General features: G+C 40.1%; 6 protein-coding genes across 13 annotated transcripts in view; 2 read left to right on the forward strand and 4 right to left on the reverse strand.

Annotated features, from left to right (window-relative positions):
- The first annotated feature begins 23,321 nt into the window (after positions 1 to 23,321).
- Positions 23,322 to 29,801, forward strand: LOC103695660 (probable galacturonosyltransferase 15). Its single transcript, XM_008777036.4, is given in 8 exon segments — positions 23,322 to 23,479; positions 23,567 to 23,931; positions 24,041 to 24,096; positions 24,584 to 24,720; positions 24,722 to 24,763; positions 28,033 to 28,593; positions 28,679 to 28,999; positions 29,099 to 29,801. Coding segments are annotated over 5 exon segments (1,287 nt in total). The 5' UTR covers positions 23,322 to 23,479; positions 23,567 to 23,931; positions 24,041 to 24,096; positions 24,584 to 24,636; the 3' UTR covers positions 29,378 to 29,801.
- A 10,118-nt stretch (positions 29,802 to 39,919) lies between these two features.
- Positions 39,920 to 40,670, reverse strand: LOC103695661. Its single transcript, XM_008777038.3, has one exon. It carries the CDS (start codon positions 40,558 to 40,560, stop codon positions 40,177 to 40,179), a length of 384 nt encoding a protein of 127 aa, XP_008775260.2. The 5' UTR covers positions 40,561 to 40,670; the 3' UTR covers positions 39,920 to 40,176.
- Positions 40,671 to 45,954: 5,284 nt separating this feature from the next.
- Positions 45,955 to 46,305, reverse strand: LOC103695665. The gene has a single exon (XM_008777044.2). It carries the CDS (start codon positions 46,303 to 46,305, stop codon positions 45,955 to 45,957), a length of 351 nt encoding a protein of 116 aa, XP_008775266.1.
- Positions 46,306 to 64,088: 17,783 nt separating this feature from the next.
- On the reverse strand, positions 64,089 to 72,859 carry LOC103717211 (subtilisin-like protease SBT5.6). Its single transcript, XM_039125406.1, has 10 exons — positions 72,515 to 72,859; positions 72,308 to 72,402; positions 72,053 to 72,150; positions 71,771 to 71,941; positions 71,472 to 71,583; positions 68,496 to 69,060; positions 68,305 to 68,405; positions 67,779 to 68,136; positions 66,906 to 67,119; positions 64,089 to 65,467 (listed from the first exon to the last, which is right to left on the reverse strand). The coding sequence occupies exons 1-10, from the start codon at positions 72,596 to 72,598 to the stop codon at positions 64,938 to 64,940; spliced, it is 2,328 nt and encodes a 775-aa protein (XP_038981334.1). The 5' UTR covers positions 72,599 to 72,859; the 3' UTR covers positions 64,089 to 64,937.
- Positions 72,860 to 77,771: 4,912 nt separating this feature from the next.
- On the reverse strand, positions 77,772 to 119,436 carry LOC103717209 (alpha,alpha-trehalose-phosphate synthase [UDP-forming] 1-like). Of its 3 annotated transcripts, none has more exons than XM_008805513.3 (18): positions 119,237 to 119,436; positions 117,954 to 118,469; positions 117,570 to 117,667; positions 117,032 to 117,420; positions 113,745 to 113,859; positions 113,459 to 113,560; positions 105,398 to 105,548; positions 102,313 to 102,401; positions 100,197 to 100,245; positions 96,538 to 96,638; positions 95,276 to 95,463; positions 93,419 to 93,536; positions 89,005 to 89,184; positions 88,810 to 88,932; positions 88,639 to 88,726; positions 88,411 to 88,541; positions 83,909 to 84,007; positions 77,772 to 78,631 (listed from the first exon to the last, which is right to left on the reverse strand). In XM_008805513.3, exons 2-18 carry the CDS (start codon positions 118,372 to 118,374, stop codon positions 78,149 to 78,151), a joined length of 2,925 nt encoding a protein of 974 aa, XP_008803735.2. In that variant the 5' UTR covers positions 118,375 to 118,469; positions 119,237 to 119,436; the 3' UTR covers positions 77,772 to 78,148. The 3 variants fall into 3 exon arrangements, with proteins under 3 accessions (XP_008803735.2, XP_026664285.2, XP_008803734.2); XM_026808484.2 differs by lacking the exon at positions 119,237 to 119,436 and adding an exon at positions 119,069 to 119,166; XM_008805512.4 differs by lacking the exon at positions 119,237 to 119,436 and having other exon boundaries at positions 117,954 to 118,732.
- A 20,182-nt stretch (positions 119,437 to 139,618) lies between these two features.
- The window catches only part of LOC103717208, a 13,167-nt gene continuing 8,606 nt past the window's right edge, over positions 139,619 to 144,179 (forward strand). For 5 of the 6 annotated variants that reach the window (XR_005511409.1, XR_005511408.1, XM_039125407.1 and 2 more), the window contains exons 1-2: positions 139,619 to 140,314; positions 140,385 to 140,583. Coding sequence is in view for 4 of the 6 variants with exons in the window: in XM_039125407.1 (XP_038981335.1) it covers positions 139,853 to 140,314; positions 140,385 to 140,546 (624 nt within the window). In the remaining 2 variants the exon portion in view is untranslated. The remainder of the gene's footprint in view (positions 140,315 to 140,384; positions 140,584 to 144,179) is intronic. The other variant, XM_008805508.4, reaches the window with a different exon arrangement.

Genomic DNA, 144,179 nt, shown 5'->3' on the forward strand with positions numbered 1-144,179 from the left:
CGGACTAAACTAAAAATTGTCTTCCTTTGCTTGATACCATCCATTACAACTATGTCCATAATTACTTGTGGTAAGCTAATAGCTACACATAGGTCGGTAAAACCTTGGGATCCCAGGTTGACCAAAATGTTCCATTAAAATTCTTATCCATTTTCTGTTGTTACGATTTGCTTTAGAAGATGTACGTTCTGTTGTTTCGAAAGAGGGAGGGTTAGGTCGTGTGGATGGAAAGGATCCAGGCTCACTCTAGGTACTCCTGGTTGGTTCTAAAATGTCATTGGATGATTATTAACTCTATGGATTGAAGGTTAAAATATTACCCTGACCTGGTTAGTGGTAACTATTTGCTCTTTGACCATGTCCCACAAGAACTATAGGGAAGTTCCTAGAGTCTTCAGAGTTTAATAGTTGCAGCACCAAATTTAGTCAGACGGCCACTACCTCTTGCCACTTGGTCTAACAGGTCGAGGGTTCAATTCTAGTTGGAGTTTACTCTTTTTTTTTTGCTACTACAACGGATAACTCATACACGTCTAGAGTGAATACATCCAAAAAAATCAAAAAGTAATAAGTCTCGAACGCTCTAGGCAGCTCCTTCTCGCCAATCTAGAAAATTTCTTCAGAGTGATTTGCCACATATGAGGCCACCTAATCCGCAGCTCCATCAGCTTTTCTGTAGATATGTTTGGCCTGGAAGGCAACATCCCTACCTACCATACCCCAAATATTCCGAAGTAGTGGATGACAGCCACCAATGCCACTAATGCACCCCTGGATCCAGTCACCAATGCCACCAATGCACTTCTAGTTCTAGCCATCACCGTAGCCGAGTCACCTTCGAGCAGCACTAAGTTACTCTCAAGAGGCGGGGTGAGAATAAATGTAGCAAGGTTGGATTAGCCCCTCGGAATGTAAAGAGATGCTCTCTAAGTGGTGTGGAGAAAATAAGGGTAGGGAGATGGAGATTAGCCCCTCCTAGTGCTTGTTTAAAAGTTGCAATATTCTCTGGGACTAAGTGGTTTCTATCCCAAATAAAAGGTTCAATCTGTCTGCTCCCCATTTATTTTTTTCTAAAAGGCCCTTTAAAAAGAAGTCTGGGATAAATGCGTTCCCGTTCCAGATAAAAAAGGTTCTATCTGTTTTCCTTCCCATCTATTTTCTAAACAGACTTTTTAAGAAAGTCCTGAAGAAATGGGCTTTTTATTTAACCTTCAATAATTGAATATTTTTTGTATGTTAGGCTCCAATGACAAGAAAAAAATGAATTCCAGAAAAATTTTGGAAACCCAGAAAAGCTTTGGAGGTAACATCTGACCAATTTGGTTACTTGTTGCTCGCACCCTTAAAGTGAATAATGGATTCAGTATTGAATATGTACGGAGAGTTGGTCAGCAATCGGCCAGTAGTTTGCGCTCAAAAGATGAAGTTTTATATAATTGTAACATACGTAATATGATTGTTGTGATCATCTGATGATGAATATATGTAGCTGTGTCTCTTGTAATTAATGATTAAATGGCTACAATTGGACAATTACATAATGTTTATTATGCTTATCGATCCAATCAACTTGGAAATTCTTAGAAACTAAAATTCATGGGTCAAGATTTTGAGGTTAATGGAAGTGAATTCGAGCCGAAGAAACTATGTTTAAGTCCCCAAATGGACAAAACCGAAGGGTGAAACATTGCACTGGTAGAAACCAGAAGAATCTCAAATTGTTAGGAATTTACAAGAGTACTACAAAACTACAAAAGCTCAAATGAGAATGCTTGATCTTGTGCAGCAAAGCTGACATTTCATTCAGGAGTGATGGCTGGAAGACTGGAAAATCCTACACAGTGATTAAACCTTTTATATCTATAATATAATTAAAGGTTTTGCAAGTAATTTATGGGATTGAGAGTACTAGCCCAATTATCGGACTAACCTCATCCCTGGCCGAAATAGTACTTCTTCCATAAGTAGTTTCAAATTTGTAATACACTAATAAGAAATCAAAATCCATGTCATCATATAGATGTTCAAGATATACCGTCTCGGTACCGACCTTATATATGTCGGTGCCATTTTGTTACTATATCGGGACGTCCGGTATAGAAATTAGGTTCGATGTACTGAATATTATTACTCCTCCATTTCAATACCGCATATTGGTACCGAACTGATGTGGTACAATACATTTTATTACCATCTAATTTGGCTAACAGTTGCATTCTTAAGATTCAATGCTAAAGAAACCATGACTCTTAGCTTGCAAATTACCGCTGAGAGGTCCAGCCAACTATAAAGGATCAAACCGGGAGAAATAGCATTCACCCTATGCTCAGCGACAACTGCTTGCAACCCATTCAGCTGCTTTCTTACCTTTCCTAATATATGTGGGTGGCTTTGAAAGTACTGCAGTTGACGTCTTAACCTCCAGAATCAGCGTGTAGCCAAAACTTTCTTGGTTCCTAGCTTTGTTGGAGCAACCGAGAGTCCTGGCCAGATGGAAACACAGGCAATTAATGGATGTTAGAGGATTAGGGTTCCACAGGCTTTATCCCTCCCAATATTTTGCCTGCTTTTTATTCTGTTCATGGTGCATGCTTTCCCCAACACAAACACGAAGACTCGTCAAGCAAGTTCACCAAAAGCGAGATGTCAAGCTGCTGCCGACCGTGGGAGACGTTCTTGCTTGGGAAATGACCAGCTGGATGCGGAGAAATAGATCTTCTCTCAGGGTGTCAGCTCCGTCTTATCCAAATGAATAGGAACGGCGTTAGGTAAGAAAGGAACAAGGAGTGGAGGAGTAGGTTAGAGAAGAATAAGAGAGTCTTCACCATTCCACTCAGAACTATGATGCATCGTTGTAAGACACGAACGAGGAAGCCACTTGCACTTTCCCCGATGACATGCTCATATCACAGGCTCGTCATCTCTTTTAGTTGGCCTACACTACAACACCTTCTCTTCCTATTTGAGTTTTTAGATTTCCCAAGCTACCAATGATTTCACAATGGGGGCAATATGGATGCAGCCTGCCGGCTTGATCCTCGTGAAGGGATCTATTGGGTATATTTTGAGTTTACAAATTCTAAAAAATCAAATTCACATCCAGTTTCTAGAATATCGATTTAGGATATCAATTATATATTGATCTAAGAGGGTTATTATAGAAATATCAATTTGAATCTAAATCAACTTATCTAATTATATATACCACTTATAATTTTCTTAGAAAAGGTTGTAATTGAGTATCCTAGAGATCAGATGTATTGAGGACTAGAGTTTATGAATGTAATCTTGTATTCTATAATTTCTATTTGTTTTATAGTAAAGCTTTTCTATTATCTCTGCTTGTAGAGTGTAAATCAATAGATCGAACCATGTAAGGTATTATGTGCTCTTAATCTTCTCTTGCTCTTTTCTCTTTTTTTTTCTTTTTATTTTGTTATTCTCCCTGCCTGTCGCAACAGGTGGTATTAGTGCCTTAATCTTTTCTATTGGGAATTTCACAATGACGACGGGAAAATTCAAAATCGATATGTTCAATGGCACGAATAATTTTGGCATCTGGCAGATTAAGATGCGAGCCTTTTTGGTGCAACAAAAGCTATGAAAGGCATTGGTGGCAAAGAGAAATTAACAGGTAGCATGTTTGAATGGATACAAAAGATGCTGTCGGCGAAGGCACACAATACAATTCAATTATGTTTGAGTAAAAAGGTACTTAAGAAGTCATTGAAGAGAAGACAATGACTAGACTATGGTTAAAATTGAAGAGTTAGATATATAACCAAGTCACTCACAAACAAATTATACTTCAAGTATCGGGCTCTATCACCTGCACATGAGAGAAGATATGCCTGTAAAAGATCATATAGATTGAATTCAATAAAGCTATTTTAGATTTAAGAAATAATAGTGTTTCAATTGAGTGATGACGATGAATGCTCTTGTTTTATTATGCCTCACCACCAACCCTCTTATGAGAACTTCATTGATACCATGCTGTATGATAGAGCATCTCTTTTAGTTAGTTATGTAAAAGATGCCTTGCAAATCTAAAGACTCAAAGAAAAAAAAGGTGTCCGAGCATTATAAGAAGAATCAAGCAGAAGGTTTGATTGTTAGAGGTAGGAGTAAAGAAAGTAGTTATGGCATTAAGAATAAGTCTAGATCAAAAATCGAGACATAGAAAACATTCGTTGTTTTCAAGAAAAGGTATATTAGAAGACTTTATGCAGGAAAAAAAAGGAAAGGGTGAAAAGAGTGGGAGTCTCTCTTTGAAGCTAATACTAGTGTATAGGAATATTTCGATGTGCTAAGTAGTGAGGTTCTATCAGTCAGTGTTAGTAAGCTTTAGAAGAGTGTAGATTCTTGATTTCAGTTGTTCCTTTCATGTGTCTTCTAATAGAGATTGATTTTCTACCTATCAACTAGGGAAGAAAAGGGTTTGGGTAGAAGCATAATAAATCTGTTGCGGTTGTTAGTGTTGGAACAAGTCGAATTGAAGATGTATGATAGTAGTGTAAGGACCCTTAGAGGCTTGGCACATTTCGAATTGAAAGGAACATAATTCCTTCAGTACTTTGGATCTCAAAGATATAAGTATACTGGTGAGAATAGTTTGCTGAAAGTCTTTAAAGGGAGCCCTTGTAGTGATGAAGAAAAAGTTAGTTAATGGCTTGTATAACTTACGAGGTAAAGCAATAACGGGTAATTGTAGTGGTTCTTCATCATTAGAGTTGTCAGTTATGGATGCACTACAAAAAAAAAAGTCTTTTCCGATGTTTTTTAAAGCCTGTATCGACGCTTATAAGCGTTGGTTAATTTTTACGATGATGCTTCAAAAGCGTCACAAAAGCATCAAGCAGGTGGGATGGAAAATTTTTTTGCTGACGCTTTTTAAAAGCATCAGCATAAATGGAAGCTATGCCAAAGCGTCGGCCCATTTTGGGAGTCCGCCGACGCTAATAAGCATTGACAGAAGCCGAAGACAGGCCATCTCTTAATAAGCATCGGGCTTGTCTAGGCTTCCACCGATGCTAAATAAGCGTCGGTAGAAGTAGAAGATAGGCCGACGCTTATAAGCGTCGGGCCTATTTAGGCTTTCCGCTGACACTAATAAAGCACTGGCCTTTGTCATTTTGCTTCTATGCCGTGTCGTGCGATTGTTGCTATTGCGGCGCTTTTAAGCGTCAGCAATAGTGATCATTTTTTAAAAAAAATCAATAATTTTTTTTAAAAAAAATTATGTATACATTATTTACCAAAAACAAAATACATAACAAAAATTACATAGACAACAAAAGTCACATCACAAATAGAACTTTTCATTCGAAATATTCATATTCTTATATATGATGCATTTATAATGTGCTTCGAAAACATTAAAAACATACATATCGATTCTAAATAAATAGTCTATGAAGTATTTGGGGTCCGATGGCGATTTTATCATCATCATCATCTCTACGAGTAGATGAAAGTACAGAAACCAACAAAAAAAATAGAAACTTTAGAAGTTAAAGAATACGAAAGTCAATTACGCTTAATACAAAATAAGTTATAGATTATGGTAAAATATCAAAATAAATGTAGTTATTTAACCTCAACGAGGAAGCCATCTTCGATGAACGCAAACATATCTTTTTTCCAATCTAGGTATCGAGAGAAAATTATCTTAAAATTTTAGCCGATTTTTTCTTAAGTCCGTGCAACATCCACTTTAATTCGACAAAGTCATTCCTCGCCTTCTTTTAGTCCTTTTTTCCATCGTAGAAAGATCCGACATATTCGGCATGACTCTTGGTTAAATAATTTTACCGGCCGATATAAAAATGCAAGTGCAATTTGGATAACTAGTGATCTTCTCAGTATCTAAGATCCCAACTCTTTTACTAGGTTTATTTTGAGCTTCAATAAGAAGATGATGGGCAAAGTAACCACCTCCGAAAATGCATCCAATTAAATAATTGAAGAAGTATAGTAAAAGACTTGCTGGATCACCTATTCACATATTTCAAATGGAATAAATGTAGAAAAAAAATCTTCCTAAAATTTTAGAGCCCGGATATAGTTCTTAATCACAATCTTTATGCCGAGCTATGTCATCAGAATGTATAGGTTTCTCAACATGCATGGACTGATCAGTAATTATATGCTCATCACCTTTTACAACTGTTTCTTGTCCTCCACTGAAATTTGTTAAATTTCTAATACTGTGTTCAAGAGCACCTCTGAGTAAGCCCCTTATATCATCTTTTCATATAGAATTTCATTCCGTGTTACTAGATTCAAAACTAGAGATGTGTTCTAGATAGGAGTTGGTTACATGAAGACGACAATTTGGACTCTCCATGAAGTATTCATTCTGTATAACCCTTTAGAAAACTATTTCACAGCAAATGCTCTTCAACAGTTTTTAGAGCGAGAGAGGAACTATTTATACATTTTTGACATGGACATAAAATCTTTTCATTCATATTAGATTTCTCAAAAGCAAATTTAATAAAATTCTGAACTCTATCCAAATATTCAGCACTGGATCTCGACTTAATTTTTCCAACTTTTGTCCATTCTATTACTATACCGATGATTGCAGTTTATCTAAAAAGATAAACAAAATTAGTGTGTGAAGAAGGATTATCCAATCACACACTAGCAACTTACCCAATAGCATTGATTAATATAAAAAACACACAACAATTAGCAAATGAATGAGTGTTAACAATGAGAAAGTTTGTTAGTGTCTCAAGGCCTAGCAAAGTGTCTGAAGGCCTCCTAATCTTCTCAAAAAAATTTTTTTTTTCAAAATTTAGGTACAATATAACTGTACTAATTTTAAAAGATATAATGTTCATCATTTCATTTTCATGTCAATAAAATGAATCAGTTAAAAAAATATTATAAAATAAAATGATCTTTTATATAATGCAACACAATGCTAATTACAATCACTTAGATTAGTGGAATTTTGCATCTTCTTTTGTCTCCATCTCTATCATGGAATAACAAGTTGAATTTTGTCTATGCATTATGTTTTGCTCTGATCGCCTTCTATGCTAGCGTAGTTGATACATGTTCCATGACTCTCTTTTGTTAATGTCAATCCACAAGTTATTTCAAATGGAAGCTATCTATTTCAACCTTAATGTTTTGGTTTGACTAGGCAAGTTATTAATTGCTTAAAACATCAATTGAGCAGGATATTTGCCGTCTAAGTTGATCCTAGAACATTGTCCATGGATAAGTCCATGTATAATATCTACCGTAACAAATAAGAACTCTAAAATGTTTCTATTTAGAATGTGAATCAATCAATGAGAAATGGAGAAGGAGACAATAAAACTTTATAGACTTATATGTAGATGAGATGATCTTCCATCTAGACAGGTCACCATCACATGTTGCTTGTTGGGCCCTAGGTATTGAATTTGTTACAACCGATTCAATCCTCCATCTTTAGAATTCATCCTTGCAATCTTTAGAATTTCTTTACATAAACTCCACTCGAATTCCACATGAAAGAGAGGGATCAAGATTAAGCTATACAAACATAAAAAGATTAAATTGAAATAGAAACATAAAAAACCATCAAACCATACAAAGCTTTCAATAAAAATATTGTATCCATCAAACCATCTCTGTGGAAACTAGAAATAGCGTGCGTAGATCACAAATTAAAGAAGAAAAAACACCCACACGCACACACACACACGAAGAAAAGGAGGAGAACAAGTGAGAAGGAGGGAGGAGGAGAAAAATATCTCGGGCGGAGAGGGTTGGAGTCAATTGGTCGGCACCGTAGAAGAGGTGGGGTCAGTCGGTCGGCACTGAAGAGGAGGAAAGCTAGGGCTAGAGCTGGTCAGCACCGGAGAGGAGGAAAAGGGGGCTAGCTAGGGTAGAATGAGGGCTCGAGGGTCATGCGCTGGGTTTGATTTGGAGAGTTGGCCTCCGACAATGCTTATAAACGTCATCTTAGGCTGGAGCATACCGACGATGCTTAAAAGCATTGTCCCAGGCCTGGCTCACACTTCTAACGACGCTTGAAAGCATCATCTTAGCTGGAGCTCCAACGATGCTTTCAAAGCCGTCTGCTCTTTTAGATTACCAACATTCATATAGAAGTGTCGATAAATTTTGGCATGGGAGTCAAATTTACCGATGCATCTCCCTAGTATCGACAATAATGAGCCGCCTGCCCAATTTTGCTGTAGTAATTCTACTCAGTTTATGGCATATGTGTTTTACAACATTTGGAGCGAGAGAGGGGATGGATGATTCTATCCAAGAGAGGTCTGCTTGGATGGTATGAAGATAGAAAACTAAACTTGTATGAACATTGTGTATTCGGCAAAGCAGTGCATGGCAAAGATTAGCACATTGTAATTCACAGTACCAACAACACATTAGATTACATCCATTTAACCTCTAGGGGTCCCTCTCCTAGTTGTATCAATGAGTGGACATTAATATTTATGACGTTCATTGGATGATTATTATAGAAAGGTCTGACTGTATTTTCTGGAAACACAAGATGGACAGTATTTATTGTCAAATTCAAACAGAGAAAAGTCTTGGTTGAGAAAACAAAGATTAAAATATTGAGAAATCGATAATGGTTTGGAACACTGTTCAGGTGAGTTCGACGAAGTTTCTGCAAAATAAAGGTATAGTAAGACGTTGAGATGAGAGATTGGTGAAATGATTGTACCACAACTATACGAGAAACACCGCAAAAGGATGGAGTTGTAGAACAAATAATAGGACATTTATGGAGAGATCTCGCTATACGCTCTCAAATGCTGGACTTGGCAAAACTTTCTAGGCTGAAGCAATTAAATCAACATGTTACCTAGTAAATCGGTCTCCATCAATTGCAATTGAGTGCGAAAATTCTGTATGAGCATGGTCCGCTTGTTGCCTAGATAGACAACCCAAGAGGGGGGGGGGGGTGAATTGGGTTTTAAATAATTATTGCAATTAAAAGACTTTGTGAGTAAATAATTAAAACTTTGCGAGTGGATTAATTAGTTGCTATATGCAGTGGATGAAGGAAAAGAAAGAGACAATGAAACAATCACAAACACAAGCAATTTTATAGTGGTTCGGAGCTAACCCTTGCTCCTACGTCCACTCCCCAAGCCTCACTTGGGAGTTCACTATAATCCCTCGGATTATAGCCGGTTATTTTACAAGTTCACGACCCAACTTGTTGTTTTACGAGATCACAACGAACTCGGTCGGTTTTCACAGGCTCACCGACTAGAACCACCCGATTGTTTTCCCGGGATCACAATCAAACCCTTACACCGTTGGTTTTAACCTTGGCTCACCAACAAACCTTAACACCCTTGATTCAATCCCCTGATTGAATCAAGTAAGAAACAAATAGGTTGAAATAAATAAAAAGGAAGCTTCTCAATAAGCGTATTTAAACAATATAAGCAGGAAAGAGTAAGAAGCCCTCAAACTGATTTTGGAGATGGAGGAAGGGGCTTTTCAAACTCTTTGACTCCTCTTGAATTTGATGTAGACTTGCGTCAGGAGGAGAGCCTTGAATGTGAGGAAGAGAGTTGGAGAGTTGACTTTCATGCACTTCTTCCTTCTTTTTCGTGTAATCACTCTGAGAGGCTTTTGGTTGGTGGAATCCCCTTTGCTTTGAATGGAGTCTTCTTCTACTCTATTACTGTTCACTCAGGCTATTTAAGCCATTCCCCAAGAAAATAGCCGTTAGACACAGATTATAAAGGCCGTTCTGCACATTCTACACTCTTGACAATGTTTCCGTTGGATCGGATTTGACTCGCGATCTGGAGTCGACTCGCCTGTTGCAGGAGTTGACTCATGCTTTTCTGGGAGACGGCTCGCAACTGTTCTGGATTTGAATTAAAGTGCTGTCTTGACTTGGAGTCGACTCGACTGACCTGGAGTCGACTCCCCAATGTCTGGGAGTTGACCGGCACTTTTGGAGACGACTCGTTCTCAAGGAATCCAGAGATCTTTCTTTCAAGTTTGCTCACTCGAGTCGATCGGATATTCTAGGAGTCGACTCGGCACTCAGAGCCCGAAATTCCGATCTTCTGTTTTGACCTTGCTGTCTCGAAGTCGACTCGAACTGTCTCGGAGTCGACTCGGCTCTCAGAGACGAAAAGTACAGTCTTCATGCTTTGGAGTTGCGCTGCCTTGGAGTCGACTCGGACTTTGCAGGAGTCGGATCGGCTCTCAGGACATCGAAGGTTAGCTCTCTGACTTTTGCTTGCATTTCTTGGAGTCGACTCTTGCTTCCTTAGGAGTCGACCTGGCAAACCATCGAGTCGACTCGAGTTTCGGAAGTCGACTCGGCTCTCAGAGTCCAAAATGCTTCTCTGTCTTTCTGTCTGTTACTCCATGGAGGTTCGACTAGTACAATCTGGAGTCGACTCGAATTCTTCAAGAGTCGACTCGTTGACAGGTTCTGAGATGATCTTTCTGTCCGGCTGTCTGTTCTCAGTCGGAGTCGACTCGTAATGTGCAGAAGTCGACTTGAGCTTGTGCCAGTGCTTCTGATACGCTTGGAGTCGACTCGTAATCTTCCGGAGTCGACTCGAGATTCAGACTTTGGTTCAAATTGAATTCCTTACTTATCCAAAGTGTATTGAACCAAAGCTAGAGACACTTGAACATAGATTTACAAATATTTGACTGAAACACTAGATTGAATTCATTAGTATAACATAAGATATACTCAAATGCTTTGAGCTCATCAAAATCAAATAGGGTTATAATCAATCACTCCACAGTCCGGTCACTCTATTAATTATTTTGATTTGAGAATATCTGATTACCCTGCATATGTTCATGTGAATGATGGTAAATTTGAACCGAGGATAAAAAGATGCATATTCTTGGGTTATACAGATGGAAGGAAGGGATATAGATTGTGGTGTACCAACAATTCTAGATCACCCAAAATTATTATTAGCAGAAATATTACTTTTAATGAATCTACTATATTAAATTAGAAGAAGGAATCTAGTGCAGCTATAGACCGCGGTGTCAGTTAATAGGTGGAGCTTGATGTTGAAGCTCCAGGAAGAGTGTCACAAAATTCTTTAGTTCAGCCTAACGAGATAGATATGCAGGATCCTATACAAGATGATGTGTCATAATAACAACAATAGTACAATATTTCTACTGATAGGGAGAGAAGACAGATTAGACCATCTTCACGATATACAAACACTATTGCTTATGCTCTAGCAATAAATGAGAGTGTTGAGGGTGACGAAACATCCCCATACCAAGATGTAATTGACAGCAAGAAGTCTGCAGAATGGGTCGTAGCCATGAATGAAGATATCGGGCCGCTTCCAGTTGATGAGTGCAAGCATTGTTTGGACTTGATTGGTGTTTGTAGGGTTGATGCCATTAGAGGCAAGGGTGGAAGAGGCGATGAGAAAGGTTTCGATATATTTGACTTAGTAAACTTCAAGCTTAGGCAGACATGTACGTCTTGAGTTTACAAATTCTAGAAGGTCATGTCTACATTAGTTCTAAAAGGTTGACTTAGGACATTAGTTCAAGTCCATATCAACTTAGAACACCAGCTATATATTGGTAATACCAATTCGAGTCTAAATCAGTTTACTCTATTATGTATATTTCTTGTAACCTCATGGAAAGAGTGCAATTGAGTGTCCTAGAGATCGGGTGTATTCGGGGTTAGAGTTTATGAGGTAATCCTGTACTTTGTAATCTCCATTTTTTTATAGTAAAGCTTTTGTATTATCTCTACCTTTGGACATAGGTCAATAGATCGAACCATGTAAATACTATGTGCTCTTATTCTTCTCTTATTTTTACTCTCTTTTTTTTTGTTTCGCTATTCTCCTTGCCTGTCGCAGCAGGAACCACGATTTTATTCTTTCCATCTGCTGTAGAAGATATATATTCCATTTGAGAACAGCGGAAAGATCCTTGTTGGTGTTATATAGTTTAGTTAATATTATGTTAACTGTTTGCTGCCAGTGGGAGCAACCTCGAGGCATGTCTTCTTAATAATTAGAGTCGTTTCCAAGCCAATTAGTTATGCAAGATACGTGAACTAAAAGGATGAGAGAGTACCAAATTGAGTTCTCGGAAAATAAATTAGCAAAACAAGGCATAATTTAGAAGCTCGTTGTTGTTATTTTCTTTATTTTCTCAACTTTTTGCAAAGAAAGTTTGTTTTTAAGATTATTTTTTTTTAAATTCTCATATCTTACACCATATTGCTAATGTAAGAGCTTTTTAGTATGTACTGCAAGGGTAGGTAGTCCATAACGAGGAATTTTGTTTAGAATCCGCATGATAAGTAACAAAATCTCACTCCTCGTATGCTCTTATGCTCTGTACATCTTCATGAAGTAATGCTTGAAGGGGACGTGGATCATTATTTTCTTCCTATTTTAGTTAAAGAACTGCTGATACACAAGCATGAGACTTAATTTAATATATCGATAGCGAGAAACAAGAGCTATTTGACACGAGGCAGTCCCTTGATATACTAGGGAGCTTTTAATGATAAATCTAGGGAAATAAAAATAAACTAAAATATAATTTGCAGACAAGGAAGGATTGGTGCAACTCATAAATTTGTTATGAAATATAGTTAGTTGATTGTAAAGTTGCCAAGTCAATAATTATAGACCCGATAAACTTTTTATGTAGAGCAATCTCAAATATTTTTTTTTCTTTGGGTGGCAATTTATACCACCCCTTGGGCATCGGTGATGGAGGCAACTAATGGCATATTCGCTCGGATCTAACTCAAGATATTTACTAGAATATTTTTAGTTTATGGTATTTTTTATTTTTTAAGAATCATATTTTTATTTATTGTTTTTAATTTTTACTGATTATTTAGTGCATTATGTTCTATATTTTGGAACCTTAGTTTTTAATATTATGTAAGAACAACCAACTAGTCTGAGCTACTGAGGAACAACGGAAGATACAACCTCATAGAGTTCAACTCTCGTTCTTAACTCATGAATAATATGAGTCTGAAGCTTCCTTCGTAACTTCTGGAATTTCTTCGTATTAGCTCCGTTCTATGCCTCATTTCATAGGAAATCTCAAACTAACTCTATTTCATCATATTCCATCTATATCCCAATTTCATTCATTTAATATCCCTCCAGTGTCATTGATATAAGAGATGTCATTTATAGTCTATCTATTTCTATGATATTGATGTTATATATTTTATTAATTGATTTAATTTATATTTAAATAATAATATTTTTTAGTTTTATCCACCTCGTCGTCTATCTCTATGTAGGGTGGGATGTAGTTGGTGAAAAAATAGAAACCACACTCGAAATCCACCACAACCATTCTTCAAAACTGAAACCGGATGGTTTTTGAAATAAAAAACCATAACCGTCATTAAAAAAAAAAGCAAGACCAAAACCGAAACCAAAAAACTGAAAACTATTTAACTTTTTTTATTCATTTCAAAATTTTTATAAATAAATAACCAAATTGAAGATATCACTCACAATTTTCATAATAATTCATACCAACTCATCTAATAAATATTCCAAAAGGAATAATACAACCATCCAGCAAATTCAATAATTCAAAAATACTAATATAACCATCCAATAAACATAATAATGCAAGCCTACTGCTTTTCATTCTAGGTTTGGGAAATATGTGGTCTAAATTGAGTCATTGAGTGTGATTGGAGATGGTCTATATTATCTCATAAAGTTCTCAATTTGAATTTACACTAAATACAAAAAATATTAACTGTCGGGTATATTCGGTTTCGGGTTTGGTGTTGGATTCGGTTTCAGATTGGGGAATGCACCAAAATCAAAATTAAAAACAAAACCGAATAATTTTTAATTTTTTAAACTATCACAAAAATTATTCTTATTTAATTTTGATTGAAATTGCTCTATCCAGTTTGTGGATGGATAAAATATTTGGATATCCATTTCAATGGATATCTCTGGATACATCTCAATAGGTACAGGTCCCGGAATAGGTGCTGGTAATACTATATCCGCATCATGTCCATCTGGTAGCCATCCCTATCTGTTCCTTCAGTGGAATTTCACGTGATACAAAATAACAGGAAGGATGCCGTATGATCGAAGGACAGTGTTCCCCGTCCCATTCCCTACCTAGGATAGCATAAAACGAGTAAACGGTTCCACCCCACCGCTTAATTGCTAAAGGACAGCAGGAGCAGGGTCAGTGGCAAATCCATGGATGCCACGTCTTCGAATTTGATTGGGACCCACGGCGCTCACCAAACTTGGGGAAAGGCTCAGAGCGATCATCGACGGTTTTAGCCAGAATGCTCCGCGTTCCAATTTCCGAATGGCATGCGTTAGCCTATCAGGCGGCGACGGCGCAGGGCGGTCGCCTAAGGTTCCAATCTAAAGAAAGCCCACTGCAGAAAAGATCTCAAAGACAAAACGAAAAAAAAAAAAAGCTCCTCTGTGAGTTCACTTTAAGCCGGCTCACTGCAGAAAAGACTTCAAACACAAAACGGTCTTATACCTTCAAATACATTGGACCGCTCCTGAGTCGATGGAAGGTCATTTTCTGAAAGCACAAGCGTGCACGTATTAAGAATACAGCACGGACCACCATTAGTAGCAACCTGATGTGATAACCGAAAAGAATTCAATTTTTAGTGCTACATCATGGCCCCTTGAGTCAGTGTTAGACACAAGAATAGGGAATAAGACCGCCTCCATTCCGATGTGTCCAATACAGTACCTCAATTGAGATCATGGCAGCCTCGATCAGTGCCTTCACAATCGCTTGGCTCCATCAGTAGCAAATATTGTCTTAAAAGGAGACTCAATAACTGCCATATCTTGGATTAATGGAGACTCCAACTCTTTATACCATTCTTGAGGAAGATTCAGAATCTCTATGCTGAAGCAAGCTGGTATCTTTGGGGTTGCCTTCCCTCATGTGTAACGGTGTTCTCACCGCCGGGTAATGCTTGATCTTGTCTGATTATTAAATATAACCTGTAAAAACAAAGTTATGCGATGACAACCCATATTACAGCTTTAATATCAATTCACGGAATATTCCATGATGACAAACAAAAACATGTCACATGCTTCATATTCAGGGCCACCTAATCCGTGACGCTTCTTTTTCAAAAAGGATGTAGATGAAGTTGTTCATCATGAATTGGGTTGTCGCAACCTATTCTAGGGAAAAAGAATTTGATTATTGAGGTAAAACTTATGTAACATGGAGGAAACTCCTTAGAATGGGAGCATAGGAGCTGACAAAATATTGCTAAATGGTTCGATGATTTTGTGCAACTTTCTACATAATCATTTCGTGGTTTAATATAAACATATCAAGATGGAGGTGGTATTATGATCGGGACATCAGAGTCCTTCATTCAGACGATGGAGCTATCAGAGTCACTAGCTCACATCACACCAGAAATTTACATCAGTTTGAGTTGGACCTCCGAGATTGGGTCTACTCGAGTCCGCGTCATTTCTACTTTATTGCATTATTAGTTGCTTTGTTATTGGTTGAGTCAATTTGGTTAGTTGTTTTATTATTGGCCGAGTCAATTTTATTAGTTGCTTTTGTTATGGTCGAGTTAATTTGGTTAGTTGTTGCGTCAAGTAATTAGATCAATGTTGGTAAATGATTAATTGATGTAAGAGTCCAAATTTGGTATGTAATCAATGAATTGACTTAGTCAATTGATTGAATTGATGTAAGGACCCAAATTTAATATGTCATCAATTGATGGACTTGATGTAAGGCATATATAAATGCCACGCCCCTTATGAATTAGGGCATTGATCAAAGAAATAAAAAAAATCCCATGGCTTGGCCGACTTTTTTTCTTCCTCACGCTGGGCATGAGCCCTTCTTTCCTTCTTTCTTCCTGTCTCCAAAGCCTCTTCTTCCTACATCTTTACAACCTCTTCTTCCTGCATCTTACAACCTTTTCTTTCTCTTCTTTTTCTCTTCCCCCTACAGTTGCCCTGCATCATATCACCTCTCTTCAAATTCTTTTTTCAATTACAACAATAAGAGACTAAGGAAACCATAGCAAAATGTTCTTGTAACAATTGTCATGTAATTCTTATTAAAGAAAAAAGCATGCAGCATTTACAACTAGAAAATAGTATTTCGGACAATAAAATTGGTCCGTCTCATGAGGAGCAACTTTGGTAGGATTAGCACTATAAGAATTCCTAGATAGTTCAATTATTTTTTATCACATACATTAGTTATTTACCATTGGAACAACTTATTATTTTTCCTTTCTTTTTTTCCTCTTTTTTCAAGAACTAGGAGGGATAAAAAACCCGGTTGAGATCAGGTAAGTGCAGAACCTAGATTACTAGTACCAATATCTAGTAATTTCATCAATTGAGTCAATTAGCAATCCTCATTGCCTTCAATTCTATAGTACAAGGGATAATATATTATACTTAGTACCAAATAACAAATCCTATTAGCATTTAAAGATGATTTTGTGCACATACAAACTTATCTATAAAAAGGCAAATGCTTTGTAGCATCTATTAGTACGTGTACACAGAAAGTTTCACAAGCCCGCGATTACTAGCTTGGCAACTTCATAAATAACCATTTTCTTGCATTGCATCTAATGTTGAGTGACACCAATTCCCTCATAACTTGTGTGGGGAGAAGGTTTAATGTGCACTAAATATGTGCCTATAGCATTCCTCTATAAATAGTAAAATTCTAAAACTTCATTATGCCAGGGAAAACCCAATTTGTGATTTGGTATGAACTTTGAAGCTTTGAACTTTGTGCCTTGAATTCTTACGAAAGGAAACAAAAATAATATCATTCCTAATTGAAGATTCTTGAGGCTCATTATCCAGTAATCTTCCTTTTCAGAATTTAATTTTCTTCATAACTTCTAAGGTGCCCATAAATTGAAAGTTTCTGCAGTTATCCAAGTCCGAAGAAATGATGTTCGGAAGACTACTCGAACAATTACCGGCTATGACTCATTAATGTTGGGGTCGTAAACAATGCACTTCAAACCATAAATAAAAATTAAAAGAAAATTGCAGGTACCCTTCAAAATTGGGTCATAGAACCTAAATATTTAAAAAATTTTAATTACTCATTAAAAATTTATTTGCGTTGCGATATGGCCCAACTGTCTGTCTGGATCTTGACATCATTAAGGAAGTAAGAAAAAAACAAAAATATCCTTGATTCAGAGAGGCCATATTGTGGCTTTCGCACGATCTCAAATCGCTTTATCTTTGTAATTCATCGATTTGCACAATTCTTAAAGCATTACATTCTCTATTATTAATCTACCTGCACAAATTTCAAAGTGCTCCATCTTTTGTCATTCATCTGCTTGCATAGATCTCAAAGCATTTTGTCCTCTATCATTCATCCATCCTGCACAAATCTTAAAGCACCTTGTATCGTCCAAACAAATTCATAATGCTACATCCTCTATCATCCCTCCGCTTGCATAGATTTTAAATCACTCTATCTTATGTCACTCATTCGCCTGCATAATCTTAAAGCATTTCATCCTCTATCATGACCCACCTATACAAATCTCAAAACACTCTATCCTTTATCATGCATTCACTTGCATAAATCTCAAAGCACTTCATCATCCACCATCTATCTGCCTGCACAGATCTCAAAGTGTTCCATCTACTATCATTAATTCACCAACAAAGATCTCAAAGTGCTCTATCTTGTTCATTCATCCTCTATCATCCATCCACCTACATAGATCTTACAGCGCTTTATCCTCGATTATCCATCCACCTGAATCGATCTTAAGCACTCCAGCCTCTATCATCCGTTAATCTGTATAGATCTCAAAGCACTCCATCACTTGTCATCTATATGCTGCACATATCTCAAAGCACTCTATTCTTCATCATTCATCCGTCTGTACATATCTCAAAGCACATCATTCATCTATCATTCATCATTTGTTCATTCCACTTACTTGCCTTACCACTTGACTATGCCGCCAAATCTGATCCAAAAAAATGGATAATATTTTTATCCATCCATATCTTATTACTATTTTTTTATCTTAATCCCATTGTACTTATCCATTTTCAAAAATTCATCCCTATAAAATTATTGGATCCATTTTAAATTATTCTCTTCGATTGATTGTATCGCTACGTCATATGTCATTCATCCGCTTGCACAGATCTTAAAATACTCCATCCTTTTCATCCATCCGCTTGCATGGATCTCAAAGTGCTTTGTCTACTTGCATAGATTTAAAAGCGCTCCATTCTCTATTATCCATTGGTGCGGACACCAGTACCAGGTCAGCCGATCGCTAAGGATCCAGCCAGCTCAGCGGGTCCCAGCCGATTCAGCCAGCCTGATTTATTTTAGATTGATTTATTTTAGTTAGATTATTTATGTTGATTGGATTATTTGCATATGTCATTTTAGGGCCTTTTCGGGATTGTTTTATTTGTAGGGATCTATTTGTTATTTTGTGACCCCATTTATATGGGTTCACCCTCATGTTTAGGTTTTTGATGAATGATGAAAGAAAATTAGCCTCCCTATCTTCTTCTTCCTCCTTCTTTCCCCTCCTCCTCTTCTCCCCCCTCCTCTTCTTCCCCCTTCCCTCTCCTTCCTGCAATTGTCCTGCATCAGCTTTGGTATCAGAGCAGGCTGGCTTTGCCCCTGCTGCTAAAGCCTCGATCCGTTCTCATCAGAGGCAAAAAGGGGAAAACCCCTTTCGTCGGGCCCGTCCCACCGGCCGCCAAGCTCGCGGCCACCACGTCCCCCCCCCCCCGCCGCCGCCGGCTACACCGCACGGCACCGTCGCCTCCACCTCGCAGCGCCGTCCCGCCGCTGGTCCACCAACAGAAGACGCCGCGACCCCACGAGAGCCATCGGCCGCGCCTCTGTGGCCACCGCCCGTGGCCGGACCCGAAGGGGCAACGCCGCCGTTCCTTCCCATCGCCGCAGCTCGTCGCCTGAGGTCCTCCGTCGCTGCGCCCACCACCGCCATCAGCCACCTGCGTCGGATCCGCAGAGGGGCCGCTGCCGGAAGCCGCTGCCGGAGCCGTGACCGCCTCGCCGTCGGCTCGCCACCGGACGCCGCCGTCTGCCGGAGTCTCCCGTCGCCAGTACAGTCGCCGCGACCCTCCGCCCCTGCCCGCAGCCACCGCCGCGGAGATCGGCCTGCCCTCCCGAACCCATCGGATGTTGAAGAAAAGATTAACGGGTAAGTCACAAAACCCGTTAACCCGAATCCGGTAGCCCGGATGCCAAAAAAAAAGGCGCACGTGATTTCACGTGACAAACCCGTAACGGGTATAGGGTCGGGTCAAACCCGATAACCCGGATCCTAACGGATCCGAGTTAAAAAAAAGAAAAAAAAAGAAAAAAAAAAAGAAAAGAAAAAAAGGTACGCACGTGACCGCACGTGCCAAAAAAAAAAAAAAAAACTTACCTCTGTTCATCTTCTCCCTCTGTCGCTCGCCGTCGCCGCCGCCCGTGAAGCGCCGCTCCACCCTAGCCGCTGCAGCCGTCGCCCCTCCGGCCTCGCCGCCCCTGCCACCGTTGAGATCCGTCGCCACTTCACCTCCCGTGCAGCACCGCCCTCGCCGCCTTGCTGTTTCGCCTTCGCTCGTGCACAACCGCCGCCCCACCTCAACGCACCGCCGTCTCCGCAACGCCACTACCACCGCCTCCGCTTCGCCGCCACGTCGTACCGCCGACGCCCACGACCTTCCTCCGGCCGCATCTCACTCGAGGCACGCCCGCCGTCCTCGCCCCGCCTAAGTACCGCCGCTCGCCTCCTTCCGTCGCCGCCTGCCGGCCGCCGCATACCCCACCCTTCATCTCTCTCACTGCCGGCCGTCTCTCCCAAGACCCCTCTCCCACTTCACACCATCACCTTCTCTTCCCCGCCCCTTCCATTTTCTGCCACGGGCCCAATCTTGTCTTAGGCCTGATCCCTCAACGGCCAAGCCCAATCAGCCGGCCCGTCGTCCACCAAGTTATTGAAGCTGCACTCAAGCCTGCTAAGTTTACTGGATCCAATCCTCACTTCGACAACTGGAGAGCCCATCAGCCGCAACCGCGCATCGATCGTCACCCCAGCCCAAGTCAGGCTTCTTCCTTTACTGCAAATTTTATTTGTTTGTCTAAATTTAGAATTAATTAACTCTTATGTGCTCTATTGATATTGCTTCCTAAAAATTCAACACATCCACTCCAAACAACACCAAAACCCTAGTAGTGGCCTGTCTTTGTTATTAATTGTAGGGCTACCTAATCTTTGGAAGTTCTTTGAGGATCTGTGCAACCCTGCAACACACTGAAAACTAGTACTATTTGACTGCAACTACTTATCTGAATTTGTTACGTAATTCAAAGCCAATTTCAATTGCTTGAGTTAGCTTCCGATATATTGAGCATCTACTTTGCAATTTTGAATTCATTTCATGCATTAGGTCTACTTAGGAACCTTTATAGTTGGTCGGATCATACATTTTGTCATTCATTTTATGCATCTACATAGTGGTCTTGTCGCATCTCATCCTGAGTCCCAATTAGGCATGGATTCCAAAATCGAAGCTCTATTAAAAGCTATCCAAGACACTAACGTTCAAATCCAAAACAACAATGCCCAAATTCATGACCTAACCACAATGTCCACCCAGGTTAATACCCGACTTGATTCAATCGAGGTTTTACTTCAGAGGGTTATTGAATTTAAGAAAACTAGTACCTCCCATTTACCAGGTCTTGAAGGGGATGACACCCTAGAACAACTCCTAGAACAACAAGGACTCTGTTCGGCAGGACAATTTTGATAATAGGTCTGTTCCGGGTCACCATTATGCCTACCCTCGCCCTAGAGACCAGGTCCCTTTCCCAATATTGATAGAGGTTACCGACATAACGTAGAACCCAAAGATCTTCGTGACCCTGATGAAGACGTAATGAGAGGCATTAGGGTGGAAGCCCCCACTTTGATGGTCGTCTTGACCCGAAAGTCTTCTCCGATTGGTTACACGAAATGGACCACTTCTTGAGTGGTACAATCTGTCTGAGAACAAAAAAGTTCGATTCGCTAGAATGAAACTCCTTGGTCGAGCTAAGCTGTTTTGGCAAAACACTGAACAACTATTAGCTAGGAGACATCAACATGAAATAACTGATTGGGTAGAGATGAAGAGAGACTTAAAGAAAAATACCTGCCTCTGAACTACCAAGACGATCTCCTTAACCGATGGAATACTAAGTCCACATTTGTAAAGCGCCCTGACACATGGAGCACTCCCACGGGTCTTAATTCCTTAGGGTCCAAACCTTCTGTCGGTCCACTACTCATAGGCCCCCTCCTACTGCCCGTGTCCCAGGCCGACACACTAATAGCAAGGGAATCCTTGGTGAGCCTTCCAAACCCCATTCCAAAATTCAGTGTTACAAATGTCAAGATTTTGGTCACGTTACCTCCCAATGTGCTAACAAATTTTTCGTTATTGCTCAGCAAGAGCAGGGAGGTGACATAGATGACTTAGAGGAGCAAATCTATGAACCAAACCTCGATGACATTCAGGACATTGAGGAAGAGTGTGATGACAAACCTGAAACCCTAGGATGCACCCACACTACACCTAGCTCGCTTGCACAGTCAGATAGCGAGTCTGACCAGTCTACCATGAGTGTAGTTGGGTATGCCCTCGCACAACCCATCGAAACTGATGTTAGGATTTCTGAGCTTGCATATGCACTTACACAACACATTCATAAGTTGTATCAGGAAATCTATAAGGGCATTCATGCATGTACTGCTCAATATAAGATGCAAGCTAATTTTCATGCTAAAGAATTTCAAACTTGGGATTACGTAATGATCTGTTTTAAGGAATTGCAGTCTCTTAGTATTGGACCATTCAGGGTGTTGCACAAGGATGGCACTGACGCCTATGCCATTGACTTTCTATTTGATTTTGGTCATAGCCTTACTCTTAATATTAAAGATTTGGTTGCAATCCCTGATGACTCTTTTGCTGCACACTCTCCTGCGCCCGATGTTTATCCTATTTATTGATTCCATGCCGATCTTCGTTTCCTTTTATCCTCCATCGAGCACAAAAAGAGTATATTGATTCTATTTTAGCCGAGCAAATAGTTTTGACAGTGATGGAGGCATCCAGCGTTCTCTGGTTCGTTGGCGTGGACGACCAAAGTCCGGTTATACTTGGATCCAGCACGAGGAGAGACCACTGATTGACCCCCGACTTGGTTGGAGTACTACCGGGCTTTACCGAGCCACTTGCGTCGAGGTCGACTTCTTTCCACCCGAGGAGAGTTGGTGCGGACACCAGTGCCAGGTCAGCCGATCGCTAAGGATCCAGCCAGCTCAGCGGGTCCCAGCCGATTCAGCCAGCCTGATTTTATTTTTAAATTGATTTATTTTAGTTAGATTTATTTTTATGTTGATTGGATTTATTTGCATATTGGTCATTTTAGGGCATTTTCGGGGATTGTTTTATTTGTAGGGGATCTATTTGTTATTTTGTGACCCCATTTATATGGGTTCACCCTCATGTTTAGGTTTTTGATGAATGATGAAAGAAAATTAGCCTCCTATCTTCTTCTTCCTCCTTCTTTCTCCTCCTCCTCTTCTCCCCCTCTCCTCTTCTTCCCCCTTCCCTCTCCTTCCTGCAGTTGTCCTGCATCATCCATCCGCCTACACAGATCTTTAAAGTACTCCATTCTCCATCATCAATTAGCCTGTGCCATCTCAAAGCGCTCCATTCTCTATCGTCAATTAACTTGTACCATTTTAAAGTGTTTCATCATCTATTATCCATCCTCTTGCACAGATCTCAAATATTTCATTCTCTATCATTCATCTGTCCGCATAGATCTTAAAGTACTTTCTATCTATCTATCTATCTTCAATGTAGGCCAAGGAAAAGGCAATTTTAAAATTTTACAAAAATTTAGTTATCAATAAATATATGTGTAATTTTCTAAAAGTAAAATTTTAAATCTAGATAATGGAATATTACCCGCACCAATTCGACCACAAAAAGGAGGAGGGCTTCGCCAACCCTCCCTCCCCCTGTGAGCCAACCATGTCCGAGTTAAATTATGGGCCCCTGCCACCTCCCGTGATCGAAACGACGTGCAGCTGCGTGACCACTGGCGACTAATCTTAGCTCGGATAAGTGCGAGCGATGGCCGATGGGCACCGGAGGGTGTCACTTTCGCAATTTTGTCGGTGGTCAAGCCCATAATTTCCTCAAATCCACATGGGCAATCTGGGAATCCACCGCCTATGAGTCCGGGCCCTCCTACTCCCTCTGTGCCTCGGCGGCTTTGAACGCGGCATTCCTTTCGTTTCCATTCTCTCCCCCTCTCTCTCTTCCCTTCCCTACTCTCACCTCTTTGTCCCAGTGAGCAGTGAGAGCTCTGTCTTACTCTCATTCCAAATTCTAAGGTAAATTCTTGAATGGACTCTCTTCCTCCCCCCTTTCTCCACCTTCTTTCAAGATCTAATCTAATACTTTTGGCCGTTGTTTTATAGCTTTGGAATGAGAACGCTGGGGAGGATGAAGAAGCGCAAATCTTGATCTCCAACAAGTTCAGATCTGCTCTCCTTTTCTTGAAATTATTAGTGTATATCTATATTCGCAGACTGGTTATTTTGGAAACAAAGGATCGAATCGGGAGGAGGAATGCAGTTTTATTTCTGGCCGGAGGAGCGGAGAGTGACGATATCGAGCGTGGGATCTTGGGAGGTTATGAAGCTTAAGGGATCCATTAATCGACGGTTCTCTTGCCGCTCCATTCTGCCCACTGTTCTCATAGCCGGGATTTTTCTCCCTTTTCTCTTCATTCGAGCCGCTTTTCTTGCCCTCGATGCCGGTGCCTCCATTTGCCCCTCCATCAGTATGTGGTCCATCTCATGCTTATTCCTTATTATTCTGTCGCATAAATTATTAATTTTCATTAAACTCTTTCATTGAAGAACTGACTTTATTTATTACATTGAAATTAGGTTGCTTAGGGTGGAGGCTTGGGCCAAGGTTTCTGAGAGGAAGCGATGCGTCGAGGGTGAGCCGAGCGCCCTGCTTTTTGTTTCTTTTGTCCTTTTTTTTTTTTCTTTTTTTAACTACAGCTTTATAGTTTAACTGCGTTGTGATTTCTTGACTTAAATACCATCATGAAGTATGGCATCATGCCCTCTGGTTTGAGGGTATTTGGAGTTTTTACTTTGTATTTTCTTTTTCTGGACCAATATGTTTCGGGAATATTTGTTTATTGAATTGTATTACGGGACGGTCATCATTATGCGGTTTGAATTATAAAAAGGAAATCTGCTCCCACCACGCGGTTTCTGGGGACTCCCGTCGAGGAGTATCGTGGTAAAAATATATTATAGTTTCATACTTACAATATAAAAATAGCAGCGAGTTATATTGTTATTTTCCTTTAAATTTTTCTTATTCCTAAGATCTGGATGACCACGTTTCTATTTAATGGAAAAGTAATTGTTACATGTTGCGAATTATTTTTCTGCACTAATAAAAGCAATTAGCAGGAATTTATGATGGAGTTGAGAAGAGGCTATGTAGAAGGGCAGAAGGAGGATACATGGATCCAAAGGTGGTGGAAGCTGCACCGGATTCATTGGACGATTTGATAGCAGAAATGAGCTCCTCCTCTTCCTATCAACAACACCCCTGACATCAAAACGTTTGCGTTAAAGACCAGAGCCATGGTGCGTTATTTCCTTCAGATTCTCTTATTTGGCTATTTGATTGCACATAATATCCAAGTCTTCAATTACAAGCACCTTTTGGCTCCACTCAGCCAATTTTTTGAGGAAAATGTACGCACTCATGCTAATAGTTCCGACTATGACTACCTGATACACCCAGTTTTTGATGACATCTCCACTGGCGTTGGCGGGTGCTCCGCCGAGTGGGGTCCTTGCATTTTAAGTTTGTGTGAAGTTGGGGTGCATTTTTTTTTCCTGCTAGGCTTCAGCATCAACTACTACGAAAAAAATTGTCCTGAGAAATGATTAATCTAGAGTGCTTCGTGGCTTTTTCCATGATAGCTGTTAGTCTCTGGTGAGGGACCAGCATTCTCCACCGCACCATGTCGTTGGTGTTGGCGCTACTTGAAGACTGGTTGAGCTGCTAATGTCATCCTGCACTACTTACTAGTCCCATGGTGACGTTATGATCCCCTTCATATGGCGTCACTTTTCTTTTCTTTTCTTTTCCTTGTTCTTTCCCCTTCCGGAGGTACTATGATTCATGGCTAGAAAAACTAATGTAGTTTGATAGATCGATAAAAAAACAAAAGAAATCTTATTGTAATTGAATTTATCTATGGTTCATTATTAATATCCATGATATATATGCTATTACTTGGCTTTCTGATCAAATGCTAGTTTATTTTACTGGTAAAGTTTTTGTGGTGGTCATACAAAAAAATCTAGGTTCAAAATTTGTCTTCAGGGTATTGGAGGCATTTAGGAAAGCCTTATCTGGTATCGTTAATGGTGAGAGGCTTCTGTTATATGTGTTCTCTCAACCATCTGACAGGAGGACATGAGTAAGTCTCAAAACTGGGGAGATATATTGAATGATGGTTGAATGCTGTGTTGCCAAGCCACGCCATTTCTAGTGGGTATAGAGAACTTCTCTTTTTTTTTGCGAGAGAGAAAAGTATGGAGAACTTTTCATATGGAGGTATAGTCCATCAACCAAGGATCTCTTTTTACAATAAAATAAAATAACTCGTACAAAGTCAGTTATAAATAGAAGATGCAATTGCATAATAAATGCCCTTGGTTTGCCGTACCAGACCTATGTACCATTATAAGACCGGAAATAGGATCATGTCTTGTGATCCAGCACAAGCTGTAGCTGCAGTGGCTGGCAGATGGAGAGCATTCGGAGTTGGTTTTCTCAGATTCATTCGAGGCAAAAGCTATCGGGTCCTCATGCCTGGCAGCATGGGCCATATGAACTTATAAATTCTGAGTTAAAAGTATATGGTCGAGTAGACTGGAGTCTGCGCCCCAGTTTTGCCTGTTGAAGTTTGAAGTTTCAGCTCAGCCTGCCAAAGTGATTAAACTAGTCATCTGAGATGAAACACTGATCAGTCGCAAGCAGTTAGGCATGTGATATTATTGTGGCATAAGTGGACTAGCTGATGTGCTCCATCAGGTGGAGCAGAAGCCGATGAATTGAACTTGGGGGACCATCAAAATTGTTTGCCATCAATTAACCCATCCGGTCTCCTTGCTTGTGATGTCACATGGATGGAGATTGGTTTTAACCTGCCTTGGTAGCATATGCTTTAATGTGTAAAGGCCATGTCAAGGGTTCGAAACCAGTATTACCCCTTCAGCCATCATGTCACATGGATGAAGACGGATGCTATCTGTGATAACTACTGATGCACCAGTGGCATGTATTTGGTGGAAACTTTATAGACTACCTGGAATTGGCTTAAAACTTTTTGTGCATGTGTTTGAAGATAGCAGTCTTTGTGTTAAAAATACTCAACATTGCTCTAGGATGCAAACCCTAATGGTGACATCTTCATTGTGTTTCTTAAAAAGAAAAAATTGTTTGCAGTAATTGACTTGTAAGATAGTGGTCGATATAGACGCCTAGTTAGAAATTTCAAGTAGCACAGTAAGGGTAAGATGTTGCTTGCTTAATTGGGCTAGTCCAATGGGCTCTTTGGCCGGGTAGAATCGAGTGGGTTTCTGCTGGAAGCTCAGCATGTTGGAGTTGGACTGGGTCAAAATTTTAACATCATTTTTGTTGATCTACATTACCAGCCATCCGAGCTCTTGCAATGATATCTGTTTTATGCCAGTCCAAAACTTTTTGAGAACATTATGTCAGTATTAATTAAGTGTTTTAATATTTTATTTCAGTTATGAATTATGATTTTGTCCAACCTGTTTGACGCCGTTTCGAGACTTTATAGACACCGTCTTTTCATTTATGAATTAGTATGACCTGTTTATGTCATGAACCAGATGAAATCCAGCTTTTAATATCGCCTTCTTTCCTTGTGCACATGGACCAGGCTTTGCATATTAAGTTATGGTTGTGTTCAGTCCGGTCTTCAGCCTAGTGCAAATGATCTCAGCCGAGCACATTCGAGAACCCCACTGCATCAATGATTTGCTGTAAATATGAGACATGAGAACCCTGATTATAATTACCCTCTTGTATGTGCCAATATGAAGCAAAGGGGTTCCAATTGAAAGGTCATTGGAGGATGATGTGTCTTCATTCCTATGTGTGCTAGGCAACTGAGAACCAATCATCCATTATACAAATTGCAGACGGTTTAAGCACAGGAGAATTTCTCACTGAATTATTGGCAAATTCATGAGTTATTCTTGCATAATCAAAGTGACTGAGTAATGTGCAATTATCACAAAATTTGCGATTATTCATGAATTATACACGATTAATTCAAGATATGCATTATAAATCAATTTTGCTATATGTTGTTGGTGATGGTGGTGACTTTTGCTGTTGTTTATGGTTCTTGACTGTTCCATGCTTGTTTTAACATAAATGAATATAAAATACTTCAACTATTTTGCAATTTTCAATTTATTTAAGTTTAATAATCTGAATTTGTGTTAAACTTTTGGCGAATTCTTGTATACTTTTCCCCTCCTTCCAAGAGCCAGTTATTGTAGGAAATGATTGTCTTGAAAGAAGAATGTTCTTTTATTTTTCCTGTTATTAGTCTTAATAATGAACCTGTGTTTTAGTTTTTCTGTACGTAACCAGCATCTTGAGGTCTTTATATCAACTTGAGAGCCATAAACTAGTCTGAATTGTTAAAGTAGGAGAAAAGCTAATCTTGTTTCTTAAAGTTGTTGAACTATGAATGGATTTTGGGTTCGTCAATAATGCGTTCTGAGCTTGATTTCATTAGTTATTTTCATTCTTACTATTTAGCAGTATGTACATCTAATGAGCTATGGACTCCATACAGCTTATGAAGATGGATCACAAGGTCCATTTGGCAAGGCTTCGGGCATTATTCTATCGACACTTGGCTTCCATTGGGATTCCAAAGAGCTTGCACTGCCTCAGCCTGAGACTGACAGAGGACTACCTAGTGAATGCCCTTGCCCGCTCTTCGCTTCCACCCCCTGAATATGCCTCTCGCCTAACCAGTGACTCCTACATTCACTTTGCTCTTATAACCGATAATGTCGTTGCAGCTGCTGTAGTTGTGTCCTCCACCATCACAAGTTCTGCTGATCCTGAGAAGATAGTGTTTCACATTATTACTGATAAGAAGACCTACGCTGCAATGCATGCTTGGTTTGCCCTCAACCACATTCCTCCCGCAGTCGTGGAGGTCAAAGGCCTTCATCAGTTTGACTGGCCTGCCCGTGTGAATGATATGGTCATGGAGACAGTTGAAGAGATCCATAAGAGTTCACAGGCCTATCATTACTACGGTAGAGCAGATGAATATAGAAGACTTGAGGCTTTAAAACCAAACACATTTTCAGTCTTGAATTACCTGAGAATTCATCTCCCAGAGGTAAAACTGTCACATACAGAGTACATACTTATGATGTTTAACAATTGTGACATTAGTACTGATTGTTGGTGATTGTGATAACCAGCTGTTTCCGAAGCTGGAAAGGGTGATCTTCCTTGATGATGATGTTGTCGTGCAGCAAGACTTGGCCCCTTTGTGGGATGTAAATCTTAACGGGAATGTCCTTGGTGCAGTTATTGCACAGGAGAATGATGAAGGGGAAGACAGCCATTGCATCGGGAAGAAACTAAGTGACTATCTAAATTTCTCGAATCCTATGATATCTTCACTATCTTTGGTGTCAAATAGAGATCAATGTGCTTGGTTGAGTGGCATGAACGTCTATGATCTTCAAGCATGGCGAAGGACCAATATAACACAGGCCTATCAGCGCTGGCTTAAACATGCAAGTTCATGCATTCATCAACATGTCTTTATCGCCTTAAGAAGATGCTATATCTAAGAATTGTTACTCAAGCTGCTTCTTTTTTTTGTTGTCGTGCAGAATCGTGAGTTTGGATTTGTATTGTACGATGTGGGATCACTGCCTCCAGCCTTAATAGCTTTTGATGACCAAGTACACACCATTGAACCTTATTGGCATCTGTCGGGATTGGGTTGGCGAATGCCTGATTCTGATCTTCTACAATCTGCTGCTGTTGTTCATTTCAGTGGACCACGGAAACCATGGCTTGAGATTGGATTCCCAGCACTACGAGAAATGTGGAGAGCCCAGTTAAACCACTCTAATGAGTTCATAAGGAACTGTAGAGTTGTGGAGTGAAGGTATATAACAGGCTAGTGAAGGAAAGGATATATTTCTGATCTCAACCACTCCTTGGTTAGCTTAATTGATTACATAGAACATAGATATTTCAGTTTCATTTTGGCAGGCAGAGTTAGCAGACTTGAGCAGGGGGAAGAAGGTATTGCTTTCAGTCTCTACTCAGGATAGCTCTGTATGCTGATTACTCGTAACAATGAAATCCATCCGAGTTGTATATATTGAAGGAGAGGCCCAACGGCCTCTCCATGGATATATATTATATATACGAGAATACATGGTGCGCCTTCATAAGTTCTTCAGCTATTTTAAGGTGGACACGTTCAACCCGACAGCAATATTTTTCGAAGCGTTGTTCATGTACTCAAATGATGATTCATATTGAGATTCTATTATTGTTGAATATATTTTCATATGCAGGTAATTTTCTTTTTTCTGCCCTCAAAATTTGTGTTCGGCCGGCCCATGCAGGGGGCATGTTCTGCAAACCACTAATTCCCCTTCTGGTTGCAAGAGTTTGGGAAAAAAAGGGAAAAGAAAAATAAACGAAGAACATAAAGTGGTGGGATGTTCAATTATTGCATCTAGAGCTCAGATGGCTCCGGACTTCTGGTACACATTATCCACTTCCTATATATAAACTGGATCTTGCAATCGACTAATATGGTTATCTATGTTATGATGGTTTATTATGCATCTGTTTTCTCCCCCTCAGCACCCTCTTGTTAAATCTTAACCGAACTAAGTGTAGGTAATCTTTTTTTCCTTTTTTTTTAAATTTTGTGTGTGTAAGAGAGAGAGAGAGAGAGAGCCTGAAAGTAGCACTAGTAGCAGAACCAACTGCATGCGGGGAATGCATGCTATCTCTGTTTCATATCATCCAGACGCCGATTGAAATGCTGCTGAACCAACTGCTACGTCTGAAGAAGGGTCAGGCTTTGTGCTGTCGCAGCTCGGTTTGGTCATATTAAGGTGGTGCTGAAGCGTTGCTTGTGAACCACTTAAAAGTTAAAAGAGGTGATTGTTCCGTCAAACCCGGGAGCACGCTTTTCTATCTGAGCTAAGTATTACTTACTAGTTAGGCCTGGCTAAAACAGGCCAAACCTCTGCTTGTTTTCCTATTAAGCAAGCTTGCACGAGCCACTTAATGAGCAGTAAGGAGTTGTCTGCAATGTTCATAAAGAGCTTCATTCATTTGATGCTCTATAGGGCACTATAATCGGCCTGGTGATACAAACTTTGAAATGCCTAACGGCTAAGCCCCTATCAGATGAAATCTGATTTCCGGAACTTGTAATCTTAGGATCAGTGTTAATCAGCATTATCTGTGTAAACACTTAAGGAGCATTTGGTATGAGGTAATCATCCCAAAACCAAGAGTGATGTGGGTGGAGATAACAAGATCACCATATTTGATCGTACTATGGTGATCCTTTGTGGCAATGATTATTCTAAATCATCTCTACTCTTTAAATCATTGGCTGACGTAGTAATGGAAAATCCATCTTTGAGGTAGAGTATCCAAGATTATATTAGGACGGTGATCTTAGACTGAAATTAGGGGATAAAAATACCTCTAAGTCCTGTGAGAAAAATTAGTGTACTAATACTCCATTAATATTTTATATCAATATTCTATGTATAATATTGATATTGGATATATAATACTTATGATATATACTAATGTGTTAATTCTATTTTCCTTATTTAGTTATTTTCCTAATCAAAACAAATATTAGTATTAAAATAATAGTATATAATAAATATAAATGAAAATATTAATTCCATAATAACAATTCTTATAAGGATTAATAATTTACAGTATTAATAAATATATTTTATAAATATATTAATATTTAATATATTAATAAATATATTAATAACTTATTATCATATATTTTTATATGATTAATAAATATATGTTTATGGAATATATCAAGAATAGCTTTTGTATTATATGGTAAATGACCTTGTACTCATGTGAAATACCAAATAAGTTATTCATAGATATTCATATATTTTTAATCATTGGAGTATAGTATATCGAATGCATTATTCCTAAAATATATGGATTAATTAGAGTATCCTAGAATGAGGATCATGAGAACACCTCAGATTGAGAACACACGGGTGCAACCACTGAAATGCAACTAAGTTTGTTTTACATTATAGTGTGTTGGCTTGGACAACCTACTAGTCCACGAGTCCGTGACTCATCATACAAGTTAACCTGATCTTGTGTAACGCGAAATCACAAGCGTTTTATTGCCTTCTTTGCTAAATATCTATATTTCAAGCTCTCCTTTTGTCCTTTTTCTTCCATGACCATAAACACCGCGCTCTTCTGTTGTTTGAGCCTTAAAGTCCTCCTCCACGTCATACATTCATGCTTAAGTTCTTTCCTGCACGGCTTTATCCGTCATAACTTCTTAAGTTCTTTCCTGCACGGCTTTATCCGTCATAACTTCTTAAGTTCTTTCCTGCACGGCTTTATCCGTCAAAACTTCTTAGTGGATTGGTTGCACCTTGCTTTGGACCACAAGGTGTTCGAGGAATGGAAAATTTGGCCGTATTGGGAGACTGTCGGCACCTTAGGTTGCGAAGAATGATGTAAACATCCTAGTGTGCCAAACATTGTTGGAAGAGAATTTAGATATCGCCTGTCATGTAATGCCAAATCGAACCAAGTATTCCAACTTAGAGGATGAGCATGGGGTTGCTTTCAGGGCTATGTGGGGCATTGGTATTGTATATGTAATGGGCAATTCAGTCAGCTTATTTGGGGGTTGGGGGATTGGGGACGTCTGCCCTCATTTGTTGGGAACAAAATGGAGAAAGTTAATACGAACAGGACTCTGTTTGGATGAGATCAATGTCTTAATATCACACCTTCGAGTTATATATGCATCTATTAATTATTCATTACCTGGAAGAATTCAAATGGAAGAGGATAAAGTAGACTGTGAGTTATTGTGGGCTACGGCAGGGGCAAGGCTCAGCCCAGAATAGATCACATAACAATGTCTATGCGGTGGTTTTATAATGCTATCCATGTTGCCCTCTGTAATCATTTGGAATAAAATTTACTAGTCTTAATACACTTAAACAAAGCTATTTATCCGGTAAACTTTTCTTTTTTCTTTTTTATCACCCTTCTAGGGGAGAAATTATTAGGTGGACTTAGTCCACCATGGATCTAGGGTGAAATGAACCCACCAAATAATTTCACCCAAGGATGAAATGAGTCCGCCTAGGGTGATGCCACCTTAGGTCCATGGTGCACCTGATCCACCTAATAATTTCTTCTTTCTAGAGAAGTGTCACGATGTTCTCATGTTGAGATGGTTTGTAGGGTAGGGCCCCGCAAATAATATCATGCTGCTGAGTCAACATCCATGCTTGCAGCTTGCAGCATGCAGATGTAAGAAATTTGTTGCAAATAAAATGAGGGTAGCCTAAGACATTGCTACTTTTTCATCTTGGCGTGTTCCAAAAGAGTTCAAGAAATTAGGATCAAACTTTACAAAGTTTGAGAATACCGTCTATAGGAGTTTTTTTTCTTTTTTTAATCATCCCTAAATTAAATGATCAGATTCATGTATTAATATTTAGCGGGCTTTGAAAATTAAAAAAAAAAAATGATAACACACAGCAGAGATTTGGACTCATGATAATTTGGAATGGTAGTTTGTCAACAGTATGAGAAGCTATACAGCATTTGCATGAACTGCTTGCACCATTTCAACGTGCTGGGTTCTATTTGACCTCCAATAATGCACAGGCCCCGGATATATACAACATGAGAATGTGAAGCAAATGGTGTGCGAAAGTAGCTTTCACCAAGACATGCATATAATCTACTGTTTCTTCTAAAAACAAGGGGAAAAAAAAAGGGTAATTGACTTTCCCATCCCTCTAAAGACTCCACTGTAACAAAAAGTCCTTGTTAATTAAATCTAAAACAACCGGTCCAGAAACTTTCCAAACTGTAATTCCCGGTCCCTGAGCCCCTTTTATTTTGAAATAAGATACCGAAAATGCCCCTTCCCTCATGATCTCCCATCCTTCCGAAGAAGAAGAATTTCAGAGACTTTCCAAACTGTAATCTCCCAGCCGCGGCTGCTGCCGACCACGGCCTGCCCCCTCCCGCGGCCGCCGCCGGCCCGGCTCGCCTCCTCCCGAGCCCCCTCCCGCGGCCGCGCCGCCGGGAATGCCTCCGCCCCTGCCCCCATGGTGGGAAGGTGCCGAAGAAGAGGAAGAAGGGCGCCGTCCCGCGTCCTGCGGCTGTCGCCGGCCACGGCCCGCCCTCCTCCAGCGTCCGCCGTGGCCCAACCCCTTTCCGGCGCCGCCGGCCTCGCGGGAAGAGAAGAAAGAAGAAGAAGGGAAGAAGAGAAGAAAAATAAGAAAAAGAAAAGAAAAAGTTTGAATTGGGGTCGACTCCTGCTCTGCTGGGGTCGACTCGTGTGAATCTTGGGTCGACTCGCTCACTTCTACAACAATTTTCTAAGAACACTTAACTGTGTGCACAGTCCTGTTAACTGTGTTCGCAGACAACTTAACTGTGTGCCGCCAGCTCGCGGAAGGAGAAAAAAGAAGAAAGAAGAAGAAGGGAAGAAGAGAAGAAAAAAAAAGAAAAAAAAAGAAGAAAAAAAGGAAAAAATAAAAATAAAGTTAAATAAGCTTGGAACAATTAAATAAGTTTGGAACACACTTAATCTAACATGACACACGGTTAAATAAGCTTGGAACATATTTAAATCATCCAGGAACACACTTATTCTACCCCAGAACACAGTTATTTCGACTGTGCACACAGTTAAGTGTTATTAGTTAAGTCTTATTGAAGAGCTGGGGTCGACCCCTGAAGAGCTGGAGTCGACCCCTGAAATCAGGCAGAAAAACAGCTCTCTGGAAAGCCTGAGAGAGTCGACTCCAGGTGAGCAGGGGTCGACCCCAGGTCTGTGAACACAGTTAACTTGTCTAGGAACACAGTTAACTTGTCTAGGAACACAATTAAGTTGTCTGTGAACACAGTTAAGTTGTCTAGAAACACAGTTGTTTAGGAACACAGTTAAGTTGTTTGGGAACACAGTTAAGTTGTCTAGGAACACAGTTAATTTGTCTAGGAACACAGTTAACTTGTCTAGAAACACAGTTGTTTAGGAACACAGTTAAGTTGTTTGGGAACACAGTTAAGTTGTCTAGGAACACAGTTAACTTGTCTAGGAACACAGTTAACTTGTCTGTGAACACAGTTAAGTTGTTTAGGAACACAGGTATCTAAGAATACAGTTAAGTTGTTTGGGAACACAGTTAACTTGTCTAGGAACACAGTTAATTTGTCTAGGAACACAGTTGTCTAGGAACACAGTTAAGTTGTTTGGGAACACAGTTAACTTGTCTAGGAACACAGTTAACTTGTCTAGGAACACTGTTGTCTACGAACACAGTTAAGTTGTCTGTGAACACAGTTAAGTTGTTTAGGAACACAGTTATCTAAGAATACAGTTAAGTTGTTTGGGAGCACAGTTAACTTGTCTAGGAACACAGTTAATTTGTCTAGGAACACAGTTAAGTTGTTTGGGAACACAATTAACTTGTCTGGGAACACAGTTAAGTTGTCTAGGAACACACTTAACTTGTCTGGGAACACAGTTAAGTTGTCTAGGAACACAATTAACTTGTCTAGGAACACAGTTTTTTAGGAACACAGTTAAATTGTTTAGGAAGACAGTTAACTTGTCTAGGAACACAGTTAACTTGTCTAGGAACACAGTTAAGTTGTCTGTGAACACAGTTAATTTGTTTAGGAACACAGTTATCTAAGAATACAGTTAAGTTGTTTGGGAACACAGTTAACTTGTCTAGGAACACAGTTAATTTGTCTAGGAACACAGTTAAGTTGTTTGGGAACACAATTAACTTATCTGGGAACACAGTTAAGTTGTCTAGGAACACACTTAACTTGTCTGGGAACACAGTTAAGTTGTCTAGGAACACAATTAACTTGTCTAGGAACACAGTTAAATTGTTTAGGAACACACTTAACTTGTCTGGGAACACAGTTAAGTTGTCTAGGAACACAGTTAACTTGTCTAGGAACACAGTTGTTTAGGAACACAGTTAAATTGTTTGGGAACACAGTTAACTTGTCTAGGAACACATTTGTCTAGGAACACAGTTAAGTTGTCTGTGAACACAATTAAGTTGTTTAGGAACACAGTTATCTAAGAATACAGTTAAGTTGTTTGGGAACACAGTTAAGTTGTCTAGGAACACAGTTGTCTAGGAACACAGTTAAGTTATTTGGGAACACAGTTAACTTGTCTGGGAACACAGTTAAGTTGTCTGGGAACACAGTTAACTTGTCTGGGAACACAGTTAAGTTGTCTACGAACACAGTTAACTTGTCTAGGAACACAGTTGTTTAGGAACACAGTTAAATTGTTTGGGAACACAGTTAACTTATCTAGGAACACAGTTAACTTGTCTAGGAACACAGTTGTCTAGGAACACAGTTAAGTTATCTGTGAACACAATTAAGTTGTTTAGGAACACAGTTATCTAAGCATACAGTTAAGTTGTTTGGGAACACAGTTAACTTGTCTAGGAACACAGTTAATTTGTCTAGGAACACAGTTAAGTTGTTTGGGAAGACAGTTAACTTGTCTGAGAACACAGTTAAGTTGTCTACCCCGGAACACACTTATTCTACCCCAGAACACAGTTATTTCGACTGTGCACACAGTTAAGTGTTATTAGAAAATTATTGTAGACTTATGCTGAGGTCGACCCCTGAAGAGCTGGGGTCGACCCCTGAAGAGCTGGAGTCGACCCCTGAAATCAGGCAGAAAAACAGCTCTCTGGAAAGCCTGAGAGTCGACTCCAGGTGAGCAGGGGTCGACCCCAGGTCTGTGAACACAGTTAAGTTGTCTGTGAACACAGTTAACTTGTCCAGGAACACAGTTAACTTGTCTAGGAACACAGTTAAGTTGTCTGTGAACACAGTTAAGTTGTCTAGGAATACAGTTGTTTAGGAACACAGTTAAGTTGTTTGGGAACACAGTTAACTTGTCTGGGAACACAGTTAAGTTGTCTAGGAACACAGTTAAGTTGTCTGGGAACACAGTTAAGTTGTCTGGGAACACAGTTAAGTTGTCTAGGAACACAGTTGTTTAGGAACACAGTTAAATTGTTTGGGAACACAGTTAACTTGTCTAGGAACACAGTTGTCTTGGAACACAGTTAAGTTGTTTGGGAACACAGTTAACTTGTCTAGGAACACAGTTAATTTGTCTAGGAACACAATTAAGTTGTTTGGGAACACAGTTAACTTGTCTGGGAACTCAGTTAAGTTGTCTACCCCGGAACACACTTATTCTACCCTAGAACACAGTTATTTCGACTGTGCACATAGTTAAGTGTTATTAGAAAATTATTGTAGACTTATGCTGAGGTCGACCCCTGAAGAGCTGGGGTCGACCCCTAAAGAGCTGGAGTCGACCCCTGAAATCAGGCAGAAAAACAGCTCTCTGGAAAGCCTGAGAGAGTCGACTCCAGGTGAGCAGGGGTCGACCCCAGGTCTGTGAACACAGTTAAGTTGTCTGTGAACACAGTTAACTTGTCCAGGAACACAGTTAACTTGTCTAGGAACACAGTTAAGTTGTCTGTGAACACAGTTAAGTTGTCTAGGAACACAGTTGTTTAGGAACACAGTTAAGTTGTTTGGGAACACAGTTAACTTGTCTGGGAACACAGTTAAGTTGTCTAGGAACACAGTTAAGTTGTCTGGGAACACAGTTAAGTTGTCTGGGAACACAGTTAAGTTGTCTAGGAACACAGTTGTTTAGGAACACAGTTAAATTATTTGGGAACACAGTTAACTTGTCTAGGAACACAGTTGTCTTGGAACGCAGTTAAGTTGTTTGGGAACACAGTTAACTTGTCTAGGAACACAGTTGTCTAGGAACACAGTTAAGTTGTCTGTGAACACAGTTAACTTGTCTAGGAACACAGTTAAGTTGTTTGGGAACAAAGTTAACTTGTCTAGGAACACAGTTAACTTGTCTAGGAACACAGTTGTCTAGGAACACAGTTCAGTTGTTTGGGAACACAGTTAACTTGTCTAGGAACACAGTTGTCTAGGTACATAGTTAAGTTATCTAGGAACACAGTTAACTTGTTTGTGAACACAGTTAACTTGTCTAGGAAAGCCTGAGAGTCGACTCCAGGTGAGCAGGGGTCGACTCATGCTGTTAAGGGGTCGACTCCAGGTCTGTGAACACAGTTAAGTTGTCTGTGAACACAGTTAACTTGTCTAGGAACACAGTTAACTTTATTTTTATTTTTATTTTATTTTCTTTTCTTCTTTTTCTTTCATTCTCTTTTTTTTCTTTTCTTTTTCTTTTTTTTTCTTCTCTTCTTCCCTTCTCCTTCTTTCTTCTTCCTTCTCCTCTCGCGAGGCCGGCAGCTACGGAAGGGGGTCGGACGGTGGCGGCCGCAGGATGGGGCCACCGGGGGGGGGGGGGGCAGCGGCTCCTCTTCTTTGGCACCTCCCCACCGTGGGGGCGGAGGTATTTCCGGCGGCGCGGAAGGGGGCAGCGGGTGCGGGAGGGGGCGGGCGGCGGGCGCGGCGGCAGGCGCGGGAGGGGGTGGGCCGTGGCCGGCGGCAGGCGTGGGAGGGGGTGGGCCGTGGCCGGCGGCTGCCTTTTTCTTCTCCTTCTTCGGTGGGAATGGGAGAGGCGGGGGCATTTTTGTCCCATAAAGCAATGTTAAAATATATATGGACCGGTTGTTAAACAACCGGTCAACAGGGATTTAATGTTAAAGTTCGGTCAATAAATGGACGAGCAAGTTCCCCAAAAAAAAAGGGTAATTGACTTTCCCATCCCTCTAAAGACTCCACTGTAACAAAAAAACCATGAGCCACCGCAGCGACAAAAGTTGCAGAGAAGCCTCATATTCAGGTTTTAGTCCAAATCAAATATTCAGAATCAGATCAAATATACTTCTGAATCCCTGTCACATTAGATTTGCTCTTGCATGTCGTATTTAAATTCAGCAACTTGACATCAGACAATGGTATCCCAACAGTTGGCCGCATATCTGTGCTCCTTTAAAACTTGGGTTCAGTATAAATATGTAACCCAAATCAAACCTTTAGTTTTAATTCTTGCCCACAAGACCATAAGATTCATGTAATTACCCAATAATAGAGGGAAAGAAATGTGGAATTGGCCTGCCATGATAAGTAAACAATTCTTTTTCTTGCATCTACCTAGAAAACACTTGGTTTATTAATTCTCCAGCAAGATAATAACTTGTATCTGTTAGAACTTGATTAATAATGATTGGATGCCTAGATGTTTACCACATAAAATCCTGTGGGTCATATGATTTGTTCCGCGTGCGTAGCCCCCAGAAATGGCTTCCTATGTGCTGCTCTATTACAGTGGGCTGAGGTGGCGGCCGAGACATTTAAGAAAGCAAACTTGACCATAATCTCCATGACATGTCCCTCTTTGCAATATAATACACCCAATGTATAGATAAATAGATTGAGATAAGAGAGAGAGAGAGAGAGAGAGAGAGAGAGAGGAGAGGGATATGAAATTAACAACTAAAGAAATAAAAGCTCTCTCTAAAAGAATATTATCTTCATCTGACTTTGCGCTTAGCGATTCCTACTACTGGACCAAAGTAATTCCCCTCTAGAAATGCTTCCAAAATCAATTACTTCTGCTGATCACTAGAGAAAAAAAGATAAAAACTTCCTCATGAATCTCGCACAGAAGCTTGTTGAATCATTCATGGTACCTACCCATGTCATGATCCAAAAGTAAACTGATTGGTATTATTGGTTCTCTCCTTTTTCTTCGACCCCTATATTATTATTTTTAATACTATTTCATTATGTTGTCATAATACGAGATGTTAGGCCACAAACACGAACTCACATCTAATAATAATTGGCGACAGCACATCCTTACGTGTCGTTGTGTCCCGACGTGGACGTACTGCATGTTGGACTTGGACAACCTCGAGATCACACGTAGTGCTGACGAGTATGATAATATTTTTTGGCCCCAGGTTTAGACAGTTTTAGCTTTCGCCTTAATCCAGTTCCAGCCAGAGTTCCAAACTGCTTAAGAAGCCAACAGATAATAATTAATTAAGTTGCCAACGACGTTAACCAAATTTTATCAACATAGACGAACTCCTTCCTTCACGGGAACAACACCTTTAACACCTTAGAGCTCAATCCATCTCTCACGTCTACTAGACGAATATCTAGTCTGGCCAAGTAAAGGAAAACTCGTTCAATAGAAGATTTGGCAGTGCAAGTATATTGCTTCCTTCCCATTCTCCCCTTATTCGATTAAAACCTCGAAAACCAAAACTTAAGGAATTAATTAACCTAAAAATATATACTTGTCTGACGGAAGCAGTGGCAGTACATGCTTGGTTCCTTTTCTTCGCATATATAGTCGATAAAAAGTTTAAAACTCAAGACCAAATTAAAACAATAGATGAACCGAAAAATAAAGAGAGCAGCTTGAGATTCTAGGTTGTATTAATTCCAGAAGGAATTACCATACAAGGGTTCATCCATCACTCACGATCAGACGTACAGTAATGAGTCTACAACGGTAGGTTCCCATCTCTAATTAATTCCCTTTCAAAACTCATGTTGCATTTCCTTACGCACAAAAACAATCTTAACTTTAACACCTATACATAGGAGAAGGAAGGAAAAATATATGTCAATATAATATAAAATTCTCTTGTTTATGCTATTGTTATCTTTCGAGGAACCCGGTCATCCGGAGAATGGAGTTCCGGACATGGCGAAGATGCCGGCCCTTGAGCCCGATGCACACCGAGAACGCCATCTTGTCGGCCGATCTCCGGGCCACGATGATGTGGGGTGGAATCCTCTCATGGTCTCTGTGGTTGCCCAAATCATCACCATCTCCATCCTCTTTATTTATCTCGCAGTCGTGGCAGGTGCAGCGCGGCGCCCATGAACGACTGGCCTTCGGGATGTCGACCGGAGCCGACTCCTTCCATGGAGCTAGTTCTTGGTGGGACGGTTGTTTCTTTGAGACCATGCCCTCCTCCTCCTCGTCGTCGTCGAGATTGTCGTCGGGCCACAGAATATCAGCCTCCTGGAACTCTTCCATTGTCTTTGGCTAAGAGGCTTTGGTGGGGGATGGGGAGGAGAATTTATAGAGGTTTGGTTCGAGGTAGGGGGAGGAAGGGGATCGTGGGGTTGCCTCTGGAGTCATCGTGAGCTCACTTCCAAGCTACCATGGCGTCATGCGGTGGGAGGAATAGTTTTGCAGCGTCACGCCGCGTGGGCTCCACCTATAAGGCTGGGCCCACCTCATTCCCGAGTAGATTCGCGGTTTCTCAACTTTGTTTTGAATTGGTCGAACGGAATCTTCCCACTGATGCCCAGATCCTGATGTTTTCACCCTCCAAAAGATAGTTCCCAACGAGGACTTCGTTTCTTTAGTATATTTTTTTGTGGGATAAACCTGGCCCATTTTTACGGCTGAAATTGAATCTGATGTAAAACTGATACCAGTATAACTATATTTATATTTATTTTATTTAATAAATATAGATATGGATAGAGTTAGATACAAATCGAATACTAAAAATATAGATATAATTATGGATATAAGTCAGATAATTAAATATTATGATCACAAAATTTAAAAAAAAACTAAATGTAAGATAAATCAAACTAATAGCGTATTAATATAGTCATTTATTTTTAAGTTTATAATTACTATATAAAATTAAATAGACTTACAAATAAAATAGAATATTCAAATATGAATCGGATAGTGATCTATTGTATTCATATTTATTTTTCTTCTAATATTTTTTTATCTTAATTAATTATTTTCCTAATTAGCGTGTTCTTTAACAAACATAATTTTGTCTGAGGCTAATAAAATGCGGGAGCAGCGAAGCAGGCACCCACAACTTCTTGCAATGGATTGAGGCTTGTAAGTAAATACACCTATTACTTTATCAAGATATTATCAGAACATCCCTAGATCTTTTATCTCGTAGCTCTTCATACAAATCAACATCAATGGGGACCTTCGAGATGCCTTAACCGCTAGTTAACCTGATCGTGCTAGTTACCAACTAATTATTTTATTTTTCATTTAGCATATAACAAATGCTTAAATTGTTTTTTCTCTATCATATAAGCCCCTTAGCAACTCGAAGAGAATTTCTCATATATCACTCTTCTCAAATCGCTACGCTGACTTCATGTCATGCTCATTCATCTTTTGTCATCACACAAGAGCGCGCTAAAGATTTATTCCGGGGAAGCAGCTCTATTTTTTTTCTTTTTTTTTGGTAAAAACGGTAAATTATATAGCTCTAATATGAGTATATCCTGTCCGATCGCGAGAAAGTAAAGAGTACAAAGAAGAGCAAATATCTCCTATAGATGTCCAGATAAACTTTTCGGAGTGCCGAGTGACGAAGGAGGTGACTCAGTTTACTGCTCTGTTCGTCTTCTGAAATACGTGTACTGCCTGAAAACCACCCAACTCCTGAGCCAGTCTTCAAGTCTCTCTAATAAGGAGATGGCCATCACCATATCTATCCATATCTCGGATCCAGTCAATCACCACAGAAGAATCTCCCTCAAGAAGCACCAATTTGACACCGAGGATCCTCTTCGCATATGACAACCCTTCCATGCAGCCCGAAGCTCTGCCCCTACAACTGTGAGTCCCAACGTGCGCTGATCCCCGGCTGCCACCAGCCTGCCCCAGAAATCTCTGATCATAAATCTAACACCCCCAGATACACCATCCACCAACATGCTCCCATCGAAATTCACTTTGAGATGACCAAGGGGTGGGGGCACCGAAGAAATTAACGAGGGCGAACCCGGGGAAGCAGCTTTAAAGTAGCTACTTACGAAGATAGGGTGTTTTATTTTTTTTTTTTATTTTGATAAAAATGGAGATAGGGTGTTTGAAAAGATTTAGAAACCCTGGTCCCACTGCAACATTTCAAAATCTCCAAGTAGATTTTAAAGCATTATCTAAGGTAACATGTGGAATTATTTTAAGGAAATTGAGTATCACAGCTGAAGACAAGTGGCTCGTCCAACTCGGCGCACCCCACGGCCCCTGCCCCTGTCAAGATCCCTTTAGCTTTCTCAAACCTATTATAAGTATCTCGGACACTCGTAGCAGTCTTTACTCTTTACTCCTCTCTCGTTAGGTGCCAACTGCCAACCGTTTTCGTGTTCCAAACTCCATTTACTTCTCCCAAAGTCTCCTTAGTTCCATCCCTCAAGCAACATACAACGAATGGCTGTTAAACAAAGCAAGCAACCCCAGAGGGAGATGGTGTTTGCACGCACGCTTCCTCCATGGCTTAGCTCTAGAGGAACATACAACCACACACAGTTGGACTTCTACCGCAGCAAGAAGCCTATGATCGACAGCAACCTTTCTTGGCTCTTTTGAAGGGAAGTGACCTTGCTTACAATGATTGAATGTGAGAAAGAAAGGCACTGAATACTCAAATTTGGACATTCGACATGGGAGCCGATCATTTGTCAAGGGGAAGACTCGATTGATAAACATCTCTTTCATTCGATTCGAGAGCATTCGATGGACTTCTTCATAAATGCTTAAGAATGTATTGATGGAATTCTTCCATCATTTGTTATGAATTTTTTGCTTTTGCTTTTGCTTTAGCTGTTGTTTTTCTACACTCATTAGATAAATGAGAAGAGTCGTGGCAATGCTGCCAAGAAACCGTTCTGCTAAGTACAAATTTATAGGTCCCCATATATGATGCATTGTTTGGAAAAGTTATCCTTGAATTCGTTTATGCTCAAAATTTTCCAATTGATTTGTTATTTTTTCATAGAAAATGACTTATTTTGGCATCAAGCGTGAATGCGGCAAACTTAAGACACTAGATGCAGATTTGTGCTGCAAATCGATAGCACGTACGCCAAATCATTTGACCGGACATTGCGAGACTTCGGACAGATGTGTAACTAGTCAACATAGTGGACTGGAATTTAATAAGAACCTCCATCCCTCCTTATTTCTGAGTGTTTCTAGAGATACCATTCTTGCCACTGGCTCGTGTTTATATATGATGAAGTGGGATGAAGTTTAACTCTTCATCTTTTCACTTTCACTTGTCTTGATTTTTCCTTGGTGGTCGAATAAGTCAATTATTTTAATACTCACAACAAATTAATTAAATTACACTCCTTTTTTCGTTGAAACTTAATTAAGGTTTTAAAACCATCCGATGCACCACAAACCTAGCACTCATAAATGATGGCATTCTTCTCAGGAACAATTTCAAATATCAATTACCCTATCTTCTGGTATATAAATCCCTACATTTCACTCCAATAACCTCTAGCTAGGTTGCCTCTAGGTTTAACCTTTAACAACATCAAAGCAACATGTAGCTGCCATGAGGGTTCAACGTTGTCCCACATACTATCATGACCTAAACCTTGATTACTTGCTAAGAAGCAGGATTTTTTTTTTTTTTTTTTTTGAGAGAGAAGCAGATCAAGACCCATCCAAATTATTATTATCTACCGGTGGTTGGGTATCACTAGTTCACTTATTCAATATTTGAATGTTATAATCAATATACATTATTTTTTTAAAAAAAAATTGGGCGATATTCAGAATTTGAACCTTGAAGCTCCACCAAGGAAAAACTCTCAAGAGAGAGGTGCCAACTGATTTAGCTAATAGTTATTGAGAAATAATTTGAAGAAATTATAGGCTAATATTATTTTCTTTAATTTAGACTAATGGTTCAAAAGAGAATAGTATGTATGTAATCAATATGGTAGCTTATCCCAAATAGTTAAAAAAAGCTTAGATGGTTAAAATTATCGGTGCAATATGTACATCAATATGGTTTTGTCATGTACTGCTAGCTTGTCTTTTTATCAAAGATAAAGCCCACAGTTCTTATGCATCTACTCAAAGCAACATTTGATGGTGCTACTAATTAAAATTGCGCATTTGCACTTGCACATAATTCGCCTCCATACTCAATAATTGAACTGATGAATAACACCATAATGATTCTCCATTAATTCACTTGTGCTACATATTCGTTATTTATTTTGAATAATCAAGAGTTTGACATAGTTATAATTTTTTATTTTCTTGATCATCAATGGTTCTTTCAAGATAAAGAATTGGGAAATGACCCATCCAAATTTCTCCAAATCATCAATGCATGGTAATGGCACCAAGCATTCAACTGTTCTACAATTAATAATAACTGACAATTATGCATTCATCAATGACAAACACCACTCAGTCGATCATAAACCATCATACTTCTGAGTTATAACAAGACTACCAAGCTGGTTGGATTTTGCTATGTTCTTGTTCAGCCTTCATTGGAGCTTCACCAGATAATGCCAAGTTCCATCCAATTAGTGGGTCCTGTGGCTTCCCTTCATTTGCAAAGTTTGCAGTGCACCTGGGACCTCAAGCTGCTGTTATCTGGCATACACGTCCTTGCCTAATTTCCTGCGCTGCTCTCCTCTCTCTCTCTCTCTCTCTCTCGGAGCAGAAAAGCAGAGAGAAATAATCACTGAGCAGGGCCAGGGTGAGAGACGGTAACCAGCGTGAGAGACGGGAGCTAGGTGCCACCTCTGAAGCCGGACGGACGTGGCACTGCTTCCAATCTTCCATGTGGCATTCTGGCCTATTGGACATGAACTTGATCTCGGTGGCATGATACCGACGTTTCCCTAACAATGGCCCGCCTCCATGGCAGGAAGTTCGGCGGAGGAAGGCCTCGCACACAACACCAAACAGAGACCCATATTCGATTTTCTGTAACCCTCTTCTCAGAGCAAAAACTAACGACCCTGATCCTATATATCACCACAAAAATAACTCGATCAATACAATGCTTGTCACCTTTCCTCGCACCAATATTGCACGCCAATTATGTGCGACAGTAACTTTTAAAGAGTTCAAATCCTCTCAAGTTCGCCAAATCTTGCCCTATTAAAATATTTGCATGAGAGAAAAACCAGAGAGGAAGAGAGAGAGAAACAGTTATATATTTTTGTTCCATCATATTTAATATATCTTAAAAATTATGTATTATTATACAGATTCTATTAAAAAAATAATATAGATCCATATAAAATTATACTAACAAAATAAATTTATATACTGATACATATTATTATGTGATTCTTAAAATTATTATAATAAAAACATGCTAACAGAAAAAGTAATATACCAATACAAAATTATTAGGTGATTCCTACGCCAATATCCATGACGATAAATGATTGACGTACACTATAAATGTAATTATCAGAAATAGTAAAGTGCTGAGAACATATGATTTAAATTAAAGAAAAAGAGGCGTTGTCTGTTTTTCAAAAAAGAATATGTTTATCCATTAATTAGGTTTATTTTATTGTAGTTGAACGAGTATGCACACCGAGATCAGAGCACCTTTTTTATCTTTGGGGTCGCTCATTGCGGTTTGGACCCTCGCGGCGGCCGTTATCCCTCGTGGAAGCCGGTCATCCGGAGGACGGAGTTGCGGAATTGGCTCAAATCCCGGCCCTTGAGCGTCCTCCCCCGCCCCGAGCACAGCGAGAACGCCATCTTACCCACCGTCCCGCTGCGGGACACCAGAACATGCGGCGGGATCAGCTCCGCCGCCCCCTCCTCCTCCCCCACACTCTCTCCCCCGCGCATCCGCCCCGCCGTCGGAATCTTCCGCGGCGCCGCACAAGCTGCCCGCTGGCCCCGCCCCCTCGTCCTCTTAGGCGATGTATTGCAGCTGGACGCACCCATCGGACGGTCCTCATTTTCCGGCCACATCACGTCGGCCTCGTAAAGCTCTTCCATCAAACCACCAATTATTTGTGTAGCTCTCGCTTCAATTGGAGTGGGGTGGGGACGTCGAATTTATAGCCGTCTGGATTTTTATGCTAGCTATCATAAAAATCACACCCTTCTAAAGGTGGTGTGACCAATTCTCACCAGCCACGTGTCCTACATGCATGGCAATGTTTTTTATGAGCTCCATCCATCAAGCGCTGAACAAGCTGCTGTGATTATTATCAGCCGCTAGCATCACACTGTGTAAGATATAATTTCCTGTAAGGAAAGGAGTCCTTAGAATGAGTATGCAAAGTTAGAGCACAAAGTTGGCCTGCTGACGCAACCATATCTCAGTGGATGGACGATTAATTAAATAAGTATAAAAGATTTGTTTTTAGGGGTCTAAATTTCAGGATGATTATCGCTAGTGGTTGCTAGATCTTCGATATCTCGATTTTGGAGGCTAAGTTGAGGGCGGCATAGGCCGATCTAGACCATGCTCGACGTGTTTTGCAGACTAAAACTGTACTGCTCCAGAGTGATTCGACTATAGTTATTGGTTGGATCTAGAGAGGTGCCGGCGATATGGATGGATGCCACCTCTTACATCGAGATATCTGGACCATGGTCTGTGACGATGTGGCCTTTTAGGCCAAGTACGTGTGCAGAAAACAACAAACCTGCAGACTGGATAGTCTCATACGTGGCCAACTATTCCGAAGATATTCTTTGGGTTGGAGCGATAGAGCTGCCTAGTGTGCTTTGAAACTTATTGTCTTTGATTTTTTTTGAATATAACGGTACTAAAATTGTATGAATCACTTTTTTTTTTTTTTTTTTTTTCTTTAGAGTAAAAAAAAAACATGAAGGGAGAATAACATGTGGAAGAAGTGCTACTAAGTATTAAAAATATATATAAGAAAAGCATCACAATCAATGGAATGGTGGGGCTTTTTGCGTCCGGATTGGTGTTGAAGTCAGATGGAGGAACCGTAGGGGTCATGCCCATTTACGTCGAACCAATTGATGACGCTGGTCCGAATGTAAGGGCTTTACAAGATACGAACTTTACAAGGTATTTTAATAAGGCCAACCAAGGGAAGCAAACAAAAGAATCAGGTGGGAAAGAAAAGGAGGGGTCGCCCTCACCGACCTAAATTCGGTCGCTTTTCTTTACTTGTTGGGACCACTATCCGCTTGCTTAACACAAGGATCAGACACATTAGATAAATGTTAAATATTATTAATACAAAATCAAAAAAATCTAAATAATATATTTTAGGTAGCATTTTAAGATAAAATTCTAAATTATGATAAATGTTATCAGAGTGGATCTAACTCATAATCTATATGAAATAGAAAATATTGATGCACAACCACAATTAGATTAACCACAAGTTGATTATAGTTTTTGTGATTAAATTAAAATAAATTTTGATCTTTAGCCTAGCAAGGATGCTAGGACTAAATGAAGGAAGCATGTCACGATATGTGCAAATATATGTTTAATTCTATATCAGGTATGCATCTGATAGATATTGAATACTTATATAAGAATAAAAAAATTCAAACAACATCTTGAGCCCCAGTGGCGATATTTGATATGCATAACCACAAGAGGGAGTAGGATGAAGATGAGAAAAACGTTTAGTGTAAGGCTTAGAGTTTGTTTTCTATTGTGGTCCCTCTAAAAGCTATTCATATAATTTGGCTAAGTATAAACTATGCTATAATTTGGCCGTCCAAGTATTCAATCCCGTCTTCTTCCATCAGTTAGGGAATAAAGATCAACTTAGCTAGCAAAAATTATCAACCATGAGAGAGAGAGAGAGAGAGAGAGAGAGAGAGAGGTGTGAATAAAATTGATGAATGATGAATGATTGCTATGATTTCTCGACCTATGAATGGTTTGGTTGGTCTAGACGTTGACAAAACTAGTACGTAAGCGAACCCTTTCAACCGCTTTATGCAGGTGGCATCTTGGACTTTTTCTCGTGGTGCGATGAGATGAGACGAAACAAGATCCTTAAAATATTCCGCCTGGATAAGTATTTGGAACCTTGTCTTTCAATCTATAGGTAATTAATCTATATATATGACTAGCTTCGGAAGCGTTGCCGTTTGTTTTTTACGTGCAACGTCAAGATTTTTTATTCCACTGAAGGCCAGGCTGCAATGAGATGGGCTTCCTCCCCCGGCCGGAGACCACAGTAGGAGAGGCGGAGAACACAGCTTTGGTGCGGCCAGTGTCAGATATGGAGGTGCAGGAGGCGGTTTGGAGTCTTGCAGAGGATAAGGCCCCCGGGCCTGATGGATTTCCACCCTTCTTCTATCGCAGATATTGGTATGTTGTTAGGAGGACAGTGGTGGAGGCAGTACAGTTGTTTTTCAGCCGAGCGAGGATGACAGATGATTGGAAGGCAACTTTCATTACATTGATACCGAAGCGTCTGGATGCCTCGGAGCCGAGTCACTACAGACTTATTAGTTTGTGCACTACCCTGTACAAGGTGGTGGCGAGAATCATGGTGGGGAGAATGAAGCATTTGATGCCCAGGATCATCAGTCAGGAGCAGGGAGCCTTTGTGGGAGGGAGGAGCATCTCGGACAACATTTTGCTTGCTCAGGAGATGATGGGTGATCTGCAGCGAGCCTCAAGGAGCCGAGGTTTGATGGCAGTTAAAATAGATATGGAGCGGGCCTATGATCGGATCCGGTGGGACTTTCTACGACAGGCATTACAAAGCTTTGGGTTCCACCAGACTTGGATTGACTGGATCCTAGGGTGTGTGCAGGGGCCGAGCTTCTCCATTTTGATCAATGGCACGCCATCGCCTTTCTTCCGTGCTACTATGGGACTTCGCCAGGGATGTCCTCTGTCCCCGTTCTTATTTATCATATGTTCTGATGTGCTTTCCCGCTCTTTGCATGCTGCTTGTGGGAACCGGGAGCTGGTGCCTTATTGTCCAGCCCCGGGCGCCCGACCTATTTCTCATTTATTATTTGCAGATGACTGCCTCTTAATTGCTAGAGCGGGGGCGAGGGATGCCAGAGCCCTTCAGGGAGTGCTGACAGAGTATTGTGCTATGTCCGGGCAGAAGGTCAATCTACAGAAGTCCGCTATCCTCTTCAGTCCTAGTACTGAGGGGAGGTTGCGACGGGAGATCAGGATGATGCTGGGGATGCAGGAGCAGTTGGGGACCCTGACTTACCTAGGGGTCCCCATCACAGGGAGGAGACTACGGGTGGCAGAGTGCACTCCCTTATTGGAGAGGGTGCGGAGCAGACTAGAGGGGTGGAGAGCATCGTCACTGTCTATGATGGGGAGATTGATATTGATCAGGTCAGTTCTGTGCTCCATGCCTATTTATTTGATGGCTCACACAGTGGTGCCGAAGTCTGTGTTGGAGAGGATTGAGCGGCTTATGCGGAGCTTTCTTTGGGGCTCCTATGGGGGGGGGGCATGGGATACACCTGTTAGCCTGGGAGAGAGTGTGTCAGCCACTGAGTGAGGGTGGGCTGGGTGTGCAGTCACTGTCAGTGCGGCACGAGGCTCTTTTGGCACGGAGGGCGGTACAGTTTGTTTTGGAGCCGCATGGTCACTGGAGCCAGGTTATGACTGCCAGGTATGGCCGAGCTGGACCCGAGGGATTGGTGATAGCTCCTCGGAGGAGATCTTTCATGTGGCGAGAGATCGGGAGGTATGTGCCTATGGCTCTAGCGCACTCGAGGTGGCTGATCGGTGACGGACGGAGCATCGATGTATTGGAGGACCCTTGGGTGGATGCACTTCCACTGAGACTATGGCCGACAGCGATTAGTGTGGAGGCCCGGGCAGGACTTCGGGTCTCCGACTTGTTCAGACCAGGGGAGGCAGAGTGGGATGGTGATAGGCTGGGACAGTTATTTGGGGAGCATCTTGCGGAGCGGGTACGGGCGATCCCCCTTCCGGGTTCTGCAGGTCCAGATGTCAGGGTTTGGAGCGCTACATGTCGAGCCAGTGCGAGGATCAGCGAGGTCTCCCGGGTTCTTCGGCTGGGGTTACAGTCGGACCTAGACTGCGGTTGGGTGTGGAGGTTCGGACTACACCAGAGGGTGGCCCTCTTCCTCTGGAAGGTGGCTTGGGAGCGGTTGCCGACATGCTCAGTTTTGAGTAGACGAGGTATGATCCTGTCCCCCTTATGTCCGGAGTGCGGGGTGGCTGAGTCAGTGGATCATGTTCTCTTCCACTGCACGAGGGCGAGAGGCGTCTGGAGTTTGACTGAGATCCTGGGGGATGCCTGGAGTGGGAGGGTTATTTTCCTGGAGGTAGTTCGGCATTGGGCTGGTGATCCCCAGATGAGGAGATTAGCCATTAGGGCGTCTTGTACAGCATATCAGATATGGCTGGCCAGGAACGCCCGGGTGTTTGGGGAGCGGCGGCTTTCCCAGCGTTTTGTGATGGAGCGGGCCTGCGCCCAAGCTGATGAGATGATCCATGTAGAGTCTGCTTACAGACCTTTGATAGCTCGGGACACCTGGGGCTCCCACATTGCTTCGGCAGCTCCACATAGGGTATTTTTTACCTGGGAGCCCCCACCCCCGAGTTTCCTCAAGGTCAATTTTGATGGCTCCGTCTTGGACGGTGGTAGGAGGGGAGGGGCCGGATTTACTGTCAGGGGGCCGGGCGCTGATGCGTTGGCAGCAGGGGGCTGTCAGATTTTTGATACTTCAGTTCCAGGGGCAGAGCTGTGCGCGGCCTGGATGGGTCTGTCCTACGCGCGGCGGGTGCTCCACGCGAGCTCGATCCTGCTCGAGGGTGACTCTGCTACAGTGGTCAGCTGGATCCGTAGGGGCCCGAGTAGTCTTGGTGGGGACCATCCCTTACTTCGTGACATCTGGATGTTGGCGAGGGAGGGAGTGATATTACAGGCTAGGCATGTGTATCGGGAGGCTAATAGGGCGGCCGACTGGGTCGCATCGTATGTAGCATGCCACTCGGGTGGTACCCTTTGGGTTGGGGAGAGAGATATGCCCAGCGCTTTTCGGGCCATTTTGTATTCTGACTCTATAGGGTGTATTCGTACCCGCTATGTATGAATCTCCCGCTTTAGCAAAAAAAAAAAAAAAAAGGCCAGGCTGCAATTAATAATAAATTGGGAGATATGTCTTCCAATCGACGATATGCAGCATTCTTTTTTTTTTAAAAAAAATAGGGCAATATCCTTTCAAATTTGGGCAAAAATTATATTAAACCCAAAATTTTAAATTTTTTTAATTAATATACAGAAATCTTCCGCATCTATCCAACCCTTGACAAAGTGATTAAAATAACTATGATAACCTTAAGTGGCCACGGTTCCTAACGGAAATAGATGGCTGAGCTATGTTGATGCAAAATAATAATTTTTTTTGATTAATTGAAAATTTCTAAATTTTTGGGATTAATGTTTTTTCCATCCAAACTTAGAAAGGTGTCGCTGGATTTTTCTCGTTTATTTAATTGAAAATGAGGAAAATATGTGCATGTTGCCCAGCATGAGACTATAAAATTTTTCCCATTGTTCTATCAGGCTGCGTACATATCTCAAAGTCCACTGTACGAGAACCCAGCCCTGCTGTGAAGATAAAATGGATTTAGAGTGTTCTACATCTTCGATTGAGTCTCCCACCCCTCACCGAGTCAAAGAGAACTTAAACCATATGAGTGGCTCCTCCTCGTGAAAAGGGAAAAAAAGAAAAGCTAGAGCGGATTCCGTCATTATGCTCTCTCTTAAGCCACATTTTTTTCCTGAATACCATTTAGCATGTTTTATGAAAAAATGACATGTCTTTCTAGAAAAGCGAACGAGGCATCCTAGAGTCGTCGTGTCCACATCCTTAGCAATTTGCTTGACTAGACTTAACGATAATGCCATCAATTTACAACCAATGTGACAGTAGCATGTGAAAATACCTGATGATAGAAGGCAGAAGAGAGAAAAAGTGGGCCAAAGATCTTAAATAAACGAGCTTTCATACTTGTTATTAAAGCTCTTTCAAAAAAAAGGAAAAAGAGGTTGGATTTTCATTCGTGCTTTCTTTGAATATCATTCTTGACACTTCTTGAATTAACTTGAAAAAGATTCCACCTGCACTTGATTTGAAAACTATCTTTGGAATCACATTCGATGTGCTCTTATTGTAATTTGCTTTGAAATCATCTTAATTAGCTCTAATCTATGCTCATTAATCTTACCCTGACACTATTGCCTTGAATGACATGATTCATATTCTTGCAATAATTTGACATGCATTGAATGAAAATTAGAGTACAAAAAGGGGGAGAAATTAGAGTATATATTGCTTCATGTTTCATTATCTTTTTGATGTTGTAAAAAAGGGGGAGAAATATTTGAGTATATGCTCATAATGCTTTATGTTTTGAATGTTGTATGTTTTCAATGGAATATAAATCAGCTTAAATTGAAATATATTGATTGGGTTAAGCTGATTAAATCTAAAGCATTATCTCATGAAGCATGTTTTAAAGATACATGTTTTCTACTTCATGCAACTTAGCTATACATTAGTTCTAGAACACAATCTATTGTATATTCCATATACTCCAAGTTTTGTGATCATCAAAAAGGAAAAGATTGATGATCCAAAGATTGATTTTGATGATCACAAAATCTTGAAGTATAATTACTAATGTTTGTGCTGCAAGAAGAAAGATAATTTGTCTTGCAAGGAATATAGCAAGTTGGAAAAATACAAGAAGGCTTCAAAAGCTCTCAAGAAAAGTTGGAAGAAAGCCATACTTTATTGGCCCAAGGTTCAAGTTCAAAGGATTCAAGTTGGAGGAGCAAATTCAAAGAAAAATTCAAAAGAACGGTCCTCGAGTCGACTCCCAGAAAGTACGAGTCAACTCCAGCACAAGCATGACATTTTGGCACACCCTTGAACCGTCTCCACAAAGCACGAGACGACTCCCAATCGCTTTGAGACGTCTCCTACTTGAGCCGAGCCGACTTCTGGACGGGCGAGACGACTCCACTACGACTGAGATGCATAATGGCTAGTTTTTCTCAACTCCAACGGCTCTATTTTTGTCTCTAACGGCTAGATCTTTGTTCCCACGCCATCCAAAGCTATAAAATCAAGGAGAGAGCAAGGAAAGAAAAAAGAGAAGTGGAAGAGAACACATAGGGAAGAGATTACAAAAGAATTTTAAGAGAAACCTTCCAAAAATACAAAAGAGCCATTCAAAGCAAAAGAGAGAGAAAAAGAGCATCTGAGTGAATCTTAAAGCTTTCTCTCCAACTGTGTGCTACCTCAGTGATCCTCTACCTCGTGCAAAATCAGAAAAGGGTCAAGTAAAGAAAAAGCCAAGTTCTTTCATCTGTAAAACTTGTTTGAGGGCTTCTTCTCTTTACTCTATTTGTTTATATTGTTATATCTGCTTGTTTGAAAAGTTTGTACTTGATTTAAACTCCTATTGTGATATCTTGTAACTTGATTCAATCAAGGGATTGAATCAAGGGGTTAAGGGTTGTTGGCGAGCCAGTGAAAACCAACGTTGTTAGGTTGTAGTTGGTAATCCGGAAAAAACCAACTGGGTTGGATTGTGAGCCCGTGAAAACGGTCGGATTGGTTCTAGTCGGTGAGCCTGTGAAAACCGACCAAGTTCATTGTGATCTCGTAAAAACATTAGATTGTGAGCTTGTAAAACAACCGGCTGTAATCTGAGGGAATATAGTAAAATTTTCAAGAGATCTTGGGGAGTGGCTGTAGGTGCTGGGGTGCACCGAACCACTATACATCTTTATGTTTGTGATGCCTTATCTCTTGTGCTTCATGCCTTACATTCATACTTGATTGTGCAATATCTCTAGCTTTGTTTCCCACTGCTTTACTTGTAATTGCCTAGAGCTTAAGTAAGATAACATCTTATCATTCCACTGCATTCAATTCAAAGTTAATTAGGGAACATAATTTTTAGAAAACCCAATTCACCCCCTTCTTGGGTTGTCACCTTGGGAAACAAGTGGTATCAGAGCCTCGTGCTCTAATATTGATTGTTGATCTAACGATCAAAGAGACAAAGATCATGACAACTCAAATAGATAGTTTTCTAGGAGAGGAACAATTAATTGATAGACCTCCATTATTTAATGGCATAAACTATACACATTGGAAAACACGCATGCGCATTTTCATTCAAGCACATAACTATGATGTATGGAGTATCATAGTCAATGGTCCACACACAAACACTAATCATGATAAAGAAATGGCTCAGCAAAATACAAAAACCATTAATATTCTATATTGTGCATTAGATGATAGTGAACTTAATAGCATATCTTTTTACATAACTGTTAAGAAAATCTGGAATATGCTTGAAGTTAAATATGAATGCACTAACATTTTTAGTAAATTTGAAACTAGCTCTGAAAAAGAAGAACAACAAACTGAAATTGAAAATCTATGCTTTGTGGGACATAAAGATGAGGTATGTACTAGAACACAAAGTGATTTCTCATTCAAACATGAAGTACATACCGAAACTCAATCTGATTTTACATTTGATGAACTTTATGATGCTTTTTCTGAACTATACTTAGAATATAAGAAGCTTAGTTTAAAGAATAAAAAGCTAAATCAGAAAAATCTATCTCTTGCTGAAAACCATGATATAATTCAGAAAAACAACAAATTACTCTTAGAAGACAATGAAAGGTTAACTAAAGAAGTTAACAAATTTAAGCCTATAGTTGAAAAATTTTACTATCAGCTCTGAAAAATTGAACTTAATGATAAATAATCAAAGAACTGAATTTGAAAAGGCTGGATTAGGATATCAACCTTGGTACACAAAAAAATTCTTTAATGACATATGTGTTAAATCCTCCACTGATCATCCTAAAACAGTTTTTCAAAAATCTGATGAACCTAATGAACAAAAATTGAAAATTGAAAATTCATCATCTACTTATGTTAAATCTATGTTTGTTAAATTTAACAAGAGTATGCAGAAATACATTTCTTGTAATCCTAAAACCTGCAAACTAATAAATAAAATAGTTATTAAGAAAATATGGATTCCAAAAAGAGCAATTATAGCTAACCTGCAAGGATCCAAAAGAGCTTGGGTTCCTAAGTTGAAAATCTGATTATTTTTCAGCAGATGTGTCTAGCTACCCAAGGTTCTAACAAAAGATGTTATTTGAACAATGGGTGCTCTAGACACGTGTTAAAGAATTGAATTTAAAATATAATTAAGAAGAGTGATTAAAATGAATGAAATAATGAACTAAGTAATTCTTGCATATTGAAATTATTTTATTAGTTGATTAAAATATAACTTGCAAGTATTAATCATTTTTGTGATGTAAGTAATATTTTTGGTATAAAAAGAAAATATATCCAGACCACTCCATCTTTCTATATTATGCTTTACTTATTAATGGATAATTTGCTTAATCAATTCTTCTAGAATGAATTATCTATATGATTGATTAAGAGTTCTTATCCATAGCATTATCTTTTATTGATCATAGACATAAGAATGTGTATTTGATATATTTTTATATGCATTATGAATACCAAGATTAAAGAAACTAGTTTTGGTATATAAAATCAACTCATGCTAGTATGGATCTAGATTCAAATGACCTTGTCATTGATTTACTTAGATTATTTTCTGTAAGGTCAAAGTTTGCTATGCATGTTAACTAAGAAAACAAACAAGAATCAAATTCTAAATCTAAAGGTGTTGTTTCCATCACTAAGTTTTCAAAAGCTTACATTGGATTTGTTCTTGGCAAATAAAATTGAGGTATTTTCTGTATTTGCTAAAGCTTGAAAAAGTGTTTCAAATGAAAAAGGTATCCAAACTGTGAAGATAAAGAGTATCATGGCACAGTGTTGAAAACTAAAATTCTGATAAAATTGATACAGAAAATAAAATTGAACAGAATATTTTTTTTGCACCAAGAATACCATAAGTAAAATAGGATTAATAGAATTCCTAAAGAAATGAAAAAGACTATATTGTATGATAGTCATCTGCTTAACTGATTTTTGTTAGAAGCTATCATCACTGCTTGTCTTACATAGATTCTGTTATACTATTGCATATCCTTCATGTTTTTCAGTCATACATGTTATGCTTGATATGTTCTTATGAAAATAATGCCAAATCTGAGAAAGATATTCCTGTCTTTGGGTATCATTCATCAAGCAGTGCATATAGAATATTCAATGAAAAGATCCTAGTTGTAGAAATATCAATTCATTTTATTTTTTATGAGACTAATAATTTTTCACCAAGACACTAAAATCAGATTATATGATATATATATATGATTAATCTTTTCACTTACATTTAACAATCTGAAACTAAACACCTTAAGAAGAATGAATAAGATTATAATTGGCCAAGTTAAACTAAATCATTTTCGAAAGAGATAGAATTTGAAATCTTACTGATAAAATTTGAAAACTTGGTAATAACTAGAACCAAATTGAGTTTTTAAGAAATGTACTTAATGAAGAAAAATTGGTGACTACTAAAAGATTCAATCAAAAAAAGATAAAATAGATCTTGATGAAATTCTTGCATGATTAGAAGTAAAGAACACCATTATCATTTGCTTGCTTTATGAGCTTTATATTCAATCAAATGAATGTGTAGAATACACTCCTATGTGATTATTTCATTCAAGAAGATCTATGTAGAATAACCACCTTATTTGAAAACACTCATTACAAATATGATAAAGCAATATATGATTTGGAACAAGCACCAAAACCATGATATGAAAACTTAAGGAACTTTTTGATAGAAATCAATATTGATGAATCTATGCATCAAAAAGAAAAATTTGTAATATCTTGTCTGCTTAAAGTATACATTGATGACATCATTTTTGGTTCTACTAATGAAGTTTTATATGAAGGTTTTACTAAGCTCATGCAGAATGAGTTCGAAACATGTATAATGAATGAGTTAACATTTTCTCTCGAACTTCAAATTAAAACAAACAAGAAAGGGGATCTTCATTGGCTAAAGTAAGTCCACAAGAAAACTCTTATAGAAGATTGGCATGAAGAAGGTATGTCTATGACCCCATCTTATAGAATTTGAAAAGTATAAGCAAAGTAATTCTATTGTCTGAACTTGTATTATTATAGATCAAATTTTGTGCTTATATGCAAAAATATCAAATTAATTCTAATGACTCATATTTAATTGATATCAAAAGACTCATAAAATCTGTTAAGAAAATAAAATTTCAGTATGAATTAATGAAGTACTTAAGAGCTTTGACATCAAGCAAGATTCTTATAAGATGTAATGATTCTAATGCCAAAAATTTAATGAAGAATCCAATTCTGCTCTTTATATTTAATTACATGAAAATAAGACATTATTTTATAAAAATCACACTCAAACTGAAAGGATCATAATTGGATCAATTAAAACTGAAATTGCATATTTAAATAGGAGGAGCTTATTTGAAAAGAATTGATCCTTGACATGATTATTCCTAATGCTTTAATACATTATGTTATGACTTAATGTATATTATGTTTTGTATATAACATGCGACATTTAAAATTTGAAATGTGTTTTAACTCCACACACAAGTTTTTATTTCATCTTTGTCTTTAAAGTAACTTGCGTTCCAAAGCTTAATGAAAATCATTTTCACTTGCAAATCATACTCCTCAATGATATGTATTTTCTGGATTCATCGATTCACCTTGTACTTTTCTGATTTTAATGAATATCTTCTTAAAAATAAAAAAAAGAATAGAATAGACTGAATTTGCAATTTAGGCAAAATGAATTGATTTTAAATTATCTCTTGTGCTTCATGCCTTACATTCATACTTGATTGTGCAATATCTCTAGCTTTGTTTCTCATTGCTTTACTTGTAATTGCCTAGAGCTTAAGTAAGATAATATCTTATCATTCCGCTACATTCAATTCAAAGTTAATGAGGGAACATAATTTTTAGAAAATCCAATTCACCCCCCCCCCCTCCCTCTTGGGTTGTCACCTTGGGCAACATACCTTGTCTCAAATTGTTCCATTGATCAAGCATATCGTCTTTATAGCTAAAGCCCAAATATTTTTCTTTAAGTTTTTCCTTCATTTCAACCCATTCAGTTATGGCAGGTTGACGTCTTCTAGCCAAAAGTTATTCAGTATTTTGCCAGAAAAGTCTAGCTCTACCAATGAGCTTCATTCTGGCAAGCCGAATCTTCTTCTCGTTAGATAAATTATACCACTCAAAGAAGTGGTCCATTTCGTGCAACCAGTCTGAGAAGATCTTTGAGTCAAGGCGACCATCAAAGGTAGGGGCCTCGACCCGAATGCCTTTCATCACATCGTCATCATGGTCACGAGGCTGTCTAGGTTCCACATTAAGGCGATGACCTCGGTCAGCATTGAGGAAGGTGCCCACTCCTCTAGGGCAAGGGTAGGCATGTTGACGACCTGGTAAAGGCATATAGTCAAAATTAAGTTGCCGAACTGAGCTATGGGGTTCTAGGGTTTCATCGAAATCTAGACCTGGAAAGTGGGTGATGTTATCTTTTTTGGCTTCAATGAGTCTCTGCAGGAAGGACTTAACCGATTCAAGGCGGGCATCAGTTTGGGTAGACTTAGTGGTTAGGGCTTCGACTGCCTATAGTAGGGCGTCGATGCGGGCATCTATAGCAAGCTGGGACTCAAAATGGGTGACAACACAACCACTACGGAAGTGCGTACACTGAGGGTGCTAAATTATACTTGGCTCTACAATGCAAAGACAGTGGTGATTTCTAGGCAGACCTAATGAATGAAAATGATATCTAAAATGCAACGTATATGTTCAATATAATCGAAAGCTAACTCTAGCAATTAAAATCAGCTTAGAATTACGTAATAAATCCAAATAAGTAATTGCGGTTAGATAGTACTAGTTTTCAGTGTGTTGCAGGGCTGCACAGAGCCTCGTCGACTTCCGAAGATTAGATACCCTACAATTAATAGCAAAGATAGGCCACAACTAGGGTTTTGGTGTTGTCTGAAGTGGGTGTGTTGATTTTTTTTTTTTTGAGGAAGTAATATCAATAGAGCACTTAAAAGTTAATTGATGCTAAATTTAGACAAACAAATAGAATTTTCAATAAGGAAAGAAACCTGACCTGGGTTGCGGCGACAACCAAAAGCACGGCGTAGCAAGTTGACTCGTCAAAAGGCTCTAATTGGATCTGCGTGCAGCAACTCATCGGGCCTGCTGTGGAAATGGGCTTGTCGAGTTGAAAAAATAAAGAGAAACGGCCTATGGTGTGGGTGGGCCTAGATGGGTTAAACTGTTTGGGCTTGGGCCTATGACATAAAGAAGCTGGGGCCGGATGGGCCTGATGGGTCTTTGGGCTTGTTGGGCCCGAAAGGAAGGACAGGTGGGATGGTGCATTGAGTCAGTCCGTGAAGGAAGAAAGAGAGGGAAGAGGGGGGAATGAGCCAGATGTGGTGTGGAGAGGGTTTCACTGTTGAAACCCATGATGAAATGAAAGAGGGAGGGAGTGGGGTGAGTGGTGGTGATCGTGCAAGAAGAAGGACGGAGGGGGGGGGGGGGGGGTGGTGGGGGGGGGGGAGGCGGTAAAGTGGTGCTGGAGGCGGTGATTTTGCGGCGTGCAAGCAGAGGAGGGGGGCTGCGGCGAAGCAACGAGGGGAAGGAGGCAGTGGTGGTGGAAATCGGACGGTCGCGGGAGCAGGCGGCCAAGGATGTCGGGGCGGGGTGGTGTCGGCAGAGACAAGAGCAGCGGGGACGGTGCTGTGAGCAGTCACGGAGGGGCGGCAGGCTCGGGGAAGGCGGCAACAGTGGTGTTGCGGTAACGGAAGGGGGGGGCGAGGCAAAGAAGATGTACAAGTACTAATTTATTTATTTATTTATTTATTTTTCTCTCTTTTTTATTATTTTTCTTTATTTTCTCTTTTTTTTGGCAGAACGGACTCGGGTTAACGGGCACAACTGCTCCGGTAACCCGTTCCTATTTCAGCTCCTTCGGGAGAATTTGAGGGGAAAGGGGTTGCTGGTGGTTTCCTGCTTCCGCGGCGACCGGTGCATGGGGCGTGGCGGCGGTTGAAGATGATGGGGGCCCTCGGAGAGGAACAGCGGTGTTCCTCTTCCACAGGATTCAACCACGGGCAGTGGGGCGTCAAAGCATGGCATCGGGGGGGTGCTTGGCGGCGTGGCATGCGGTTGTCGCTCTCGGCGGCAGCCCTCGCGACGGCGTTGAAGGAAGAGTTTTTCCTCGGATCAGGGTGGCAGTAGCACAGGGCAGCATTGGGTGACTCAGGATCGGGCGTGTCCTTCTCGCGTCCGATCGCCAACCTTCTTCCTTGGGCACCGTCGGGTTTGGGTTTCAGCCGAGGCCGGGGAAGCGATGAACCCCTCCTCGGCCGGACGAGAGGCTTTGGACGAGGCATCCAAAACCCTTTTTTCTACTTTTTTTTGAGTTGGGGAAGAAGAGGTTGCACCTCGGGAAGAAAAACAGATACCCATGAAGCAGGGGTTATGGCAACAGAGGCAAAGCCAACCTGGCTTTAATACCAAAGTTGATGCAGGACAGAAGGAAAAAGAGGGAGAAAGAGAGAAGAAGGAGAGAAGAGGAAAAAGAGAAGATGAAGAAGAGGAGGAAGGAGGAGGAAGAAAAAGTAAAGAAGGCTAATTTTCATTCATCATTCATCAATTCCTAAACAAGTGCATGGGCCATATATATATATAGGGTTACAAAATAACAAAAAGACCCTTACAAATAAAATAATCCCAAAAAGGTCCTAAAATAACAATATGCAAATAAACCCAAATGACAATATGCAAATAAACCCAATCAACATAAAATAAATCCAACTAAAATAAATCAATCCAAAATAAAATTAGGCTGGCTGAATTGGCTGGGATCCGCTGAGCTGGCTGGATCCTGCGGTAACCGGCTAATCTAGCACTCGTGTCCGCACTAATACCTATAACACGTGGCCCATAGTATGGCCTCCGCACATTTGAGGATCCCCGAAGATAGTTCAACTTGATCTTCTTGGTCAAACTAAGGGTGTTGGTAGAGTAGAGCAGAAGTATTTGACCTTTATAGCTGACCTCCTCCCAGCTCGACTTCGTAACTTGAATCGCTGATCCATGCTTAGTAGAATTTTACTATAGAAGAAGCAGCTCGACTTTCATCGCCTCAAAGGTGTGCCTAATCCCGCTAAATGCCAAGTTGTTGCGGCACATTACTAGGATTGTTTTGTCACGTTAGCATTTCGTTGCAGCATGATCTCGAGTTTGTTAGGATATTCGGACTCTAGCTATAAATAGGTCAAAATGACTCTCGAGCAAAGGTAACGAAAATTTAAGTTGGCTGAGGAAGACTCTATATGTCACGCCTCGATCCGAGATCATGAGTCGGAGGTCGCGGAAACTGCCACATACATACTCATGGAGAACTCTTTCCACAAGCATGCAAGACATCTCAATATAATATCATAAATATGCAGAAGATCAATTTAATTAATAATATGCAAACGTTATTTCATTAACTAACTTAACTACAATGTCTCATAATTCTAACATTAGTCTAAAGTAAAATATCAATTTAAATAAACTCTAATCTAAGATACCTCCTTCGGCCACAGTTCTTTTAGTCACTCTCCCATGTTGAAAATCATGATAGGCTGGTTCTCTGAATCTGTAAAAAAAATAAAAAACTATTTAATGAGCTAAACATCCCAGTAAGCAATGAACACTTTAGTTAGATAAATCAAGCAATAAAATAATAATAATATACTAAAATTAAGCTTGCAAAATATATCGATTCAAAGCCAAATCGATACGCTATGCAGTCACTTCAAATTTCAAATTGTATTTCATAAATCAATTATTTTTCAATCCAACTAATAGATCCAATTAATTTCAAAAATTCTTCTCATAGCCTAATATTCTAAAATAAAACTTTTATTAGAATTTCATCATAATTATTTTAAAGATAAAAATTCTAAATTTCAATACCTCCATAAGGCTGACCAAGCAGGAGTACCCGACACCACGGTCGGTCCGATCAAAGTGAAATTCATCGAATCATGCTCGGACTGAGGTATAGATGGTTCAACAAAAATCGGAGCAATCAAATCTAACAGTAATTGACAAGAGACAAGGTGGGGGCTGACATGCTGTCTGACGACCTTGGATCAAGACCCTTCACCAGAGTTGACCCAAAATCATAAAGAGAAGTATCTTACTAGTCTACCATCTCTAGAGGGAGTAGAGAGAGTCCAGATAGCGACATAAATTTTATAGAGAGAGAAAAGATGGGAAGAGAGACAATCTTGGTCCAGGTTTAATGAGGGGTCTAGGTTTGGTTGTCAATGGCAAAAATCAACCTAGATCAATTAACATATCTGGCCATGAATCTAGAGAGAAAAACTTTGCAGAGATAGAAATAAGAGAGAGGAAGACCAAGAAAGTGGGGAAAGAGAGAGAAAGGAGAGAGGAAGAGAGAACAAGGTCTCTCTCTAGCCAAGGGAAGAAGAATGGAGAGGGAGGGTGGCTGTGGTGGTGCATCGAGTCAAGGAACTTACGGTCGATGGCCGGCAGGGACTGGCGGGCAACAACGCCAAAATCAACAAAAACAGAAGAATCAAAGCTTCTTCATCCTTTTTGGCCATTGGCCACTCATCAGCGGCCATTGCTTTGCCAAGAAGAGTAGGTGGGAGGCCGGGGGAGTAGATCAAGGGTCTGACATTAACAGGCGGTGATGCCGGTGGCCGGAAAAAGGAAACTGGAAAAATTAGGGCATTGCCCTTCCTAGTCAAAATCTGACGATCACTAGTCAGAATCAAGCTTCCCAAGGGTCACGAAAGTGGGAGAGAAGAGTTAAGCAGAGATTGCTGGGCTCTTACCTAGCTTCCAGCGTTAGTTGGCCATGACAACGGTGTTGACACATTCGATAGCCGTGGAAGAAATTGAAGTGAGGAAAAAGACTCCATCAAGAGTCTCTGTCTTTTGTTTTCCATCTATAAAATCTTTACTAAGTATTGAAAAATCCAGCCGGAACCAACCAGATGAGCTTTCACCCTTCGTCTGTTGTTTTGTGGGTCCATGAAGACGATCCATGTCGACGTCCTAGGATCGGTAACAACAGAAGGGTTTGTCAATAGTTGATGTTCAAGGTCTTAAATTTATTAAACTCTCTAGTTGGTAGGCTCTATTTGAACAAGGATGGCACCTTAAAACATCTATACGGATTCCTATATTATCCGTAAGAATATTGATATGACAATTAACGTTGGATAAATCATTTTCAGGAAACCTGATGAAACCTGAGCAATCTGCAATAGAAACTGCAGATCGCATACTTGTGAAACCAATCCGCTACTCTCCAATTGTAGAAAATTCCTTAAACCAGGCCATATGAACGTAAGTCTAGCTATCATTGATTTAGTGGAAGAATTTTCATAAGTTGAAGTTTCATTATATATAACAACTTTCCTTATCACCCAAGTGATACAAAATGTTCACAAGTTGCGCTATAGAAGACATACATACTACATTGCTATATAGCAATCCTATATAGATAAAGGGAAGTGCCTAGGCACAAAGCCATCGCAACCTAGCATGACAACAATCTCCATTTAAATGGGATAAATATTTAAGATAATTTATACACAACACCGGCAATTCAAACAAATTTATCATGGTGAATCAACATATAGGGCAGCTAGTTTCCTTATATATTTTCATTTTTTTAATTATCATGCTATAATTTTGGAATATTTTTTCTTGAGAGAGGGAGGGAGGGAGGGATATTCACCTTTGCCCAAGTCAAAATATATGGGGATGCACCATCCAAGATTCAAACCTAGAAACTTTGATTGCTAATCAAAGGGTATTACCATTTAGACAAGCTCCAATCCACTATAATTTTAGACCTATGCTTGTAGCAAGAATTCATCATATATGAAAATGCTAGCATATGAAGGTTGGATTATTTGTCATTCAGCCCTTATGGTTGACATGAGGAAGATGCGGCCACCTTTGGCATGTACAAAGTTTGCAATTTCCCCACACAAGCGACTCTTTTAGCGGACTCACTCTTCCCAGTCCGGCCATGCAGCCCAGCCTCACCACTTCCGGGCCTATTAAACCTATACATAATCTGTCGGTCCAATTCAGCGAAAACCGAAACCAAAGTAGTTTATTTAAAACTTAGAACACTGTAAAGACATTGTGTTGAGGTTATGAAAAACGAAGATCAGCCCTCCGTCATGAGGTATTATCTGTTCTGAGGGGTCTGCATAGATACTCCGCCCCTGCACGATTTTGTCCCTCCGGTGCATGATCTAGTCCTGCTACCAAAAGGGAACAAGCGCCTTACAAGCACGACCCCTTTCCGCTCTCAAGCAGTATGGGACTATCTTGGTCCCTGCCCCATCCACCCCCCAATAGTACCCCCCAGCGGGAAGAGTCGTACGGGAGAGTTTCGTGGGGCTCTCAAAGGAAGCACCAACAATAATGTGTGTTATATTTGAAGTCTCAGAACATTTCCCTTTTTTTTTACTTCATGCAAATTTCGTTCCTCGAGCTGTTTTAAAACTGGTATTAGAAGAAGGCTTGGGGAGGAGGAAAAGAAACAAAAGCTAGGCAACAGAAACTACAATAGGGCTTCTCACATCATGGGTCCCATCACTCCACGTATACGAACCAGCCACATACTCCCCACTCCCTGCTCCTTTCCTCCCATCTACTTGGAGTTTGATTGTAAAGCTCTTCTCCTCACCCACTCTTTCAAACTTCAAAATATTTGGCGAGATTTTCACAGAAACGCCACTGGGCTCCACAACGGAAACACGGTACCAGGCCTTCTGTTGGCCCACATTGGTTACAGTTCTATGGACGTCGATGGAGCCATTGAGATTGGAGACAGAGACTGATGGATAGTTGAGATTGAACGTGGATGGTGGGCTCTTGGGACATGGGAAGGTGGGGTCCATCTGAACGCCAATGCTGGAGCACGCGAAGAGGAGGTAGTCTCTGTAGGAGGCCTCGTAGACCAGGCCCGGGTCCGAGGCGTGGGTGGGCCTCACGTGGCCCGATCCATAATCCAGGGGTCCTGCCTCTTCTCCGGCCGCATTTGCTATCAGGCCCCCCTTGGCGTTTCTCACCGTGGCTGGAACAAATACATTGAAAAGGAAGTGAATTTGGAGGACAATACAACGCCATGAAAAGGTTTCGAAAGACACCAGCTGTTGTAATTGTTTGTCTTTTAAGAAAATAATCAAGGACGATGCTTTCTTATGCGGCATCATTACCTAAGCAAAAACACTTGATATAGACTGATGGAAGGGTTGCATTTATATTATTGAGCATGTCATAGCAATTTATATTAGTTTTATAGAAAAATTTTACCAGACCCAACTCTAAAGCCAAAAATATTTCCTTGACTCCTTTTATGGTATGTGATGAGATGGGGGGGGCTTGGTGTCTTGCAAATTCTATTTTGAATCGCACCACGCTTGTCAAATTATGTCACTTGGCATGCCAGTCGTGAAGAGAAAAGTTTTGATTCCAAGGTTGAGCCCACAAGCCCGGTTCGTTTAATAAAAAAAAAGTTTTTTTTTTGCATTAATATCCTCCTAAATATCGAATTTTATAATAATATCTTTTTAAAATTTATATTTGCATGTATATTTTTGTAAAATACTTGTTTTACTGTCTATCTTTTTTTATCCTTGTTTTTGCATCTATACCTACGCCATCTAGCTCCGTTAAAAAATTAACGGTTTCAAATTGAAATAAGTAAAATATTCTTAATCAGTAAATATGCAAAAAAATATTTATAAGACGATTGTGATGAAGGACAAAAAAATAATTTCAAAAATTTATTTTATTTTTAATGGTGTTAGAAAAAATGTTATATTAGGGATATTTATGCAAAAATAGTGTTTTACGGGGATACTGAAATAAATATAAATTTTAAAAGGTATTTATGCAATTTAAATTTTTAGAAGGATATCCAAAAAAAAAAAGGCCGGAGAGCACCTCCTGCACCATAGAGTGTTATACTGCTTTGGATAGCCACCATGTCATTTATTTTAGAGGTAGACAGATGTTGCTCGTTATAAGAATTCGAGCGGTCACGCTCGATGCTACCGGATGGCAACAATCTTCCGTCTCCAAGATGGATGATGTACTAACTACCCAAAATCATAAAATACTTTATGATGCAAGAGGTGGACCGTAGGGAATGGCTAACTTCTAGAGCAGTAGCATTGGTGCTTAACCGCTATATAATGTGGCTTGGTAAACGAGTACAAAACAATCCAATGGACAAGGGCACATGAGTTTTGACCTTCGGCTAATCCTCCCCTCCAGCCTCCAGGTCCCTCTTTTGCCATTCTTCTTCTTTTGGGTAAAACGATGGCACATTCTAGTCCCAAGTTAACTACATGACCTTTTTACTGAATCAAATATTTCATGTATTACTTCAGTTTCTTAGGAAACTGTTAGCAATTGGGGCATATTAATTTCAGAGCGATGGTTTGTATGTGCATGACCCTTTCTATGAAACGAAATATCTAAAATGTGAAAAGGTATCCATTACGTACCAGTGGTCATGATAGCGGATCTGATGGCAGCTGAGCTCCAATAAGGGTGCATGGACTTGAGGAGAGTCGCAGTTGCAGAAACGTGGGGGCATGACATTGACGTCCCCGAAAGAAGGTTATACTTGACGCTCCTGTGATCATCTTCAAGCTTTGTAGGTGATGATGATTCACTCCATGCTGCCAATATGTTCAAACCTGGTGCTGTAATATCCGGCTGCAGAGGATGCAAAGATAGGTTTTGGTGATTAGACTTTAATGCTCGATTATTTGATCGACAATGTTTTTGTTGGCACAAAGAGTCAAAAGTAGACTTACTGCAAATACCACTGCTAGGTGGTAACAATATGGATCCGTATGTAGCTCTAACTTGAATTTAAACACCATATTTTAGAGAATTTCAAGGGCATCTTCCAATTGTATTGAGATTCTTATTAGGAGCTAACCATGTTTTCCTCTGGAAAATGATTTAGGTATCAAAATTCAAAACCAAACCAGCAAAAACAAAGTTCATCAGGGTCGCTATTGGAATCGGAATCATAATCAGAATGGATTAGAACAGAAATCGCAATGGCCATATTCTCCAACATATTTGGTTCGTAACTGAAATCAGAATCAAAGTCGAAATAAAATTTGAATATTGAAAAAAAAAATGGATTAGATTTTGGAGGATTAGAATAATTCTTATTCTCTTTGAAATAAGAATGGAAATTGAATTCTCTCCAATCAAACAGTCCCAATGAGAATCCTTCGTTTCTATTAATTTCTGTTCGTCAGCCTAACTCCGCTAAACCAAACAAGCCTGACCTTTTGACACATTGATCTCTCACAGAAATGTTGCACAAAATGAGAGAAAGTTGTAAGGCGTAAGTGTACCTTGAGAATATTTGGGTCGACACGATTTGGTCCCCGAGAGGAGAAGGCCGTCATGACCGGCGCTGGCCTCACGTCCAAAATAGTCCTGGCCCGGCCTATCGTCGCGCTCGGGCGCCTGGTTGAGTTGATATATTTCAGAATGGCGATGGCATCATCTGACGACACGGCGGTCCCTGGCAGGACGTGAGAGTCCACAGGGATCTCTTTCCCATTAGGCGGAGCATTCCCCAATATGATGGCAGCTCCCCCTGCCCTCTTAACCTCCAATCCCTTAGCCGCCCTTAGACCACTCCCTCTCAGGCACAGCACTATCTTTCCTCTCACCTTCTTCGCCGAAAGAGTATTCGGAAGACATTGCCTGGAGATCGCAGCGCCTATGATTAGAATTATCTCCAAACAGATGTTACAAACTTAAAAACTACGAATTAACTCAACGTTACTAGCTTAAAAAACAAAGTTTAATTAGAGATCACTCCTTAAAAATGTTTTTACAAAACCTAGTCATGTTCGGAAGCTAAGATTGTACCCGGAGACATTGCTCGGAGTGCCTGGAACTACGGCGTCGCCGGCATAAACTAAAGGATAGAGCTCATTGCCCTTCAGCTTATATGGTGTCACGGTTTGGCCCTGGAAAATGTCATATAATGGAAGAATGGTCAGTAATTCAGCTCAAGCTAGTACTGGGCTACAAGGTGGTGGTGATGGTGGTGGTGGTACCTTCATCGTCGTGCCGTTACCGAGCAAGATGGGAGAATCAAAGGCCCGGTCGATGCTGCTCGCAGCGACTGTTATCATCCATGGTGCAAGGTTGGACACGGTGGCCGGCGTCGGCCCAGAATTCCCACCGCTGCATGACACCACAATGCCGTGCTTGGCCGCATGCAGCGCCCCAAGGGCGATCCCATCCTCCGAGTACACCGGCGGCGTGCCGACCGCCCCGATGGAGATGCTGAGGATGTGGACGCCGTCGCCGATGGCATCGTCGATGGCGGCGAGCATGTCGGCGTCGAAGCACGTGTTCTCGATGTTCGGGTTGGGACCTGGGATTGGCCAGCACACCTTGTAGACGGCGAGGCGGGCTAGCGGGGCGCCGCCGGAGGCAGTCCCACATGCGAAGCCGCCGAGGGCGGAGGCACGGCGGACCACCCGGCCGGCGACGGTGGAGGCTGTGTGAGTCCCATGGCCGTCGTTGTCCCTTGGGGAGCGGAAGGCGTATGTTGTGTTGAGGGGGCCGTGGTAGGCTTCATAGGCCTTGACGTAATACCGTGCGCCGATCAGCTTCCTGCCAAAATTTACATTTCTGGTAAGCATCGCCATATCCATTCCTATTTTTATTAAAAAAACATACATACAAATATAAAAAATAATTAAAAAATAGATATATCTGTATTTATTTTAGTTACGATAAAATTTATCAGCTTGATAACATAGTACATTTTAAAGTTACTTCACTTTATAAGCTATGTTGTAATTATGGGATTCTAAAATATGAGAATTTTCAGGTTAAATCTGTTTTAAGGTTAAATATTATGGATCCTAAAATATTATGAAATCTATAAATTTTGAGTCGGATTCCAAAAGTCAAAACTAGAGCCTCCAAGATCCTACCAAAAATCAACCTCCAAAATTTTATTTTTTTTGGCAGGGAGCAAACTGGGTAACCCCACAGCATGAGAGAGAGGACGAACTTGGGAGCAGAAAGAGGCCGTCACGAGACCTTATGCATGGATTCATGGATTTGTCCGGGTTCGCTGGTGACGCGCATTCTCTTGAATCCTATTTAATCGTGTTGTCGTGAATTGCTGTGATTGGAAAACAAGCCTGACCTCTTCAATCTCACTCTCTTGCTTCAGGATTCTCTCATTATGGTTCCGTGAAACCTTCCATCCGGGAAGAGACAAATGGCTTTGTTTGGACGTGAGACTAACGGACAAAGGGCTGCCCAATAGAAGCCCAGAGCCGGACTGCAAGGACTCAAAATAATTGAGATGGCCAGCAGGAGCAATAGAGTTCTGAGAACGTGACTCTGGGTGTTCATGGATTTCTCCCCATCTTTTGCCGGTTGTTAATATCCGTCTATATCCTATGCCGTGCAGCCTAAGATGCTATGAATTCTGGTCACCATCAAAAGCGGGAGAGCTAGAGATTTTTTGGACCAATTTTATATCTGTCTACGTCGAGTATTTTATCTCTTGATTCAAAAAAAAAAAGGCACCAAATAAAATAATTCACAAGAACATAAAATGCCATAATTCAAATTATTTTATATTTTTTGAATTGTAATATCTGTACAATTCTTTGGTTGGTAAGTTATCATTATTTTATTGGATCTGCACGTCCTAAGGTGGCAGGTAGAAATTATTGTTCCTTCATTTATTTAACAAAGTATTCTTTCTTGTCTATTTTTATGATACTTTAACGGTCTGGGGCTATGTTATCCAAAAAGAATTAACTAAAAGGTTATTGTTTGAGATGCTTGGTCTTATTTAAATATTGGAAATTTTTTAATTTAAAAAAAAAAGACTAGAAAGAAAGTTATTACTTGAGATACTTGTCCTTTTGCAGATTTTGTTGTCATGAGCTTCGACAATAAGATTAAAATTACTAAAAAATGTCATGACAAAATAATCTATTGTATATAATTAGTTTTCTTAATAAAACTACAATATAAATATCTTTTGAAAAACAAAAGGGAGAAATCGACTTGCCTTATTGAATGAAAGAAGAGTTAAAAAAAGAGGCAGGTTAATTAAAAAAAGAGAGACAATGATAAGGGAGGATTAAAATAGATAAAACTAATGAAGTTAAGAAGGTTTAGCTTGGTAGCGCGGTAAGCCGGCAAAATCTTCAGCAATTATATCAAATAACCTGAAATCATATCTCACTTTCACAAGGATTTGGGAGTTAGAGGTATATGGATGCGATGAGCTTTTTTTTTTATTTGGCAGATCCTTTTAACTATCAAAAAAATAACATATATGCACGGATTGACGATCTTTACAGCAATCCTGCAATTTGAGCATGTCCTGTGAGTCACTTGCTACTACTTCATTCACTACCTACTGAATGCGACTGTGCCAATACATAGGGCTATGGGTGTTAGGAGGCCATGCTTGGGCACACGGACAAATTATTTAACATAAAAATAATTTGTTGTTTTAAGAATAATATATTAATTTATATTTTTTAATTTACGAAACTTTTTATTATGAAAGCGTAGTTATCATGAAAAAGAGTTTCAAATAAATAAAACTTCTAACCAAGGAATGCAAATAAGAAAGTTTTTATTTTCATAAAATTCTAATAAAGATATACCTTTTTTCCCACACGTACGGGAAATAGATTCATAACATGGCATACTCGATATTTTTATGATTTTTCTAAGATTTTTCTCGAATTATAGAGAGAGTAGAGCTTTCTCTCACCTATCTGATTGATAGGTATATTGACTGCTCCAAGCATCCAACACGATAGGATTGTATTTAAGAACCACGTATTTTTTTCCGGTGAAAATTACAAGAAAAAAATGAATGGTGTGGAAGGATTCAACAAGTGCGAAAGATGACAGCTACGGGCACCAACATGAGCAAATGGATAAAAAAAATAGTCAACCCTTATCAACCACTCTTGTGTGTGTGTGTGTGTGTGTGTGTGTGTGTGAGAGAGAGAGAGAGAGAGAGAGAGATTACTCACTTATTGCAGTGGGATGAATTGAAGGCGTCTCCTTCTTCACAGATTCCCTTCCAATGTTTAGGGATGGGTCCCATCCCTTCGTCGCTGAAACTTTCGGACTCTGGCCAAATACCTAACAATTCCAAGCAAAAAACGTCCCATTCAAAACCTTTATATTTCTCCTCTTACCCCATTCTGTAGATAAGAGAAACGTCCACGCTAGTAGCTATTTCTCGTACGTAACATAGTATAACGACAGCAATATAAAACAAGTTAAGCCAAGATGGCAACATGCGAACAACATTATAGAGAGCACCAACCAGAATCCAACATGCCCACGATGACTTTTTTGCCATACTCCGCTTTGGAGCGCAACCAATCCCTCTCCGAACCTTTTAGTCCCTCTTCATAACCTATAAACTCCCAAGATCTAGTCGTGTGCGGTGACCGTCTCCCCTCGCTTCGAAAAGTCGAAAGTACTTCATCCATCTCTGTTTTAGCAGAACATATACAACGCCAGTACTAATTAAACGCATAAAACCAAATCCCAATCCATAATATCAATCTCCAAAGTAACAAGATGGCGCTAATCTTCTCCTTACCCGAAAGCTTTGTAGCTTCCTCATCGGAGAGCAATGCAGCAAATCCATTGATGCTGTTCTTGTAGCTGTAGAGAAGAGATTCCCGTGTCTCTGCCTCACTAAGCACATCAAAGGGCCAAGCATAGGAGTAAAAGAAACACAAAAAAGGGATGGGGTTAGAAAGAAATGCAACAAGCGACATGGATACAAGGAAAAGAAAGCATGAAATTAACACAAAGATAGGAATGCCATTATTATTGGCCATCACGGCTGCACCTATTCTTAACAGAGAGCAGGAGAGAATGGTGGTCCCCTTGGATTTCTTGGGTGGTCTTGGTTCCACTGTGCTCTCCCAGGTACACGATGTAGACCTGCTTCCACAAGGCAAACGTTCTATACTTAATTTTATCTCAAGAATTTTCGCCCACTCTTGCCGCCGGTGCATGCGAACTACAAGACTAGGAGACTAAGAATCAAACTGACCTGGCGCTGATTGTAAGAGAGAACCGGGAAGAGAAAGGAGAGGATCAAGAGAGGGAGGAGAGGGAGAGAAGGGAGCCTCAACATCTTCTCCTCGGGGAGGGAGCGGTCTTGGCCTTGGTCTTGTTCTGCTGTCCCTTGGGCCCTGGTGTTGCTATATAGGCAGGAAGGGAAGGTGGCGACAACAAGAAGGAATTCGAAAGACCAAAAAGTAGAAAGCAATCCCAAAGGATCCGCGGCTGCCACTGCAGCGGTTCTATTTGGTATCTTCCTTCTGCGCTTCTTTCCACCGAACGCGAGGCGTATCTTCCATGTGTGAGGAATGGAACTTTGGTCGGTAGATCTTTGAGACCATCAACTCATTGGCATTGGATCTCGGCCCGTGGTTGCGGTATGATTTGACTTGCACTTTTTATGGAGTGAATGCTCTTCGAGGGATTTTTTATAGTCAAATTTTAAGGAAATCTCACAAAAATGGAATTCGTTTATAACAAGATATGAAAAATGCCATCTTTAGATTGATGGATAGAGATGATTCACAAGCCATCTTTTGTAACGTCTCATTTATTATTTGATTGAGCCCCATCAAATCTAATATCAAATGAACCTAGACATGAGACGTTCCATCGGCTTGGTAACCATGAGTTTGAACCAAAATTAACTTCAAGCTTAGATAAAGCTTAAATCCAAGTCACTTCATTTTTTTCGGAAGAACCTGGTTCAAGTCTGTTAGCCTAGCCTAATTGAGCTGAGCATCTTTCAGCTTGTCTCAGAATTAGCCTCGAGCCTTAGAGCTAAATTCAAGTTTGGCTCAAAAAAATCCGAGCAAAGCTCGATCAAGCTTATATCCGAGCCTACTTCAAGCCTAATTTTGAGATATCGAGATCCATAGGCAGCTTTCTTTGCATTTCTTCCCCTTACAAATTCATATATATAAGTTGTATTATAATTTTGAAGATGTATAACATTTATCGAGCATTAAATTGGTCAAGGTATTAAAATCTGGACCAATTATCAGTCAATAGTCAAGAGGCCATTCCATATACAACACCCGAGCATGCTAAATAATTACTGCCTATAACAGGAAGCACTCAGTTCATATTGGCTTTATCATGATCCAAGCTTGGCTGGTAGTAGAAAAATTTAATCACCTTTCGACGCAAATCTCAAGAAGACCAGATACCTAGTCTCATCCATAGAGTCATTGAGAATGATATTCCAAATTGTAACTAGTTAGTCCACCAAGGTGCCAAACTACCAGGTCTAGATCCTAGATTCATAAAGAGCCCCCCAACACTTGGATCTGAATCCTCTACTCATTTAGGAGCCCCACCACTTAGATAAAAGATCTTTAGGCATGTTTTATTTTGAACATTTTAGTGGGGGGTTTTCAACATCTAGATAAGTGCACGCATTCTACTTTTTCTCAATATATCCCCCCTTCACAGTACCTCCAAGAGTATAAGTCGGAGGTTGTCCTCTTCAGACTCTCACAGCCAGAATTCGGCAACCACAAGACTACAACGGTCATGGAGCACGCCAGAATTAGATACAATGTCCCATCTTTACCGTAGGACACGATGCCGACTGCCACTGCCTTCGGATGTCTGACTGATGCATTCCCTCATGGCTTGGGCGCATGTCCGCTTGCAACGCAATCCTCGATCACTGGCTCCTTGGGGAAGGATCGTGTATATGGTGTTCGATCTTTTTCCTTCCTCCCACAACTTGTTCTAATGGTCAAGTTATAAACGGCTAAAAGTTGGAGAAGTCAAACTGCTATATATCCAAGTTCATCAACTTGCCATCCTCATTGTCAAACTGCTAATTGAACAGAGCTAATATATATGATGTGAGCCTAAGGTCCATCCATGGATTGCAGGATCCAGGACCTCGAAACAAGCCTCTATTAAGATTCAGTCATCCCAAAGCACGCGTGCTAGAGAGCGAGAGACGAGCCAAAAGTAGATGTGGGTCCACCCTATCGAATACAAGAATTCCTACGTGCTATAGAGAGAGGATCGTATTGGATATGATACGTTGGGAGCGTTGTGTTTGGGCCTATACGACCCAGCAACCAATTTGGCAGCGCCCTTCAAGCTGGGGAACATACACGCATGTCCAAGTTCACTTCTCCACACGTCTCTCGCTCCCCAACATCTAAATTTTCAACTCCTGGTGCCATCTTGGCTTGTCTTGCATGCTGCACGCGTGTAAAGCTTTGCTCGTGCTGCTTGGGGAAGAAGGATGGCTGCAAGAGAAAGCTATGCAGCTGGTGTGTCGCGCTCGGGGACTCTTGCGCATGGTGAGTTTGGACAGTAACACCAAGGTAAAACTTGCTGCATGCTGGGAAGAGATTAGACCCAGTAGTGGCATTCTCCATATCATATAAAAATACTTGAATTAGTCTAGGTTTTCCTTTGCCAAAAGATCTTCTGAACTATTCCGAGTAAACAAATAAAGAGTTATTCAACTACCCACAAAGAAAATAAAAAGAGGATTTGAAATCAGGCAACCAGTCTTCAACCCTCCAGCGATATGCTTTTAGATTGTTGTTGGTGGTGATGTTTTTGTTGTTGCTTCTTCCCACTCCCATACTTGTTTCCATATGAACCAGTATATAAAAGTTTAGCAGTCTTCATTTTTTTTCGCACTTTAGTTATTCAATATTTCTTGGACGTCCAATGAGCGTACCTCTAGCCAAATTATTCTTAAATATTGAACTTGTGCTTGAGAACAAGTAAGAGAATATGTGTCTACATGCATTACCACATACACACACATAAAAAGTGGACTCAATTTTAGTTAACCAAGTTTCAGATCAGAGTCAATCAATTTCTGATTGAGCGACGGGCCTAACACCAATGTTCCAAGCAGTTGAATATGATCTACTATATGTAAACTATTTATATAACAAAATTTATATGATTTGGAGGCTCCTAATTTACGTACCGCATGCTCAAAATAAATAATTAAAATAATATAAAATAATGTATACTTTTGACCACTTGATATATAGGCTAGAGATTTCTAACCTATATATCGAGTATTTAAAAATAAATAGTTTAAATAATATGATATAGTGTATATTTTTGGCTATCCCAAAGATCTTTAAATTACATAATTTTTTGATATGTAAATAATTTAAAAATAATAGATTGCATCTAATAACTTGGATAATTAATATCAGACCCTCATCCCCCCACTGAACCCTCTCTTTCTCTCACGGTATCTTTTCCTTTCTTTCAAGAAATCTCCAGGAATATGTTCCTCTCTCAAATACGCTCTCTCCCCAGCACCCTTCTCCGTGTCCTTGTTCCCCTTTTAACACACAATCGTACATGTATCGTAATATTAAATTGTGACAGCCCAGGAAAACCCAGTTAATAAAGCCTTAACAAAGTTATCAGTTCGGCTTGTTGGCTCGGGAGGGGAGAGCTTTCGTTTAAAAGCATAATTAAGTGGCATTCGGTACTGATTTTCCAAGATGAATTGGAGAGCTGCTCGTTAGCATTTTTCTTTTCTTTTTCTTTCTTTATCAAATAGAGAATTGCAGATAAACCAATTAGAATCATCTGAGTGAAGTACCCCGGAAGCACCTCCCGAGGTTCAAAACCCGGACCACTTCCTAAGTAGAATGGACTTTAGCCTGGTTTGCCAGTTGTCTGTTTAGCGTCTTCACAATATCTCATGCAATGAAGCAGAATAGTATTATATATCAAAAAATGGCAATAGGAGAAATGCAGCACACCATGTCATGCCTGCATCCTTTGCAGGGACTCGATACCAAGCTTCCCAATCCCAGGGGAAGACTAGAAAACGCTTGAATCTTGCTGCTGCTGCTAAAGGACTAGCCTGCATAAGGTCTTGCCTGCAAACAATTGCTGTGATATTGGAGAAATTGTGATACCCTCAGTTTAAGCACTACTTGGCAGTAGCCATAGTTGTGGAAAGGAAAACACCTGACTCTGAAAAAAGAAGGATGATTAAAAGTTATGATTAGGCTGAAAATTTTCATCAGTGGGTTGAAAAAAAAAAAACCAAATTTGTCTCGGAGGGTGGGCTGTCATCTAAAATTTCGAAATTTCATACTGCCAAGTAACCACGCATTTTGACTCTGATTTATCCGCTCTAAATTCCTTCTATTTTTTCCTCCCGCCTTTGGAAATTCATCCAATGGCGCACAGTTTGACAGGCACCTACCAATTCATTGAGATGCAACAAATCCACCCCCGAAAACAGACAGACAGAAAACCACCTGCAAAACAATAAACATAACATGGCTAACAAAACATCCTCAAAATTCACTAGAAGATACCCAAAATACTGTATCCACGAGAACAAAACATATCCCAAAATACTGTTCATTGTAACAAAAGATATCTCAAAATACTAAAACATGGCTTCAATGATATCAGATAACACCAAGCCAAGTATTAACAACCAAAATGCATAGAATCATGAAGCAAATAGTCCCTTCATTTCAGAAAAAAAATACTAAATTAGGTCTCATATAACTGTTAGCTCTAGTGATGCAACTGTTAAAGTAATTAGGTTAATATGATATGTCTCCTGAAATATGGAAGCTTGAATAAGATCATGTCCGGGATTTTCAAATATTTTGCCCAGAATTATATTAAAATAAAATATTTTACTCAGAAAATGAAAGCATCATTTGCAGAAGATTCACACACAATATAAAAGTAAGGCCTCTGTATCACCAATAGAATTAACACTATCTAGCCAAGATTAGACTTGATTTTTGATACAGAACTCTCCCGTGAAAGTTTTAAAAGAAATTAGGGCATCCAGCTTCACCATCAATGTGATTGCCCACATTGTAGGATGAATGGAACGTGTTGGGCACGCAAGGAATTAAAGCAGACAAAATGATCCATCCGGTGCAGCGAGCCATCAACTAGCATCAAAGCAGAACATATAATACGGTTACTACAGCCAGTTATACTACAAAATCTTCACACAAAAACGATACCTTTGTATCATTTCCCATCTTCGTTGCTACTGTATCCTTCTACAATTTTCTTTACATGGCTCTAGTCAGATCTGAGATTATTATAAAGGGAAACAACAAACACCCAACAATTTCATCAACCAATAATGTCCACTGGTGATTAAAACTTGGATTGTGGTCTCTCACACTATGATACAAGTAACATGGAGCATTCACTATAGTATAGCCTGAATATTGAAATTATCAGAAATAACACAACATATGCCTGTAAGTCTCAATAAACATCTGTCCAGAAAAACCGCCTTGTTCTGAAAGCTACTCTTAGATATGTAGATGTGCAGAATACATGATTGAGCCACCAACTTTGGAATAAGGGGCATACACACATTGAGCTTTCATTTCACCACATGCCTACATCAGCAGGTCTTAGATGGCACAATAAGATGTAGAACTACTTTATATAAGATCATTTATGAAGTACCACCTATCAAGATCATGTACACATTTTTCTATGAATTAATGAACATTTGAGCCCAGTTAGACAGTTAAATATGGATGAGACCCTCTGTCTATGGAAAACCCTCTCGTCTCTGTAAATGAATAAGACATTGTCTCATGAGACCAGATGGATTACCCTTCCTTCTACCAACTGTTTCAGCTAGAAGCTATTCCCAACTTGATGACATCCGACCAGCCTGGTTTGGGGTAAACATTGAGTGAACCCCTTGACTAACTGCGCCTGCCAACTCCTTAAGGAAGGAGACCACATCATCAGATGAGTTAAGAAGATACCTTGCATTTGACCGCTTCCGACCAACTGCACATGAGAAGTAGTTGTCTCCCTTGAGATCAAGCACTGACGATCCCTCACGCCATGACATGTTCTCTTGAGGAGATCGCCATCCAACTGAGGTGTTGTGATTTGTTGGCATTCTTTTTTCAGATCTGAGCAGAGTCCTTTGACTCCTGTGAGTGGAAGTCCTTGAGTTGTTCTTGTAGCTGTTTGGTGGCTTTTCTATGGGCCTCTTGTCAGGAGATGGCTTGTTACAATCATTTGACTGCTTATTGCTATCATTTGATTTTGACCTTGAGGAATTTACAGGTTCGGATGGAAGTTCTGGCTCAAAGAAGGTATAGATGTCCTCATCCTGTACCACAGTACCCACATTCCATGAATGAAATTATTGTGAAAGCTTGTGCTTGTCATGTTAATGCTGTTACCAAATAGCAATGGCAAGAAACAACAATATTTTTCATTGGTTTTGGGTTTCATTAAGGCTCCACTTGAAGGGTTGAAATTTCAATAACATGATTCTATCCCTTCTCAGGGCTCAAACTTCTTTTAATTTTGACAGCTAAGACTATTTTAGGAGTTTGATTGTATTGAAAGATGATTGGGGAAGAAGTAGGAAAATGAAAAATATTATTCAAGAGATACCTAATGCCTGAAGAAATTTTATGAATTTTGAATTCAACAAAACAGCTAGTTTTGTCAAGTAATTGTTTGTGATCTCAACATATCAAATCATAAAACATTATGATTTTTTGTTTTTCAAGAATAGCTATATGCATCCTAAAAAAGAGTTAAAATTTTCATGAAGAATCGACTGTTGCAATAGTTGATGCAGGAGCATCCCTTTCAGTCCACATAGTTAACATAAGTCCAACAGCTTTTCTATTTTATTTGGTTTAGAAATTGTTTACATCTGATTTATCTATTTAATTGATGTATTTAGATAGGAAAATAACTAGGGGTGCAAATGGGTCGGGTTGGGTCCTAAGTGACCCCGACCCGACCCGGTTTTTTGTTCAGGTCCTAATTTTGGACCCAGACCGTCGGGTCGGGTCCAAGTCGGGTCCAGGTCGGGTTTGGGTCCGAATCGGGTCCAACTTATTTATCCTTTTGGAAAAGAATTTGGGCAGATCTAATTTGGTCATATCATAATTATGAGGTGCTCAGTGACCCATGACTTGAAAGACTTGCAATTGACCTCCACTCAGAACAGAGGACCCATGACGTACTAACTAAGCCGGTCTGCAAGCCAAATTTCATATCACACTATTTTTTATCTGTATGACTGATTGGACGGAACTTGGTGTCTCCCAGCTCCCCTCTCACGACTCACGAGGGCAAAAAAAATCCCAGGCCTTCTTCCAAAATCCAATTCCATTGCAGAAAACTGGCACAAGACCCATATTCAGTTCAGCGTTCCCTCACTTTCTCCCTTCAAAAGTTAAAAGAAACAAAAACCAAAAAATAGAAGGAAAAAAAAACCAGCTACCGAGACACCAGAGGTATCAACAATGTAATAGATCGAGAGAGAATCCTGACAGGCTGAGGTTCCTTTGGATTCTATGAACCTATGCCTGTTGCTGTCCTTCCAGGCTTCAACCCGACTCCCCTTAGGCTTTTCCAATTCTCTCTCTCTCTCTCTCTCTCTCTCTCTGGGTCCGTTCAGTAAACCCAGACCCGACCTAGAAAATGATTCAGATCCAATTTTCAGACCCGACCTGGATCCGCGGGTCCTAAAATTCGGGTCGGGTCGAGTCACAGGTCGACCCGACCCATTTGCAGCCTTAAAAGTAACTAAGAGTTACTATTTATGTCACTGTAGCAAATCCAGTTTGAGCTGTAATAATCATAATCTTTTAGGAGTCCAAGAGTCAAATATCTTGGTAGTTAGTGGGGTTTCAAGGATATTTTCTTTCTACATTTGTAGCAGTCCTAGATGACTTAGACTAGGGGATCGAAGGGCTATTGGGCAAAAAAAATATGGTGCACTAAATTTTATGAAGGAAATTTTATGAAGGAATAGATTAACCCTTTTGGCTAAGGTTTAACCATCTCCTCTTCCCTCTCCCTCTCCCTCGTACTTATTCTCCCCTATCTTTCTTACCATACTCTCTTCTTCCTCTTCTATGTGTGCTTTATTATTCCTTGTTTTACTTATGGTTGACTCCTACGATCTGTATTGATTCCTCTCTTGGTATTTTGATGCATTATGCAAATTTCTGTGCACAACATTTACTATAATCTACTTTAAAAATCTACAGGAAACCTTTTACTTAAGCTCTACATTCCTTGTGTTCTTTTCTCCTACCATCTTCTCACTCAAAAAATCTGGACAGAATTTTTTTGCACTACCATTTGCTGATAGATTCAATTCTATTATTTGCTGCCCAATTCTCTGGACTTTGGACACAAAGCAACAAAATTGCTTTTCACACTAATCTATCCTGTCTTAGGTGTCCTCTCACACAATGAAGGCCAAACCTAAGTGGTCTTGCATCAATTTGGTACCAGAGCTAAGGGTCCTACTTTGCTCTTCCATTCTTCTTCTTGGTCCCTTTCTATTCTCCTCATTTCCTTCCCCTTTTGTCATGTTATGAAAAACTTGAGTTGCAACATCGATGATCTTCATCAACATGTTAGGATTGACATCTATCAGTAATGATATGATGTCAATAAATGCTACATTGCAGGCAATTGCAGCAGTACTAGTTGGAAAACTTCCTGAGACTGAACCACATATCAAGAGCGCCCATAATTGAGATTTCAACATATGGAAAACCTATCATAGGGATCCATCATCATGAAAAGATGCTACAATTTAAGATTTGTTGATTGAAAATGCTGCAAAAGATTATTATTAGGTTTCTTGAGAGTAAAAGATCACATCAATGAAGATCTACATGAAGAGCATGCATGGCAAGATCGAGTCATAGTCCTACCTCCTAAAAGCAATGACGGAGATAAAGCAATATGAAGATCCATTCTCATTCATTTGCTGGATTCATCAAGGATTTTGATCAAACCAATGATTTACAACTTGCTAGTCATCAACTAGAGGGCCCCTTATCAACCAGTTGGCAACAGGATAGCATGAACATCATGCGGGAAGCTTCAGAGTGACAACATGAAGATCTTAAGGCCAAGTTCTGTGCAATGTAAACGTATATGCAGGAGCATCCTTTGGGTCCATAATATTCGACAACAGTCCACCTATCCAAGCTTTTCTATTTTATTTGGTTTAGAAATTGTTTAGGTCTGATTTATCTATTTTATTTCTTTAGTAATTGATGTATTTAAATAAGAATCTAACTAGGAGTTATTTTTTTCCTTTCAGTAATTGATGTATTTTATTTCTCTCTCGTACTTATTTCTCCTTATCTTTCTTATTATTCTCCCTTCTTCCTCTTCTATGTCTACTTTATTATTCTTTGTTCCATTTATCATTGGCTGTTGATGTAGCTTAATTTTATATCAGATTTCTGTCAACAAATTCTGCATCACCATATCATGATTTATTTGATTAATAATATCAATATGTTTACTCTAAAACCTATATTGATTCCCCTCTTGGTGTTTTGGTGCATTCTACAAATTTCTGGACTCAGATTTACTATAATCTGATTTAAATCTAGAGCAGACCTTTCAATTAAGCCCTTCATTCCTTGTGTTTCTTTTTCCTAACAGCTCCTCACTCGAAAACCATAAACAGAATTTTTCAGCACTACCAATTGCTGATAAATTCAGTTCGATTATTTGCTGTCCTGTTCTTAGGACATTGGAAGCAAGCAATAAACAGCTTTACATCCTAAATTATCCTATCGCTATGGTCCTCTCATGCAATGCAGGCCAACCCTAAGTGGTCGTACATCTAGGGTGCTTGTGAAAGATAAAATTGACAGGTAACTAGACAAAATGTCATGATTTAGCATGGACAATTATGCAACTTGTATGAGAAACAGATTGAAAATCTTATAATCATTGAATTACTCAATGCTAACAATGAACAGTTGTAACAAATGCCATCAATTCTCTGCAAAGATGCATGCATGACAGGAACTATCAGGAGTAAAATATGAAGCTTATTTTTAACCTTCATCATTTTTTAAGGGAGAGGCAGTGAAGAACCCCTAGCAAAATTACCCAGGTCCTAATACTTGGGAAAGCACCTCCCAAGTTTCAAACTCAGAAACCCCTCCATCTGGAGCAGTAAAACCACCATGCTAGTGCCCAGATGACTAAAGCTATTCATTAGTCAGACATAAAAATTTTGCAAATTTGTCTAAATATATACACATGCTTTTATAACAGAGGAAGAAAGACAAGGATGACCGGACTCTACATAAAAAAAAAAAAAAAAAACTTATACCTGACCTCAATAGAGTTGCATGCAAATATGCCATTTTGACATTAAATAACTAAAGCTATATAGAACAATGATTGTCAAGACCTAAAGCTGCAGATGTTAAAACCATGAAAGTAATATCAAGCTGAGGAAATCGAAACATTTTGCTTTGGTAGTAAAAACAATTTAGCTCCAACGTCCTCCATGATTTGCAAAGAATTTAGTCTTATAGACTAGCAACAGAGCGATACCACTCGCAAGTGTCATATTTTATCAACACAGAAATCACACATAGAAGAAACAACAAATAGCAACAACTACATTTTATTTTTCAGTATCTTACCTACAGCAGCAAAAATAGTCTAATTTCTGTTTTGGCCTTGTCAAGAAACTTAAGGCTACTCGATCACAATATAGATTGCATTCTAATTGTCATCACACATATTCAAATCCTTCAACACAAATGTCAAAAATATCAAAGTTTATGTCAACCAAAAGAGGTGGCATTAATCCTTTCATACATTGTGACCAGGCAAAATTTAGCTTCTTTATTCTTAAAGTAAATTACGAAGCCACCAACTCCAGTATTTGAGCAACAGAGCGATCATTTTCAGCTTGTGAAAGCATTCTAGGAAGCCTAAGGAGCTAATGTGACCAAGTGCATAATGGTTTCTAACAACATTCGCAATCTCGGTGCCGAACTCCATACCGGTGTCACACTAGCATGGTGTCGATACGATATGGTACGAAATTTTTTTTACATACCGAGTGTCAGTACGCCACTCATACCAAGTACCAGTACGGCCATACCGTACCATCTGGTTCAGACCGGTATGGCGTACCTTGGTTTCTAATTTCTGACCAGCCTCAAGCCCATTGCTCCAGGGTTCGTCTAAAGCTGGCTGGGTTGGGTTTAAAATTGTAGTATCAAAAGTGTATATAACAAAAATAAGAATTATTGAAGAAATATACTAAGCATTATTGCATGTTTACTTTCATTTCAATCATCCCTTTTTGTCAAACTTGACAATTAATCTTGGAAAATTATTTATGCAAACATTCTTTTTTTTCTACATAAATTAAATGATTTATGGTCTCATGAGAAGAAGGGACTCCATGCTAATCCTTTTCTTCTTTCCTAACTTTTTTAGGAAAAAATTATGTTGTTATTGTTTTATTGTTTCCTAGCATAACAAGAACAAAATTTCATTGTCAAAAGTTAAACAAACAAAGGCACAACTTCATCTACACTATCATGACTAAGTATCAACTTATCATAAGAAGAATTACCTTTCCAAGAAAGTGACCAATACATAAAACATAATCAATCGGCGTGACCATGCTTTTGCTATGAACTATTTCTCCCAATATACGATCTATTGCAGCACCCTGCATGAGTATAACAGAGAACTTTTTTAACAAAAAGAGCCTTCTCAAGTAAAATATATAAACCTCTTGCCCCTAGTGTTTTAGCTGCATATCAAATAGAAAAATTCAGAAGTCAAATGTCTTAAATATTTCTTACCTACTCATTGAGTCTCAGAGATTGGATAACTTTCTAATGCAACATAATTTTGGTCCAGAACTATAAACATTGCTGAATGTAATTTCAAATATGTTGTAAAGATGTCTAGATCACGATCCACAATGCGGTTTCAAAACAGTGTCCTTTTCTTTTGGGTGCTTGTTGTTATTCATCTCTAGCAGTGCTCAATCTAGATGATCCTTCATGTATTTTCAATTGATGGCGTTTGGGATTAACTCTCTCTCTCTCTCTCTCTCTCTCTCACACACACACACACACACACACACATCCATGTGTTTCACGCCCATGGGTAAAATCACCCATTATATTACCACAAATATTAAGAGTCTTAAATTAACTGAACCTAGAGAGATTAATTCTCATTGAACTCAGATATGATAATCTAAATTCAGCACCTAAATAAAGCAACGAATGCACTAGATTCATTTATCTGATTCATCCATAAGAAAGTGCAGGTTAAGATAAAGGACTATATTCACCTAAGCATTATCATTTCAACACAAACTGCAGGATGATTTGTCAGGGACAAATAATTGCTGTTCAGGAAATCTCAAATAACACTTGAAAGATCCAGAGTGAAGAATGAATAGTTAAAATAGAAGAAACATGCCTGAAACAGCTAATTGAAGAAATTGCATAAATACTTTGTAAACCGTTTGCATAAGCATTATCATCACAACATAAACTGCAGGATGATTTGTCAAGGACAAATATTTGCTGTTCAGCAAAATATCAAGTAATACTTGAAAGTTCAAAGATGAATAATGGAAAGGTCATTCAAGTAGAAGAAAACATGCCTGCAAGGGCTAATTAAAGAATTGCAAGATGCTTTGCAAATTGTTTGCAAGTGATAATGCAATGGTCTATGTAGAATTTATGTATTATTGCATAATATGTTTGCACATGGCCTAAAAGGGCTAATTAAAGAATTGCAAGATGCTCTGCAAACTATTTGCAAATGATAATGCTGTGGTCTATGTAGAATTTATGTATTATTACATAATATGTTTGCACATGTAGAAGTACTTTTTGTGTTATTATCTCGTAACTCCAATGAACGGGTGACTTGCAACTTATGTGAGGGCCACTAGCCTCTAGTAGTTGCATACACTGTACAAGAAATGCCGAACCAGCCAGCTCAGGGTGTACTAAACCAGACCAACATGGATCGAGCTATATATTCAGTTTGCCCCCCTCCTCCACTCAAAACTCGAAAAAATCGAGAAAGCATGAGAGAGCACTCCTCTCTCGTGAAGACCGTGCCCACCTCCCAACGGTCTGCCCTTTGGCCAATAGTAGGTCCCTACCTCTCCATCCCCTTCCCTCCCTCTCCCTCTCACGTACGCACTTTTGAGTTAGGGTTAGGATTTGCTGAGACGACCCTCCCCCTTCCTCTCCATCTCCCTCCCCTCTCTCTCTCTTTCTCTCTCTCATGCGCTTGACTTAGGCTTTGCTAAGGCAGCCCTCCCTCCCTCCCTCATTTTCTCCCTCTCCCCCTCACTTTCCCTCCCTCTGAGAAAGGGAATGCACTGGTCCCCGCTTTTTTTATTTTCAAATTTTGAACTGAATTTGGCATATAGAAATAAAAAAAACTCTAAAATGGACCAGAACGGCACGATATGGATGCGTACTATACTGTCCCACCCGCCCACCGTTATGGGTCATGGTAGTGGTTCCATAGACCTTGCACTGCACTATTGCCTCGTAATAGTTGATTTTAAATGAGACTTCCAACAATTAGATCTCTTGTTACATAATACACAATAATGTGCCCTCCAGGCTAGATTTGATCAAGTTGCTCCTCAATTGTGTATGGCAGTCTTGTGCTAAGTCCCCAACCACATGCATCCATAATAACAATGTTTATAAGTTATAACTATCTTCCTTTCCTCCTAGTGAATGCAAACCTTTTTAACCATTTGTGACTACGCTCTACAGAATACCCATTTCATTCTGATTTGATTATACCATGGTCTGTCGTACCGCCCAGTATGGGATATACCATACCGTACTAAAAGAAAACTAGTATGAAACTTAACTTGAATTGGTACAAGCCTCGTACCGCCCCGTACTAAGGTGTACCGACTTGTATTGAGGCATACTGAGGTATACCGAGGTGCATACCATCCCATCTCGAAGCATACCGACCTATATCAAGATGTACCGAGACAAAAATTGAGAAAAATAGTTAGAAAGCTATTTCAATATGTTGCATACCGTACCATATAAGGCACTGATATGGTACTTGGTATCGAGCTTGCTGACCTTGGATTGTACTAAACTCAAAAATTAATATAAGTATAACTCGAGGATCAAGATCTGACAAGTTGCAATCAAAGAAAGGTATACAATAAAAAAAAGAAAGTACATAAACCCAAAATACAAAAATATGTTTTCACATGATATACAACAGTATACTTCAACATACAAGATTGCTTTTAATATATTAGCATATAAAAAATTCTCCTCGGCAAAGTTAGTGGAACCAATATCGAGACCGCTACCAATCGGCTACCGGATCGATACTATACCAACACACATACGATGTAGCATGTCAGTTCCGACCAAAAAGACATTTTTTATTTTATTTTATTTTTTTTAGATTTAATGAAAAGTAATCAAATTTTTTGTTTTTTGAATGATTTTAAGTCTAATTTGGTGTTCTTGATATCATTTGATGTTTTTATCTAGTACACCTTAAATGATGCTTTTTGACCTTTTGAAGTGATTTACTACTGCGCTCCACGAAAAAACATAGGACTTAATGAAGGCAAAAGTACGGTTGATGCTGCGAGGGCATGGTTCGATTACACGGATGTTGATACAGGCTCTTCCTTCTCTGGCCCCGTCTTGGGCAAAGCAGTACACTGGTCCTCCTCTGACAGAAATTGAACTTCAAAAAAGGAAGCTGAGAATGAAGGCCTTCGATCGGATATAACACATAGGCTTCGCTGACTTAATGAGATATAACCTTCGCCACGACATTAGTGGCTTAGCTCTTAGCGCTTCCCGGATAAAAAAGTGAATTTTTCCCTCCGAAGAATTAGAATTAGGGAAAATAGAGCTAAACTTTTCCACCAGACAGGTGATACAGCAAGGAAAATGACTGATGATTGAAGGGCCGGACCCTCTATTTGAACCCACTACCACTACCTTTTCGATACCCTAAGCCGAATATGTTTCAGGAGAAGTTTCTTCATAAGATAACCGCTCTAAAATAATGTTACTTGAAGAGACAAAAATCTGGCAAATCTGTCATTAGGTTTGCTACCCCATCCTTCTGCATGAGCATCATGCCGAAACTAAAATGTAAGGAAAAAAGTCGGCGATCCTGGCTTCGCACGCCAAAAGAAGCAACATAAAATATCCTAAAATTAATTAGTGAAATATAAAACATACATACAAACATCTAAAATCTCGTCGAGTGGCAATGTCTTTCGTAAATATCAAAATCATTAGCATAATCAGGAGGTACATCAACTCACCCCTCTATCCAAGCGGCATTATAGTACTGTACGCTCATTCCATAAGATATGTGCTCTAAGTTATAACCAATCTTGGATCTCACTAAAGCTCTAGCTTTGGGACGCACTCCTCTAGCCAATAATTCGATTGTGAAGAAGTTCATCTAAATATGCCGACAGCAAAATCCAACCGATAAGATACTCCTACTACGTAGGGTAGTAGCCACTAGAAGATGATGTCTCAAACGCACCATATCCATATCCGTTTGGGCCATAGGCTATCTGTAGGTACAGATAATAGGATCCAGTATATGACTCAGAACCTGAAACATCTAAAGATCCTACTCCACATGTGAGATCATCTACAACTGCATCAGTCTCAGATCTCTCACTAAATAAAAAGGCCTAAGAAATCTTGGGAGGCCTTCTAAGCCTCTCTATTATTGAAAAGAGAGGGCGGCGGTTCAGAGTGGTTCACGCCATTTTCTGAAAAAACTGGATGAATTGTGCCAGTTTCGTGCTAGTTCGGTACAAGGTGAACCAAGTGGTTCAACCCGGTTCGGCAGACCATGCTCCTCAGAATGCAACCCATTCTGACAAATCATTCAAGAGAAACTACTATGCATCATATTCAAGGTAAAGATCATATATTCTCAGTGCATCATATATTCAAGGTGATCTGTAGATCGAGTGCATACAAAAGAACTATTGGACCAATACAAGTTACACTTAAGAAAGATTCTAATGTATCCTTGTGAAAAGGGAAACATATACTGACATACCTTGGTAACTCCAACAGATCTAACCTCAACTGACCGGCTCCCTTGGACAACGTCAACGGCTGCATTAGAAATCGGGCCTGTCCATAAATGCTGCAGCATATCCCTTGCCTGAAGCCTTCCAAATTCAACATCTGCAACAATAACAATATCATAAGAAAAAGATGAGTGAAATCATGAGTATTCAATGTACTAGTATAACAATTATTTTCCTAAAGATCAAAACTATACCTGCATACTTGTAATTCCATACAAGTGATGTCTCACGATGTTCAAAATGAGACCTAGGTGTTCTCTCAGTGAAATACTCAAAAACATGCTGCAAAGTTTCAGTTAGTATCATAAATCTACTTCATCGAAAGATATCTCCAATGAAAACAAAATCGTGAACACCGTACACACTTTTACACTGTCAACCCAATCCATATTTAGATGCTCTGGCATTGTTGTCATCCATTCTCCACCTGTAAGGCGCAGAAACATCCCATTTTCTGCTGCCAGCCACACGTTGTACTCTCCAAAATTCTGGAAAAGCACAAGAAACTTAGCACTAAGATAATTGTTGGAAAATATAAAAATATATTTCTAAAATTATACATCATCTAGGACACTTCTGTCGCTTCCACTGAGAACAACAACAGTTGTCTGTTTATCACTGCAAAGAATTGTCAAAGGCACTTTCAAATCTGGGTGCAATTTAAGCTCCATCTCTTTGATTTGGTCTCCACCTCTTCTTCCACAAGATTCAATTGGTTCTGTCAGTGTTGCGTTGAAACCCTACGATTTGGCAGTATACGCATATGTCAATAAAGGAAAAATAAAGTAAGATGTAAATCATATACGAACTTCAGGTCGTCATTATTCCACAATATATTCTGTAAAAACTTAAGCAAGGCAGAATTGAATCAGCAATCTTGATATCCTCAATTCAGGATTTAGAGGAACCAGATGATTTATTATTGACATAAAAGGGGGAAAAGACTACTTCAAACCTTAGTTCCTTAAAATCAATTGCAAAAAATGAAACTTTAGGGACTGCAGGCAAAGGAACAGAATTTTTAGAGTCAACCAAAGGTTTTTTAACAGGTAAGTTTAAAGTCTGAGAGATGACTTCAGCTTCCCTCGCCACTCAATTTGTATATACTTCCAAAACTAGCATCTGAGATGATAAGGAAACATGTACACCCACTTCTTCCATTTAATACAACTTAGACGGTTATCAGATGGTGGTGCAGGCACCACAGACTGCCAAAATATTATTGCTTTAGCTAACATGGACCTGTTCTAATAAAAGGAAAAAGTAGGATCAAAATAGCGAGGATAAAAATGATGGTACTCATCTAGAGTGTTTTGCAAGTAACAGTCACAAATTGAGGCAGTAAAATTTTACAAAGTGTCAGTCAACCAGCTTGATTGTATATTTCAGAATGTTGGGTAGTAGAAACGATGGTTTAAATTATATAATATATTATATTATATTATACTATTATCATATTTATACATATGCAGTAAGTCTAGGTGTAGATCAACAGAGCCAAAGACAAGTACCCTAGTGAAAGGTTAAGAACCATAAGAGGATTAAAAAGAAAATAATCTTTAGACAGTTCAAAGATGAGCATCATAGGCCAAAGATGGCAAACAAAGAAAAGGAATAAGGGTTTCTTTTTGTTTTTTCCCAGGAGAGGAATGGGAGTAGTACAACACCCTCATGGGATGTCGCCTATTGTTTAGTTAATGCATCCATGCACTTCTTACCTGTTAATTTCTTCATGAAGGCCCATACCCTACAGCATTTCTTGTTCAACATAAATAAATGCTCCACATCAAGTTCAAGATAAGCACCTCTTGTTCTTAATGTATCTGACATCTTGGTGTATAACCCGTTGCATAATTAGTGTAATAGTTTGACCGCCTCTGTTATATCTTCTTTCAGTCATAGTAGTTATTTTCTAAAACCTATCATATTTCCAAATTAAAAACCTTATCTTTAACCATAATGTTCACAGGAGCATCACCATAATCAAGGATAGCTCATCAAAAATTTACAATAATTTTCTCACAGCTTCAGTAAATGCTCAAATTTTAGCATATGATTTTAGTAGAACCTATTCTTGATGAAGGCATGACCACGGCACCAAAACTTCTCCCATGAATGAAACTAAAAATTAACTCAATTGTCAATTAAAGCTTGAAAAACATATATATGCATTGGGCAAGTCATGGGCCTAAGTGCACGATGGAGTGCTGCTTGTAAGTGCTCTCAACAAATTCCTTCTGGTGTTGTAGTAGAAATGCATGTTTAAGCATGCACACACACCCATGACACAAAAATTATCAGCCTTGGTCCAACCTTGACATAAATTGTGGAATAAACATGTGGACAGAATGCAACATGCATTTGGCATAGGCTCATAATTCTCAATTTGAATGTTTGATCTCCGAACAAACTCGGGCTAGAGTCCAGTTGCCCCAAGTTCACTTAATTCCCAGATATATACAGCATGCTCAAGAAGTCTTTGCATATTTAACACAAGGTTGGATGGTCCACAAATCCAACTCATAAAAAGGGTCAACTAGGTACAAGGAATTTCCAGTGAAATGTCAATTACAGAGCTTAGGAGTACAGGATACATGATTCTGGCCCTTGCACAGATAGCAAGGTCAATCAGCATAAAAGTAGTCCACACACAGGCAGAATGTAAGCCTGGAGTTCAAGCTGACATACATAGGCATAGGGCCCTCTTAAATGCAGAAAGGTAGAGAATGCATGCATGGCGCAAATGCATTGCTTCATTTTAAGCCATGAGAATTGAAATGGTGCGGTGCACTAATTTTGTTTTTGACATAGCATTGATTACCAATTCGTGGGTTGTTTTGGTTCATAGGCATAGCACCCACATATACAAGTTAGAGTTATTATGCCTGTACAGGTAGGGAGCCCTAATTCCTCAGCCCTAGCACAGATCATTAAGTCTTTCTTTTAAGGGGAGTTCCAACCTAAAGAAAAGGGAAGTTCCAACCATAGATTCTAACACCTACAAAGTTTGGGCTAAAAATTTTAGTTTTTCATCACAGAGCTATGGAATTGAGATCAACACCTCATAGTTGGTTGCATATCCTACAAAAATGAATCCCTACAGTGAGGCACATGCACAGGTGGAGGAGATATGAAAAAAGAGGTTATACACCTCTTCAGTCTCCATTTTATCTAAACTTTTCATATTTATAAATATGTTGACTTCCTGCGGAACAATCCATTATTCTTCATCTTCCAGAGATACTTGGGTCAATGATTTTGCATACTTTGGTGAAGCACTTCTTATTGGACCATAGGGACAACTCAAGCTAGAACTACTAATGGGCCAATCTTGTGTAAGTCCACCCTTAGCCGTACGAATCCCATATTGCTAGACATGAGCAAGTCTAGCTTCAGCCCGTATTGACCCAACCAGAAACTAGCTCGTACAAAAATCTAAAAACCCAAACCTGGCTTAGGGCTAGGCAATCAACTTAAATTCAAGGCATGGTTCATGGAGTTTGGGAACATAGGTGTGGTCAAAGTCTTGCAACAAATGAGAGGGTGGTTGGCTAAAACCCCAGTGACCCAATGATGCGACAAGGCACATAACACAGGTAATGTCATAGAAAATGTGGTTCCATAACATGGAGAAGGCATTAGTAATAAGCCCTGCCGATGTGGTGGCAATTGAAGAGAACAAAGGAGGGGAGATGAAACAGGCATGTGGAGACACGAGAGGAGGAGGATGAGAGGGCAGGCAACAAGAGGAGAGAGAAGAGAAATGGGGATAAAATGAGTGTGGAAGATGTAGACAGCGAAGAGATGATGATTCATAAATCTGTATTTGAGACTAAGATTAGGAAGGAAAAGCTGATGTAGGAGAGAAAAGTTGGTCTAGTTCCCATAGCCTGGTTTCAGTTCAGGACTTTTCATTAACATACCAGCATCTTTACCCCACCCAAGGGTGACCAAAGGTCAACATAGGGGGTGTTGGTCCAACTCAGGCCTGCTTCCAGCGCCAGGCCAACATATGTTGTGCACCCTTGTGTAAAAGACTCAGCAACCCTTCCTTTCTGCCTGGACAAATTTAGGAGAACTTGTATACCAAGATACGTTGCTCTTTGTCATGTCTAGCCATTCAAACTTGCAAGTTTGTTGGTTGTCAATTAGTTCTTTAGTCAACAGTTGTTTAGAGATCAAAAAAAAAAAAAGAAGTTGATGAATCTGATCATTACGCATCTGTAAGCTTGTTCCACAAACAGCTAACTTCAAAAATAATCAGAATTGCTACTATTCAGCTTCAAAAAATGGATTGAAAGAATAAGAGATCTTTAGCACTTGAAAGTTGAAACACTCCCAACATAGAGAATAAGTAAAGACATATCCTATACAATGCACATGTTAATATTTTTAAAAATGTATGTACTTTTTGAGTGTCACATGTACCCTGCCTAGGCTAGACAAAGTAAATAATCACACCTCATTCTTTGTTAACAAGTTCTGAAGTGTTTCCATATCTGTCAACACTGACGATGACAATTATGATGATAACATATTGTTAACTGTTTCTGGAAAATAATCATTTATCAAGGTGTGTAAGTAATCCAACCGCAGGATGTGCTATGGAACATTTCCAGGTTACAACATTCAATTGTTTAGCAATCCATACTGGGCAGTGACAATTGATATATACCATAGTTAGAAATTGCAAACAAATTGGATTTTACTGCTAGTATGAAAAGTTGCTAACTATCCATGCTCTTAGTGTGTGCCGGTACATATTCAATTTACTTCTCTGTAGATTTGATTATATACAAAGACATGAAGAAAGAAACATAGCAGAATGAGACAAAACATTTTAATAATCCAACAATTGTACCTATAGTATCTCTGTCTCAGTCAAACAAGATGATAAAAGTGAAAGAAAGGAAATACAGCCCATGAAGTTATCATCAATTCAAATAAATAAAATATGTAACATGAGGAGAATACCAAGATGATCAATCGATTTTTGGACTGCAAATATCGTTCCATTGCTATCTTGGTAGGAAGTAGAGGTGGAACTTGTCTTGTTCTAAGTTGAGCTTCAACAACTGTATCATTTAGTTCACTAAAGGGAAAGGTGAAATGGTATGAGTAATTTCAAAGTGAACCATAAGACCAAGGGTATGTTCGAATACAGAATTTGTAAAAACATAAACATGTTCTTCAGAAAAGATAGAAAAGAAATTCATCTGTAGGACTTGCTGAATCTACCAATCAGCACTAGATCAATCAACAAAGCATATATAAGCCCATGGTAGGATTACAAGTAATCAAATTAATGTTCTGCAACATAAGAGGCCAATGGCCAATACAAGTCGATATTTATAACCAGTTAATACTTTGCTGTAATACATTGTAACAATGTTTAAATAATTAAAAAGAGTTTAAAAAGAAAAGGCAAAGAAAAATTAACAGAAGACAAGTCAAGAGTGAATCTGATGGTCTTATAAGGCAGTTTTAGAGACAAGAGGATGATTATTATGTTTTCATCTACTAAAACAGAGTCAATGGCAACTTGAGGTTTGAAGGAATCACTTAATAAGAGTCATGCAAAACCAACAAAACATTATATTATATATTGCAAGCAACAATAGTTCACAAAATATCACCCACCACACATACAAAAGCTAAGTGTAGTATTAGTTCATATTGTACCATGTTAGCCACAACCTGTTAGTTAAATGTTGGAACAACATGATGGACAAACAGTATGAAATAATTCCTCTACCTGGGATAAGCTAATATGCAACATGAGATGTGCATTTTGTGCACAGCTTACTCTGTCTAATTGGTTTGTTGATAGTTTTATGCATGCATGTAGGTTTCTCCAAGACACAGTTCATTCTTATTTAGAAAGTAAATGATTTCTTACAATTCTGCCTTAGAACCTGAGTTTCTTTCAACTAATATAATGCAACTTTATGTTAATTAGTGTGTTTTGACATCTTTAGATAGTATATAGAGAAGCTCGGAGCATGCTTAACAGCAATAAAACATACACCATGAGCATAACTTAAAATGCCTAATTTGTTTAGATGGGCAAAAATCATGTTAGATAATTTAACATGTCTATTTACATTAAGGAAGTAGTTATAAATAGCTCAAATGGAAAATTATGCAGCTGTGTGGAACACACAGATTTGGATTCTAATTACACGACATCAACTGATTGGACGAAACAGGTTACAATTGGAGCAAATATAGTGTTTGTCCTTCCATATCCTTCTTCAAAGCATCCACCAGCAACTGGTACCACAAAAAATATCTTTTTTCCAGAAGTCTTTCAGCAGTTCTAGGCCTTGGCAAAAATGCGCAGGTTAATTGTATAATCTGTTTGATGGAGTAGAGCATACTTTAATAAAATGAAGGATAATGCTTGTTTCTCTCCTATTCAAGCCAACAAGCATATTATCCTTTTCTTATCTTGTTTCAATGGTATTGAATGGAAAATGTAAGAAGTAGTCCTAATTTCGTTTCTTGAGCTTCACTGGTTCAATGCAAGCAAAGAAGTCAGTTAAAACCATCAAGTAGTGCAAAGAAAGTTAGCATGTCATCATAATGGCATGCTAATGTGGATTGGCTCATTTTGCTATCAAACAGAAGGAAAATATATGATCACTCTCCCTTGCACGTTCACCGGCACACACAACAATCATTCCCCACCTTCTCCATAATGTGATTACCTTTAGATATGTCAAGCAGTTAGAAAGAATGCACCCATCCTATCAAAGTCATAAACCATGCAGAGTCCTTAAAAGAAGACCAGATTGCAGAGTACAATTTAAGAAATCACTGGATCCTTACCTTACAAAAGTTTCTGCCCAATCTTGGGCAGTGTGTGTAGTCACATGTGCATAGTTATGTCTATGTCGTTTTTCTCTCTCATCAGCAGGCATATTCAATGCTTGCCCTATTGAGGCAGCAACTTCCGTGATGTTCCATGGATTTACCAGGAGGGCACCAGCTCCTAGAGATTGGGCTGCCCCTGCAAACTATATATGAAACCAGCTAACATAAGGCTTAAGCCAACTTCAAGAACATTGCCAAAAAAATGAAAATATGGAAAGCAGAAACACAAAAGAAAAGATTTAGATTATCAAAGTTTTATTAATCCATTGAGTAGTGAACACAGGTGATATACCATGACACTGGAATACATCTCCATGACACTGTGCAGTGTGCACTGACAACAAATAAGAGTTACCAGAATTTTAAAGATGAATGAACAAAAGACAGGTTATCGCATGTCATATATCATTTCTCATCATCTATCCATGGTAATGCAAATCTAGATAACAAAACTTTAACTCCATAACGAGATGGAAAATGAAACCATAGCATTTTGTGTATAGATTTCATAGTTTTGTTTCTGTTTGTTAAAATTTCAGGAGCTTTTACAGCTTATCCACTGGATTTCCTAAATGTATAGAAGTATATTACTATTATGGGTGTTTGTTTCAACAACTTCAGCAATTAAACTGCAGAGTTTACATAGTTTTATTTTCTATTGACATGTGCCAAGAGGTGTGCATTGCTGTGGAAATAGATGTTTCCTCCCATTAAATTCAAGATAGCCAAAATTTATGTTAAACACCAAGACATGACAACTAGAAATTAACTACTAAGTTGAAATTAACGAATTCCAAGTCATTGTTGCATTAACTGGCCGTAGTCAATAAATCTGATATGTTGCATATAATAAAATATGATGACTTTTAAGCACAACAGGTAGTTTCCAAACATGATGGCATAAATCTAGATGAAATGAATCTAGGGAAAAGGAGAATCATGTTTACTTCTGAAAGAGATAATCCAATTATTTTGAATAAGATGATTTAAGGTGAACCACATTCCCAGACACTGTTATTACAAAACATGGACAAAAATAATTTTATAAGAAAAATTTTCAACACGCTATGGAACAAAAACAGCAGAGCCTCTTGCTATCTAAAGCAGCATTCATACAGATCTTTGAATGTGACCAGAATGTAGAAAGAAGGGAATAAGCTAAGCTTATGCCAAGAAAAATTAAGCAAATGCATATGTACGAAGTTGTTGATACTTACTTCACTTAATATAAGAACGCCTTTCTTGTCACCTTGGCATGCCACAAACTCATAGCTTACAAGATTCATCCCATCTCTCAGTGATGTTACAAGTGCCACATCTACAAAAATGTATAATGGGGGGAAATGAGTAGAATTGAGAAAGCCAGCAGAAACAGAACCCTAGAACACAAACCGAACACAGCTATAACTAGCAACATTAATGTCTAGAGAGTTGAAGCGAGCAGTTAAAGGCCAAAGATTTATCAGATATGCTGTTCTCTAATGGTTCAATTGTCGAAGTAGTGTCAATTGCAGTCAGTTTTAAGACACAGTAGAAAGAGATTTTGTTCACATACCATATAATTATGTCCTACCTATCAATACAACTTGCACAAAAAGGAGGTGTACCATAACTGTTACTTACTGAATTTCTTTCTCCCTACATTGCCGCAGCCTAGTTTATCTATCTTATTAACAAAATTATATGATCATTCTATGAAACTTTATCTGCAGGTAATGACAGGGAGTGCAGGACCTATCAATTTGTTGATTTAAAGCAAAATGACTGCTTGGTTAGATATCAGATTTTGAAACAAATAAAACAACTGTTAAATAATTATATTAGCAAATCATCGTCACTAATAATGTTTTGGAAAGATGCAACCGAACTGATCAGGTGAGTACAAAATTGGCAAAGTGCAAAATATCTACAAGAAGAAACAGGTATAAGTGGTAAGGCAACCACCAAATCACACCATGTTATCCTAGATATAAACAAATAAAATGCAAGTATCAATTTATCTTATGAAGCCAGAGCTTTACTTTCAATGATGTAGTATAGGAGTAAACCTGTCATCCTTAAATTTTCCCATCATGATGAAAGTCAAATATTGCTGCAACTATATTGGATCAACTTCATCCATTCACTCTCCTGAAGTGATATAGAGATTTTCAGTATTGTGCTGATTTCAATTTTCTCTGAAGTGGGGTGAATGTTGGTTGTGTTATGGCTGGTGGCCACACTATGCATAAAGGTGACTGAAGCCTATTTGAAAGTCAGATGACTACCACATGCAATTGCTTGGGCAATAAGTTGGGAATAAAATGAAAAAGAATTGCCTATTTATGAATTGCCAGTACCCCTTGTGGGAAAAATGATAGGACAAGTTTGAGCAGCACACTTGTTCTATTCCTTTGAACTTTTCAATGCTTATCCTTTTCTTCTTTATTCGAGCTTCTTTCCTTATCTTCAACTTCATCACTATCATTTTGCACCACACTATCTTCTTATTTGGTGTACATATAACCTATGCATGGATCTAATGACAAATCAACACCATCAAAAATTCTTCCCATGCGAATATGTCCTTTCTTTTATCATCATTCTGTTGTATTTCGGGAGTGGTTATTTATCATAAAAGTTTCTTCCTTCCAAACTCTTCATTTTCCCTCTCTTCTTTGCACTTGCTCTCTCATCCTTCTACTCTTCTTGTCTTTCTTCTCCAATATATCCTCTCTATTGTGTACAGGATCTGTGCACAGATTTCTCCGGAGATCCTACAAATTAAACAATTAAATAAGCAAAAACTTGCCCACCTACTGTCAGTAACAAATATAAGCATATTTCTTGGAAATCCTAGCTTCTTTTTCCTATTTTCTCCGAGGTCTCTAGATAACAACCAAAAAAAAAAAAACCCTTTAAGAAACAAAGCCTTGGGTTTTTTCCCCATGAAATACCATTATAAAGACTACAATAATGGCAACAACATTATTTCTACCCTAGACATCAGGGCATTTAATTCTTAAACAGATGGCAAAAAATTCATTGCTGAAAAGTTTAATTTCCTCTACGCGCAAAGGGCCTGTTTGGCATCATTTTCTTTGTGTTTTGGTTTCTCTACAGATTAGTGAAATACCATATGGATATTATTAATGTTGAAGATGGAATTTGCACAAAACTTCTGCCACACCTAGCTCTTATTTTCACTCTTTTCTAAAAAATAATAAATAAGATTTGATGTTTCGGTACAGGATCTCATATTAGCGCCATACTAGCACAATGTCGGTACAGTAAAGTATGGAGTTTTTTCGGCGTACCAAATATCGGTACGCCACCTATACCGGTACCGATACGGCGAACCATGATAATAAATCTTTGCTTCCAAAGCTCTAAATATTTTTAGGAACAATTTCAAAAACAAAGAGTTTCATCTTACACATTGTTCAAACTATAGTTTTCTTCTTGAGTTTTTGAAAACAAAAGCAACATCAAACGGGCCCTAAACTTTCCTAAAGTATATATGTCATTCAATTCTAGAATGCTAGCATCCATTTTACCACCACATCAAATCCTAATGTCTGTCATCTCTTATTTACTATACCCGAGCCTTCAGAGTGAACTAGATGTCAGAGCCTCAATATACTCATGGCAAAGCATATATTTGAGTAATACTCAGGTCCTGTGGACAACCTACAATGGACGGGAGTCAACAAAGTTAGAAGTCTCAAAACAGCATATATAAGATAATAGGTTAAACGCTCGGGCTACGTACTGGTATTTGCGTATTTAAAAAAAGGATAATTTGCTCAATCCTAGTTGTTAACCAATCAAGTGCAAATCAAACAGATGGCAATCCAGTCATGACATATCTTTGGTGACTAGAGACATGTTCTTTAAACTATAAGATGAAGACCTTATCATCAGAGATCCAAAGGTAAATGATCCTATGGATCAAGGCCCAGTGGTTGAAAATCTATAAATAAAGATCTTAAAGTTGGATATTGACATCTGGGAACATGTTTCAACAGAAAATCCACATCTTCAAAAATTGCCATGTGACAAGCAAGAGCAATAGACTCTTATGAAGGAATAAAAAGAGATAAAGTATCAATTAAAATGAAGGATTTAAAAGTGCCAATGGCCAAAATGACATGGTGCTGGTACACATGCCAGCATTACACCCATATAAAAAAAAAAAAACTGACTTACTATCCTTTCTAATAAGAAAATATTTTTAAAAATAATAGGTGTCATGCCACCCCGGGTACCAGCAGCCTGGCATAGTATGTGCAGGCCAGCATAGACCAGCACTTGAAAGTTGAAACCTTCATTAGGGTCAACGTTCAAGGGATACTATGAAACTATTATTTATAATATCAACTGTCTTATATATAAATGAGGATGTACATATAGGTGGCCATGTCACAAGAAACCATAATTAATTCTTCTACAGCCTAGAGAATCTGAGAGGATTATTTAAACCAAGCCAACAACAAATGGGATATCAACCATTTCTCTCTTCATCGATCCTACTACATGGAATTTATTCTTCTGGATAAGTTTCCAACTTAAGAATTTCAGGGTTATGATTGCAATAATCATGCACAAATTATATCTATAGCGGTTTTTTGCATTTCAGTGATAGGACTTAAAATTTCTAAGGCTGACAACACTTTATAGCAACAAAGATTGTAAAAAATTAAACAAATATATTCACTTCAAATATTTTTCATAGTCATAGGGTGGGACCCAAAGATGATAGCTAATGGATAACCATTGTGAATGTTTTTCAACAGAAGCCAAATTCATCTTCCACTCAACATATTCATTGAATTATTAGACATGCAGCCCAAGAAAGGAAAGAAGACAACAAACTTTAAGGGGAAAGAATAATTACCAGTGACAGCATACAAAGCACATAATGCATGGAAGTCAAGGGAACGGTCCTGTGCAAAAGAGAAATTTCATATGAAAACATGATATCTCACTTACAAACACACATAGAGAGAGTAAGACCAATAGGTATATCAAGATATCAAGATAAGATTATACAAGGCAATAATACATTAACAGTACAAAAATATGAATAACCAAAAAAGCATATATTACTTTCAAATGATTGAACTGCGTAAAATAAAAACTAGCCAGAAACTATTACTCAAGGTACCCTAAAATAAAAACTACTAACCTGAACAACTAGCCAGAAACTATTACGCTCTAGTTGATTGCACGCATTTGCATACGAGCAATCTAAACAAAATTTAATTGAAGTTTCAATATTGAGCTGATTGGGACATTAAGTTTTCCCCCATTCATCAATTCTTGCCTATCTCCAAGGGTTAAAATGATGGTATAAATAGTCAATATGGCATATACATACCAAGCAAGGGGCTTCCAGCACATAGCACTGGCTAGGTACCAACTGCATAAAAATGTTTTCCACAAAAAGGTGACAGTGCATGCCGAGCACTAGCACAACATTTCTTCCAGTGCCAAGCTGGAACGACAGTGCCACATGATACCTCGATCCTTGCTATCACTCTCAATGGAAGGATGGAGAGAATTGGTTCACCCAACACTTGTTATTTTCTTGCAGGAGAAATAAGTTCCTATTCTCAAAGCAATAAATATTTTAGCATGGTGTCTTGGCTGCACTATTTGTGAAATATCTATCCTCCCAGCAAACGAAAGCATAATAGATGAATGGAACTGCTTATCCACAATAAAAGAAATCTTAGACATGTCATGCTTAGAAGTGCTAATACACCCAAGTGGGCTCACATATTTGAAATGAGAATCTTGCATCAGTCCTCCAAACTTGAAAAGGAAACCAAGGCTGAGGAAAAATAGGGCAGCAACTGTGCAAAAGAGTTAAAAAAAACAACAGAAAATTATGAGTGTAATTGGGAAATGGTTGTGATGAAGGACCCACATATTTAGCCAAAGTTAGATGGAGAGAATGTCATGAAAAATGTTGATGAGCTAGAAAGGGAATAGAAGAAGGCAGCAGCACTGCACAAAATTAGGAAAATTTAACTGCAAAAGCCATATTTGCCTTTCAAGAGCTTTAAACATTAATATAGATCTTATATAAGCAATAAGATTTAATATAATAGACCAAACATGTGTTCATCTTGTGCAGATTAGCGAAAATAACAACAGAAATGGTTTAGCATTGTATGTTATCTTTGCAGCAGTATGCCTTCTCAGCATTACTGAATGAAATTGTTAGACTACAAAACATGGAACAAATGATGGACAAACAACGGACAGACAATCTGGGATGATGCGTCGCATACAAGGAGGCTATTGTTGATGCCTTCTATTAAATTTTAGAACTAAAATGCACATCAAAGTTATGTACCTTACATAGATACCACTCAAACAACCAGTTGTTTACCTTTTCTCCAATGCCTTGTCATGTTATTCCACATCTAACTTTCTGTAGGAGAAACAAATCCTGCCGAATTGACATGATGCATTCTTATGCATATATGACCTTTGAGAAATGTTCCTAAATCTCCTATCTCCATTCTCCTCTCTCTCCTCTGACCAGTCCTTCCTATATTTCCCCTCTCCCACCAAATCTGTCAGATTGTCATTGCATTGTTCGCCGAACAAAGGCATCACGTTAATGGTTTCATAAGAAATGTTGCTAATTCGATGACCCAAATAGTAAGAAACTTACCAGAAATTAACCCAATAAGAGATCAATAAGTCTCAGTCTCTCTACAAAGAAAATAAAATAGAACAATGATAAAGACATTTGCAGCCTTCAGCTACAGTATTAAGCAACTGCAACAAACTTTTAGCATGTATCAATAGAAAAATTGCAAAAGTTCAGGTTGTACTGCATTGAAGGTAAATTTAATTCAGAATGTAGAAATCTTTAACCACAGAGTAATTCAATGATGTGACTGGATCTATTTAATATAAATTCCCTCAAAACAAAAATTAAGATGCCTTCAATGTTTCAAGACAAAGAAAGCTATAAGGACAGGCCATCTACAAACCAGATGATGTATAGGAACAGCAGTTAGTGTCCCAAAGCGGCCATTTATGCGTCCAACAATTTCATGAACCTGGCTAGTAAGCTTCTGATCTGGTTGACAGAAAATATATAATTAGCAATTAAACGTAAAGTCCACTAGAAAGGTAGATTATTCTAAGTACACTCAGCATTCAACAAGAGCATAAAGTTAGCAATGATCAAATGTAAATGAATTTTTGATAACTCAACTAATGGCAAAAAAAGCCATTTATGCAAGTTATAAAAATGCATGCTTATCTTAGCATGAACTTCTTACAACTTACCCTTATAAACTGATGCCATAACAAGGAAAAGAAATGCAGTGCAGCAGTACCATTTGTTATCATACATTTGCAAGAACCTAATAAAATGCCCTAAGATATCTGATGTAACAAGTTGAGGGTTGAGTAGGTATATCCATGTATTTCACTAAGATGAACATGGAATAATGCAACGCACAGATTCTTTCACAAGCACACACAAGAGAAATAAAACAAATTATACAAAATGCATAAGCAAGGCATGAACATGAAACACAACCTGATGAAGGGTAATTGCAATTGCAGCTCAATATTGCGACTAAGGTCCGCTGTACCGACTGGTACCATACCGAACCGGTATCGTACCGATTCAGCTGGTTCGGGCCAAAAGCCAAAAAAAATTTGAGATCGGTACGGGCCAGTCGGTACAGACTAGTCGGTATGGGCCGGTACCGGTTCGGTACGGATCAGTATGGGCCAGTGCTGACCGGTGCGGGTTGCAAATAGTCGGAACTGAAAAATATAGCTGTACCGTACCGGTTCCATCCGATACCGGTACGTACCGGCCCGTACCGACCCATACCGATCGGTACGGCAGACCATGATTGCGACCATCAACCAAAACTTCAAGTCTTGGTTTAGGGCCTCATATTGGTGCCTTACTGATAAGAGGTATGCCTCCGCATCGACATATAGTGCAGTACTGGAGTCAGCACAACACCTATACTATATGCCAGTAAGGGGCTTACCGAGCCACAATATCATGCTAGTAGAATACCCTGTCGATATGCTCATAGTCACAACTTCGGCATCTGAAAAATTCAGCTAGATGTAGTGATTTTGTATTCAGAAAAATTCAAAAAGAGTTAGAATGGCTAAGAATTAGAAAAAATAAAATTTAAAAATATGAACATTCTCAAATATTTATAGAATTATTTACTTAAAAATAAGAATAGAAAAGGCAAAAGTAACAAATTATAGGAAAAAGATAGTACTAGCAACCATGGAATGCAGAACCGTCCCGAACCGCCCGGTTTGGGGGCGTACCGAGCCGTGGCAGCAGCAGACTGGGACGATTCCGGCATTCAAAATGGTAAACCGGCAGGTTGTGGGAGAGGGACAAGGAAAGAGAGGAAAATAGAAAGGGGGAAGGAAGGGAGAGGGAGAGGGAGAGGAAGAGGGAGAGGGAGGGAGGGCTGCCGGAGGCCTCCGGAGAGGCCCCGAACGGTTGGAGCAGGGGCTCCACCCTCCAAACCCTTGTTTCGTTCGAAACAGAGGGACGTCGGGGCCCCTTTTTATTTTGAAAATTTTAAGTGAAGTTGGCGAGGGGTTTGCAAAATTAAAAATGGGGAGCCCCAACAAATCCCTGTTTCAAATGAAATAAGGGTTCGGAGGGCAAAGCCCCTGCTCCAGCCCTTCGAGGCCCCTCCAACGCCCTCCGGAGGCCTCCGGCGGCCCTCCCTTTCCCTCTCCCTTCCTCTCCCTCTCTCTCCTTCCCCCTCCCATTCTCCCTCTTTTGCTCCCTCACCCTCTCCGCTATCAGTACGGGCCCAGCACGAAACGGCACGAGGGCATAACGAACCATGGCAAATCTTGCTAGCAACAATATATGGTATCATTGTTTTATAATATATAAAAAATTAAAAATTAATCATGACTAATTCATGAGTAAATTGTAAAATTCGTATACTTTGAGAACGGTTTGTTTTTAAATAATAATCCGGAGAATTGTTTGGGCAAGAGAAAAACTAAAAATAATTCGATAATTCGAAGAATATTGTAACTATGGATATCAAGAATCACCGTCTCGGTACCGGACCCTGTACCGGTGCCACACTAACATTGTATCAGTACGGTATGGGATCTTTTCCGCATACCAAGTGTCGGTACGCCATCTGTACCGAGTACCGGTACCAAACCGGTATGGTGCACCCCATACCATCCGGTTCGGGCCGGTACGGCTAACCATGATGGATATGGTATGCCTCATACTTTCAAATGCATGTTGATACTTAAAACTTTGCCATCAACATCACCATTTTCAAGCTTCCAAAGCTAACTTGAATACATAGGTACAACTTAACATATAGTCATATAGTGTGCGAGTAGAATAGGATTACTAATGAGATAAATATTTTAATTTGAAAATTAAACCTTTCTTGCATGACCTTATAGAACTCATAAGATACTTGAAAGAAAATATATTGAAATTGAGGACAAGATATATGTAGATTCTCTTTTTTTTGCTAGAGCAGGCGCGTCATACTGCACGAGTACGAACGCACCCAATAAAGTCCGATATATGTAGATTCTTTATCGGGGGATTCCTAGAAATTCAAAAAAAATTAGCAACGTATACTCAAACATCATAACAAATCTAAGAATTGAAAATTGAACAATATATATATAGAGAGAGAGAGAGAACTAGATGCCATGACTTGAAATAATTTAAGAATCTTTCACAATCCGCTGATTTGTAGGGTTTGATTATTATTGAACAACTATAAACATGAGAGTTGAAACATTATTTGCATATCTAGATTCCATATATCAATTTGATTTGTACTTAATTTATTTATTTATTTATTAATTTATTGTCATACTCTAATTAGGCAAATTCTGGCATATGTGCATATTTAAAATTTTGTTACTGAATTTACTACTTTTATAGTTATATAGCTACAAAATTGATAAAAAAACACACAACACTTAGTAAGGAAAATACTAAAATGAGCACAAGTAAATGTCATTTTATGTACAAAAAATATAACTAAAGATGCACAGACTACTTATAAAGATGATGCATACATTCAGGAACATCAGTTCTCGTTGGCACTGCAATTTGCAACAACACTACTTTATCACGCCATGTTGGATTTTCCTCAAGGAACTTTTCAAAGGCCAAAATCTTTTGCGGAATCCCTTTAATCATGTCAAGACGATCAACACCCAGCATTACCTGTCATATTTAAATAAAATAAGTTTAATGGTGCAAAAATAACAAGTACTAATAGTCTAATACTAAACATGGAGTAAACATCAATCGCCCAATAACTAAAGGGTACACAAATTGACCACTCATGCTGAAAAGCAATAAACAGGTTTAAAAAATTCTAAAGGGATACATACATGTATACATACATATACACAATTTTACATATACGTACATATATAGAATATACATATGTATTTTATATATATATAGCGAGAGAGAGAGAGAGAGAGAACACAAAGGTTGAATTGTTGGAACTTATAGTATCACAACCATAACGATATCCATCAAGCCTTATTCCAATTACTTCAGGCTGGCTTTATGGATACTCATCAACCAAGCATTCATATTTAGGGCAACTTTTATATCATGATCAAGATTAATATCTTAAGTCTTACATGGAATTGTTCATTATCTTCTAGAGGTCACAATGATTTTTTAAATATGTAAAGCCCCATAGTATTGATCTTTAGAAAATCATATGTGACTTCAATGAAGTTAGGAAAGTAAAGGATGCTTGAATATAGGAATAAGCATTGAAGCCATATCACAAGATTAAAAGAGCATATATTAATATGAAAACTAACACGTGACAAGGACATCAATTGATCAAAAGGACTAATTAACAAAAATTGCATAATTAGTTCATTTCATGGGTATCAAAAAGAAAGCAGACTGGATATATACATTAGATCATCATGGTCATATTTTTTTTACTTTCACAGCATGATAACTTCAAATGAGCATGCATAAAGAACTATGATGGTAAAGAATGTGAGATTATAAGTAGATAGAGAGCATGATTTGGAAAGCTGTTGAACATGCATTATTGATGAGATAAGAATACAAGATCCATTAATTCCACACAGGTAGAGTAGGTGTATAAGAGAAATTTTTTAAAAATAGAATAGAAGGATACTAGATTCACAAATCTCAGTCTTGTATTTAGTTCCAAAGCAAAGTTTTCAAGAAGCTGAAAGATAAGCTCAAGGTCCGCCGAACTGGGCTGAACCACCCGGTTTAGTCCGTACCGAGCCGACCCGGTGGGAGACCAGGTCGGTTCACCTCTTTTTTTTTGAAACTGGCTCCAAACCGGCCGGAACCGGTCGCGAACCACCCAGACTTGGTTCGAACCGGTCGGTTCCATGCGGAACCGATGCCAACCATCTGGTTCGCACCGAGTCGAACCTATTCCGAATCGGTCCACCTCCCCCCTCTTTCTTTTGTTATAAAAGATGATTAGGAAGGCCTGAGAAGTTTCTCGGGCCTTCCCAATTTATTCAAATACTTCCTCCTTTCCTACAGTGAAAAATACGCTGATTCAGCACGATTGAAGAAGAATCTAACCCTAAATAAGGTATGCTTCCTCTTTCTTATCTCATTTTCTCTTTTTTTGGACGCCAAAAAAAACTTTAAAATTTGTAAAATAAAGGGAGATCATGGCAAATTTTGTGATTTTGGCTTGATTTTATGATATGTTGTAGAACTATGGATGATCTACACAATAATATAAAAACTTTTAATTTTTAGATTATAAATAGTTTTAAAAATTAAAATATATTTTTGGATTAAAAAATAAAAAATAAAATAAAATTTAAAAAAATTGTAAAATCATACGCATATTCAGGGGCATGCAAGCTATTCTACAGCTAAATTTGGTATCCATTTATTCAAATTTGATGCGATCATGCGCATAATGGTCTAGACCTAAATTTGAAAAAAAATAAAAAATAGGTAGCATTTGATGCTTGCCCATGGGCCTATAAAAATATATGTAGCATCCATTGTAGGATTCTAAATAGATTTGAGCTCAAATTAATTTTTTAAAATATTTATATTTTAAATTTATTTTTTAACTTAAAAATAATTAAATATATATAATTAATACTAAAAATTATGAGAGCTTAGTAACATGTAATACATATTTCAGAAGTATTTTCTGAAGTAAAAAACATAGTTTTCTGAATTTATGGTATTTAAATATATTTTTAATTTAAAAATGACTATAAATAAATAAATAGAATATAAAAAATTAGTACTATATATTAGATAAATCAGATATATTTTTTGAAGTAAAAAATATTATCTTCGTCATAAACCTGTAAGAATAGAACCATCAAGGACAAAAAAAAAAGAAGGTAGAGCGTGACATTGGTTGGGATCATGGGCAAATGCTTTCGGATCGGCACCATTGAAAGTGCAACTGATGCAATACAAAGTTCAAGAAAGGAAGGGTAACCAGATTCAAGCAGCACTTAGCTGGTAGTTACCCCGAAATATTTATGTGCCGGAAATGCTCACAGGAGATTCGACAGTTGATGATGAAGCACTTCGCTGATTTTAAAGCAATGAAGAAGAAAATTTCCAAGAAGAAGACAAATATGGACAGCCGAGCGGCAGAGTCACCTTCCTATCACTCAAGGAAGTCAGAGGAGGCGTCCGCTCTAGATGACGAAAAGGCACAGATTCAGGCTGCAAGCGAGCTTGGATGATCAGTGGCAGCAGGATAAAGTGGCCAGGCATAGGGCTCGATTTAGAACCTCATACTACGAGTCAGGCTTTGATTCTGCAAGCAACAGGGCAAAGTCAGAGTTCAAGAGGACCTCCTCAATTAGAAAGGTCGTCAGCAGAGGGAGTAGCCATATTGCATCTATGCTGGAGACTTTTGGTAGCAGAAAAAAGTCCTCTAGAAAGATTCCACTATGAGCCACCATTCATGATTTAGATCTACATGCCTTCCCCAACAAAGATTCGAAGTATCAAGAGGTTGACACAATGCTAGGTCTACTATTTCCTCCATACATGCTACTAGTCTCAATGTAGATCCTTCAAGACTGAAAGACATCTACGGTGAGCTTCTTAACAATCATAAGCTAAAAAAATGGATTGCCTCATACAAGAGCACGTGGCCCACATATGGGCTGACAAAGATGTGTGATGGTTGGACCGGTCCTACCAGGCGGAGCATTATCAACTTTTTGACATATTGTGATATAAAGATTTTCTACCATATGTCAATTGATGCTTCCGATCAGGTGCACAAAGCCATGTACATCCTCAGATTGATAGAGAAAATTGATCGATAGGAGAAGAGAATACCGTACAGGTCATCACTGATAATAGGCCACAATATAATGCTGCCAGGAAGATCTTGATGGAGCGGCGGCCATATATTTTCTACATCCCATATGCTGCATATTGTATTGACATCACGTTGATAGACATTGCGAAAATTCGTAGGATGAAGCAGATAGTGAAGACAGCCCAAACCATTATCAGATATATTTATAACCATACATCGGTCCTATCACTAATGAGGAGAAATATAGAAGAGATCTTGAGACCAAGAGTGACACAGTTTACTACCAACTATGTTGCACTTGATAGCCTTCTTAAGAGAAAAGCAACCCTACATCAGATGTTTGTTGGTTCCGAGTGGCAAAAAAATAGATTTGCGAGGGCCGGCACTGAAGAAAGAACTATCGAGGTCTTGGTGACAAGGCAGACATTCTGGCAGCGGGCCAAAAAGATAGTGAAGGCTATCGAACCATTGTATGAAGTGTTTCAGGCCATGAACAGCGAGAGGTACCCCAAATGGGCTTCTGTATTATGATAGAGAGGACAAAGATTTAGTTCAAAGAGGCAAATCTAACATATGTGTAGGCGTATATCGATATCATTGAGCGGCGGTCGGACCACCAAATGGATAGAAATTTGCATCTAGCAGGTAGGCAAGAACATTCAAAATTACACTGTTCTTATACTTGTACAATTTTACTAAGACAATTACGAACTCTATCTGTAGCATACTACCTGAACCCGAGGTTTCAGTACATCGTACCTAAAATCGATATGGATGACGAACTTCTGGTCACTCTACATATTGTGATCTATAAGATGGAGTATGATTCAGAAGTCGCGACTATGTCTAGAAAAGATAAGTTAACTTAACTGACATCTGCAAGTTAACATGTATCTTTGATTACTAACATACTAAACATACTACAATGTGGTTCCTTTTCACAGACCAAAATATTTAGAGAAGGCACTAACAGTTTTGGAGTCTCGACAGCTGCCGTAGGTTAAAAAAGTATAAATCCGAATATATTACACATCAATGATAACTATTACCTGGCGTTAGCTTGTTACTAACATGATACTATCTTATATATAATTTCTTCAAAATTTTTGCAGCTGAATGATGGATTCATCTTGGTTAGTCCGTGAGAAATCTTAAGTAACTAACTATCTGGATCCTTTCCCAGACGGTCTCCTCGAATGGCTGTGAGCTCAACTGGTCCAGCTTCACCCTCATCCACAGCAAGCAGAGGAGCCGTCTGATACAGAAGCGCCTCAATGACCTTATATATGTTCACTACAATCTAAGAATAAGGCTACAGGGCATTCAGAAGAAAATAGAGCTAAAGTACACAGATTCGATCCATCATACTTTCATTGACGATGAGAATGACCCTATAATCGGATGACTTGTGGGCCAGCAGCAGGAGCCAGAGCTTGATGAGCGAAGATCGCCTTCACGATCGGCTAGTTTCATAGCCAGCGAGGCTAGAATCGATTCAGGACAATGGGCAGAACGCAATATTCCACGCATCCTTCCAGGTGATCAGCCACAGACACAGAGATCACTGAAGAGCCAATCATTACGACTCCTTATTCGAGATATCCTCTCAGAGATAAAATCGAGAGATGCTTAGATGAGGCCACTATACTGTCCGGTCAATTCAGTCAAGAGGGCAACATCCATCCTCCCAACATAGCCAGGCAAAGAGGGGCACAAAAGATAAGCAAGCAGAGGAGCACGAAGAGTAAGCAGGCAACTACTCAGCACACCCAAAAAGAAAAAAGCACCTAGATCCCCCATGGAGAGTGGAGGAGCCAGTTCACTCAGATTCAAAGACCATAAGCAGCAACGATGACAATTCTGGCGGTTCTAAATCCGCTAGCCAGGAGAAGAGTGGAGGATATGAGACCACCATTTATAAGACAATCGTAGGGTGGTCTTCAATTCACCGGTGAATCCCAATTTACATATGATACATAGGATAGGGACCACAGTGCACAATCTGATAGAGTCCGTAAGGATACGATTGCATACAACGGTTGATGACCTCGCACGTAAAGTAGAATCCATAGACATATCAGATCCTAAGTCATATATTGGATCCTATCACCTGCAGCCACAAGTAGCTTATGACCCATACGGATACGGATATGAATATGGTGCGTCTGAGGCATCTTCTGATGACGACTACCCTACGCAGCCCGAAGCATCTTAGGGGTCAAACTTTGCCGCCGGCATATTCGGATGGACCCCTTCACAATCGTATTATCAATCAGAGGACACCTCCTTGAGCCAAAACTTCAGCGAGAAATCCGAGAGTTTATAACTCAAAGTGCGTTCCTTATGAAATGAACATACAAAACTACGCCGCTTGGTTAGAGGAGTAGATTGATGTGCCTCCTGACTATATTAATGATTCAGATATTTATGAAAGGTATCACCACTCAACAAAATTTTAGATATCGATATATATGTTGTACTTTAAATATATGTAATCGATTGTATTAATTTATATTTTCCACATCACTCATTAATTTTAGGATATTAAATATTGCTTCTTGTAGCATGCGGCATCTCACTAATCATTTTATATTTTGTATCATTTTAAAACAACAAGATGCATCATTTAGGTTAAACCGAAATCATAACAAAAATCCAAAATCAAATTATACTTAAAATCAATAAAAAAAGTTGAAAAAAATTAATTACCAATTAATCAAACTTGAAAAACTTTAAAAAAAATGGGCGCACCGATTCGAAACCGGCATGCCCAAGCATACTATGTGTTGGTACAGTACCGGTACCATACTAACTCGCCCGCCGATCAGTACAGGTCCCAATACCGGTTCGGCGAATCTTAGATAAACTTACTATATTAAACAAAATAACTTCAAAAAAAAAAGACTAAGAAAACAATAGATAATTAGTGATTTGCTACACAACTTTCAGCTCATACCATGCACCCAATCGATTCAATAGGAAAGATTATTTGATTGATGGATATGAGTATGTGACTCAGTGAATCGCAAAGATACATGATGCACGTGACTGATTCAATAAGGAGCATATGATGGATGGCCATAATCTATAATATGTAATGCAAATGTTTGAGTCAAGTGGAAGAGTATTTAATTGATTATTATGATCCCATCAAAAAATAAATGTTTCAGATTAGATATTTTTAATATTTTTACCATGAGACTTTTTTATAATGAAGACAGCAGGGGCAACATGAATCATTTCAAAGAAATAATGCAAGACTTACTCAGGTCAAACACTTGGGAAACACCTCTAGTGTTCAAACCAAGACCGGTACCAGGACTTGTGCCGGTTGGCTACCGATTCGGTACAAGATAAATAGGGCAGTTCATCCCGGTTCATCAGACCATGATTCAAGCTTGAGATATTGAAAGAGGAGGGGGGGGAACCAATTCAAACCAATGCGAACCGAGCGGTTCGCACCAATTCGGAACGGTTCTCGCAATTTTTCGAAAAATAGCATTGAACCATGTTGGTTCCATGTCGATTTGATTCAGTACGAGGTAAACCGAGTGGTTCGGCAAACCATGATTTAAACCCAAAGCCTCCTAAGAGGGGAGCAATGAATGACTTGAGTATCTGGCAAATAGTTGTGATCCAATAGACCAATGAAATGCTTTAAATTGGATTTCATTTTTGGCATTAGATTTTTTTTTCTTCTTTATGTATCTGAATTGAATAATACATTCCCATTTTAGATTCTAATACATTGAAGAGAAATTTTTTCCCGGAAAAAGGTGTTTATCTATAAAGGTTTCACGTTTCTCCTATAACCATCATGATATGCACCTTCTCCAGTTGACTTTCCCACACATTGACATGTCACACTAATAAAACCAGCAGAGAGAATTTGCTTTCTATGAATGTTCAATATTACTCAAACGAACCCACAGCAGTGCGGCAAATTCTCCGAAAAAACCCAGACTCTCGCATACAAAATAATAGCAACAACCAACGTTTTAAATCCCATCGGATAGGGTTGTCCTGGTTTTCCAATACACTCGAGATGGTGCTCCATTCTGATGTCCCGCAGGATGTCCCACCGAGACTCAAGTCCTTGCCAACAATAAAACTATCAATGATGACTCCAGAATTAAACCGACGGGTTGCAGTATTCTAGCAAATATTGTACTAAACAGTTTTTAAAGACCAAAAGGATAGCAAGAAAATAGAGACTCCAGCCTAACTTTTTAGACTTTCAGGTAGACCACTGCTTGACTCATCCGTCATTCTCCAGAATAGGAAAGAAATTCCAACCAAATGACTAACTTTGAGACTCATAGATTAGAATGTTTTTAAGCAAATCTGCCCAACTAGAAGGGCCTTGCCCATACCTGCAATCAAAATTTTAGACCACTACACAGTTTAAGACTAATATTGGTAGTCCTGCTATAACATACTTTAAGATGAAAATGAAGAAACAACCAAACAACTCGTGATGGGCCAACCTATCCACTCAAGTAATTACTAGAAATTCATTTGGCAGATTGTGAGTAGTTTCTGAAAGGCATAAAAGTGGAATATGGTACCTAGATCATGATAGTATTTATTAATGTAATGACCGCACATGTAGTCTTAAACATTTGATAAAATGAGTTTTTCACAGTTACCAACAAAGAAAGCAACCTCTCTAGTTCACAGTACTCTCTAGTCTCTAGTTATTTGTTATGCAAAATATTTATAAACACCTACCTTTATGATTAATCATGAATTTAATCAAAATAAGCAACTCGTGAAAGATGATTATGCTTCCTACCTTCCGGCCAGCAAATCTTTGTGTCAATTCATTGATGTGTTCTTTGACTGCTGGAAGATCAAGTGCTCGTTTAAACCGGTCGGAGTCTATCCCAATAGGAAACTGAAATTTCCAGCCCAAAAATCAAGGGAAGAAAACCAATTCAAGCAAAGGATGATTGCTTAAAATATTAATACATTAAACATAGCTTTTGAAACTACATCTATACAGCCAAAGGTAACAAATACTAAGGGTTACTTTTCTAAGTAACAAACTAAATAATGAATTTAACAATTCAAAACTATACCGCTGCCACTCGAGTCAGCCTTCCTTGATCTTCCACCCCTTCTGGTGTGCCCTCAAGTCCAAGAATACGAGTGCAAGCACTTACAAAGTGCCTTGCATAATCATATGTGTGAAAACTGGACTATCAACTTAGTAAATAAAATCATTCAAGGAGCAAGAAGTTTGTAATGACAAAAACATAGTTGTATGGTCAACAAATCATAAAGATCATCCTGAAGTAGTAAGCTCAGATATAAACAACAGATACTCAAGATTAAAAGGATAATAAATTATATTTCAACCCTCAAATAAACGCGCATAAACCAACAATCAATATGGTTGATATGTGGAAGTTTTCCCAGCAAGAAATTATACAATGCTAGTGAGACAAATGAATCAACTGCAATCAGCAGAACATTGCAACAATCATGAAACATATCAAACTTTGAAGCAACGACTTATTTATCTATTAGAAGTGTGAAAATGGCATAGCTAGCACCAACTATTGAAGAACATTTAATGGAGCACACGACATCAAAGCCAGGAAGATCACATAGAATTGTAAAGCAGTCCCAATATGCAACCCAAAAGATCAATATACTTTAACTGTGGAACAGGTGGCATGAATTTCTCAAGTGATGCCATTAATAATTCTTGACTACTACGGAATTATACCACGGAAATGCAAAGGAGACCAAATAAATCAGTTAAGGCTATGAAGATGACCCTATAGATGTCCGATTTAATGTAACATGAAACACATATTGAAACTGATTGATGCAGTTAAAGTCATGAAGACAAAGCAATAAATGTGACAGTATGTCATTAAAGAAGAATTTTATTTAAAAGAATGAACGAAAAAATATGACGAAAACACAGCGAAAGCAGAGGAACATAAACAAATTAACAAGAGATAACTAATGCAGCCTGCAATTCTATTATTGGCTCTAGCTTGGCATGCCTCAGACAGACATTAGTGATTATGAAATCATGACACCAAAAAAAGAAAAAAGGAAAACCCTCTATTCAGCAGATTGAAGGTGAAGATACCGAGGGTTAATACATGAAAGCAAAGGGGTAAAGGACTTTAATAGTGCAACAATTATTAAAAGACAAATGCAAAGTAAATTTAAGAGGTTACAGAAAAGATATGAAAGGCTACTAAACAAAACAAAGGGAAGAAAGAATTGAATGTCATCCAGGTCAACGCGCAAAGCTGGCTCGAGCCGCAGGAACTTATGCTAAAATAATTAAGGAGCCAGCCCCACAATGTCTTGTGCGGCTACCTTCGGGTGTTGAAAAACTCATAGATTCCCGATGCCGAGCTACTATTGGTATAGTTTCCAATCCCAACCATGGTGCACGTAAGCTTAGAAAAGCAGGACAAAGCCTGAAATTGAGAGATGCCAAACTAGAAAATACTAAGCAGACCGAACTTCCAGAACAAAAATAAAACTGTCAGAATACAAGATTTAGCATTTTAGATCGAAACACGTTTTTTAATGTAGGCCAACAGAGCTAGGTTGTATCTATATGGCTGACCCCCTTAGATGATCAAACAAAGTTCACATGGTTAAAACAAATTGCCTCAAATGAACAAGATCTGTTTTGCCTTTTCAACTTGTCCTTCTCTACAAATTCCTTCAAAGTGATAGAGATCTTTTGTCATCATTTCAGTTCCATTCACCAATACGTTTTTTCACCCAAGCTTTTTCTATTTCCTTTCATGCAGAGCTGCAAGCTGAAGTCAGCGATCAGGTCTGTATCAATTAGTTAGGCAGAAATATAGCTGCAAGGTACCAAGCTAGGTCAAGCATCACATTTGGGAGAAGAAGTAAAAACATTAAAGCATCTAAACTAACATTTTAGCGCAAAAATCCCCAAGACCAACAACAGATTAAACCTCTATCCTCCCCCTTTATCCTATTCCTCTACCAAATAAACCTTCTTTATGAGATCTTTGAGACATCCTTTCAAAATCATACACCAAGTACCCAAACATACACATATAGCCCCATAATATAACTCCATATACTAGATCCAAGTGTCTAGCTTACCTGCAATTCTCAGGCCCCATGCAGAGAACCATACTGATGAGTTATATCAGTTATGCAAGGGAATTCAGCACCGTCTCCATCATAAATCTCCACAAGTTTCCAAAGAAAGCTGGATTAATTTTTGACACCATTCTAAAGCTCCAGATTCTAAGAAAGCACTCATCCAATTAAATAATTAATTTTTCTTCTATCTTCATACACACCCAAGGAGAGCACCACTACTGTAGCTAAAAATGAGAAGCAATGGAAATGGGATATCTTTATCACTAAAATTGAGAACCAATAGAAATCGGCTATGTTTACACTCTTCCCTTTAAGCTAGATGGTGTTACATCATCCCCTCCTTCTTATAGATGCCCATAACTCGAATACTGAGCATTGATAGCTTTTCTGCTTCTTTTTTATATGTTTTTGAGTCTATTATTCAATGTCTTACCTTACTTTGCCACCACTTCTTCTCAATCACCTTTTGAACTTGAACATTGCTCCACTCTTCAAATGCATGTCTTTTTGCAGTTTGATGCCCCAAGAACTGTAGCAATGTTTTGGATTAACATGCAACCTCTTAGAACTTTGTACATATAAAAAAGCTTGATTGTTAGGACAACATGGATGACGCATAGGGTGCAAAGATTCAGTACACACTTACTATGCCCTAGGAATATATGATGGTATACTAATGTCAACCATTGACAGGTAAAAATATCTGATTCCAAGATCCTTTCACTGAACATGTTAGACAACCACAGTTATGTAACAGTCAGATAGCCATCATTGTTGTCAAAGAAGACAAATAATGTTACAGTATGAGATTGCAAACAAAGAAGGTACCTTATGGAAAAGCATTGCCTACTTAAATGAAAACAAGAAAGCAAAGCCAATGATAAAATGCAAGGGCGATCAGCAGACTATAATACTCCATAAAATATCATTGGCGACAGCACTCACCATGCAGTACCAATACTCTTTTTGCAATCCTCCAAGTCACATGTCATAATAAGGTCAAACAAATCAGAATAGAGTATTCTGTATAATTTCCATACAACCATATCATATGTGTATAAGAGGGAAAGAGCGTGTACATGTGCATGTGTTTGCTGTCCACATTCAAGTTGACAAACATGCAGATTCTTCTGAATGTGTCTCATGTAATGGAAAATTTGATTGTTACAACAGAATACAATGTCACAGAGTCGCAAGCCATGTGCGACAAACATGCTACCTAAAGTATCAAAAGAATATATTTGCTCACCCGACTAGATCAGCTGCAAGAACAGATCTCAACAGCTCCGAGCGGGATGGCAGGGTCCTGTGAATTTCAGAGGAAGGGAATGGTGTGTGAAGAAACCAACCAACTTTCATCCTGCTGTTGTACTCCTTGAGGCATTTAGGAAGGAACATTAAATGGTAATCATGGCACCAAACAACATCTCCCTCTTGATAATGCTGGTTCACAACATCAGCAAACATTTGGTTCGCCCGTTTGTATGCATCAAACTGAGACTGAAAGCTGCGAGTAGTTGCGAGCCGATCTTCTTGGGGAAGCCCAAGGTAGTGAAAGAGTGGCCACAAGATATTGTTGCAGTAGCCATTGTAGTACTGATGTACAATCTCTTCATCAAGAAATACTGGAATGCATCTCTGTTTTCAAACAAAATAACGGCATTCCAAAAGGCATTTCAAAAGGCAAAGGCATACATTGAGAGAGAAATCTAAGTCTACACTATCAAGCTATGAAACAGAAACACCTTCACAAATAAAAATAGATGAAGAAAGAAAATTTGACAGACCTTCTCATCCAAAGCTTTTGTAAGTGCCCTCTGCCCCACTTCATCCGGCACGTTTACACCAGCCCATCCAATCCATTTAGCATCAACATCCTTCACACCTACGACAGTGAAGAAATTAACAAGCATAAGCATTTATTTTTTCCCAGCCAACATTTGTTTTGCTGCAGAAAGTACCAGGTTACGATTGAAACCATTCTTGTTATTCTCATGCCGAACAAAAAATATGAACAGATACTATGGACTATTTCTTTGTCGTAGAATCATCAATATAAGCTCAAAAATTAAAACAACTAACCTACCAGTCCATGTATAAAATACTTTACGACTAGCAAAGACCAGTAAATAAGAAACATCATCTGGATATCATCCGCGGAATCCACTTACCAAGAAGAGCACTGACCAGCCCACCAGCACTGATCTCCAGCGACCACGAGTCCTCGCCACGTCTGACCGCCGACACCGGCAGCCTATTAGCCACAACCAGCAGCCTCTGCTTCATGGCCTTCCCATTAGACCTCCTGCATCCGTTCCTGGACGCCTTGCCCGCCGCCAAGCCCACATCCACCACCTCTCCATTGGGGACGGCACCACGCTCGCAGTTCACCTCCCTTGCTTCCTCGGTCTCACGCTCCAACACTCCAGGCTCCCTCCCGCAGCTCCCAGCATCATCATCACCGCCGCCAGCATCGCTGCTGCTGCCGGCGTCGTTCTGCTGGAAGGCCCGGTTGGACTTCCGCTGCTCCCGGTCCCACACCAGCCGCTCGACCCTGGTGGGGTTCCGGCTGTTGTACTTGTTCCCCAGCATGCGCTCGGCCTGCGGTCCGGAGGCCAGCTTTGTACACCGGCTTAACTACCAGCGCTGCCGCTCCCCCGCATTCGAACAGCGCCCCGACCCATCAGCTGGCACGCCACACAAACACAAACAAATCACCAAGGAAAACAAAATCCCAGAATAAGAAGAACACAGAAAGAAGGAATAGTCTCGGCCTGGGCTAAAGAAAGGTGCTTTCTTGTTCCCATAACCAACTCTAACACAAACTCAGTCGCCACCGCAGTGCTGCAGTTATTGCCAAGAACTCTTCTTAACGAGCAAGAAATTCGTTCTTGGGTGGGTCTATTAACACAATAACACTAGAGACGAGAGAAAGAACGAATAAATGGAGGGAAGAGAGAGATGAGTGGTGCGGGCGCGAGAGAGATAGAGAGGCAGTGGTCCCTATATCTTTTTGTTATTTTTGTCGTAGATCACACAAATCAAAGGTGATTCGCGGATCGAACCAAGAACCCAAATCATCCTCCCACCATCGTTGTCATAAAATGTGCATAAAAAACTAGGATAAAGTAAGGAAAGCAGAGGTAAAAAAACAAAGAAAGTTGCAGCGCCTCCCACCGGCATTCGGAAAATAACAGCCAGAAACGCGGTAATAAGGAAACGTAGAACAAGAAAATCAAGATTGGGGCAGGAATAAAAGGCTGGAGAAAGAAAGAAAGCAGATCACCCGGATTTGGATCGCAATGAGGTCGGTGGTGGGTACGGAGGGGGGGCGGTCTATTCCAGCTATTCCAGAAGGGTTTGGACGCCGGTTTGGGGGGATAAAGAGACGGAAGAAGACGATCAGAAGAAGAGGAGAGACGGGAGGGGGGCCGGGAAGAAGGGATTCACTCACCGTGTGGGAAACTGGGATAACGCCACCGATCGCTATCCGTCCAGCCGAGCGGCGATAGCGAGACCCGAGGACGCGCTGTCCTCGCTCACATCTCTCTCTTCCCCCACAGCTTGAGCCCTTATATATAACTCACCGACGCATGCAGAGCTCGCCCCAGCTGATATATGTACCCACCTCGAATCACAATAGCCATCCTCTCCTTCCTCTTTCTCGCTCCACTCTTTTCTCAGGTCAAGAAAAATACACTCTAACCGGTGATATCCGGTAAAAGATTTTTGGGACTCAATTTAAAATAACGAATATATGCTATATATAGAACTTATAAATATTTAAATAAGCCATAACTCGCCTCATGAACTAGAGTGGCTGCATATTTGCTGCTTGCATTGCTCTTCTATATAAAATAATATTTTTATTTTAAAAAAATTGCTTATTCATAAAAATTATTACATCATAAATAATTATAATTATTTATTTATATAATAGATAATTTTCAATCTTACAAGATGAAATGGATAAGGCTCTGCGAACACCACAAATTTACAATGATTAAATGATTTTGGTGGCGGTATGATTGGTATGGGATATGATGGTTACCTGCTATAGCAGGTGGAAGGGAGCGTGGGAGACGAGGAGGGTGGAGTGGGGATAGAAATAAATTTGGGGGGAATAAGATAAAAGGTGGCTGTAAATGATTATTAGCTGTACTCCAAACATTAAACCGCCCGAAATAGAACGAGGGATATCGCTGGGGAAACGGAAGGGAGAGGCACTATACCATCCCGAGGCAAGGGGTATAGGATACCGGGGGCGGCGAGGCGTTCGTGGTGACCCCACCGACCCACTCGGCCCGGGCGCTTCATGGGTTCTGCGTGAGCGTTTGGGGAAGACCGGCCAGGTACCGCAATTCCGGGCCCTGTGATCCGAATGGCTATCGCTTATCCCGGGGGACATGATCGGAAGTTTAACTTATTCCGTCCGAATACCCGCACAAGGGGATTGAGGGTGTATCCTGCGCGAGTGCTCGGGAGATCCGATCCAACGGTCGAGGCCATAAAAAAGACCAATAAAAAGGATGTATTTGTGCGGACGGGAGGAGCGTTGATGCACGTGAAAACTCTTTCGTTGGCAATCACCTTATTTGTACTGCATAAAATCTTATGAGAATCCTGATCACCTCATTTGTAGTACATAAAATCTTATGAGTTATCCTGATGTCTTCATTTGGTTTGGAAAGAAAAACAGTGCATATGTAAAAAAAATGTCTAAAAGGGTTAAAAAAGCATATACAAGAATACAAAAAAAAAGTATGAAAAAGTACAATATATGGTATCGCTGCAAGCATGTATCTTCAAAAAAGTTTAAATCCTCTCCAATTTGTATAGGAAGTAGAGAGGAAGATTATATATGATTGGATGGGCCCCAACAATATGTTAACCTACGCATATAACATAGAGATTATTCAATCGCGGCTTTCATACCAATTAGGAACAATCTTAATTGAAGAATTGCCCCTTTATAGTACATGCAAATTAGATATCATCCGACTCCATATCTTCATGCATCTTTACAAGCATGTATCTTTAAAAGTTTAAATCCTCTCCAATTTGCACAGGAAGTAGAGAGGACTAGTTCTTTAATCATGATTACATGTGACGGACACAACATTCATGATTGGATGGGCCCTATCAACAGACTGACTTATCCATATAACATAGAGCTTATTCGAACGCAACTTCCATACCAATTATGAGCAGTCATGATCGAAGAATTGCCCTTTTCTAGTACATGCAAATTAGAGATCATCTGACTCTATATCTTCATACATCTTTATAATCAAGCAACACATTATATTGGACCGTCAAATGGTTTGATAAGCATCCAACGCCTTAAATATTGCCATTATAAGCTGCCGGTAGACATCTTTCAACTTGTACGAGGCGGCCCGTGCGAGGGAACAGTGGTTAGGAAGGGTAGTTTAACTAGAGGGGTGCAATGACATGAGAAACTCGTGATAATTGTTGAGTTTTAGATATTCGGAACGGGTCTTAATCTTGGGCCCGCTGGTCCCCTGGGAAAGTGACAGTAACACAGGATGCTTGCTTGATTGCTTTATTTGACCCATCAGCAGGAAATCTATACAGATTTAATTTTGGAAACGAAAAATCTCTGCAGATATGCTTGAGAAATCCTTGTAGTGTATAATGGGATTGCGCGTGTGGGGTTGGTTGTATACGGCACGGCCCATTTCTTCAGCGGATACCAAGAACCGAATCAAGTGGGCCCCGCATAAATAACAGATATTTTGTTGCTATGCACTGCATGCGGGTGTGAGATGCGGTGAGCAACAATCGGTGCTATTTATTTTGGTACAAATATATATATATATATAGTGTAGATAAGGAGATTTTTTTTTTTGATAGATCATACAATCCTAATATGTGTGCATCTAAAAATATCAGAAAATAATATATGATATAAAGGAGAAAGAATAGTCCCGTAGCTGTCTCATAAAATAACATCAAAGTGTTGAGCCACGTAAGAAGCAACTTGGTCAGCTATCTTGTTCGTCTCCTGATGCACATGAGTGACCCGAAAAGCAATGCAATACCTCGCCAGCTTACGGATGTCTTACAGCAGCAGATGCTCGCAACAGAGTCTCCTTCGAGGTGCATGCAATACACTCCCAAGGTGAGTCCCATATAGATGATACCCTCCCAAACAGTCCTCAGCCTCGCACCAGAGACAAAAACATCACGGATGAGGTTGTCACCTACCGCAACAAGTCTGGAGTCGTGGCTCCTAATTACAAATCTTGCTCCACCTCTTCCCTCCATCGTTAGTCACACTTCTATTAGAGCATACCTTGAGAAAAGTCGGACGTTGGGGCTTCCATGAGATGAAAATTGTCTAGATCACTACAAAAACTAAACAAGAGTCCTAGGTGTATCTTGCAATCATAAGTTCTCCAATGGATGGGGACTGAATGATCTCAGTCGCATAAAGTAAAGCCATGTCCACAATAAATCTTGGATCCTGTCTTCTATTCTCAAATACTCGAGCATTCCTATCAAATTAAATATGGTAAACACTGTATGCAGACCCATCACCCCATAGGACCCTAGCTATCCTTCTCATGGTTTTCTTTAGAAAGACAAGGAAGGCTTTGGTAAGGGTCGTCAACACCTGAGTTGCCCTCTCGGCAAGCCTCCACACTTGAGCTGCCCTTAAGAAGCAAAACGAAATATGCGCCACGGACTCCTCCTCATTTGGACATCCATTGCAAGCGAGAAAGAGCCTCAACCCTCTTCTATACAACATACCTCTCATCGGAAGACAATCCGATGCCATCTTCCATTGGAATAGGACAATAGGGGGTGAATATGGAGCTTCCAAATCCAGCCTCCGTCAATCGACCACGGGCTCAGCTTTATATAAGTCACAGAAGTCACCATGTAGATAATACATTGATACTTGTTTAACATAATCTTGAATAATGAAATTTCCTTTGCTCTTTATATTTTTAAAATGAGAAAACAGATTAAAACAGAAATAAATTGTCGGATGGAAAAATCGGTCTAAAACATAACTAAATTAGTCTAAAATAATTATGGAAAAAAAGCCTAAGAATCAAGATTATTAAAAAAAAGGAAAAAAGGACTGAGTAGGAAATAAGTTCGAAAGTTGCTCTGGCACCATGTAGAAAGAAATATATCAATATTCTATAAATCGTCATGATTCTGACACTGAAATGGTCCTCACACTGCCAGTAATTGCACTTGTCATTAGTGAAAAATGGGGCAGTAGCTCTTTCATGTCCACCATTTTGATGTTAACTTTAGGAACGACTGGATTATTATATCAAGGATATTTAGTTGAAAGACGCATACCGTCCAGGCGCATTCTGATAGCAGCCCTTCTCCATGTAATATAAATTGACATCTTATAGCATGCTAATCAAGTAGGATTTTTTTTCTTTCAAGACAAGAACTTTAGTTAAATCATTTACGTTTTTTAAATTATTTCATCCAAGATAGAAGTCTTTAAACATGTGACTTGCAGAAGGGGAAATCAAATAAAATATGTCCTTTCTAAATTAGGCACCAATTGCTTTCATTTGATTCATAAAATGAATGACTAATAACTCGAAGTCGTTATCTTGCCTCCTTATGAGGTAACCATGAGTTTGAATCCTTAATGACGGTTCTAGGTAATTTTGAACATTCTACCTAAAGACCGGACAATGATGTTTCATAAATGTTGAATAAGAATAGTGATGTCTAATTACAAAATATCAATCTCTAACACATGGATACACATGAGAATAAGAATGAACGGTTGCGAAGATCTATAATCAGATTAGAGTTTTATACTATTTGTACGTATATATAGCTTAACAAATACTCTACAATTTTTGACTGGTCCACTTCAAAATTCTTATTCCTAAAATGTTTGACAAATGCATAAAATATAGATTACAATAAGAGGAAAAAAAAAGTTTTTAATAAAAAAGCATGGCCATCCCTAGTTGCCACTGTGTCGCAATTAGAACAACACGTTTGCGAACACTGCTACGTTCGCTGGCCACACATGCGCAGGAAAAATCACTACCATGTTGGAAGTTTGAACAGTGATGAGAAGGGATTAAGATGGTGTCATCCTTTTCAAATGGAAGTGGCCACAAAAGAAACGGACGCTTACCTTTCATTGGTTCAAAGATAAAGATAGGGGCGAGTATATTCGCCACATGCGTGCTTCTTATCCCCTCTTTTACATGAAATATCTTGATTGATTGCGAAAGGGATGCATGTCTGAAGCCTTAAAGGCTAAGATGGAACATGAGAGAAAGAGATGCCTAGTTGATTAGGACAAAGATTTATATTGAAGGAACTGAGCTACGAGACAAGAGGAAAGGAAAAAAAAAGAAGAAGAAAAGAGAGGGAGATAGGAATTTGATACCGGATAAAAACGACAGCATGCAAGATTATATGTTCCCTCTTGCTGTTTCAAAGTGATGGATCATGATCTGTATCCCTCTGAAGTCTGAACCATCCCATACTTATCGATTATGAAATTACTGATCGATGCAAGCTTTTCAAGCTTTTATGGCTAATTCTTTTCAAGCTTTTCTGGTAATACAAGATAGCAAAATCTAAATTTTAGCAATGGATATTCCGTGATAAATCTTATAACTCGAGTACGTTGCGTGTTTTAGAGACTTTTTTTTTTCTTTTTGCTAGCAAAATCACCCTCTGGCTCGCAGTAGTTGATAAGGTGGGAAACATTGATGTAACGTTACAGCTCAGAGGAAGCATGCAAACAAATTAAGAAAACTGGTCACTAATTGACTACAAAGGAAGTTAACATGCTGAAAGTAACGTATCAGGAAAATCAACATTCCTAAGCTAGATTTGGACATGGGAGTTCTTTGGTTGTAGGTCATACAGCCATACCGAATGGATCTACGCGGCGAAGTTTATCAAAGAGAAGATCACATTAACACCTACAATGCATCCAATAATCAAACCTACTTTAGGAAACTCTGTCGCACTCCTATATACTATTTCTGTATACTACACAAGCCTATTTTTTCCAGGAAAATTGGCATGAGCTTCACATTACCGAGGTTTAATTTAACGGGGTTTGAAAGAAAGAAAGGGCATAGCTCCAAGAGTTAGCTAATTCTTCAAAATATAGATGAGATATATGAAACATTATGGCTTATGTCACAACCTAGGACCTCATCCAAAAATGCTAGCCGGAAAGTGTGGGTTCCTTGATTTTATATAAGTATCCAAGATCTACCCAACGAATAACTGATGTGAAACTAAACACACATCTGCACGGGTTCTTACATACTCTCCCTGTTTAAGCCCTGACATCCTCGTCAGGTTAAGAGTTCAAATCCATTTAAATCTAATCATATGCACCATAATCGGCCCGTGGTAAGCCCCCATGAATCAGTGTTGCATGTTCTTTGGTCCACACAGCTTGTGGGCCAGGTCTGCTCTGATATCATTTGTCACAACCTAGGACCTCACTCAAAAAGGGTAGCTGGAAAGTATTATTTGTGTTTTTTTGATTCTATATAAGTACCCAAGATCTATCCAGCAAATAACCGATGTGAGATTAAACACATGTCCGCACAGATCCTCACAGCTTATGACTGTCGATATCCAATCACCCATGAAAGTACGACATCTCAAATTTGTGTTTTCAACAATAATATTAATGGAACTCTGGAATTCAAGGTTGCATTGGATAACTGGAGGAATCCGATTTTAAATAACTCATATCTTAGAGTTTTGCAAGTGATTGAGCAAGGTTCTCGTGATCCTTAATACATGGATCTTAGGCTTTTGTTTGGTCCTTGGTCGTACCACGAAACATAAGCAACAAGTGACTTGCAACTGAAGCTCTCTAAATTTGACCTCAATTGAGAGAGTATCTCAACTTAATACTCACTAGCTTGTGGAGACAAATAAATGCTCCATATGTTGATCAACCATGTGGAAAAGATAAGCACAAAATTATCTTTCATTCACTAATCTATTTTTTTGATGTAATCTTTCATTCATTAATCATGCAGGCGATCTTTATATTTTCTTGATGTAATTTCGGATGTTGCTAGTTCCTTGTTTTTCTTCTTTGACATGAAATCCTTTGCTAGTTTCATATCCTATATAAACAAATTAGCAGGACTCGGAAAGTTAATTAAAGACATGCATAAAGACCACATAATTTTTTCTGTGTGCCAATAAGATATATAGCATGCTAGAAACATCTGACATGCTCATATCCCTAAAAGACAATGATATGATAATCTTGAGCACACGCATGAAAGTTTGCCCTCAACTTGAGCCAACAAGGCATTTTCTTAATCACATTTTAGACTTATCTGGATGCCAACTAATATTGCTCATAAATCAATATACTTCCCCCCTCTAGCCGGCATTGTCGAAGGCCTGCCGCTGGCCTCCAAAATGCTTATCAACTGTTACCAGGGCCATTTTTGGTGCCATTCGAGTGCTCATTATCATGTTAATGTGAAAAGAGAAGCTACTTCAGCAAACTGTTGTTAGGATAGAAACTCTCTTTTCTATATCCAGAGTCCAAATAAGAAGTGGAGAGCTCTAATTACCAACCATGGCTGTCTATGAATTTTCCATGGTTCATAATTGAGGTCACATAGAATATATGGGAAACATGCTGCTTGAACCACATAAAGCCTACTCAATTACACATTATGCAATAGATAGACTTTGTAATTGTGGGACTGGACCTTTCTGATCTCAAATATGACCACTCTTGCCCAACATTGCATGATAGCTGAGCTAGAACAAGAATGATATTTTGGCAACACCTTGACAGATGCACCATGAAGCCTCATGTTGGTAACAGGCTAGGTCAGATCGGCATTCACCTTGGTCTAATCTCTTCCAATATTGCCATGGATCCATGATCTGAACCCAAACCGAATTCGATCGGCACCTTTTCTAGTGCAAGCACTGAACCAAGTGGTGCACATTGGCACGACAAGCACCAACTCGGTGGGAGATTCTTCCACCTTGCTATTATTGTGGAGGTGCTTTATCGATTTCAAATACATGGATTAGGAGCCTTTCCTTGGTAGCTAAGTTAATAAGAATACAGTGAGCATCCGACGGTATTTGCGTCATCCTGTAAGCAAGAGATATTAAAGATCACTTTGGATTATTTTACTCCCCAAAAAGGGTGCAAAGTTGGAGCCTCACTGCTGTCTACTTTGTCGAGAAGGCTCTGATGCCCAAGCCTTTATCACATATATACGCTGTAAAAAGGTTCTGGGTCAGAGTATCTAGGTGCTTTTTCGATTGCCTTTGGAAAAGCTTCATCTTTGTCCCCTGATCAAATAGATTACTAAACATCAATTAAATGTGAAATAGATTGGTATGCAGGTGAAGGTTTTTTTTTTTTTTTTTAATTTTTATCCCAGATAAATTTGGTTTGGATATGCTCAATATTGCAGTGCTAGGCTTTACACTGATAACCACAAGTCAAAAGGTTGCAGGTGATGTTGATTGCAAAGGCAACTTTGAGGAGCAATAGAATATCTAGACTTTAATCAAAGGTCTAATTTTATTTGACTAAATATATCTTTTGTCCAAAAAAAAAAAAAAAAAGACTGGCACATAAACATACGCTGTTGCATGTCATGGTGCAGGCCTTGTTTTGAAGTTTTCTGAAGAATGTTTCTGAGATATTTTGGAGCTCTGTCAAGATTCTTCAAGACATAACTATTTTCCGTTCTGTGTTTTATTCTTTCTCAAGTTTCAGCTGTCTTGTTGAAGAGGAGGGATGTGTATGTGAATCAGCACTGCATGCATGGCTCTAGCTCTTCTTGTGTTGTTTGTTTCTTAGCCCTTTCTCATCTATTTTGTAACTTTCCAGGGGAATACTATGACATGGTGCAGTCACTCTGAATTGCTTTTGTATTTTCTCCATTTCTAAGTAAAAGCCTCCCTTCTCCTCAAAAAAAAAAAAAAAAAGTTTGATGTCTGACATTGAGCACTTGCCATTCTACTGAAAAGGAAATGTCCAAGCCACCAAGGTGGTAGCCTAGTGGTACTGGGCAGAAATTCTAACCTTAAGGTCCCAAGTTCGAATCGCTGCGGCGACGATTAAATTGTGGACCGGAGCTCACTACTTTGGCCACTGCTTGGACTTGAGGTATAGGACCGCTCTTGAACCGCTAGTAGCCGAGGTGGTGCCGGGTGTGACGTACTCAAACTTGGGACTTGAGCCAGAGCCCCGAGGGGTAGCTGAGCCGGGCCCATGGGTGGGGAGGGTATGAGTAAAAACGGTCGGGGTGCCCAACACACGGCCATTTCTGCCCGCATCGAACATTCTCCTGGCGGGGCGGAGGCCCAGTGGGGGCTGCTACGCGGGGTTGGGCCTGTTCCTTCCTCCCCCCTACCCCTTTTTTTCAGCAAAAAAAAAAAAAAAAGGAAATGTCCAAGTTTTTCTCAAAATTCTCTCCTTTTTCTTTTAGGAAATGTCACGCTGTCACCACCGGGACTGCAAGCACGCGATGCCTCTTTTCAGAATGAGAGTTTTCATAAAGTTTTTCATGAAAGAACTTTTACCATATGTTGCTGAAGCACGACAGGATAAAACGCAAGCAAATGGAGACAACTAGAGAAAGTGCAGGCGCAGCAAGGAAGAAACAAGTGTATCTTATCAAGACCAGATAATAAGATCACAAATACTCAACTGAATTAATGAGCAAAGTTTTTACAAATTGAATGAAAAAAAGTAATCTTTTTCTAAACCTAGTAAATAATTCTATAGCTTGATCTAGAACTCAGGAAAGAGACATAAAGAAGAAGAATTGTTGATTTAGCATAAATAAAGGGTTAAATGTTCAAAGTTTAGGTTTTGATAAACCAAGGCTCGAAAGCTTGCTTCGAACCTAACAATATTACATATGGGTCTAGAACGGGGGCATTGACAATTCTATCGCTAGAATATTTGATGGATTTTTCTTTTTTAAATCAACTTCTAGCAATTTAGGCCATCATACGCATTGTATGGCAGCTAAAAGATCTGAAATATTATGGAATTTGAAGAGGGATATGATGGGAGGCAAAATGGATCGTCCTGCTCTAGCATGGAACCACCTAATTCCTGCCAAGTAGACCCTAGAACCAAACAACCCCCCGAGCAAACAATGACGCCCTCGAGTCGGGCTCGGGGCGCCCTGCTGACGCTCCGGCCCAAGCTGGGGGCGCCTTATCGAGCTGACCTTCAAACCAAGGAGGCTAGGCCGACCTCAGAGTCCGCCGAGCTGACCTCACCAAATATATGTCGTGCCTTCCAAGTCGGCCCGACCTCAATGCTCACCAAACTGACTTCGCCAAGTAAATATTGCGGCCTCTAAGCGAGCCCGACCTCGCCCACGGCCACATCCGCGTGCACACTTACGCGCGCCTCTACGCCCGCATACGTGGTCGTATATTACAACCTCACTGTGCTATGCTTTACTTGCTGGCCACTCTACGACATGTCAACCAGGGGCCATACCTTGTTGCCAAGGGCCATACCCTGCCACCTCTATCAACACCATGCCGTTCACAAGGACGGCCTACACCGTGTGCCTCAAGCAAGTCCGGATTGCATGCCACTTGACCAAACGCCATCTTCTCTCATGATAAGAACGGGCCATACCTCCGCCACCCGGGCACCTCTGCAGAGACTATAAATAGCTCATATCAAGTAACGCTTAGCGACTTTTGGACCAATTAAGATCCACTCTAACTTAATCATCGGAGGGCCTTCACCGAAATCCACCGGTGAGGCTTCGTGCAGGTACATCGATGCGCACGAGTTGATGCTCTTTCTCCGTTCCAACCGGCGGCTCCTCCGACTCCTCCGGCATGATCACCCTTAGGCTAGATTTCAACCGTAATAGGATACATTTTCTAGCTTTTGTTGTATTGATAGCCATTTGTCCAGATGTCGTAGCAAGAAATACAATGGGCAATGTTAAATTATATTCTCTGTTAAAATAATCTAATAGAATATCTCAAGAATAAACTAATATGAGAATGTAACATTTCACATTAAAGCTCAAGGCTTACATTCTTATTCTTTATGCGACATCTCCTTCCAATAAAATGTACCGCATCACACCCAACATGAAATTTTTCATTCCTTTGTAAGTGCGATTCCATTTCTAGTGTCCCTTCATATATGACACTTCAGCATTATGTTATTCGAGATATCTCTTATCCAAGTGGATCATCTCAGTGGCCTATTCCTTTCTCTCCCTCTTATTCGTTTTCTTCTGGGTGATGATAAAGGTTTTAGACCATGCCACGATGATTTACAAGACTATTCAACACGAGCAGCATCTGTCACCCAACCATTTTTTTTGGATTTCCTCGGTCTAATTGACAAACTAATTGTGATATTACACCCTTTCTTGTAGTTATCAAAAATATTTTATCCCAGCAATTTAACAAGGAAATAAAACAAATTTCTTAAAAATAAAAAAAAAATAAAATACAAATTTAACCTGTCTTAGCTTAATTAGTTGTCGTACCTTGATGTCTGCAAAAAGTTTAGATATAATTTTGGTAGAAATATCCCTGCAATATTACTCAAAAACACCAAAGTTATGATATTAGAAGCTAATTAACATGGTTTCTGTTGGGAGAAAAATGGACCACCCCACAAATATAATCAGAACAGCCGAATTCAATAGAAGGCCGAGCTTATGCAGGTCGAGCCCAGAAGGCCGAGCTCATGCAGGTCGAGCCCAGTAGTCCGGGCTCATGCAGGCCGAACTCATGCAGGCCAAGCCCAGAAGGCCGAGCTCATGCAGGCCGAGCCCAGTAGTCCGGGCTCATACAGGCCAAGCTCATGCAAGCCGAGCCTAGAAGGCCGAGCCCAAAAGGCCGAGCTCATGCAGGCCAAGCTCATGCAGGCCGAGCTCATGCAGGTCGAGCTCAGAAGATCGAGCTCATGCAGGCCGAGCTCATGCAGACCGAGCTCAGAAAACCGAGCTCATGCAGGCCGAGCTCAGAAAACCGAGCTCACGCAGACCGAGCTCAGAAGGTCGAGCTCATATTCACATGCTGCGGCCACGCCCTGCAGCAGTCTCACCGCACCATGCTTTGCTTGCCGGCCACGCCACGGCATATCAACCAGGGACCATACCCTGCTACGACTGTCAACAATTAAATACGCATAATCTCTACGGACCTCCAGCCAGCCCAAAATCTCAAACTGTCTACGGCAACTCACTGACTCACTCAACTATGTCCGGTCGTCCTCAACAACTCACTGACTCCATCCCGTTCAGTCACCCACGACAACTCGTTGATTCACTCAACCTCGCCCAATCATGACGGTAACTCATTAATTCGTCCGGTCACATCACAGGTAACCCTGGCTTCCCCCTATAAAAAGGGGAACTTCCTCCTCTCCGGGGGGAATCTTGGAGATTGAGACACATATTCTCTCTCTCCCTCCAAATTAAGCCCCCTCTGACTTAAGCATCGGAGGGCCGGCGCCGGGAACCCCGGCCACCGGCTTCTTACAGGTCCTCCAGAGGATGCAGCCCGCCGACGCACCGTCACCCGCCACTCTTGCCGGAGCTCCTCCTTCGCGGCCCGTGGTCGCCCCCGCGTCCAATTTCTAGCAATAGTTGGCGCTAGAGGAAGGGCCCGAGTCGTAATCATGAGGTTAAGGAGTCATGGAGCTCCGAATACATCAAGTAGCCGGGTCTCGCCACCCGGCCACCATCTCCAAAGTCCACCTCCTGCTGAACCGGCGGACCAAATTTTTTAAATCCAGCCAAAGCAGTTCAACCTGCTTATCCAACAAGTCCAAGCGCCCGTTACGGCCCACGCTCGACGAGGAGAAAGCTTGTCATGTTCGTGCCCGCCCATGCATGACGAGCCCTGGCGGTTCCGAGTTCCACGCACGATGTGCGAGACCCACGCATGACGAGCTCGGTGTCATCTTCGAGTTTCCCCAACCCATGTATGGGTTTGGTTGCGAAAGCATGGGACGCTGGGGCCACGTTAAGCAGATGAAGAAACGTTCACCCAAGCCGCCTCGAATCTGGCACGGCTCCCGCTGAAACGATGTGGGACGTGGGGGCAAGTAGTAGCCCAAGTCTCACGTCAACGAGTTGAGGAAAAGAGAAATAAAAGCTGAGGTCTGGAGGAGGAGAGTTATGGAATTTTAAAATGAGGTTGTGAGCCTCTGTGGCAAAGGGTACAGTCCCATTAAATCCCATTACCCTTCAAACTCTTCTCTATTGTTCCGCGATCAGAACGAAGGCTGCGTGTCCCCACTTCCCTCGTTCGGATTATCAAGGCCTGCAGCAAGTAAGAGACCAGCATGTGCTTCCTCCTCATGGGTGTAAGTCCTCAGGACGGCGCTCGGTCACCAGGCCAGGAGGGCCCTTTTGGTAGCAGGACTAGATCTCGCACTGAAGGAACAAAACCATGCGGGGGCGTGGTACCTACGCGGACCCTCCCAGAGCAGACAATGCCTCATGACCAGAGCTGATCATGGGCCTTCTGGCCCGCCCAGCCCGGCCCGAAATTTTTTGGGCTTGGGCATTAAAAAAAGGCCCATGGGTTGGGCCTGGGCAAGAAAAGCGGCCCGATCAAAAAAATTGGGCCGAGCTTGGTCGGGCCATTCTTGCCCATTTCCAGATTCCAGACAAAAAAAAAATCGGACATGTCGGGTTAGGCCTATAGGATCGGCCGGGCTAGATGGGCCTAGAACCAGATTTATAAAGTCGGTCGGGCATGGACAAAAATTTAAGCCCGACAGTCGGTCCGAGCCGGGCCTGGGCATAGCCATCGAGCCTAATTTCTGCTGTCGAGCCCGGCCCGAGCCTGGCCCGACCCGGATTTTGATCAACTCTACTCACGACGCAAGGCCGACCTTCGTTTTCCGCGACCTTAATGGCTGGTGCTTTCACTGAGAGCCGAGCTTCGAAAACCGAGCTCAGAAGGCCAAGACCAGAAGCCTAAGCTCAGAAGGTCGAGCTCAGAAGCTCGAGCTCTCAGAACTCCTCCCTCAGAAGGCCGGTGCTGAGCCAAGTCCTGAGGGACTTTAAAGCTCGAGAGCCATTAAAATGTCTCCAAAAGGTACAGCACGCCACTTTGGCTTTAAATAATTTCAATATTTTACCTATATCCAGGTCGGAGAATGCAAAAGACGACCTACGGGTATCTCTATCTCCAACGTCGCTCCACTCCAGGTGGGCGTGCATGATCGCCAACGGACAAGGCCATCTCCGGTCTCCATCTCCATCAAAGACCCCGACCAAGCTCGGGATGCCCCGCTGAGTCGACAGCGAGCCCAAGCTCCCTCGAACTCGGGAAGCATCGCGAGGTCGATAGCGAGCCCAAGCTCCCTCGACCTCGCGCATGATCCTCCGACTAAAGTCGGGATGCCCCGCTGAGTCGACAGCGAGCCCAAGCTCCCTCGACCTCGGGGAGTATCGTGGGGTCGACAGCGAGCCCAAGCTCCCTCGACCTCGCGCATGATTCCCCGACTGAGGTCGGGATGCCCCACTGAGTCGACAGCAAGCCCAAGCTCGTTCGACCTTGGGAAACATCGCAGAGTCGATAGCGAGCCCAAGCTCCCTCGACCTCGCGCATGATTCCCCGACTAAGGTCGGGATGCCCCGCTGAGTCGACAGCGAGTTCAAGCTCCATCGACCTCGAAAAGCATCGTGGGGTCGACAGCGAGCCCAAGCTCCCTCGACCTCGCGCATGATCCCTCGACTAAGGTCGGGATGCCCCGCTGAATCGATAGCGAGCCCAAGCTCCCTTGAGCTCGGAAAGTATCGTAGAGTCGACAGCGAGCCCAAGCTCCCTTGACCTCGCGCATGATCCCCCGACTAAGGTCGGGATGCCCCGCTGAGTCGACAGCGAGCCCAAGCTCCCTCGACCTCGGAAAGACATTCGACGACATTCGATGACACTTCGACGACATTCGATGATATTTCGACGATATTCGACGACATTTCGACATCATTCAACGCTATTCGACGCCTCTTATGACAACACACCCCGATCTGAGTAGGGGCACCCTGCTGAGTCGACCACAAGCCAAAGAAGGCCGCTGAGTCGATCTGAAGCACTTAGCTCCAACTGCATGAGAGGTACACCCTACTTGGCACGTACATCTCAATAGACATTTGGCTATATTACAGGATGATCGACGACTGGACTACTTCCTTTGCTCGAGCCAAAAAGTAGCTCGAACTCGGAAGTCAAGGGTAGTTTTGGGAGAAAAATGAACCACCCCACAAATATAATCAGAACACCCGAATCCGATAGAAGGCCGAGCTCATGCAGGCCGAGCCCAGTAGTTTGGGCTCATGCAGGCCGAGCCTAGAAGGCTGAGCTCATGCAGACCGAGCTCATGCAGGCCGAGCCCAATAGTCCGGGCTCATGTAGGCCGAACTCATGCAGGCCGAGCCTAGAAGGCCGAGCTCAGCAGGTCGAGCTCATGTCTACATGCTGCGGCCATGCCCTGCAGTAGTCTCACTGCACCATGCTTTGCTTGCCGGCTACGCCACAGCATATCAACCAAGGACCATATCCTGCTACGACTGTCAACAATTAAATGCGCATGATCTCTACGGACCTCCAGCCAGCCCAAAATCTCAAACCGTCTATGGCAACTCACTGACCCACTCAACTATGTCCGATCGTCCTCAACAACTCACTGACTCCATCCCGTTTAGTCACCCACGACAACTCGTTGATTCACTCAACCTCGTCCAATCATGATGGTAACTCATTAATTCGCTCGGTCACATAACAGGTAACCCTGGCTTCCTCCCTATAAAAAGGAGAACTTCCTCCTCTCAAGGGGGATCTTGGAGACCGAGACACATACTCTCTCTCTCTCTCTTCAAATTAAGCTCCCTCTGACTTAAGCATCGGAGGGCCGGCATCGGAAACCCCGGCCACTAGCTTCTTGCAGGTTCCTCGAAGGATATAGCCCGCCGATGCACCGTCACCCGCCACTCTTATTGGAGCTCCTCCTTTTCGGCTAGTGATCGCTCCCGAATTCAATTTTCAGCAACAGTTTCTATGTTGTTTCTCATGTCGTGGCTCCTACCAGTAGGCCAAAGCCACGCAAACAACGCAACACGCTTTAACACGTTCCAAAAGTTTGCAGCCTGCGTGTAGATTTTTCGCGAAAGTTCCTCCAATGTCTCAAGTCCCGTGCATGCTTTAAAATGTCCAATCTCCTAATTGCCTCTGTTACGCTTCAAATCCATCTCATAGTTTGACACATGACACGACATCACATTCAATAGAATATAACTTTAAAAAATATACAAAATTTACCAGATGAATAACAAATTCTCATAGTATAATTCATTTTTACAGGATAGGATGATTGGCTCCGATATTATCAAACGGACGAGTATGTAAAGATTATACATACGCATATTTAGTTCCACATTGGCTATGTACTAGGTAATTTAGAATCGAGCTAAGAATTTCGGATAATACTTCTTTACTAGTTTTTGAAATAAGATTCTGGATTGTTATATTATAGTCGTGAATAATTATTGTTAAAATTTTCTAGCGCTTGACATAAACAGTAACGATAGACGTGCTTCCACGATACAACTTAGATCGTGCTTGCTTATAATTTTAGGCCATCACTGTCACGCCCCTGTCTGCGCGGGGCACGTGAGGCACCCAGTGCCCACATGGAGGCCACATGAGGGAAAAATACGGGGCTCTCCTGCCAGATATTGTCCGGTTCAGGAGCCCATCCGCACACACACGCCGCTCAGACCCCCTCTCCAATTTTGTTTTCCATCCAAAACATATCTTCAGGATTTGAAGACACCCACCTCATATGTTGAGGCTCTGAAACGAGTCTAGCCGATGTAGAATTTTTCAATCACAATGCTCGCTATATGATTTAACTTGGGATAGTCGATAACTTATTCATAAATTAAATTATGCTTTAACTATCATATTCACAAAAGTTGCTAGATGCCCCATCCCGCTGAAGGTGGTGCGGCCGTTGATAGTTGCTAGATTTAATAACCTAGATTCGCAATTTATTCTTGATTTCTGAACCATTGCTCCATGCAATCACATGCAGTTGCTTAACAACATAACCCAAATTTGCAGCTACGATGGCTGAGTCATGACCCACATTCTAATTCTTTCATAGTCTATGACATAATTTGATATTTGGAGTAGCCCGTCACCCTAGCACTAAGATGGTCTCTTGCTCTTGATTCTTTGACCGTTATATATATATATATATATATATATATATATATATATATATATATATATATATATATATATATATATATATATGCATACATTATTATTAGTTAGGGGAAAAGGTGGAGAGGGGGATGGTATTCTTTTTGGACCACGTCCATGCAAGCCCGTAACTTTACTATCGCCATGCATGTATAAGATAATCTTATTCACAGGTTGGTTGTCACTGTTATATCATACGAATGTCACTATTATATTTGATCGGAATCCTGCTCCCCTTTTGCAAAAGCTGCAGGCCTCCACCGCTGTACGTAGTGGGAAAAGCTCGACCTTTCGCATAGAATATATAAAACGTTCAATAACGCAGGGGTCCTCCAAAGAGGTTCAGCCAACGCATAAAGTGGTGGTACGTAGGCGTAGGGGATGGTGCGAGTGGGGCCCCTCTGGCCCAGCAAAGCGGTGGACCGAATATCAGCAGGCATAAGCATAACCTGCCTCAAGCTTTGGAATCCAAAATTTTGGCAAGGGTTTGGAAAGCAGACAAGTGGGGGATTGCAGCACAGCAGCGAAGATGGAATAACTTGACTTCTTCTAGAGCACATTTAAACTGTGTAGCTGTTCTTGTTGAATCTGCTTTTGATTTTCTACAGTTATGTCTCTGCTTTGCATGGAATATTTCTGTAATATTCTTACACTGAAAAATAAAACTTTTATTTCTTTGAGAAGAATATAATTTAAAAAATGTTTTTTGATTGGGTAAATGCATATCTATTTTTCTAGAAGATCATGCAGAAAATCTACCTCTAACTTTGACAAGTTGTCATTCGAATCACCCACTTGCTCAAGTTTAGAGGGCTCTGCTGCTACTGGAAAAGAGAGAGCTTGATGGGGACTCGGCCGATTTAAAAATTTATGATATATCTAAGCATCCGCATGCATTTGGAAGACAAAATTCGGCATATATCTAAGTATTGCATTCTCATGATTAGCTTAGAAAATAATATATGTTTGAGATATCAACTGCAGCAATGGAACTTAGCCATCATGGCGTCCCTCCTCTGGCCAGGCATATAAATAGAAAAACGTCGTATCAGCTTAGTTACAGGGTCACATATCATGGAGTACTGCAACAAAATTTTCCCAGTTTTCATCGAGCAAAACTTTGGAACCTTGATAAAGGAGGAAGGATCGCAATCCCTTGATGGTACGAGCGATTGATTGGAGATCCGTGTTGGGACATGAGTGAGGGACATGACATGAGCCCATACCTGTTGGTGTGTCGCCTTTTGCTCTCGGAGGCATCCAAGCCTCAAAAGATCACCTGGTCTCGTCCGGACCAGTAGAAAAAGATCCCGAATCAGTCACCCCCCAAATTGCAAAAGGAAAAAGCTGTGTTCTTTGGGCTTTTTCTCTCCAAAAGCCGAAAGGCACGCACCCACCAAAGTGACCAAACTGCAAGTGGGAGGAGCGAAATGACCAAGGTCATGAATGATTTATTCCAGACGACAAGACGTGATCACAAAAACTTGACATAAGAATATGTCTTCCTGGCAAATATTATAGACTCAACCGAACCAAATCTGCACCATGTTCTCTCTCTCTCTCTCTCTCTCTCTCTCTCTCTCTCTCTCTCTCTCTCTCTTTTTCTCTCTCTCTCTCTCTCTCTCTCTATATATATATATATATATAGATAGAATATTGTTCATAACCCGGATCCAAATTATTACAAATATGCCATAGGGACAAACCTCAATTCACTTGGAATGCTGTTCATTCATAACCAGATGTATCATCTGGTATAGGTATGAATACAAAAAAAAAAGTCGAAAAATAATAGAACTCGAAGCGCACGAGGCAACTCTCTCTCTTCTGGAGTGGTTGGCCACGTATGATGCTACCCAATCCGTAGCTCCATTATTGGCCAACCTGATTCATTTAATGATGATCGATTTAAAGGGCTCACCGAAATTCTAGCATTGGCTCCTTCAAATCGCCTGCTGGTCCTTCCCACTGTCGCCATGCACCATGGGCCGTAAATAGAGTGGGCCGAACTCTTTCTGAGAGCAGCTTGCAAGTTGCTGTTACTGGATGTCGCAGTCTATGATTGACCAGGTCTAGATTCTATTTTCGGTTGGACCACATATTTCTCAGGGCTAAAGTAGCATAGCTGCATTTTAGGGCCCATATAAAGTGAACCTATCATATTTTTTTCTATATCCATATTTTATTTATATCTATATCCATATTTTCTATTTTTTTCGGTAATTGGCTGCATAATGAGAGATAGCCATGCACAACTCCTACTCTAACCTCAATGAAGGCAGAGCTAACATACATCTTCTACCGTCTTTTCCCCCTTAGAAATAAAATTTGATGAAGGCAGGATTCAGCTGAAGTCCCTAATGGAGTTCAGCCTTTTTGAAAATTTGCAATTGCTCTAGGTTTCCAAACCAAGTTCATCAACTTTTTACAGTACAGGTCTGATGAAGCATTTAAAAAGTTAGCAAGCAACCTCCAACTTATTGTACAATCTAAATTTTATTCTTTATTTTTGTAGCATATGCCTTTTGTGGTGTGTGAGTTGGCCAGGCTTTATCCTAGACTTGGTTTTGGGAATGGCCGGACCAAGCATCCATGCAGGCAAATTTACCTGGAAACTTAAGTTCAATTAATCAATTCACCATAATGATTGAGCATCCTCTAAATATCGAACAGAAACAACATTAATTATGGCGATTGCCAGAGAGGCATGGATTTTAAAATTAATCTGTCTAAATATTTAATTTCTTAAAATTTTTGTTTGGTACTATTGCAAAATAGCTTCATCTAGGCAACTTTAATATTTCTTTTCTTTCAAAAATCTCTTCCATTTTTTTTTTAACAAGCAAAACTGCTGGCTGTAGTTGGTGATAGGCCTTTGATGAGAGGATGAGACCCCTAATGGGCTTATGATCGTTGATCCCTCAGTACACTGAAATGGCGGGCCTACAACTGTGGCCCAGAATGTAGAGTTTTTGTGTTGACGGATTACAAGACGGTTTCAGTGGCCTGCTCGCAGCGAAGCTATTGGGCTTGAACGAACGATGCGTAGTTCCGATATGAAAAAAAAAATAAAGTGAGGGTTCGGCAGCAAACTTTCAATCTCATGTAGTGGGTGTCCATTTGGATAAAAAGAGAGTACTTGTCTCCCGTTTCCTTGGTTGGAAGATCATATTATTCCTTACCGAGAAAGAGTTAGCTTTCATTCTTAGCTTTGTTTGCGGTTGACTTGGATGGGAAGAAAGGAACAAACGAGTAAGGATTGTTGTGTCCACCTTTAACAACGAGGATCTTAAAATTATATAGTAAGAAAAATTTATAGAAGTTTTATAGCAAGAAAAAAAAACATAACCACGTAACTTTTTTTGATATTTCTTCTATCCCATCACTTCTAGATCCTTTTCACTTTATTTCTTGTCAAGACACCTGGGTAATTTAGTCTGCAAGCAATTCTGACTAATGAGATGATAGCCATTTGTTGAGATCTAGCTTTGAAAATATGCACGCAAACTACTTTATGAACCGTGTTTTTTTTTTTTGAATAAATTAAAAAAAAACAGTCATCAAAGACCTATCAAATATAAAGCTTCAAATAATCTGTCCTATTTTTTATCAGCTTAGCACTCTCAATGCAAGGTGATCCAATATGAATTAGAATTCTGAGCCCACAATTCACAGCCCAAAAGTCCAAGATCTCAACCGCCAGGCCTCCACAAGAAATCGATTCGTTCATTTTTCCCGGAACTCCCTCGTCTCGCTACTCACCCGGTGAGAAAAATCTCGGGTCACCGCCTCTATGACAACCCGCTGTCCGTTTCTCCTCCCCCTCTTCCTCCTCTTCCTCCTCGCACCGCCACCGCCGTCGGCGAGCGGCCTCTGGCTAGGGCAGTTGAAGACCCTCCTCTCCCTTTCCCGCTCCCTCCTGACCCGCGTCGCCAACGCCCGCGCCACCCGCGGTGACCTCGCCGGCGCCGCCCGGGCCCGGAAGATCGCCGACAAGCTCCGCCTCCTCGGCAGCGGCGAAGGCGGAGGTATCTGGTCGCTGGGCTGGGACTTCGCCCGGAACTATGCTTGGCGTGGCGGACTCCCCACCGCCGAGGTCTCCCGCGCCGCTTCTCAACTCCTGGCCGCCCTCGTCGAATTCTCTCGCATCGATTCGCCCACGGAGAAGGCCCGGTGGGCGGTCCGGAATTACCTTAACCTGCTCGCTCTCTCCAATTCTCTCCTCGAAAAACTTCTCCATGCCTTCTCTCGATCGGTAAGCGTGATTCTTCTCTTTACATCGATCTTTCTTCGAAGTCTCTGTTCTTGACTTGGTTTCACATTAGGGGCCTTTGAGGGAGATGGTGTTGGTGATTCAGGAGGAGGCAGCGGAGGGGGAGCTCATTAGGGATTGTTTGGAGGTAGGTGCTGCTGATTTAGAGGGCCTGGTTCGGATAGCTAGAGATCTCTTCTTCTCTTCCAATTCTTCTGATGATGGAGAACTCTAAGCTGCGGTCCTTTTGTCTCAGATTTTTCCGTCGACTGGTAAGTCTTAATCTCTCACTTCAGTTTATCTTGTTCCTTTGATTAGCTTTGGTGTGCTATTCGTATCCATCAATTAGTAGCTTTGCTGAAAGCTACCAGCAATTTGGGTGGATGCGAAATTTTAGATGAAAATTGATGAGTATTAGAAGCATATAAGATCAAGATAATGCTCTCTTTGCTAAACTAGAGATATCTGCTAACCTAGGGAATGGAATCTCGAAAAAAAATTCAACTTTCTTCAGAAGATGTTTTTTTTTTTTTTTTTTTTTTTTTTTTTTTTTTTTTTTTTTTTTTGAGGAAGTCATCCGAGCGAGTTGGATTCAGTGTGACCCTTAACATTTGAAAAAACAAGTTGGGTAGGGCGACAACCTTCTCATTTAGAGTTCAACTTTGTAATGCTTCCAAGATGTGTTCGAACTTCAAACAATAGTTGAAGGATATCTCTTTATCGAGGTAATTTGAGACTTGAGCTAGCGATGATTTAGAAAGATGACGTCTGGCTGAAAACTTTCTGCAGTTTGACAGCTTAACAAGTAACCACTTGCAGCATGATACTAAATCCATACCCTTGTGCTATGGGACAAAGGTGCTATGCGCACTCGGATGCACTTTTTGCACTTTAGGCGCAACCGTTTCATCTGTTATGATAATCCTAGTGCCCACAACTAAGTGTTTGTGCCAAAGCGATGTGATAGGGAGAAGGATTTTCTTCAAGCCACTCAACTTGAATTTATCAAATAAAATAATAAACAATAGGAATTATAGAAAGTGGGCCTCTTCTTTAGCTTCATTATTTTTTCATGATCCATAAATTATGGTACATGTCACGAACGGAAAGTAGAGTTTATGAATTTGAGTGGTTGGAAAAGTAGAGCCTATACTCTTTACTTTCTCTCTCTCTATTCCTGTTTTCCAAAATCATGGTATATGTCCTTTATTTTATATAGTGAAGCCTTCTTTATTTGAGTCAGATTCTTCTTCTAGCTAAAAAAGGAGAAAATGAAAGTTCTCTACCATTCTATAGAGGTTTGTTATTTTATTTGATTTGTATTCTCCTACTTGTTGGAAGAGGATGAAAACTTTCCTCTTCAATTTTATCTTTAGTCGCATTGCTATATTCTTCTTGGATTAAAAGTTATGGTTTTTTTTGAAATTTCGCTACTCAATTGAGTCTTGGATATGTCGATTTTTGCTCCCGAAACTTGTTTGAACCCAACAAGTTAGATGATCCTCCTAAATCGCAAAGAAAATAGGTTAAATGCAGAACATGAATTGCCATCTCCAAAGGGAAACCCAGGTCCAGAGAGTTTGTCATGAAGTAACAGGTCATCTTGTTTTTCAACTTCCATAGACACTCAGTGACAATAAGATATTTACGTAAACATATATGCGTATGAGGGATCCAAAGAAGAGAAAAGGAATGATAAGAGATTTCAAATAGACAAAATAAAAATCTACATTTTTGTAGCATGCTATATCTTTTGCGAGATGACAAGGATTCTAATGAAATAAAACTTTGATGGATATCGTATATATACCTATGACAATATTGTAGAGACGTATGAGGGAACTTAGAGCTAGCTTGTTCAATGGGTGGTTACTGATTGATATTTTCCTTGTACTAATCAGAGTATGGCAAGTGTATAAATAAGAAACATTTGAAATCCAGCGAGCAAGAAGCAACTTTACAGGCAGATTAAGGAACCTATAAGGAGAAGTGTCACATGCTTTTTTTTTTTCTGGTGTTTTTTTTTGTGTGGTTTTTAGTACATACATATTCAAGATTGAGGCATATCAAATTGCATCCGCCTGGTGTTTATCAGTTCACAAAAGTTTTGCTCCGAAATGAAGTAATCATGCTTATAAGATATTGATGGGGGGCAAAATGGATCGTCCTGCTCAAGGCAAGAGATCGTCCCATCTCGGCTGGGCAGACCACAATGCCGACCAGGCAGGACCTCGGTCCTGCTTAGAACCTGCCCGATCTCGGACTCCGCCGAAGGCCCAGTCGACCTCGGCCGGATCTCTTCGCTACTACGACCTGCAACAACCTCTCCTGATGCTTATAATGACGTCTTGGGCCCGATCTCGGAATGCTCTGCTGTGTCGGTTGCAGGCCAAATAGCTCCCTCAACCGTAGGACTATTCGCCGATGCACCTCGACCGAGCTCGGGCGCCCTTTATATTCATCGACGCGCCCTGATCGAGCTCGGGGCGCCCTTTATATTCACCGATGCGCCCTGACCGAGCTCGGGGCACCCTTTATATTCGCCGACACGCTCTGACTAAGCCCGGGGCGCCTTTATATTCGTCGACGTGCCCTGGCCAAGCTTGGGGCGCCTTATCCAACAACGTGCCCCGGCCCTCGAGCTCGGGGCGCCCTACCGAGCAAACCTCGGAATCGGGGGAGCTAGGTCGACCTCAACACCCGCCAAGCCGACCTCGTTGAATATATGATACGACCTCTCATCAAGCTCGGCCTCGCCCACGACTGCATCCACGTGCGTGCCCACGTCTGCCTACGTGGCCGTACATTACAACGTCATCGTGCCATGCTTTGTTTGCTGGTCGACGACAACCAAGGACAACACCATGCTGCTCCAGCCATATCCTGCCACACCTATCAACGCCTTACCGTCCACAGGAACGGCATACGTCATGCGTCTCAAGTAAGCTTTAGCTGCGCGTCATCCATTTAAAATTCATCTCCTCCTCCGATGAGGACGGGTCATACCTTTGCCACCTGGGCACCTCTACGGAGACTATAAATAGCTCCATCAGGTAACACCTAGGGGGACTTTTGGACAACTAAGATCCACTCTAATTTGAGCATCGGAGGGCCCTCACCGGGAACCACCGGTGAGGCTTTGTACAGGTACGCCGTCGTGCGGGAGGTGGCTCCCCTTTCTCGACTCCCCCAGCGTGATCACCCTCGGGCCAAATTTGAACCACAATATTTGGCGCTAGAGGAAGGGCTTGAGTTGTGATCATGAAGCTAAGGAGTCACGGAGCTCCAAATACATCGAGTAGCCGGGTACCAGCACCCGACAACTTGCTTCAAAGGCCACCCCCTGCAACGTCTGCACCGGCGGACCAGATTCCTCAGGTCCCGCCAGAGCAGTTTCACCTGCTCGCCCAGCAAGTCCAAACACTTACTACGGTTGTTCAAGGCCTCCAACAGGCACGAACTTCGTCCGTCATCGAGCTCGGTAAGAAAGTCGAGGAATTGGAGCGACAAATCCAGACGCTTCGGGATCAAGTCGTGGAGCGCCATAAGGAGCCTGGCTGGGTAAGGAGCAAATCCTTCCAGCGCAAGAGAGATCCTCCTCGACTTGAGAGTCCGGCTCGTCCAAGGTCTCCCCTCCAGAAACCCGAAAAATATGCCCGCTCCAAAGATTTGGGAAGTACGCTCCTATCACATCCACCCGAGCAGAGATCTTCATGGAGATCGAGGATCACGGCTATCTCCAGCTCTTATCAAGGATGCGACCATTAGAATCGCGGAAGCGCTCGTGCAAGTATTGCTGCTTCCATAGAGACCACGGCCATGACACGGAAGACTGCCACCAGCTTTTTGATGAGATCTAGGCCCTCGT

The sequence above is a fragment of the Phoenix dactylifera genome, chromosome 4 (genome assembly GCF_009389715.1).
Source record: "Phoenix dactylifera cultivar Barhee BC4 chromosome 4, palm_55x_up_171113_PBpolish2nd_filt_p, whole genome shotgun sequence".
Lineage (NCBI taxonomy): Eukaryota > Viridiplantae > Streptophyta > Magnoliopsida > Arecales > Arecaceae > Phoenix > Phoenix dactylifera.

Bases quoted from the DNA above. Each gene is read 5' to 3' on its own strand.
- LOC103695661 (XM_008777038.3), bottom strand. From the start codon at position 40,560: ATGGAAGAGTTCCAGGAGGCTGATATTCTGTGGCCCGACGACAATCTC.
- LOC103695665 (XM_008777044.2), bottom strand. From the start codon at position 46,305: ATGGAAGAGCTTTACGAGGCCGACGTGATGTGGCCGGAAAATGAGGAC.
- LOC103717211 (XM_039125406.1), bottom strand. From the start codon at position 72,598: ATGTTGAGGCTCCCTTCTCTCCCTCTCCTCCCTCTCTTGATCCTCTCC. The intron at 69,061-71,471 runs GTGAGTAATCTC...AAATTTTGGCAG, and splicing joins AATTCATCCCACTGCAATAA to GAAGCTGATCGGCGCACGGT. The intron at 67,120-67,778 runs GTACACTTACGC...CATCCTCTGCAG, and splicing joins TCGACCCAAATATTCTCAAG to CCGGATATTACAGCACCAGG.
- LOC103717209 (XM_008805513.3), bottom strand. From the start codon at position 118,374: ATGCTGGGGAACAAGTACAACAGCCGGAACCCCACCAGGGTCGAGCGG. The intron at 105,549-113,458 runs GTAGGAAGCATA...TAAATATGACAG, and splicing joins AAAGATTTGCTGGCCGGAAG to GTAATGCTGGGTGTTGATCG. The intron at 100,246-102,312 runs GTTTGTAGATGG...TCTTTTGCACAG, and splicing joins CTGTTCCTATACATCATCTG to GACCGTTCCCTTGACTTCCA.